General features: G+C 44.0%; 1 protein-coding gene across 2 annotated transcripts; it reads right to left on the bottom strand.

The window, feature by feature from the left end:
• Positions 1-26,101: 26,101 nt before the first annotated feature.
• Positions 26,102-143,437, bottom strand: FRMD4B (FERM domain containing 4B). Of its 2 annotated transcripts, XM_065407405.1 has the most exons (23): positions 143,276-143,437; positions 111,399-111,464; positions 109,989-110,083; positions 107,130-107,222; positions 101,416-101,512; positions 84,724-84,768; positions 83,585-83,607; positions 66,171-66,254; positions 64,904-64,969; positions 63,574-63,631; positions 62,183-62,269; positions 44,708-44,784; positions 43,329-43,467; positions 42,689-42,830; positions 42,024-42,157; positions 41,821-41,940; positions 40,270-40,498; positions 36,127-36,183; positions 34,419-34,566; positions 33,010-33,135; positions 31,138-31,943; positions 29,890-30,022; positions 26,102-27,817 (listed from the first exon to the last, which is right to left on the bottom strand). In XM_065407405.1, exons 1-23 carry the CDS (start codon positions 143,435-143,437, stop codon positions 27,697-27,699), a joined length of 3,108 nt encoding a protein of 1,035 aa, XP_065263477.1. In that variant the 3' UTR covers positions 26,102-27,696. The 2 variants fall into 2 exon arrangements, with proteins under 2 accessions (XP_065263477.1, XP_065263478.1); XM_065407406.1 differs by lacking the exons at positions 64,904-64,969; positions 101,416-101,512; positions 107,130-107,222; ... (1 more) ...; positions 111,399-111,464; positions 143,276-143,437 and having other exon boundaries at positions 84,724-84,853.
• Between the last annotated feature and the right edge of the window lie 742 nt (positions 143,438-144,179).

The following is a 144,179-nucleotide window of genomic DNA, read 5'->3' as shown; positions in this document are numbered from 1 at the left end:
ACAAGCTTCCAAAAACTGGTTTTCCATTTGGGTATCAATTCTGCCACAACTTTCTTTCAGGCATGGTAGCTGCTAACTGACAATGCATGCTGCTTGCTCACTGCATGATTGGTAATGTATGCAGTATTCTTCCAATCACTGAAGCCTTCGCAGAGCATTCCACACTTTTTGGTATCAGAAAACAGGTGGCAATAAAAACAGTACACCTTCTTCTTAGAAGGCAAATAGATGAGCCATTCTTGCTTGCCAATCTGTTTATTAGGCTTCACATATTCAAACATTGATTTGGTCAGATAACGATTCTGATTGGTATACTCTCGCTTTGTCAAGGAAAAGTCAGCATCTAGATTCTGGCATTTCTGTGGGCCCTTCTCAGTCCAATATGCAATGAAATCTTGAGAAGTCATGTCCCACTCACCTGGATCGCTGGAGAAGGATATGTTTGTATTACTATCATTGTGAAAGTCTTCAGAGGAGTGGGGCGAGTCTGCAGCTAGAGAAGTCACAAGAGCCTGCTCCTTTTCATCAGGCTCTGGAGCAGCAGGTTCACTTGGGCTGGTATTCGCCTGGACTTCCTCACCACCAGACTTAGCAGGAGGAAAAAATGTTAGGAGAGAAGGAGTTCCTTTCAGCACTGCATCTTATCTTTGCCACCTTTCTTTGGCCTCCTTCAATTTCTGCCATCCTCCTTTTTTCGACATGGTTTCTATTGTCCAGTATAGGCCTACTGTGTACAAAGTTCAATATTGTATGGGCCCACAAACACTTACTTAGCCCACAAAAACAAAATCACAACCACCATACATTGAATTCACAATCTTGATGGATTAATTTGAACAAAAATATCTAATGAGACAAAAAAATTCTGATGGCCCCGCTACTGTCGCTCAGCTGTTACTTCAATATGGGATGGAGGGCCTACAGTAGGGCCTAAAAATAGGAGGGCATAAGGCAATAGCCTTATTAACCTATGGGTTAATCTGGCCCTGTCTGCAGCCATTCCATCCTGGGCTGTGATCTCATCAGATTCATTAAGTTAAGTCAAGTTTGGCCTGGTGTACTTTGCAGAGGGACTTTCAGGGAAATTGGGATATGGCAGGGATGCAATATATTGCGGGGGATTCAGTAGGCAGCAGTTTTCCATTTGAATCAGAACTTTAGAAGGCATTGTGCTTGCGGAAGTGCCATCTTTTATATTAGATGTAAAACAAAGGTCCATCCTATAGATGATGCTTTTTGCAATAGCACTGATGATAATTCTAGGGTCCCACCAAATTCCAATTTTGGTGTCACGTTCTGCCTACCTAACATCTCCCCTGTAAATTAAATTGGTACAGGATACACTTCCTTTCCTAACCGGTTGTGTAGTGTTATGTGCGCTGGTAATAGGTGAATTTCACAGAGGTTAGTGATGAATGACTTAATTCCTGCAGAGGACATACATGGTCAGATCCTTCATTGAGCTCCCATGGAGTTTTGCTTAGGTAAGGACTGCAGGTTTTTGCCCCGTAGCTTGTAAAAAATAAATCTGTAAAGCATTGTGGGATCCATCTCCATAAAATGGTGCTTTATATATGTAAGTTATTATCCTTATTATTACAATTTATTATTATTTCTATTGATAGTGCCTCAAGATCCCAAACAAGGATTAGAGCACTGTTGTACAAGCCATTGTACCAACAAATGACAAAAAGACAGTCCCAGCAACAGACTGGGATTTAGTCAGTGCACAACAGGTAGACAGAAAGGAGGGTAGAAGGTCAAGATAACAGTAGATACACAATATGCAGCTGCATTAGTTAACAGACATTATAATTCCCATCTACAACCTTTAAAACATCTGATTTCAAATTTCCTTGCACAGTAACTTCTTTAATACCAAGACCACTACTTAATTCAAAATACATTGAATTGGGATACTCTTTTGACACCTACCACCCTGTTTGAAATTGAAGGAGGAGAAGACTGTGTAACCCCCTTTCCCTGGGTTACTCGGGAGCAGGTAACAGTCCCCTGTGTGCCCGGGCATCTGATGTTGCTGACAGTAAAGGAGATCCTGAGTTGGTGATGTTGGATAGGTGGGAATCCTCTATCCACCCCTCTGCTGCAGTCCCTTTACTCCTCAAGGAAATTAAAATTGGCGGTGCCTCCACCTGGCTGGGCCCTGCACACACTCAATGGTGGTGCCTGGGGAGCCTCCAGGAATACACCTGAGCTCATCTGTGCAATGGGTGTAACTCAAAAATACCAATGATAAACAATATACACTTAGCTTGGAGTTAACACACCTTTACCTAACCACGTAGGGAAACATGGTATAACAGACTGAGATGGAATGTCACTGCTCATTTAAATCAGCAAGGGGCAGTTCAATAAATCAATTAACAAATACAGTTTAGAGTAGTAAACGAAATTTATCTAACTTGCATTTACACTGCCACCATTTACCCCACCCCTGAGTATACACTCCTCTGCATATCAGAGTCCTAGACACTTGCTTGCATGGGCACGCTTGAAGATCTTGAAGCTGGGGCCAGTGCTCTGTTGGTCCAGTGATTCAGTCCAGCCAAGGCAACAAGGGGCAGAACAATTCTAATTTGGGAGCATTCCAGGATGCACAACCCCTCTGAAGACTGGAGATGGTTTAACCAGAGGTCAGAAACCCTGGTTCGATGACAAGACCACCCTGCCTCTTCTCAGACTCAGACAACCCCTTACGGTCTCTTTGCTGTCCCCCGCCCCTTGCAAGCACTTTCCCAAACAAGGGTGGTGGTTACTCACACCCCCGTCACTGCAGGCCCACCTCAGTCAGCTCTGGGCACAGCAAGAGTCTCTGCCCTGGCTCCAGTGAAGCCACCAACAGCCTCTCAGGCTCCCTGCTGAATTTGTGGCTTTACAGTCACACGGCCCTGTTTTTAAAAATGTTTTTCTCTCCCCTGTTGTTGTGAGACTCACACAAACAGCAGGGGAACCAGCTGCCTCTACAAGGGGAAAGGGAAGCTGGCCAGATATAAAATGGTGTGAAATGCACAAAGTAAATGGAACCCACTGGTGAGTGTGTCTTACCGGTCTCCCCCCTTCTGTGCCAGTCCGCAGCCCTGAGCTATAGAGGTTTGGCTCGTTAGCTGATACTTTTAGTGCTGGAGGTCCTCCCTTCAATCTAGTGTGGCAGCCAAGACGGTAGCTGTCACATAAACAAACAAAAAAAGGGATTCCCCCCCCCTTCAATCTCTACCAGATTTAGTTATTTTAGGTGTTACCTGTAACAGGGGTAAAAAAATTTAAACAGATGGGTGAGTTTTTGTCAGCAAAGTCCCTTGAAGTACAACAATGTGTGACTCTAAGTGTTATTCTGCTCATTCAATGGATGCCTTTGACTGACGGTGTCATGTATATACCCAGGGTCATGATGGATTCTCCATCGCTGGGAACTTTTAAATCACAATTAGATTTTTTTTTACAATCAATACGTATATGCTCCATTGCAAAAGGAATTATTTTGGGGGAGTTCTCTGGTCTGTGTTATATAGATCAGACAAGGCCTTCTGACCTTGATATCTATGAATAACTTGTCTTGGAGCATCTGAAGTTACACGTTTTATATTTTAGGCCTAAAACTTAATATTCAAACTTTAGGCCCCATTAACCTAGGGCTCTGGGCAGGTGCGTGGCTCTGTTCGTGTGCCACAAGTGGCAGGATTAGGGTCTGAGACCTATTTTTCCTCCCAAAAAGGGGTATATTATGTTCACAACTATTATTTGTTATCACAGTTTTACTGACCGAAGCATTTGTAGGTCATGCTCATATTGCATCAAAGTGCAGCATACAGGGGATCTGTAGAGGAAGATATTTTAAAGCAGGAAAGTGCCAACATTTTTATTTTTATTCAGCTGATGCTAACAATCTTTAAAGCCAACTGCATCCCACCCCCATCCCATCTTCCAGCCGATGATTAACAACTTGTTTTGAAAGCTTGGCCATCTCACGCAATTCTCCTTTAGTGAACTCTACGAGCATTCTGGGCACTAGTCTTACTGACATAGATGATTAATGGCTGTCAAAGATTCACAATAATAGCACTGAGTAAGCACCGTGTTAATGATTCCCCACTTGGTAGAAAAATAATGTCCTTTTCGCCTTCACTGCAGGGCTGGCATAGATACTTGAAGTGCAAGTTACACAGCCACTAATAAAATCCAAAGCGTATGTTTTATGGTACTCTATAAAGCTGAAGAACTTACTTACATTATTTTTTCAAACAGGCACACAGAGCTCTGAGAAGTCACTGTGGCAGCACCTTTCATGAATTGATCTGAATACTTCGAGTTAAAAACTCCATACCTGTACAGAAAACTGCAAAACTGCAGAAAACGGCAGTACAGAAAATTGTAAAACTTCTCGGCTCCTCGGAGCTAAGATCAAGTGTAGTATTAGAGCCGAACTAAGTGTTAATTCCTTTTGTTAATTATTCCTTATTATTAAGGTAGCATTTTTGAATATGGAATCCAAAATATAGATGAGAAAAAAGTCCCTTTAACTGAACAGAAGCCTGTTTAATATATGGAATAATGATAGCTACAGTTCTGTCATGTTGACTAGGTACTTTACAAGTGCTGAATACTAGCAGTTAAGAAATAAGCGTTAACTGTGCTGAGAGATTAAAAATGCCTATAGAAATCAATGACCGATTAATACTTAGCGCTTATTGTTTCTAAGGCAAGTATTTAGAGCATGAACATTTGTTTGAAACCCAGAACAATCGGGTACTGTATTGTTTCACTTAAATTGATTTCTCTTTCAAGTATTTTCTTCAAAAGCTCCCATCCTTCAATCCGTCTAGACCGATTAATACTTAGCGCTTATTGTTTCTAAGGCAAGTATTTAGAGCATGAACATTTGTTTGAAACCCAGAACAATCGGGTACTGTATTGTTTCACTTAAATTGATTTCTCTTTCAAGTATTTTCTTCAAAAGCTCCCATCCTTCAATCCGTCTAGAAAGTAAAAGCAGCAACAAGCTTTTAACTTGAATAAAGAGAGGGGACGACTTGTTCACCAACTTCTCTTCGTGCGTCACAGTGCAACTCCAAGGTAGCAGATCATCAAAACATGCTTCAAGTGTCTAAAACGTTCAATGGGTTCTATTTTTAAGATAACGGATAGGGACATGTGCTGATACCAAGTCCTTTAGAAAGCAAATTCTGTACTGTTGGCTTTCATTTTTGTTGATAAAACCCACCCATTTATTGCCCTCTACCAATACATGCCATTACCAAGTGCCAAAGCATTAACTGAAAAAAGGCTGGAGAATGTGTCCATGTAACATAACCTGACATCACTTGTAAAATAGTTGTAAGGGTGATGGGACAGTCTAAAATTGAAAAACACAGACCGGTTCTGAGTATGTCCAGCAGTTCCCGGTAATGCCATATGGGTATTATCAAGGGTCAGATGATGGCTTTTAAATAATAAGAACCACCAAGTAACTAGAGGGATCATAAAGAGAGATCCTGTGGTAAAGATACCAGGAATCTTCTGGAAAAAACAATACATGTTTGATCTGATTTGTTGTTAGGCAGCTCTCCTGAGAAATGAATTTATCATCCGTTAAAGTCACATGACAGAAAGAATGGTATTGCTGCAAAGGTCTGATCCTCTGCCCAGTGGCCTGAATTAACTGGCTGATGTGGGGACAGACCTCCTGGGTGACAGACAGCTGGAGAAGCTGGCCCTACACTACTGCCTCACACACTCCATCTTAGGGAACATGGACAGAGGGAAGCAATATGGATAGATGGGTGCTTTGCTCCAGCAATCCCCAATGGCAGGCCCCAGAACTGGGAGAGCCCCAAAAGTTGTGTAAAGCCATCTTTGTCTCCTTCCCTTCCTTGGCTCTGCACCAAACAGAGCTCGGCTGGACCTGAGGATTGGGGACTAGAGCGTTCATTATACTCAGATTGGAGCTCTGCCACTGATTTCAATGAGAGTAGAAGCAGGCTCTAAATGGCATGTTGGTATAATAGACTAAAGAGCAAAGTTCACTTTTATTGGGATTTCCATTCCCAATACAGTCTAGAGAAGCCTAGGAATGCCACAAGAGCCAACAGCCCATTAACGAGGTCTCACCAAACCAATATCTACCTCAGATCTCAGCATTCAGGTTCCTTGTCATGGCAAAAAGAATGGGAAAAGCCAGTTTTGTCACGGTAAAAAATGAAGCCATAATTTTAGTCTAAGTAAGAGTAATGACAGAACATGTTAATTCACGTGAAGTGGCTTGTCAGGGACAATTATGAGATGAGTCAAATGAAAAAGGATATTTACAATCAAAACCATTAAAACCCATTTCATAATGTTGAACTAATGATTTAAAACCATTAAAGCGCCCCATACTCCATCATACCTGAGAGAATGAGAACCAAGCTCCATCAAACCTGAGAGAACGAGAACCAATTTTGTAACCACTCTGCACAGAATCTAGCTGAGCAGTGAGCCAGCTAAGTGTAAAAAAGAAGAAGAGACCATTTTATATCAGATGAGGATCAGGTTTTATTTAATGAATGAGTTTTTTAATGATTTTTTTTTAATGAACCCCTCGCCCCGTAAAAGGCACATATTTTGCCACAGAAGTTATGGCTCTGACGAACACTTAAATGTAGTCAGTGGTGTCCCACATTTGTCTAGCTCCTCACATCCATGACTTATTTTAATTGCACAGTTAAGCATATTGTTACTTATATGGCCCAGCCTTTGTTAAAATCCTGTTTAAATCCAAGGTACACATTGTTCAAAGCAAATGAAGCAATGCTGCTTACTTGACATTCATGAGAACCAAGAGAACCTGCCTTTGTTTGAAGCTTGTTTGTAGGTTCTTTGGTATGGGTAACAGCTGAGCTGAATATTTCTTAGGCGTTCATCAAAAGCTGGACTATATTCCAGTTATATATATAGGTGGGGACGATTCCTTGCTCTCACTTACTGTTTGACCTTGGTAAAATCACTTAACTGATCCATGTCTCAGAGTATCTATCTTAGTATTACATACCCAGCTCATGAAATTGAATTAGCATTTTGTAAAGGACTTTGAAATACTTGGATGAAAGATGCAAGATACGTGCAAAATGTTAGCTGTGTATAGTGGAGCTTTGCTAGTACTCCAGATGGACAGGGTTAACAGCTCACAAATAAATGACAAGAGCAACCAGTGATGAAAATAAACCAGTGCTGTGGATTAGACCATTGGCAATTCATTTCCCACAGCTCTTTTAGGAGAAAGGGATGAATCAGGGAAATCGTTATGGGATATGGAGTCTTTCCTCTCAGTTCTTTTCATCAGCACTAAACACACAGCAGCATAAAGGGGCTATAAAGCTGACCTGTTTGGCCAGCTGTGGATTTCCCTGGTTTGGTGTAGTGATGCCTGGGGGAGGGAGCCTGGCTTGCGGATGGTTGTACTCAGGCAAACCATCACTTCTCAATGGCCCCATGGGGGCTATTGTAGCCCGGCACAACTTAGAACAACCCTGAGGCATTGCAGTGTGAAGGGATTTTTAGTAGGCCGCAGGGCTGGGGAGCGGGCTTTAATGGGAGCACCAGGGCACCTTTTTCCTGTTATGCTGGGTCCTGGGCCTAGCAGAGCTTGGCTGGACCTGAGAATTTGTCCCAGGCCCACACATTCCCAGAGATCCTTTGTTCTTTCCAGGACTTCCCTCACCTGTCTGCCTCACTTCATGGCTGCTGCTTTTGTCTTCCACTGTTTTTTTGGAGGGGGGCGGGGGGTACTTTGTGCCCACTGGATATCTTGGCCCTCGGATACCTACCCCATTACTATGATACCTTTGGGATCATTCCTGACTGCACCTTCCCGCCTGATAAGTGCCCACTGAAAAGATTTAAAACTCTGAAGAGGACTTTGACTCTGGCTTGCGCTATGGGGCTAAAAAGAGCAGCACAAAATAGCTGGAGCCTGAGCTCGGAGACCTCCCCTGTCTCCAGGTTTCAGAGCCTGGGCTCCAGCCTCAGCAGGAACATTTATACCGCTTGTTTTAGCCCCGTAGTGTGAGCCTGAGTCAGTTGACCCAGGTACCGAGACTTGCTGCTGTGTGATAAAAGACCTGTGGGTCAGCTGTCTCTGGCTCCTGGGGCTTGGAGGGCTATAAAACTGCAGTGTAGATGTGTAGTGAAACATGCTGTGCTGGCAAACCACACACGTGTTTATTACATTTACTCCTGGCTTATTCTCAAGGTAAGCAATGCAAGGTAAAGCTATGCTCAGGTTATTGATTAAGCATAGACTAGGCAATAGCTCACGTAGTCCCCTTGAATAGTTCACGTAGTCCCTTCACCAATCATGATTTATTGTACAAGGGGAGATGGCTATGGGTGAACCAATCAATATGTTACAAGTAACTATGATCTCATGCCTTTTGATCTAATTACTAATAAAAACCCCAGCTCAAGAGAGCTCGGGACGCCTGCTTGACAAACCTCTTGACTCCGCGTCTCCTTGATCCCAACATCTGGTGACCCCGACGTGATTCACCGGATCCCGAGGACCCCTGCTCATCCGACTGGAATAGTCTAGGTGCACCCGCTGGAAACAGCCACTCGTGAGTATGGGGGGTGATTTATCAGTGCCACAAAAGGCTCATGCTAAGGAATTATTTAAGCTCATTGAGGGGAGCGGTTGCCCAGCGGTTACGCTGCGGCATGTAGAGGATTTTGTTAAGGAAATAGAATGTCAATGCCCCTGGTACCCCGAAGAGGGGTCCCTGCAGCAAGAAGATTGGCAAAAAATAGGAACACAGCTCTTTGAGAAACCGAGAGCAGCAGTGCAGCACCTGCTCATGTGGCAGCGCTGTACTGAGGCAGTGGGAAAACTGGGGCTACAGGCGTCTCTCACTGCCGCCCCGCTTCTCACGCTGACGACACCGCCTCCGTACCCGCGGGTGCTACCACCAGCGCCTGCGGTGTCGGATACGGGGCAGCGGCCCTCGGATCCCCCCATTGATAAAGGAACTGATCAGCCTTGTTTCCGGGGGAATCGTGGGGGCTGCGTCCGGGCGGCGGTTGCGTTGGCGCGTGAGACAGGGGAATTGAGTTTGGAGGAAGAACATCAGTGGGAGGGGGAGTTGCCCATGCTAATGCCTATAACGGCAGAAGTCGATGCACAGGGCAATGCCGCCAGACAGTGGACGGCGCTACCGTATACAGTACTGAGGGAGGTGAGAAAAGCTATCACGGAGACAGGCATCAGGTCTAATTTCGTGACAGGCATCTTAGAAGGAATTGGGAATGGCTACACAATGGCTCCACAAGATTGGAAAGACTTATTTCGTATGGTGCTGACCCCCGCCCAGTATATGGTGTGGGATAGTGAGTTCAGGTTAGCTGCTGTAGGTTACTCAACCCCAGCTGCCATACCCGACCAGATTTATGGAGCAGGCCAATTTAGCACTATAGAGAGACAGTTGGAGTTAGACCCAGACACATATATTCGTACTAAACTTAGTGTTATGAGAGCTTTCAGAAGGGTTCCTGTAAGTGGGAAACCGACTAGGTCTTTCACAGCCACCCGGCAGCAGCCTACAGAGCCGTATCCGCAGTTCATAGATAGGCTCAAGGAAGCAGTACAGCGGCAGATCGATAACGAGGAGGCACAGACAGAGCTTTTACGGCGACTGGCTTATGAGCAGGCTAATGCTGATTGCAAAAAGGTACTGCAATCTATAATACATCGCCCCTCGTACACTTTAGCGGACATGATTCAGGCTTGCGCTGATGTCGGTAGTCAAACCCATGCTATGGCTCTTTTGGCGGGGGCTATAAGACAAGGTAATAAACCAGCAGGAAATTGTTTTAATTGCAAAAAACCGGGACACTTTAAAAGCCAGTGTAGGGCACCCGGGGGAGGAGCACATAAAGGAAGACCCCAGGAAGGGGGTAGGCCCTCCAAAAAATGTCCTAAATGCAACAAGGGGTATCATTGGGCAAATCAATGTCGATCAGGACTAGGGCAGGGAAACCAGTAATCGGGCCCTCCCCGGGCCCCGGAAAAACAACGGGGGCGGAAGAATTGACTAGGGCACAACCGGCAACGACCGGCAGTGCTGGAATAGACTTGTATAATCAAGAAGAAAAATCCTCATTCTTACCGGGGGAAGTTCTTTTAATGCCTACTCAACTGAAAGGGCCCCTTCCTGAAGGGACGGTGGGCATTATACTCCCTCGGTCATCAGCAAGTAAACAAGGAATTATGGTAGTTCCAGGAGTGATTGATGCTGATTATCAGGGAAAAATATATGTTCAGTATTGGAGTCACCTGCCTTTTACTTTAAGACAAGGGGACTCCTGGGCACAGATGATACTGTTGCCATATGAGCTCCCTGGAGAAAAATCACAGGTAACACGCACAGGAGGATTCGGATCCACCCGTACTGAAGGCGACAGCGATTCTTCCTTTCACCCACAGGTGGCAGCATTGGTACACCGAATATCCCTGCAAAAACCTCAACGTAAGTATATACTCCAAGGTAAGTGGCTGACCGGTTTGTTGGACACAGGGGCAGATGTTTCTGTCATAGCTGAAAAGGATTGGGAGCCTACATGGCCTTCTAAGCTAGCCCCTGCGGTATTCGGGGTAGGAGGAAGCCAAGCATCTCAAAAGAGCTCTCAATGGTTACCAGTAAAATCCCAGGAACAAGGCCCCATAATAGCATATATTCAACCCTGCATATTGCCTTTACAGTTTAACATTTGGGGAAGAGATTTGTTAGAACAGATAGGGGCAAAACTGGTTTTGGAAGATGAGTAAGCCTCAGGCTCTTCCGTTACAGTGGAAAACTGATAAGCCAGTCTGGGTAGAACAATGGCCATTACCTAAAGAGAAATTAGAAGCTTTGCAGCAATTAGTTGAGCAACAATTAAAAGATGAACACATTGAGCATACTACAAGCCCGTACAATACTCCTGTTTTTGTAATTAAGAAAAAATCAGGAAAATGGAGGCTCCTTCATGATTTGCGTGAAATTAATAAAATACTAGAACCAATGGGCCCCCTGCAGTGTGGCCTCCCCAATCCAAATTTAATCCCATATGACTACCAGGTAGCAATAATTGATTTAAAGGATTGTTTCTTTACGATACCATTACAGGAAAAGGATAAAAAATATTTTGCATTCACAGTGCCAGTCCTAAACAATGCCCAACCCACAACACGTTATCATTGGAAAGTGTTACCCCAGGGCATGTTAAATAGCCCTACCATGTGTCAGTATTTTGTAAACACTGCTCTTCAACCTTTCAGAAATAAGTTCAAAAAGCTACTTGTATACCATTATATGGATGATATCTTAATAGCCGGTAGGCCCCTACCCACCACATGGAAAAGTGAGTTAACGGATATCTTAAGTCAATCGGGTCTGGTAGTAGCCCCGGAAAAAATACAGGAAGCCGAACCTTTTCAATATTTAGGTCATAAAATGCTTGCAGCATACTCCATGCCCATACTTCCAAAACTTACCTTGCCAAAAAAATTAACATATGTAGTGCTACAGCAAATTCTGGGATCCATAAATTGGATAAGACCGTATTACAAGATTCCCACATCTATGCTGACTCCACTGTTTAATGCCCTAAAATTAGGAAAGCAACCGGGAGACATAATATCACTGACAAACGAACAAGAGGAGGTAGTGCATAAGGTCAACGAAGCCATGGCAGAAAGGTGGGTAGATAGAGCAGTACCTAATGTGCCCCCGTCCTTAATCATTCTTGGGGACATTAAGCAATTCATGGGGGCATTACTTCAACATACAAATGAAAGAGAATTTATCCTCGAGTGGATGTATTTACCACACACACACAAAAACACACTCGTCCCATTGTCTGGAATGATTGCTCAATTAATCACTAAAGGACGCAATCGAGCATTAAACTTGTTTGCCATGGATTTAGTAAACATTATTATACCCATCCCCATCGCCACCTGGGAAGTTGCATGCATGCACTCGGAGGAGGTGCAAATAGCACTAGCCAATTATGTTGGGTGCGTAACTTACCATACTCCAAAGGATCCTCGTCTCCAAGTTGCTCAACATATTCCACTGAAAGTATTCTACTTGGTATCTCCCGTTCCCATAAAAGAAGCTCTTACCATTTTCACCGATGGTGGCCCCTCCAGAGGGGTGGTCGCTTGGAAAAAAAATGACCAGTGGCAATCCCAGTTTACCTTACCGCAACGCTCTCCTCAGCGTGCGGAGCTAGCTGCGTTAATTCTTGCCTTTAACACATTTTCTGATCAACCAGTTAACCTCATAACAGACAGTTTGTATGCTGCAAATGTTGTTAGTAATATTGCTTCTAGTTGTGTTACTGCATCTTTGGATAATAATTTGCTTGGTTTATTTCTTTCCCTACAACTGATATTACGTCACCGACGACATCTATTTTTTATCGCACATGTTAGAAGTCATCAGCCTTTCCCCGGAGAAATCTCGCAAGGCAATGCCTATGCTGATAACGCCTTAAAGGCTTTCCCCTGCTCTCCTATGGAAAGTCACTCCTTACATCACCAAAATGCTAGGGCGTTGGCCAAGCAATTTTCCATACCACTATCTGATGCAAAAGCTGTTATTCAGCAGTGCCCTGAGTGTACTGGAAACCTCGCAGGACCCGCTATCGGGGTAAATCCTCGGGGGCTAGGTGCAAACCAATTGTGGCAAATGGACGTCACTCGGTTCCCACCATTAGCTCCCTGGTCCTATTTGCATGTAGTCATAGACACTTATTCTGGATATATATGGGCAACGCCACAAAAAGGGGAAAAGGCAAAACACGTCTGTAATCACCTCATTCGTTCCTTTGCAGTGATGGGAAAGCCATCAGCTTTAAAAAGTGACAACGGGCCGAAAACGAGGGGGCCAACGAAATGCACCTGCCACATGGGGCCAAGTGAAGAACCTAGCTAATCAGGCTGAACAACTGTTGGAAAAACCTGCTCAGCAGTAAAAGCCTTAAATACAACTTCTAGAGCTCTAGCCTTGTTAAATGAGGAACAGAGCGAATTAAGACAGGACTTTTGCAAAACAGAGCGGCCATAGATTATCTTTTAATGCAACATCATTATGGGTGTGAAAAATTGGATGGTATGTGTTGCTTTAACCTAAGCAATAATGAAAAAGCAGTGGACAACCAAATTGTAAAACTACATACTTTAACAAAAGAAGTTACAATGGATGTTGGTTTTTCAGGATTCTGGGACTGGCTTACTGGGTGGCTGCCAGACCTATACTGGCTAAAGCAAATGTTTGCATATGTTATTGTTATAGTTATAGGATTAATAGTTTGTTGTTGTATATTACAGTGTATTCCTTCCCTTATTAGCCTATTTGTCCAAGGCTGTCCTTGGCAACGACTTAATACTAAACAGAGCATTCATTATGCCTGCAAATTGCTTAAAAACAAAAAGGGGGAGGTGTAGTGAAACATGCTGTGCTGGCAAACCACACACGTGTTTATTACATTTACTCCTGGCTTATTCTCAAGGTAAGCAATGCAAGGTAAAGCTATGCTCAGGTTATTGATTAAGCATAGACTAGGCAATAGCTCACGTAGTCCCCTTGAATAGTTCACGTAGTCCCTTCACCAATCATGATTTATTGTACAAGGGGAGATGGCTATGGGTGAACCAATCAATATGTTACAAGTAACTATGATCTCATGCCTTTTGATCTAATTACTAATAAAAACCCCAGCTCAAGAGAGCTCGGGACGCCTGCTTGACAAACCTCTTGACTCCGCGTCTCCTTGATCCCAACATAGATGTCCAGGCCTGGGCTGGAGAGGGCCCAGAACCCCAGGCTCCAGCCTGCCTCTAGACATCTATCCCTGTAGCCCAACCTCCACAAGCCTGAGTCTCCTGAGCTGGGACCTGAGACTCAGTGCCAGGGATTTTTAATCACAGTGTAGACATACCCAGAGAGTCTAAGCAAGAGGGAAGGTCTGTGGCAGACACAGGATCTCAACCCAGATTGCTTGAGGCCAGCACATCCCTCGGCCCGTGCTGCTTCCCGCAGCCCCCATTGGCCTGGGACGGCGAACTGCGGCCAGTGGGAGCCGCGATTGGCCAAACCTGCGGCTGCGGCAGATAAACAAACTGGCCCGGTCCGCCAGGTTGCTTACCCTGGCAAGCCGTGTGCCAAAGGTTGCCGATCCCTAGTCTAGTGTCTTAACCATACGACCATGCTTCCTTTCAGTAGCCTACCTCCACCTCTCTTTTTGGGGCACACGGGAGCCCCAGCAGCTACTCCCATAGATTGTAGTAGTGGCAGCAGCGAGGCTATGCTTGCCAAGCTGCTGGAGTAGGTGGAGAAGTTTCCCCCCCCCCACCCCCCTTAATTCCCCTCTGTGCAAAGATCCTATTTACTTGCACTTTTGCTGGGGATGAGGGTGGCTGATGCCCAAAATGTTCTAAGTCCTGGGCACTGTTTTGATCCCCTCCCCCAGTTCTGATCTTTGCTTCCCTCTCCCTGCTCTGCCGTCTCGCTTTGCTGCTCACTGGAGTGCTCCAGCTTGTGTTCCTCTAGGCTTGCCACAGCCCCCAAATATTGTGATCCCTGTCTCCTTCCATTCTCCTTCTGCATCGCTGCTGACCTCTTGCTCTTTCCCTGCTCTGATGAGGTCTGTTTTCCTCCTGCCTTCACCCTTGGAACCTATTAATGTTTGCACAGCTTGAACACTATTTGTCTTGGGTTTCTCAGTCAATGATGAAGGACTGCGTCAGAGTTTGCCAGACACTCTGTAAATGTCTCCCCCAATCACTTTATAAGAACCTGGAAGGTTTCCTTTTCACAAGGATCTTTTATGGAATAAGGATGTTGCCCGTGATAGAAATAATTAATGAATGCAGAATTCTGGGCAACACTTTTCTGTATTTTTCACTTTTTCAATGTTGAAAATCATCTGCATTTCAGTGTGTTCAGAAATATATGCCCCCAACATTTATCCAAACTATTCCTAGCCACTCATTAATTTGGATTAGTCACCCTGCTCCACAATGCCAAGCAGCTTTAATCCTTCTTCAAACCTCTCTCCCCATTCTCAGCTTAGCCTTCCAACAGTCTGATGCTATCTACTCCTTTTTGGCCTTGATCTTTTGCCCTGTGTATTGTATTCAGGTGGGTTAGCTTGTAAGGTCCTCAGAATAAGGACCTCATCTTTCTGTATACCATTATGTTGTGTCTCGATATGTGGAATCACTGTCCTTCTTGAATAGAAGGGGCTTATTTAAAAATAACAACCAGAAACTAGATACACAAACAGGCTTTCACGCAGCTTGAGTTCTAGCTTTCATCACTTGTTTACCAGTGACCACTCTCTGTCTGGAACACTATAGGGTAAACGGAGACATCTTACAAGTAAACAGTGCAATTAACAATACCAGGTATTTTAGATCACTGAATTTCATCTGCCATTTTGTTGCCCAGTCAACCAGTTTTGTGAGATCCTTTTATAATTCCTCACAGTCTGCTTTGGACTTAACTATCTTGAGTAATTTTGTATCATCTACAGACTTTGCCACCTCATTGTTTACCCCTTTTTCCAGATCATTTATGCTGGTCCCAGTACAGACTCCTGGGGGACACTGGTATTTACCTCTCTCCATTCTGAAAACTGATAATTTATTCCTACCCTTTGTTTCCTGTCTTTTAACCAGTAACTGATCCATGACAGGACCTTCCCTCTTATCCCATGACGGCTTACTTTGCTTAGGAGCCTTTGGTGAGGGAACTTGTCAAAGGCTTTCTGGAAGTCCAAGTACACGATATCCACTGGATCATCCTTGTCCACATGTTTGTTGACTCCCCTCAAAGAATTCTAATAGATTGGTGAGGCATGATTTCCCTTTACAAAAACAGTGTTCACTCTTCCCCAACAAATCATGCTCATCTATGTGTCTGATAAATCTGTTTTTTTACTACAATTTCAACCAATTTGCCTGGTACTAAAGTTAGGCTTACCGGCTTGTAATTGCCAGGATCACCTCTGGAGCCCTTTTTTAAAAATTCGCATCACATTAGCTGCCCTCTGGTCAGCTGGTACAGAGGCTGATTTAAGCGATAGGTTACCTACCATAGGTAGTAATTCTGTAACTTCATATTTGAGTTCCTTCAGAATACCATCTGATCCAGGTGACTTATTACTGTTTAGTTTATCAATTTGTTCCAAAACCTTCTCTATTGACACGTCAATCTGGGACAGTTCATCAGATTTGTTACCTAAAAAGAATGGCTCAGGTGTGGGAATCTCCCTCACATCTTCTGCAGTGAAGACCGATTCAAAAAAGTCATTTAGCTTCTCTGCAGAGGCCTTGTCTTTCTTTAGTGCTCCTTTAGCATCTTAATCATTTATTGGCCCCACAGATTGTTTGGCAGACTTCTGGCTTCTGATGTACTTAAAAATATTTTTGGTGTTGTTTTTTTTGAGTTTTTGGCTAGTTGCTCTTCAAATTCTTTTTTGGTGTTGCCTAATTATACTTTTACACTTGACTTGCTGGAGTTTATGCTCCTTTCTCTTTTCGTCAGTAGGATTTTAATTTTTACAAGGTGCCTTTTTGCCTCTAATGGCCTCTTTTACACTGTTATTTAGCCATAGTGGCATTTTTTTTAGTCCTCTTACTATTTTTTAAAATTTGAGGTGTACACTTAATTTGAGTCTCTGTTATGGTGTTTTTCAAAAGTTTTCATGCAGTTTGTAGGCATTTCACTCCTGTGACTGTTCCTTTTAATTTCTGTTTAACTAGCCTCCTCATTTTTATGTCATTTCCCTTTCAGAAGTTAAATATTACTGCTTTGGGCTTCTTGGCTATTTCCCCCCCCCCCCTACAATTTAATTATATTCTGGTCGCTATTACTGAGCAGTTCAGCTACATTCACATCCTGGAGCAGATCCTATGCTCCACTTAGGACTAAATCAAGAATTGCCTCTCCCCTTGTGGGTTCCAGGACTAGCTGCTCCAAGAAGCAGTCATTAATGGGGTCTGAAAACTTTATTTCTGCATCCTGTCCTGAGGTGACATGTACCAGTCAATGTGGAGATAGCTGAAATCCCTCATTATTGAGTTTTCTATTTTGATAGCCTCTCTAATCTCCTCAACTATTTCACAATCATTGCCACCATCCTGATCAGGTGGTTGGTACAGGTAGTATAGTCCTACTGCTATACTCTTCTTATTTAAGCATGGAATTTCTATCCATAGAGATTTTGTGGTACAGTTTGATTAATTTAAGATTTTTTCTTTATGTGAAAGAAAGCATAGGGTCAAATATAGTGTCACTTCCCCACCAGCACGACCTACTCAGTCTTTCCTGTATATTTGTACCCTGCTATTACAGTGTCCCATTGATTGTCATCATTCCACCAAGTTTCTGTGATGCCTGTTATATAAATATCCTCATTTAATACCAGCCATTAAAGTTTACCCTCTTAGCATTTAGACTTCTTGCATTAGTATACAAGCACTTATAAAATTTATCACTTTTTAGTTTTTTGCCTTCATATGATGTAACTGAATGAGACTCATTTTCATTGACTGTTTCTCTTCAATTCCTACCTGTACTTTATCAACGTCCATCCTCTCCCCTTTACTAGGACATAGAGAATCTCCATTAATAGATCCTCCCCTAAGGGATGTCTCTGTCCGAACCACGTGCTCCTCTGCACCTGTCGGCTTTACGGGTCTTTACACCTGGGCAAAGTCGTGTGCCTGAGTTTCTTACCCTAAAAACTTGTTAAAGATGACAGGAAAGTATAAAACAAATTAGAAGCCGTGTGGAGCGTGGAAATCTGCACATGAGGATATTAGCTAGCCTGTCTAGAAAGTGGAGTGCAAGCATTGATACTGTTTTGTTCTCTTAAGCTGAAGAATCATCATGTACAATGACACAATTTCTGGAGGCCTGAAGAACAGCTCTATGTAAGCTTCTCTCTTTCACCAACAGAAGTTGATCCAATACAAGATACTTATCTAATCCACCTTGCATCTCTTGCAATCATTTTACATGATCAGGAGAGGGCACTAAGTAGCTGTTTGAAGAAGGCCCTCATTACCTGGCACATATATTTAAATGCACTGGGCCAGACACCTGGCCAATGGAAACGACGCCAATTTACACCATTTGAGGATCTGCCCCACTGTATATTGGCGCTCAGAGCACCTTAGCTGTTTTGCTGCATACAAGCTTGTGTGGCTGTTCTGATCTACATAGCCCCAGTGTTTCATTTTGACTTTGTTCCATCTCAAATCAAACCTGAGTGGAAATGATTGAGTTTTGCATTGAACCCACGTGGACTGGCAAATTTCACCTTATTTCTATGCAAATCCATAAATGAGCCCAGCTGAGCTCTAAAGATCTATGAACCTCAGAGAACGTTACAACAAACATGAGCTGAATCTTGGGTTTGGAACAAAGGGGTGTTTCGTTGGGTGTTTGTGGCAAATGTTAGGCGTGGCTCTTTTATGTACATATTTCAGACTACAGTAATCCTTTCACCTGGTTATCTCTGAAGCTCTAGGTCACAGGAACTAGCTATCACTGCTAAGCAGAGAATTCTAAGCAGAGTTAGTGTGTTCTCCAGCCTTAGTTCTTATTCCAGTGGTTCTCAACCAGGGGTCTGGGGCCCCCTGGGGGACCGCCAAACAGGGCCGGCATTAGAGTTGCTGGGGCCCATGGCAGAAAGCCAAAGCCCCACTGCATGGGGCTGAAGTCCGGGGCCCTGAGCCCTGCCCCCTGGGGCTGAAGCCAAAGCCTGAGCAATGTAGCTTCATGCGGGCCCCTGCGGCATGGGGCACAGGGCAGTTGCCCTGCTTGCTACCCCCTACTGCCAGCCCTGGCTTTTTTAAGCTGAAAACCAGGTATTGTGGCACAGTGGGCTTTGGAGTTTATATAGCACGTTGGGGTGGGGGTCCTCAGAAAGAACCCCTGCCTTGTTCCACCTACTCTTCCTTGACAGTTTGGTGATTGCATCATGTATTTCATAAAACAATCCATGCAGTACATTCACAAAGAACTGAGTTCTGCAAGGTTTCTTCCAAATGTTGAAGGGGCCGGGGGAGATTCACCCTTGTGCAGAGGGGCAGCACAAGGCCTCTGTGCCACTTAAATCCATTTTAAATTCTCACAATAGGGCTTAAATGAGACGCAAATGGTGCATAGGCCTAGCTCTGGCCCTCTGCACAGAGCTCTTTGGAGAACTAGGTGAATATTCATCTTCCCTGAGACTAGAGGGAGCAAAGTCTAGTGCTGGGCTAATGTTGAGATTTTGTAATATTTACTAGGGAGCATGCCCTGCTGCTGTGAATTAATGCTCTTTTAAGCCCTTGACCATAGGATAAGCTCACCTGTGCAGGAGACAAAGCTTTCCTCAGAGGCTGGTCCCAGACTGGAATGAACTCCCCCCAGGAACTACGGACTATCACAAACCTTCCCCGTTTCACTCCAAGTGCTAAGTATCAGGTGCACATCTTCCACTTGCCTTCACTAACACAAAAACAGAGCAGTGTGTATTTTAAAAAAGCCACAACACCGACAAAACCCTCCACTGCACACACTATTCCTCCTTTGTGGAGAAGACCAGAGAAAGAACAAGCCTCAAGTGACAGATGTTAGTCACAACGTGTAATGTGCTAGTGGAAGCAGCTCAGGTACTACAGCGATGAGGGAGACATAAGAACCTGTACAGAACAGACTTGAATAAAATGCCTCATGCACAATTTAATTTTTACAAGCTCGTCCTGCCACGCTAAGGAGGAATGTAAGTTTGTGTTGTTAACAGAACAGAAAAAATATGCAACAACAATAACTAAGAGATCAGCTTACATTTAATATATTTAAAGGAAATCACTCTAAAAATTCTCTAGGTGTGGTGATGTCTTTGCTTTTGTTAAGAGAAAAAAGGCAATTGTGGTGTTCAGATTAACTTTCGATCTGACCCTGTTCTGGGGATTTTTGTTGTTATATCTTTATATGTTCTCTCTGGGCTTCTGTTCTGTCTCTCAATACGTATTATGTTGTGGAAATATGAGAAATAAAATATTCCCAAATAAAAGGCAGAAGGATTTGAGCTGATAAAGGTGAGAAAGCTCTTACCTGCAGTGATCCTGATCAGACACTAGATGTCCTCGCTGTTCCTGCTCAAGAAAGGTGGGTGAACCGTTGCTCAGACAGCTGAAAGCATATACGAAATAACAATCCATCGATGACAATTTTATGATTTCCCATTTCAGTTCTTTACAAATGATCATAATTACAAATATACTATTAACGACTTCTGTTCAAGTGCATTCGGCTGTACAGGTAACCGTGGTTGTTCACAACTATTGAAGCGGAACATGGCTAAAGAAATATCCTGGTTCTATGGTTAAATAAGAAACTAGAGATTCCCAAAAGTTCAGAGCCAGAACCAGGTGGAATTTGCTCACATGCCCGGGGATGTTAGATTTGGGGTTTTGCTTCAAACCCACAAGAAACTAAACACATGTATCCCCGGTGTGCCGCTCTTTGCAGCACAGAGCTCTGGAGAGTAATTGGTAACATCAGAGTTCAGGCAAGCTGTGAAGCATCTCTCGGTGCCTCCCCAGATGGAACGCATCAGCGGCCCTCGTCGTCCTGATGCTAGGCTGGGTGTGAAATCTGCAAGTTCTTCCCTTCTTCTCTTATCCCCATTTTGGTTGGCGATATATTCCAGTTCTCCCCGATCTATACTCGCTGGGCTCTTTGGGGAGTGGACGTTTTAATTCCATGTTCTCAGCCCCTTTCAGAGTTGCAGAGACCTCCTCCCTTGCCTCTGTTTTTCCACTTTATTTCTTCTACCCTAAAAAAGGGCTGGATGCACCGTGCCCCCAGCCTTCTCTCACCGCAGCAGCCTGAGGCAGGGGGAGAGGCACCTCTTCCCGGACGGGGCAGCTCCGGGGGTGGGGGAGAGGTGCCTCCCCAGCTGCGGTAGCTCCAGGGCTGGGGCTGTGGGGAGAGGTACCTCTCCCCGGCCACGGCAACTCTGAGGCTGGGCTGGGGGAGAGGCACCTCTCCCCAGCCGCAGCAGCTCCGGGGCTGGGGCCAGGGGAGAGGTGCCTCTTGCTGGCCACGGCAGTTCCGGGACTGGGGCCGGGAGAGAGGTGCCTCTCCTCACCTGCGAGGCCCTTGATAGCCTGCTGCACGGCCGCGCAGCTTAGAGTGAACTTAGCCTGGCAATTTGTTCCAAAGGTTGACTGCATTGTGTGAAGAAGTACTTCCTTTTGTTTGTTTTTAACTTGCTGCCTATTAATTTCATTGGGTGACCCCTGGTTCGTGTGTTATGTGAAGGGTAAACAACGCTTCCTTGTTCCCTTTCTTCACACCAGTCATGATTTTATAAGCCTCTATCATATCCCTCCCCAATAGTCTCTTTCCCAAGCTGAACAGTTCCAATCTTTTTTAATCTCTCCTCATATAGAAGCTGTTCCATATCCCTCATCATTTATGTTGCAACCAGGACTGCACACAGTATTCAAGGTGTGGGTGTACCAGGTACGATGCATTATGACATTTTCTGGCACTATTATCTATTCTTTTCCGAATGGTTCCTAACATTCCATTAGTTTTTTTGACTGCTGCTGATCATTGAGCAGATGTTTTCAGAGAACTATCCATTCTTAGCTACCAGTAGACCAGCAGTTGATCCTCAAGGGGAGCATGTTTTAACCTCAGGCCTTCCGGAATTTTCAGGCCTAACAACATCCCTAAATATCAGAAAAATTCTGACCCAAACTTTGCAGATCGGGCTCCTCTGTTTTTAAAATGTCACCAAATTCACTGAATCTCATTCTCTCGCTGCACATCCAAGATACTAATGGATTACGGGGAGAATTCCCTAAGACTAGATGAGTGCTAATGTTGTATCAATATTCAGAAAGGGCAAGTAGGACGGGTAACAATAGGTCAGTCACCAATCCTGGGCTACATAATGGAAAAGCTGATACGGGAGTCAACTGATAAAGAATTAAAGAATAGGAATCTAATTAGTGCCAGTCAACATGGTTTTCTGGAAAGGAGATCTTGACAAACAAATCTGATTTCATTCTTTGATGAGATTACAAGCTTGGTCGATAAAAGGTAACTGCACAGATATAGGATACTTAGATTTTTGTAAGGCATTAGTACTGCATGACATTCTGATTAAAAAAATTAGCAAGATCAATATAGTATCAATAGAGCACCTGTTACATTGAGTAGGAAAATGTAACTGACAGATCTCAAAAACTAGTTAATGGGGAATCATCATCAAGAGAGGGTATTTTCAGTGGGGTTTCACAGGGATTGGTCCTAGGCCTGATGGTATTTAACATTTTCTATCAATGATGTGTAAAGTAAATATAAAATCACTGCTGATAAAATTGGTGGATGACTGTGATGGGGCCTCTACTCACTACTAGACAGCGCCTCCTTCTGGCGGTTCTGGGGATTAGCTCCACCAAGTTGATGCCCCTTCCTGCAGTTGCATGCCATCTCTCTGTCTCGGTCTGCAGCCCTTCCCTCACTTGAGGAGCTGTTGCTTCCTCTTCGTGACTCAGCAGTCTCCCTTTCCAGAGTGGTCTTTCAAAGTCTCTCTGCACAAGCAGCACCAGGCAGTCCTCACAGATCTTCATATCCACTGTCCCATGCAATGCCGCTCTGCAATGGATGGTAGGGTAACTGAGGCCCATCCTCTACTCAGGGTTCCAATCTGGGGCCTGTAGTGAACAGTTAAGGTCTGCATGTACGCCCCTTTACTGCTCTCACCCCTGGACTCCTCCTACCATGCTGCTTCTCCCCTTCCTTCTCCCTGGCCTCAGGGAGAACAGCAGGCTTCCTCCCTGCTACTCCCCACCACTGTTGCTGTCCTCCTGGCTTTATAGAAGCCCCTGCCTGTTCCCTCACGGGTGAGCTTCCTTCTAATTAGCTCCCTCCACAGAGCCTAAATCTCTCCCATTTGCAGTTGAATTGGCTGATTGGGCCCACCTGGCCTAATTCAGCTCTTGCAGGGCCAGTGTGGGCAGTACAGCCCATCACAATGACAAAGATTGGTTGAGTGGTAAATAATGTTGAGGACAGGGCAGTTTTACAGAGCAATCCAATCGCTTGGTAACTTGGGCCCAAACGAAATGCATTTGAATACAGTCAAATGCGAAGTTATTCATGCAGGAACAAGGAATGCAGGCTCCGCCTTTTGAATGGGGGACAGCATCCCGGAAAGCAGCAAATATCCAAAGGATTTAGGAGTCCTAGTGGCAATCAACTGAACATGTGTGATGCTGTGATAAAGGGGTTATTGTGATCCTGGGGTGCAGAAACAGGGGAGTGATGAGATTAGCACAGAGGTGGTTTTACCCTTCTGTACAGCATGGGTGAGACCGATACTAGCTAATGCATTCAGTTCTGCTGTCCACATTTTTAAAAAAGGGTATTGCAAAATTGGAGAGGATGCGGAAGAGAGTCACAAGGATGATTCAAGGGCGGGAGAGAAATTAAACAGTTTGAGCTCTTTAAATCTAGCATAAAGAAGACTGAGAGGTGACTTGAGTCCAGAGTGTAAGTCCCTTCATGGAGAGAAAATCCGAGTACTGAAGAGCTCTTTAATCTAGCAGAGAAAGGCAGAACAAGATTCAGTGTCTGGAAGCTGAAGCTATGACAAATGAGGCACCCCTTTTTAAACAGTGAAGATGATTAACCACTGGAACCAACTCCCAAGGGAAGTGGTGGATTCTTCCTCTCTGGATGTCTTCAGATCAAGTCTAGATGCCTTTCTGGAAGAGATGCAAACACAAGTTGTGCTTTAGTCAAAGAAGTGATCGGGGTAACTGAGTGAAATGTAATGGTGTGTGATACACAGGTCAGACTAAATGATGTAGAGGTATCGCCTGGCTTTAAATTTTATGAATTGATGGTGTTTCCATCCTCCATCAGGAACACCTGCAGGACGTGCCTGCTCACAGGATCCTTGCATCCTTCATCCTGCAGCAGGAGGCCATATACAGAGCCCCATCTTAATGTGATACTCGTCCTGGACCTGGTCCTACACCTGGACCTGCAATCGTTGTGTCAGCGTTCCTCCAAATCTCGGGCAGATTTTGAAAAAGGACTCAGATTAGCCCAGGCACAGCATATGAAAACAAATGGTACTATGGTTAGTAAGCCTGAGCAGCCAGCTTCTCGTTGCATTGACAGTATGTTTTGGACTTACCCAATGCTCCCCGGGGAGCGTGCGGTGGCAGAGGCGTGCCCTACTTTTCTCATGTCTTCAGCCGGTAATGACATTGGCTGTGGGGTAGTTTTTATTTTGATAACGCAGGATCACAGAGGTGTTCCTCTGCCTCGGATGTGGAGGCTGAGCCGGAAGAACCTGCTAAGCCAGTGCAGGCGAGACCTGGAGAAGGGGCTGTGCAGCGGCCAGTTTGTTCTTTGGGAGCAGCTTTTTCATTTCCTTTGACGCGAAACGGCCGAACCCGCATTTTGCATTGACTTCCAAAGCAGCAGGATCCGGTCTCCAATTCTGGGTTAGCTAGGAAGCCAGTGACAATTGTGTGGCGATTCATGAGTCAGTCAGAAAGAGGCAAAAGGAAAAGGTCTCACCCATGGGAAGGACATTTCTTTCTATTGGGGAAGAAACAAAACCACCCCCCCAAAATCTTTTCACACGTGATTTTTTTTTTTTTTTTTTTTTTTTAAAGTCAGCTGCTGGCAACAAATTGCTTTGTCCTTTGCAAAAATTATACCTGAGTATCTCCGCTCTGGGTGGACTGAAGGTCAAAGGGTAAATTCCACTTGCTGCACTCCATTTTAGAAGGCCAAATTTTATTCCTCTTCTCACCTCATAGGGCCTAGACCAGGGGTAGTCAATAGGCAGACCATGGGCCAAATCTGGACTGCCAGATGCTTTTGAAGGGACCTTGAAATCTTTCTTTAATTATTATCATTATTGTTATTATTTTTTAGTATCATTTTCTTCTTTGGAGTCTGGACCTTGACCAAGTAATTTGGACCTGACAAAAATAATGGACTACCCCGGGGCCTAGACTCACCGACAATAACAGCATGAACAGAAAAGTAACTCAGCTGGGCACCTCGGGAGATAAAAAAAGAATTGTCAGTGATGCCATCAGCGCCTGGATTTTAATTTCACAAACTTGTGTTCCAACTTGTAGAAGAATTTTCTTCACAGTGTTTCTTTTTGTTAAGGGGGGTGAGCAGGAGAGAGAGGAGGCGTGCTTGTTTAGTTTGTTTTGGAGAAATCCCACTGCACTGTCACGGCAGGAAAAGGAAAATCAATGGAAGGGATGCAGATGACATATTGAATCTGACAGTATAGATTAGATTACAGTGAGCACATGGCTCTCAGTCATACCCACGCCGTCCAGAGAGGCCTTTTGTACTATGATGCTTAGCCCCAGGAAATTGGTAATCAATGGACTATCCCAGTGCTGCCACTAAGCTTTCTGTTATGTTTGTTAACTTTCTGTTGCATCTAAAATGGTTTCAGACCCCCCCCCCCAAAAAAAAGTGTGTTAGGTAACATAAACAGATGCTGTGCACCCTGCAGCGCTCATCGACTTCAGCAGGAGCTGCGGGTGCCCAGAAATGGCTGAAAAATCAGATGTTAAGAAATTATTATTACGGATTATTTGTACTATTGTTGCAAGTAGGCGGCCTAGTCATGGGTCAGGGCCCCATTGTGTTAGGCCCTGTACAAACAGGGAACAAAAAGCCAGTCCCTGCCCCAGTGAGCTTCCAAATGTTGTTCTATGAAGGTTTAATAGCTTTGGGACGTACGTTACAAAGTGATGATATGGCCTCACTCGGAAAAGTTACACAAACCCTCATGATGAGTGGTGTGATAATTGTGCTAGGAAACAGCCCTTGTTCATTGGCTGAATGGTGATAAAGCTTTGATGGTAAAGGCTAAGAGACATCAGAGGCTGATGAGTTCTGCCTATAATTGCTTAGAATAAAGCACTCAACTAGCACACAGAGAACTGTTCTTCCGGATAGCACAGGAGAAGCAGAACACCAAAACGTTTTTGGTAGCACACTTTTAGTTTATTGACCTATACAAAATAATAGGCCCAAAAAGTCAGAAGTAGAAAAGGAATAAGCAAAAAGGACTTTCGCGTTTCTAGAAGGGTATACAAATATGCAAAAGGAAATAAATTATTTTTTATTGTTTTGTTTATTCCAAACCTCAACTCTAATAATACAAATGACTGAGGACCAGCTTAACAAATTTGTCTTTCGGTCTATATTACATGCTTTGGAATACTGGTAAAAAAATGTTCAAAAAGTTTATCAGAAACTTTGCTATTCACAATATGAACAAGGAGTAACTAACCCTGTGTATAAAAGAAATAAAAGAGCACCATTTTATGGAGTGAAGCACAGTACAGCTGAGAAACAAGCATTATTTTACAGTATGCAATTTTTTTTTTTTTTTGTAAACTACACAAGTTAGTCCACACTAATTGGTTTCTACAGATGGATGATATGAGGTAGGCTTATCCCTCCTAGATCAAAACTGCTGTTGATTTTTTAAAAACAATGTAAATGATTTTGTGAAAATGCTGTTTTGTCACTTAGTGACTTAGTAGTGCACCTGGCGTTTCAGATGACGTTATACAATTCTAATGCCCTCAATTTTAAGGCACCGACTTGGTCTTCTTATTTTTTTTTTTTTTGCATCCACCTTAGAATACTGGCCAGTTTAATAAAATTGTTCCACATGTGATAACTAGAGCATTCCACCTCCGATTTTCCATCAATCTGGCAGAGCAAAATGTAATAGCTATCTCATTAAGAGTTCACTGTGCATTCAACACGACTATTTGCATGCCCATCTGCACAATGAAATTGTACCATGGAAAATTCATTTAAACGTGAGGATATTAATTACATTTTATCATGGGAACAGTTCAACGTTTGCTGCTTCTATTTCCAAAATCCACAGCCTTCTAGGGTTAGTTTTACATTACATGTTGCAATAATAAATTGCCTTTCTTTCCAGAATCCATTTTGTGGTGCATACAAACACTCGTAATAACACCCCCTCCCCCAAAATTTTGTAGCTCATTCAAACCTCCATTAAAAAATCCAGCCTTCCTTCAAGTAATGTTCCAATACTGACTGAGTCAATCTTTGCCTCATTCACACACACACACACACAGTATCCTTCATCAGCTTATGAAGTCCTTCTTGGTCATCATAAGTGACGGCAGAAGACATTTTTATTTCTTCTTCTTTCAGCCATCTGAATTGTGCTCCTAAAATTTCTGTTTTCTCCATAAGTCACCTTTTCACATTTTGTTGAGGTTTGCCTTCAACACCTTCCAGTCTTCTAAAAAGTGCTTGCTAAATATAAATACTTCAGCCAAGTGCTGCATCTCCTCATAGATTCAGTGGCGGCCTGCCCTTGCTCAGTTAGGCTATTGTCTGGATTCAGAAAGAAATGCCCTTGTTGGAAAGACTTTGTAATTTTGTACATGTCCCTCTTAATGCTGAACACAATCTTCACCCACAAGCCAAAATACTTTCATTTTTGAGTGGGGTGGGGGGGAATTCCACAGGAGATCTCTTTCGAGGGAACTGCATTCTGTGCAAGGCACATGGGGGGTGCAAATACAGGGCTGTCGATGGCCTACACGAGCGTCCCAGGCTTAGAATCCTCATGCCAAAATAGCCTCTGCTCATTACTGTGCAAGTCAGCTTCCAACTGGTTCTCGTCAGCATCCTCCAGTTGGCTTGTCTCTGCATATGCTCTACAAAAGAAACATAGCGTAAATGATAATTGAGGGCGCAGTAACCTTTGCACTGGGATTTCAGGTGCTGGGTTGGTAATGCTTAGAAGTAAATAACCTGTAGAGACTGAGCAGTTTCTGATCTTAGTGACACCATCATAAACTCAGAGTAACCTCATTGACTGTGAGTATCTGAAAGTCAATGAGGTTACTCTGGGTTTACAGCAGTGTAATTGGGATCCAAATGTAACCCTGTGATTTGTTCTCCAGACAGGGAAGATAATAAGGAGCAGATCCTCAGCTGGTGTAAATTGTCATAGTTCCACTGATTTCAAATAGAGCTATGACAATGACTTACCCCTGTGTGTTTCCCAGTGTCAGCAAGGTAATAAGAGTCATATCCAATATCCTTGATCTGCATGTGCCTGCAGATAAGGGCCATATAGCATATGGCAATCAGTCATTTACAATAGTCACACATGGATATGTTCACTACAAAGGGTGTGATACTGGGGTAGATTTGGACAGTGATCAGAATATAAAAAAAGTGATAGTTAACGTAAATCGTATGGATAAAGTTGTCAAAATAAGGCAGCTCATTTACATGTTTCAAACCCCAACTGTAGGAGGGTAAGTAATTAGTCGAAATGCTATTTTTAAAATGTTGTTACTGTAGTTCTTTTAGTCACGGCAATAAAAAAAACAACCACCCCAAACTTAAGTCATTTAATGAAAATCAATGTGAAGACTTTTAGACTCCTTTCTTAATGCTTCTGGTTGTTTAAAAACAAATAAATACGTTACTAGGTAACTTCACACCAGTCAGCCCAGCAGCAAGCAAAAACCGCAATCCATGAAGAAGCACACACAAATGTGGAGTACTGTACTTACTACAGCTGGCTACAGTTAGCATAAGAGTATTTAAAAATGATCTCATTTCTGCAGGCGCAATCATTCTCCTGGACAGAAGACCTTTGTTCTGACTGATAACAGGTGGAGTTAGAAAGCGGAGGAGGAAGGAGACAGAAAACAGGAAGCAGAAGAGTCGTGTGAATATCTGTTTGCAGCACTAGAGCGAAATGCTGGACTGTTCCAGCCCTTCACAGAGTAAACGTGTACCCAGAGTGGCCAGTTCCCACGTCTATGTGAAAGGGAGTAAGAGGCATAAAGCCCCACTCTGCACTCTCTAGGCAGCTGTCTGTGTAGCCATGTCAAGTCAGGATGGTTTAACGGTTAAACCCCCACTGTGAGATGCACTCGGTTTATCTGTGGTGACTACAACTGTGGGTAGCACCTTTGAACGCTATCACGTGGATATGAGCTTGTAGAAAAACAGCCTCTTCCTGAGGAGGCACAACGGCTCCAGAAGCGGAGGGACAACATGGCTGCCGGGCCACTTACAGGGGGCAAAGTATCATTCAGTCTCCATAGGGTCTGCTCTGTTGAGGGAGGGTGGGACAGGGTCACAGTTATGCTCTCTGGGGAGGCTAGTGCACTAGCAATGCTGGCCTGATAATCACTGCTGTCAGGGCATGACATGCCGCGCCCTTGCAGAGAGGTGTAAGGGGGAATGCTATTTGCACCTTGTCCCATCCTTGCACACTCTCATATTGACAAGTACAACCGAGCCCTTAACTCTTCTCTGTGCCCGTTTTCCCATAATTAAAATAGACACAATTATACCTTTCTCCCTCCCAGGCCTACTGTGCAGATAACTTAGTGAATAGGCCAGACTCTCAGCTGGCGTATATCAATTTAGCTCCAGTGGCTAGAATAGAGCTCTGCCCGTTTACACCAACTGATGGTCTGGTCTAGTGTTACTGATTTAAGATCCTTGGATAAAAGATGCCATATCAGTATGATCAGTAAAGTAAAACATTACCTGAGGACAGCTAGAAAGAAACGCAGGAATATTCTTGCTTGAGTCAGCTGAAGCTGTACGGTATGGAGCAGATCTGCTCTCAGTAAGTTGGTTTCATAACTGCTCTTGGTTTAGGAGTTGGCTCCCTGATACCTGATTGCTACCTAGATAAGTTTTAAAAGCTTACACAGTACAGAGGAGAGGGCAGCAAGTCTTACTGCACTTTGCTCACCTGCTCTGCAGTGGAAGGTTGCCATAAACATTCCCATAACAGCTGGTATAAGAGGAATGAGACGATGTATCATAATCGGAAAGCCCTAGTGCAATCTGGTTCCGCCAGTTTCCAGAAGTGTTTGTAGAAGACGCTAGAATTGTAAAAACAATGAGAGCACATTAGATTTTTCGGTAGCTCAGAGGACTGAAAGAAGCGAGATGTTTTTCATTAACAATCTCGGCAGGTTTCTGTAGGGGACACAGACTCCAAACACATCTGTCTTTACATGTACTTTGGAGAGTGAGGCATGGTGTGTGTAGGGTAGGGGAATCGGGTGGTCTCCCCTTTAAAAAAGAGTTTGTGGAGCCTCCCAGTCAGAGTGGCTGTATTCTGTGCTTTAGAAACCAGCCAGAGAAGCAGCGTGGATACTGAACTAGGCTTGGCATGTGCTGGGGATGTGGTGAACATGGCTATTTGGACCCCACCGTGCCGGTGAGGTTTCTTCAGATTTTTATTTTTGCATAAAGGGCAAATGACTCAGCAATGTGAGAACGGGACAGGGAATCTGGGCCCCCTGCCTACTAACCCCTTAGACACGGACTCCTGCTGCAGCCTAGGGCGATGCACCTGCTGACCTGGGGCCATGCACCATCTGCAATGTCTATAAAACAGGAATGAAACTTCCCTGCCTCACAGCAGTGTTCCACTCATGACTCAGTGAGCAACTGAAAATGACTAAGTCCTATTACCGTAGCATTCTTCTGACCGGCATCAGGGGTATGTCTACCACTTGTGTTTACAGAACACGGGGCGTGTACCCATTTTTAAAGGTACCACTATGATGGTGGTGTCCTTTCCTGGTGGGATTTGCAGAAAAGTGGTGCTCCCAGGAATTACACCTCAGCCTTTGAAAATCCTGAATGTCTGACACGGACATACCATCATGGACAACTAAGTCCTTTTCCCATCGGCAGTGCTTCTGGGAACAGTCTGAAGCAGGTCAAGGTGCATCCAGGTAAGCTTGGAGCATGTACCTATCCCTACTGATAGGGCCTGTGCCACCTGCATCATTCAATTATCATACAAAGATTCATATTTAGCTATTCTGCATTTTAGTTTTGTTGGATGAAATTCTGCCCTCGGTTATGCTCATGCAGCCCCATTTCCTTCATGGATTTCAGTGGGTTTGCAAGGGTATTAATGTGGAGAGGATGTGACCCTCCGAAGGGACATATAAAATATTTAGCATATCACAAATCATGTTACCTGAAGAGAAAGAAGAAGCCCGGCTGCTAGGAGAGAACGGTACTTGCAGCCCTGCAAAGCCCAGACTCCTTTGGGATCCTCGGTCAGAGTCAAAGCCTGCCTGCAGACTCTGACCCTGGTCCTTTTGACCGGAGGCACGTTGGTACCAACCACGGAGATGCTCTGCTACTAAGGCCTTGTGAATGTTTTTGGTTATATGCTGCGTTTTAGCAACCTGCTTCCTTGGAAGTCTCAGAGTTGCATATGGATTGTGTGGTACTCTTTCCATCTCCCCTTCGTGGTAGGACCTGAGTTCCCGATAACGGTCGTACCCACAGTGCACCGACGAGCGATATGAAGGGTTGACGCTATACTGTCCCTCTGTGTCATTCTCATAAACGTATCCCCCATTGTAATAAACGTCACATTCAGTGTAAGGTGAATAACCAGGAACATAGTAACTAGAGGAAGGCTGCTCCTGACTCTTTTGGTAGACACCATTCCGTGAGTCTTTCTGGGCAAGATTTGGCATGCTTCCTGAACTTGCAGCAGAAATGTTTTGTTTCTTAGACCTCCTTCGGCCTCTCGTGCGGTTGTCAAGCGTCTGCGTGGTGTAATATGGGTTGGGGTTAGGCGTCACGCAGTAATACTCTGCACTTGACTGGCTGGTGTAGGATGATCCATCGTCTAGTATTTCAGTGCTGCTACTTCGCTGGGATTTCGAGAAGGAGAACACAGGCTTTTCACTGGCAGTCTCCGACAGCAGAGGGGTTTGGGATTCTAGACTCCCGCTGCGCTGTCTGCAGTGCTCTGGGGAAATATCCGGCCTGAAACGGCAGAAAATTAGGTTGGATGTAGAAGTCGTATGCAGACATGAAGCATTTGAGAGTTAGTGTTGTGGCAAAACAAAGAATTCTTTCCAAGCAAAGTACAGGGTCAGGTTTTGGCAGGTGATGCAAAGTCCTAGGTGGACTATTCCTAAGTCAGCTGCCATATCAACCAGGGCAAATCCTTTCTTGCTGTCGGTGGCATGGTAGAACAAGGTAAAAAGCTTGAAACCAAGTTCAGTTTACAATAATCCAGATCCTTTAGTCAGGGATAGGGAAGATAAAAATCCCATTTAGAATATGCAGCACCTTCCCTAGCAGCTTGGAATGCCTGGGCATGGCCTCAAAATCAGCTTTTTATTTTCTCTGGATAAAAGATCTGGATGACAGTGAAGGGAACTTGACTTAAAGATTCTACCTTTGCAGCAACAGATGATTCAAAACTGTGACAAAAGTGAGACTAGCAAGGTCATATTCTGGTAATGAGTTACAAGTGGATCTCACCCACTGCTTAGTCTTTACATTTAATATCCACAAATATACAGTACGATGATAAAAATAATGCTGGCTAGCGGTGTCTTAAGAATTTTATAAATAAATAAAAAATAAATAAATAATTTTATAGTTACCTTTCTGAAACAAGCAATACTGCGTAGCTTAAACATAAACCCCCTGAAGTTTGGATGTTTACAAAACCAGGACGATCATAGCGTTCTTATCTATGTATATAGCCCTCTCTCCCCACATGGGCAACGTTTCCCAAACGGCTTCAATCCCATCTCTAAGGTTGCATGCACAAGTTTGTACACGCTGTTCTCTGGAAATCTACAGCTGGCACTTGAGCCTGGAAAGTCCATCATTTGCATGTTGAAAAGCTGGTGCAGAGCTCCATGTGCCAGCGATGACTGATGTCCAATTATCCATGTGAAAAATCAAAGGCTGACAACCCTGCCTCTATCTTGGCAAAGGACACACACAAAAGGATCCTATTTCTTTACCCTCTGACACTGCTGATTTGACTTCTCTGCACAAGAGACACATTACTTCCCAATGACTGAATGCTTACTGTAAATGGCTACTACTGTAGGCGTTGCGTGTGAGCACCGGCGTTGTAGGCATGCTTCTCCCTCCATAGGGCTGTCGTTCCAGAATTCGGTAAGGACTACTGTGTGTCGATAGAGGGTCCCTGTGACTACAAACAGAAGAATCCAGCACATGGCCATCACCAAAATATCTTCAATAAAATGCAAAGGACAACTGCATTGACATTAACTGCATATTGATCCAAAGGAAAAGATAGACGAGGGTAGAGAAAGCAGAGGTCAGTGTGGCAGCGTCTGCTACCAGTGGTGAAGGTTAGCGCTGTTATAACAGCAAGGAGTTCAAAGCCCTCTGGTTCAAAAGGTTAACACAGCAAGGAAGTTCACCACTGGATAACTTGTAGGAATAGCTGCTGCCAAGGGACAGAGATGCAGAGCATAAAAAACAGAAAAGGAAGCCTAGAAGCCAAGGAATAACACAACGGCACTATTCAAAGTTATAGACATTAAACTAATTATAATTCTATATATGACTTTGATGTGACAGAGTATTCTGCTTAAATTCCAGGGGAGCACTGATCAAAAGTCAGTGGCCCAGCACTGTCCAACGCACACTAATATATATATATTTTTTACACATACTGTATATTCATAGAGCCTGATCCTGCAAGCACTTACTATCCAGCGTGGTTCCTGATCCATAGCTCATTAAAGTCAATGGGAATCTTTGCACTGAGTACAAGGGGCATTGGATTGGGCCCACGTTACTTACTAATAGGACTGTCAGTAAGTTAACTCACGGTTATGAGCCCCATAGGCCTGACCCTGTAGAGCTTAGAATTCTCAGTTCTCACTGATGTCATTGGGAGCTGAGAGAGCTCAGCATCCAAGTGGCTCTGGCCCTATGCTTGGTAGCAGGCTGAGATCATAGTTACTCTCTCGCCTGTCTCCAGAAGCTACATACCTAGCAGCGTTTGAAATCTGCAACTGTACTACAACGGTGCTCTGGCTAGAATTTTCACATGAGCAAGATGGATGCACAGGGTTCTCCTCTAGCTGAAATGATTGAAACATCAACCTCAGGGAAACAATAAATGACTTAAAAAAATAGGGGAAACAAGCCACACAAAAGGAGCCGAAGGTGGCAGTAAAACGTTCTTGCATGCAACACTTGCCATTAAATCTCTATCCCTTTTACCAGTTGCCCCAATTGAGATTCATCATACTTTTACAGTTAACATTCAGCCTAACTTGTGTTAACATGATTATAATATTTAAGCAATACATTTAACCACAAGCACAGCGGCGAAGTCCAGTCTGTTTGCTTATGTGTCAGACAGGAATGATCGACCCTGATACCAGCAGTCGACATTGTGGTATTTGTTACAACAGATATAAAACCAGGCTCACACCAACAATATGGCAATATTAGTACCTAGAATGTCTGTTTTCCAGGAGCTGCTCGTTGATGGAGGACTTTCTAAGATGGATTCTCTCCAGGCCAAGGGACTTTGGCGGAGGGATTCTTGGAGACAGCTGCACGGAACTCGTTCCCTGCCCTGGTACAGTAAGGGAATCGTTGGCTGTTGGAAAGAAACGTGATTTTTTTTGTTAGCAAAATCTTAGACACATTTACACACTTATGAAAAAATTACGGCTGCGTTCTACCCTCTGACCCAGGGGGCCCAAGGGTGCTGGAAACTCCCTGAGGTTCAGCTAGCAAATGCTCTTCTCTGTGGGAACCAGGATAGGATGCCCTCACCCCTCAGAAGCTTCTCCTGTCCCAGGAGCTTTGCCTGCACTGAACTCTCAGGGGACACCATGGAGTGGCAGTTAATACTGATTTTAGCAATATTAACTCCTGCCTGGAACTCTGCCATGTCACAAAGGAAAGTTCTTGGGGAAAGCGATTGCTTATGGGCTCCGCCAGCTAAGCAGTCATGCAGTGGCTTCTGCAGAGATGGTGGGAAGGCATGGAGTAGAACTGATTTTCCCCCCATTTCCATACCCTGCCCTTCAATTTTCTCCTCTCTGCTCAGGTCAGATGTGGGAGCATCATTCCCTAGCTTTAGTACTTTAAAATGACTCTTTAAGAAAGCATTTTGAAATAAAAGTTTCATGAAAATATTTTTCACTATGAAGGACCAACTTTAATGATCTGTAGCGAGGAAAAAAACAGGGGTAAGTGTTTTTAGTTGGAAGCAACTGTGAAGACTCAGGGCTTGATTTTGATCTCACTTCCGTTAGGGCTTGATCCTCTCCCCACCGAAGTCAATGACCAAGCTTCCATTGACTGGAACAGGTGCAGGATCAAACACTCGGTGAGCATACGCATACACTGAAGCCCTGATTCAGATCTCACTCCCACCCGTGAGAATCAGGTGTAACTCAATTTAAGAGTCAAGGCGTGAGCACGAAGCTGGGATGAGATCAGAATCAAGCCCTCACTAAGCAGTGAATCATGGTCTGGATAATATTTGTTCCCAAACGAATGATGACAAATCTAAAGGAATGTCAAGCCAAGTCTTTTCCAGATGGTGACTGGTCTAATATTAACTGCTAGAGGAAAAAAAATCAAGTACACTAAAACAGAACACCATATCCCAGGCAAGATGCAGATCACCATTTAACACACAAACAGGGCATTAGTTTCTCTGCATGTTTTAATATTTTAATGATTTAGAACTGCAGTGATGACATCTGGGTTGGGCACGTCCTGTCAGCTTACGATTGACTGGCTTAACTGGCCAGATTACTTCAGCCAGTCATTCGCCCTCCGGAAGTGCCCTCCCCTGCCAGTTACTACCGGCTGGAATTGTTTGTTTCTTGTATTTCTGAAGGTTAATCAGAAGAGCTATCCCATTAAAACAACAATCACCTACAAAGAAAACTCACTCACCAGCAGAAGAGCCTCACGCTTTTGACAAATACATGGTTTCAAAGAACAGCTTCTGATTAAGCATATTCTTCTCTTGTATAAAATCATTGCTCACTAAAAGGTTTAGCAAACGAACTAAGATTTAAATAGAGGCATCAAAGATGTAGATGTAGGTCAGAATAAGATACTGAAAAAGTTATATTATTATTTATGAAGGGCATGATATACTTTATACTTCATAAATGGAAAAGCGTAAGCGACATACCATCGTCATAAATTGTTGTATCAGACAAAGAGCTACTCTCAGATGGGATTGTATCATCTGTAAATGAAAATAAAGGATTTGAGACACAGGATACTCTACAGAGGTTTCTAAATACTCTATTTTAAAATAAGCTACCGAGCCAGATGGACATGAACTGCGGTATCATGTGATGAGTATGTAGCCTTTCACAATCTGATCATCTTATTTTGCACTGCACTCCTACCTTATTTGTTTACATTGTAATTTAATAAGCTACCAAATATGACAACACTTGGGATAGAATTTTCAAGTCCAATGGGCTTCAGGCACCTAACCTGTTTAGGTACTTTTGAAAACCCCCCACTAGGCACCAAATACCTTTGATATTATGGCCTTAGATTACTTTTGAAAATGGTCTTTGGGGCTTTTGAAAATTTTACCCTTAGACAAATTCTGCTCTCGGTTACACTGGTGTAAATCGAGAATAATTCCACTGTTTTCAATGGCATCACTTGAAATTTACACCAGAGCTGAATCTGGTCCTGGTCCCGGTGATTTTTTTAAACACACATTTTGTATTTATTCATAATGCTCTAGTGCATACACCAGAGGAGTCTCGTCTTTCCACTTGATGCTACGGGTTACCAATCGGTAAGGAATCTGATGCTGATCCTTAAACACAAGGGGAGAATGTTCATAACAGAAGCAGCTGGTGCCAGCCATGGCAGTTGGTTACTTCCACAGCACAGCTGTTTCTTCAGCCCAGTCATCATAAACATAAGTTGCACAAGTTTGTTCTCATGCCTGCTATGCCGGGGGTTTACAAAGAGCAGCCCATGAAGAGCTTACCAGAGAGGACTCCCATACTGTCTAGAAAGAACACTGTCATGCCTCCACTTCCTTCCTCTGTAACCATAACAAACTCTGGGCAAACTCCTATGGTTCTTATTCAGGGTTCATTCAACTGACTTCAAATGTGTAAAAACAGTGTCAACAAAGAGGAAAGATATCAAGATCCGGCTTCATGAAAGGCAAAACCCCACTGCTGAGATAACAATGAATGGGCAGCTCACTATTGTACATAGAATCATTCAACATTACAAATATCTGAATCGGTGTGATTCCGGTCCCTGCCTCCAGCCCCAGAAATCTCCCACGATATGGGAACTGGTGCAGAGTCAGGGAAGAAAACTATAAAAAAAGAGAGAGTTCAGTATGGGAGGGTGCTGGCAGGGGCGCTGGAACAATTTGTATAGTGGGGGTACGGAAAGCCATTGAACCAAACTGTAAACCCTGTATATAATGGAAACCACTTCAAGCCAGGGGGTGCGGCAGCCCCCCTAGTTCTAGCACCTGGGTGCTGGACGAAAGGAGACTCAGCAGGAAAAAGTGGCAAGGGAGATACTGATTCTGGAAACGGGGGTACTTGTAAGGACAGTGTGCACGGGGTGACACTAGCAAAACACCCAGATCTACCCAAGCAAAGAGTAAACGCTCTCCATAAAGACATATTATTTCCATTCTCTTTAACTAGTCACTAGGAAGAATGCTAAGCAAGTCAGCTGTCTAGCAATGTACTGCAACCCCTCCCCCCACCCCAGTGTTTTTAAACACATGAATCCAGCCAATATATGCCAGGCCATGTGCACCATCTGCTGCACAAATGTCAGACGCTGCGCCATGTGGAAGAAGCACAACCAGAGCCTTCTGCAGCCGGGGTGCGTGTGTGAGTGAATGGCCCATGACAAGTGGCACGGCCTGGAATGACGACTATGAAAGTCAAGTACCTGCTTAATCTCCCATCCCCAGAGGACTGGACCGAGAACAGCGCAGGGCTGATTCGACAGGCTGCTATTCAATACATAACTTCCAACAAATCATTCCTAAAATTCACAGCTGGGACTGACTTATTGCCGCACTCCTCACCAAAAAACTCATCTTCAGCTTTCGGAAACCAAGTGCACAAAACGTGGGAGTGATTATCTCAGAATGAGCATGGCAAGGGATGGTCCAATGGTTGCCTGCAGATCAGTTGCAGAAGACCGGGCAGATCTACCATAAATGATGGTTCTGCTCTTTCCAAACTCCAAGCAGCCAAGCATCATTCCTAAACACGTACTGCTTCTGAGATACTGGTTTGGAGTGCAGCTTATTTACCTACAGGCCAAATCTTGCAGTCTTTGCTCAAGCAAAACTCCCAGGGAAGTCAGTTGCCGGACACTGTGAAATGATGGAGTAAGTGCGTATTTTTCTGAGTGAGAACCAAAGGATTGCGAGAAGCTAGGAATGGGCAACAGGGGATGGATCACTTGATGATTACCTGTTCTGTTCATTCCCTCTGAAGCATCAAGCATTGGCCAGTATCAGAAGACAGGATACTGGGCTAGACAGACCTTTGGTCTGACCCAGTATGGCCGTTCTTATGGATTTGTATCTAAACTCTAACTTCCCCATTTTACACAATGGTGCCAACATGCCCCACGTAGTAAGCAGCGGGAGTTATACACAGATGGTGTACCATGATGTTCACGCTACTTACTAGCCCCTCGGGGATTTCCTGCCTTGTTAGCCCAGTATGTTACTTGTTCTAGACGTATATGTACACCTCTACCCCAATATAACGCTGTCCTCGGGAGCCAAAAAATCTTACCGCGTTATAGGTGAAACTGCGTTATATCGAACTTGCTTTGATCCGCCGGAGTGCGCAGCTCTGCCCCCCCGGAGCGCTGCTTTACCGCGTTATATCCGAATTCGTGTTATATCGGGTTGCGTTATATCGGGGTAGAGGTGGACTTCCAAAACTACTGCCTACATTGGTAAGCACAAGGCTAGAAAAGGAGATACTATCTTCACCCCATCCCCTAGAATCTGGCTGTTAGTCCAGCTAACATCCTCCAGCCAATCAGCAATGATAAACAGCCTTGCTTTACCACTTGCTGAAAAAAATTCCAAGTGAATTCTGAAACCAAAGGGGACACAACAGCAGTGGCCCTGGTAGAAAATCTAGGCCATGTGTAGACTCCCTTATGTTGAAATATTTAAAGGGAAGAAAATAGGCTGCTAAGGGTTCTTATTCCAGAAATGAAGAGGTACATTGGGCACTATACTGACATCCCTCATAGGGATACAATATAAATATACTACAGAAAAAGTACATCCTTCTTCTCTACTTTGCTGCTTCCAGGAGAAAAATACATCTCATGGAACAACTTTTGCTCTGGGCTCAGCAGAATGTGAAAAAAGAAACGGATCAAACATTAACAGTCATATATATACAGATGTTCCCAGGTCAAGGAGCAGGAAGATGTGTCAGAAAGCCATTTATCAGCATAGAAAACTTAAAGAAGACACAATATACTAAGCTTTTGCTAGTCCAAAAAACTTCCCTCAATTAGCCTCATGTATTAATTACTGACCTCTCACACAAAGGGGCTGGAATCAGATCATGCCTTACTTTCAGAATGGAGAAGGCAGTGACATCTACATTTCCCTTACAATCATTATTTGCAAAGGGATTGCTGCTATCCACACACACTCATCACATTGCTACGTTTAAGAAGTTAAACGCCTGGCTTATGGAGCTTATATGCAACAATGCACGTTGAGAACACCCCAGCTTTGTTGTTGTCTTATGGGGAGTTAATAATTTCTAATCAAGACATACATTCTTTGCTCCCTGCTTATTTTTCTGACTTTTCCCAGCATTTGCTATCATCCTGCAGAAATATTCATCCACTTTCCTTCCTACTGTCACAGTAAAATAAAAACAAGGGGATGAGAATTATAAGGAGGCACTGGAACAGCTGAGAGATCCTTGAAGCTTATTTCAGAAATAAAAGAGCATCTAGTCTGCTACAGAATAAGGTACCACACCAGTTTCGGCTGAGAAGATGCCGCCAGCCCTTCTGCATACTACAATCCTTTGGTCTCTGATGTTAGAACATGTCAGCACTTGTGCCTAGCCTCTCCTATGATCTGTTCTACCCACAGCTTATGTACAGCACAGGAACAATGTTGCATGTATACCATGCATTAATTACATCTTCCTTTTCCATGCAAGTGCCATGGAAAAAAATATACCAAATATATAAACAAAACTTGTCACTGAACTGAAGAACATTCTCTATCGCCCTCACCAGAAACGTGGGGAGTCTTGGTGTTTACCTGGCAAAATAAGGGTTGATTTCTGTGTTGGTTTTTTGCCACATTTGATCCTGTATTCATTTATGGAATTTTCGATCTCTTGAAGCTTTTTCATGGCAGCAGTGTAATCTTGTTTTCTTTTCTTCTTCACATTTTTGCACATGTCTGGCTCGCTGGCAAGTTTCTTCGCGGCTTCCACCATCTTTTGCTGTATGAGGAAATTACGCTCCAAGCTTTGCAAAGCGGGGTCCTGCAGATTCATGACAACATTAGCTCTTCGTTATTACATGATACTGCAGGTCGAAGTACAAGTAAATAAAATTCAGTGTACAAAATGAAACCTTAAATGAAAACACAGAAATATCCTCAAAAAGAGTATATGGTTATGGTCTAGTACTTAAGAGAGATTCCCAAGTTCTATTCCTTAACTCCACTGAACTCACTGTGTGTCCTTGGGATGGTTACACAGGCCAAAATTTTCAAACCTAAGTGCCTAAAGTTAGACATCTAACTCCATGTCAAGACACCTAAACAAGCGAACTGATGTTCAGTGGGGTTCAGTGATGTTCACCACTACCTGCTTGGACTGAAGTCAAAATTTGCGAATATCAGCTTGGAATCTCGCTCTGCTTCACTTTATGAAATTGATATAATCACAGCTACCTCACAGGGCGTCAGAAACTTAGCTAATTACTGTTTGGGTGACAGAAGTGCTACGCAGTGCATTACTGCATGCTGTCGGAAGGGTTTTGCTTCAAAAGGATTTAGCACAAAGTACGTTTGTTGCAGCTTTGGGTTACGCCAGCGTTGTCATCCAGAGCACAGAGCTCCTGGGACACAAGGGTACAAAGTGCCCACAATCCCACATCCCACTAAGAGAACGAAGCCAGCCAGCACAGCCCTGAAAAGAGTGGATGGTGATGGTGGGCCCAGAGACTGCAAGAAGTCTTGTGAGTGTTCAGCGCATCCCTCTAAGCAGCCTCTGCCTGCGTAGCTCCTTACTGAGATCTATGAACAGTACAAAGCTCTCCCTGGGTGGAATCTGTGCCCTGCTACGCAGCCGAATCCCCACCCACTGGCACAGTGACCCCTGCTGCCAGCGAAGGGTGCAATTTATAGCCCGAGGCAGCTGCAGAACACAGAATTATAGTGCTGGGTGATGTCTAGGCACTGAGGGACAGCACCTGCTCTCACTGAAGTCTATGGTAAAATCTCCACTGATGTCAATGATGCACGGTCGCGCCCTAGGGGAGCTTGCTGTCTTTTGCCAGCCTCCCTTTGAAGTCAGTGAGAGCTTGGCTTCAGTAAGGGCAGCAGGATGGGACCCTAGCTGCGGAACTGGATAGTTTTACCCTTGGTTTTAGAGCAGACACATGCACACGCCAACCCCTGCCTGGTCCCAAACAGGGGTAACTTACAGCAGCCGATGCTTAATGTTTGCTACCTGAACTGACACATCAGGAACGTAAAACCACCAATCACTACCAGCAAGAGCCTGAGTATTAGACGCTGTTTGAGTCCGGGCTTTGGCTGCCCTATGGGTAGTAAGCTGCCTGAAGTTGCTGTGCCTACCTCCTCGCTGGGAAGCAGGTTATCATCCAATTTGAATGCTGTGCCTACACGCCTTCTGACCTGAGGAGGTTTCTCTCCCACACTCAGAGGATACTCCTTTGGCATTTTGCCAGTCAGCTCCTGCGGAATGGAAAGGACGCTGGGTTATTAACCTGAGGGGGAGGTGTGCCAGCACTCCTCTGGAATTTAACAACAGTCCTCACCGCCTCCCGCAAGCAGATTTTCTTCAGCTCCTCGACTTTCTGCAGCAGCTTTTCTTGCAGCAGTTTTTCTTTCTTCTTTAGTTCCATAATTTTCTCCTTCTTTTGCTCTTCGCTGACCTCAGAATCTTGAGACCCTGAAGCAACGAGTTACCTTTAATGTGGATTCTGGGGGTAGACCCATTTCCTTCCTTGGCCTAGAACAAAGGGCCCAATCCTGATTTCCCAAAGTTGCCTAAGGAAGTTAAAGCACCAAATCCCACTGAAGTTCAGTGGGAGCTGGAGGTCCAATTTCTGATAACCCTAGCTGCTGTCCTCTCTCTCTCTCTCTCACACATGGCAGAGTACATGTGCATGTACTCACTTTTAGATGCACCTGGATTGTAGAGAATGCTATGGGTTTGCAGGTTCAGTAAACAGGTATCAAAATTACGTATGGGATAAAAATATATGACACAGACACTATCCAGAATGCTCTTTTGTCTCTTCGCTTATTTACAAAAAAAATTGGTATGTTATGCTTATAAAATCAAATCTTTATAATCTGATCTACGTTAACATCTACTTCACCACAGCTACGAACGAATGGCATCATTTTCTCCTTTATTGCACATAGGCCTCACCATTTTTTGACAGGACCTGCCGTTGGCTTGAAGCAAAAATGTTACCTGAAGAGATTAAACTGCCGTTGCTGGCCATAATAAGCTGATTCTTTGCCTCCAAAGTCACGAGTTTGGAAACCTTTGGTGTCCCCATCTCCGTCAGGTCCATTGCAATATCATCCAAACTTCTGGCTGAGGGAATTTTTGCCTGAAAGAGTTAAAACACAATCCTGCATCATCAAGTTACTTCTAACTAGCTTCAGAACAAAGGGTCATAGAGATGACATTTCACACTTCTCCTCATAGTAAATTAAGAAAGCATGCAACACCACTGTGTGGGATTTTACACTTTGCTTTCCATTCCTTGGCATTTTCCCCACAGTCTGGCTATCTCCATAAGGAAAACCCCTTTATTATTTGTATCCTGTTCAAAATGAACGTGGGAAAGAGGCCAGACACAGGGTAGATTAAACATTGAGCTGTGATAATTCCCCCATTTTGTGATTTCATTTCCACAGCTCTTAACTGGAGGCAGAATAATGTAGCTATAGCATTGTTATTTGATCTAACAGATCGCATAACAGCTACAAAGCCAATTCGTAGCCTTTCTTCCATGACTAGTTTATCTCTAGAACAATGCACATTGAAGTAGGTACAAGTACGGGAGTTGAAATTTTTGCTTATGGTAACATGTCTGGTAACTTACTTTGCTTTGTTTTCTGTCCAAGTAAAACTGGTGCTGACTGATTGCCATTACCCAGATGGATTTGATCAGGGAAGTGTTTGCATACCAGGTTTGCACTACAAGTCCGCTCTGTCCAAAGGTCCTTCTGGACACTGAAATTCTAAAGGGGTAAAAGAAATGCAGTCTGAGGTTGGTACCTTTTCGGTTTAAAATAAGAGCTGCCTTTTTCTGAACCAGGCAAGACCCAATACGCAGCCTGTGAGCTACGTCCTTTACTGAAGAAAAATCCTTCCTCATCATGTCTGCTGCTGCTATGCTTTCCCTGTTTATTACAGAACTGAATCACAGCCATAAAACCTCTCCTTTTACAACACAGTGAGCTCAAAGGGAGGGAGCTGCTGCTCCTGCAGCTGAGATCAGAAGCAAAGGGATGGACATGTTATAAATCTACAATAGAGAATGGAATGCAGAGGGATCCTGAAGGGATGAGAGAGATGGTGCGGGATGTGCCAGGGGGAATGGAGGGGTATCCCAAAGCTTTCAGCACTTCAGTTATGGAAGGGAGCTGGAAGCAGATTGCTGGGTGCAAGCAGCATTGATGGAGAAGGGGGTGTGACGGGGGGAGGGGAGAGGGATGAAGGAAGATGGAAACAGAAAGAAGGGGGATTTCTTCAGGGCAAATTGTGGTCCTTTATGGAAGTGACTGTGAAACAAGTGCACGGAAGGGCAGCATTACTGTGAACTCATGTTCTGACTGGGTGCTCCCTCCAGCCCCCACGAACAGGCTGTGGGCTAAAGAGGCGGAAGTCACTGCTGGGCCAGAGACGTACATGAATTTATGGGAGTCATGCCCCCTGTCCTATGGGCCCTGCAATCCCTGTGACTCCAGCCCCAGTGGAGTCAGCTGCCTCTCCCTGGGTTCTGAGGGGAGCTAAATAGGAGGAAAACTTCTCCTCTGCAGCTACTGCAATGCGTGTCTATAAGCATCCACTGGAGCTTACCAGAACCAGGTCCACAGAGTATGAGCGCGCCTGGGAACTGCCCATATGCAATTTGAAACAGATCTGAGAAACTGAGCAGCGTTATAAATACCCCTCAAAATTTCACCCCACATTACAGATCATTCCTGAGGCCCTTTTTGTGCCTTACCAGGAAACTTTCTTATCATTAGTTACTGGAAACCACAGACCAGATCGGTGGCCCTTATACAGCCCTGTTCTGCTGCCCTGGACCTGAGGACTGGGCCCCGTAACTCAAAGCGAAGAGGAAGATCAAAATTTTATGTCACAATGAAATCCTGGTCCATTGCAGCTCAATGAAACGAGAACTCAGTCGACACCAGGATTAACTGTCCAATGTCTAAAGGTTTTCAGTTACAACCACCACCATTCTGGTCTCACCTGCGCGGATCGTGAACTTCCACAGCAAATTTCTTTTCACGGAAATACAGATTTTCCAGCTGTTTCCATTGAAATAACTATGAGTATGAGGAGAGAGAAAGAAACAAAATACAGTCACCCCAAGAATCACTGCTCTCTTTCCTCCATCATATTATTCATTCCAACCAAACCCAGGGGAGCTCATGCTACAGCTAAAGATTAACTGTGCCAAAAGTCACTGGTTATAAGATAAAAAGGACCCATAAAGCGAACTTACAATGTTTGCTATAAACAGTGTATTGTAAATTGCAGATCTGAATTGTGCAAGCAGCTGCCTTTGCCAATAACACATTTCATCTTGTGGCTAAATGTTTGTGTCTAATCAAACTTTCTGTCTCGGGAGGAGTGCTAAAGTACTTTTTACTCTGATTAAACGAAGAAGCTAATATAAATCGTTGCACACCAGAAGTGAGGTAAAATAATGTGTTCTTCTCCTTCTGGCCTTTGCTCCTCCAATCAGTCGTGGAGTGCACAGGGGAGTAACAAAGCAACAACAGCTTTGGGAAAGACATGTTCTAGTCCTGGCACACGCTCAATGCAACCACTGGGTTTGGGGTTTTGAGAGATTTTTGGGTGGGGTGGGGGAGAGACTGCACAGCACCCTGGAAGAGAGTCTGGGAGGAGCAACTTCAAATATCTCGCTCCTCTAAGCATTTCCTGAGCCTGTAGCTCCTTGGGGCAGGGAAAGATTTTTGTTCTGAGTTTGTACAGTACCTAGCACAATGGCGTCTGGTCCCTGACTGGGGCGCCTAGGTGCTACGGGAATACAGCTAATAAAGAAATGTGTAACCGCCGGCTAGGGACCAGAGAACTGTTCTCTAGGACAGCGTTTCCCAAGTCATGGGTTGCAACCCACCAGTCGGTCACAGGAAGGTTCTGGGCCTGGTGCGGAACAGGGGTTTGGAGAATGAGGCCTCCTCCCATGGTCACCAGCCAGCGGCGGCTCCTATCCTGCAGGGATGGACCCTGCTGCCCGCTCCCCGGCATTGCAACCTGGTGCATGGGGTTGCAGCACCACTCCGGTTTCTCCCAGCCATCCCTCCGTCAGGGCTGCCGGGCCAAACTTGAGAAGCGCTGCGACCCTACGCGCCAGGTCACAATACCTAGAGTGGGGAGCCAGGCCAGGCCCGAGGGACAGGAGCCACTGGTGGGGGGTGGGCCTCCCCTCCATCCCAGGCTGGGATTAGAGTTGTGGTGCCGGTGCAGAGGGTGCTGCTGCGGGTGGTCAGTGCTCCCTCGATGGGGTGAGGAAGGAGGAGGAGAAGAAAGATGCTGGCCTATGATTTTGTTTCCTCCCCCCCCCCAAATTTGGGCCCTGAGTGGGTCACAAAAAAGACAAAATGCAGTTGCCTTAGTAATAAGTTTGGGAATCACTAGTCTAGGACAGCATAACCAGGGAGGCATTTTGCACCAGTGCCCTGAGATCTGCAGCCAGGGGGTCGGAATTCCCTATGGATCTTCTTACCCTACTCCTTCTGCATTCAGTCATTACCTGAGGGGATAATATAGCAGGTTTTGCATCCATTCAACATGGCACATTCTTAACATAGCTTTCACCCTGTGGTGGAATTTTGCTGCAGAAGGGGATGATTTTTTAATTTTCAGCAGTGACACCTGTGCAAAACTAGTTAATGCCAGTGGGGTTACACAGGTGTCACTAAGTGCATAATCTGACAATGGAGTGGGACAGGTGTAGCCAAAGGTTTAATTTAGCCTGCAGACCCTCTCCTACTGAGATGGAAAGACTGTCAGAGCCCAGGCTGAGCGCAGGGCTGCAGTTGCGGGGGCAGGAGGAAGAGGAAGAAATCTTTTCATTTGCAAACTGAGCAACTTTGCTTTGAAAATCACCAAGACACAATGAATAAGAAACACCTCCTTCCAGAATATCACTAAGTCCAAAGTCCAAATATTTCCAAAGTCACTATTTCAGGCAGAACTGGGCTTTAAATTTCTTAGCCAATTAATCAAACATTTCATTCACCATCACATATAATATTACTGTTCATCTCTAGGTAATAGTTCAAATGTCACATCACTGTAAGACTCCATCTGTTAAACATACACAACATGAAGTAACGTCAAGGTTCATAAAGCTAAATATTACGTCCTGCTTCATTTTTAAATGCACGTATCCCAGGTCATAAATAAAACATAATCCAGTTCACATGTTTGTGGAAAACTATGGGACGATTCTTTCAGTGACCTTTCACTCTACGGAATCCTGTTTTGCCACAACTTTTCTTTTCTTATTGTTAATAAACTCTGCTCAATTAAAAAATGCTGTAATGAGAAATGACCCTTGGTTAAAAGAATCAATCACATTTGCAGATTACTGTTATGTTTTTAACAGTGCTGCTTAAGGGGAAATCTACTTATTGTTGTATTAAATTAACACAAAAAGCTCCCAGCCATAAAGAAGTAGCTGGATTTTCTAAATGAATTCATTCTACCGAGAATATAAGTAATGCAATATCCCAGAACGCAGTGCATAGAGAGAGCTTGAACTCTGCGGCACCACAGCACTATTACATACGGTATCCCAGAAACTACATATACAGGAGCAGACAAATGCCCCTACTCCTCTCTGAAGAACGTCCATGCGCTGTCATATACTGCACCAACATTTTTACTAAGCATAGCCAGGATACAGAACTACTCAAAATGATACACTTGAATCTCCACACTTACCTAGTTACACAAAAATGTGCAATCTTGCTTCTCGTTTGTTTGGTTTATAATCCAATTGTTTCAAAAGCGAAGTTTAAAAAAGAAAAGATACCATTCCCCCCCAGCCCCTTTCCCCCAGCAAGCAGCTTTCCGCTTCCCTCTGCTGCTGAATTTCAGCCTCCTAGGTGTAACTCTGGTTTCACAGGCTTAACTCCCACTGCTGACACATTGCTGACATCACCAGCTATATCAGCAGCAACGCCTCCCCAATCCCACCCTCTCCCCACAGATAGCTAAACTCAGAACACAGGAGGAAGTTTCACAGAGGAGGGACATGCTTTAAGACAGCGGAACGCTGCAGACTTCATAGGGGATTTCCACTGAAGTGGCTTCAAATTCAGGATCACTGGTGGCAGCTTCAAATGCACAATCCTACCACGGCCCTCATTCACCTCTGAAATGTAACAGGTTCTACAGGAAGAGTTGTGCTACATTCCAACTGTACTTCCCATCAGCTCAAGTCCCACACCCTGTAAAAAACGACGGGCATGCTTGAAATAAGAGCTCCCTGACGCACAGCCTCCCTCTCTGTCTTATCACTGACTAATGATGAATCCTGTCCCCTTTATCACTTCCCCTGGATTTTTTTTTTTTTTTGGCAAGGACACTGAATGCTCCCTGGATACCTGAAGGGTGTGGGAAGCCGAAGTGACTGACACAATCAAGAGACAACCTGTTCTACAAGAAAACCGTGCGAACAAGATGGGGTTTGGCATGTGATTAAGGTGCAATCCCCTCACCTCTGTGACTCTAAGCTCCAGAGAAAAGATTCTGGCCCCCACAAACAAACATGATAAAACTCCAATGTAAATATTGTCCGGGGGAGGAAGGGGAAAATGAATGGACTGCCAAACCCTGCTGTGCTTAGTGCAGTTAAGCATATCTGTACTAATAACAGGAGTACTTGTGGCACCTTAGAGACTAACAAATTTATTAGAGCATAAGCTTTCGTGGGCTACAACCCGGTTGTAGCCCACGAAAGCTTATGCTCTAATAAATTTGTTAGTCTCTAAGGTGCCACAAGTACTCCTGTTATTTTTGCGGATACAGACTAACACGGCTGCTACCCTGAAACATATCTGTACTAGTTAGGGCCCCCAGGTCCAGACCAGCTCCTGCTGTGCTCTGGAGAAGAAAATCTGAGAGATCCCCTCATGGAAACCCCACAGCCTTCTGGTGAGGGGTGAGCTTTGTCTCCTTTCCTCCCCACTATGGAAAAGGCTGTGGGAGCTGCCTCAAAGCTCGAGGACCCCCAGGAATCCATAAAAGAGAAGATCCTATACACAAGGCCCTGTACCCCATAATTCCTCTGGCCCGACTTCCCCACCCCACTTCCTTTCAGCATGGCTCCATTGCAGTCACACTACTAGATCCCAGTCCCCCAGTCACAACTGCCTCTGGGAGGCCCAGCCGAACAGGTAACAGAGGTGAGGGCTGCAGTATTTTTAACAAGGATTCTCTGTAGTGTTGGTGGGGGGCATAAGGGATCTGGACCTATGGAGAGGCCTCTGTGAGTGGGATAGCGCTGCAGAAGTGGCCGATATTCCTGTTTTATGTAGCGGGGGAAGGGAGGAGGTCCCATATGCAGATCTCACAAAGTAGGATTTTCAGCCTAGAGATCTGTCATATTCTTCTATATTCATGTATGTTGACCCATCTTTTGCCAAATCTCTACTAATCTTGCTCACAAATGTAAGTAAGTTACACATTAGGGAAAATTACTCGGACAAGGTATTTTTGCCCCTATCATTCTGTAGAATTCGGTCTCCGATTGATATTTATTATTAAAAGACAATCCGCTACGTAAAATGGTGTCATATGAAGACACTTTTAGCCATTTACTAATTTTGTAGACTCTTTTCTGTCTTCCCATAATGGAGAAATAGCATTTATAAATGGATTGTAGGGCTAGTGAGAAGTTCTGGTGAGACAGCCGTGGGGCATGGAGTTCGTTATTTAGCTCATTTCAGAGATGGCATGGGCAGTTTACATTGTTAGTCAGTCACGAGGGCTTGACCTTTTCCCCTGTCCCCATATTTCCAAGTGTGTTTGCTCATTTTAAACGGTCTGGATATTGAGCGCTAAGATCAGCCAGCATGCAGGAATTAAAAGTTACAGCATTTCTTCTATTTAGTGCAGAAAGAGAGTTGCAGTTTAGACATCAAGTCTGTAAGCCAGGAGCTCCTAATTCTGCTACTGACTGCCTTTCTGTTTCGTGTTAATTCACTTGATCTGTCTGTGTCTCCACTTACTACTCTGTAAATACTTAATGCACCTATCGCCCAAAGGTGTTTAAGGGTTAATCAGGCTACGTCCTCACTACGGGGGGGGGGTGTCGATTTAAGATACGCAAATTATTCGCGTAGCTGAATTCGACGTATCGGAGCCGACTTACCCCGCTGTGAGGACGGCGGCAAATCGACCTCTGCGGCTCCCCCGTCGATGGCGCTTACTCCTACCTCCGCTGGTGGAGTACAAGCGTCGATTCGGGGATCGAATGTCGCATCCCGACGAGACGCGATAATTCGATCCCCGAGAGATCGATTTCTACCCGCCGATTCAGGCGGGTAGTGTAGACATAGCCTCAGTTAAGAAAGTACTTTGAAGTTGAAAATTTTAAGTATTGCAGTATTATTATTGGCGTTATTGTACAGCCATTGGTGTGTGTAGAGGTTGTGTGTTGAGTGCTTTCAGAAGTACTAAATTCAATGTGAAGTCCCTGTGTTATAGTAACATTACAGTGAAAGTTCATACCACACAGTATTTGGCTTTACTAGAGCCATTGCCACATGTACTGTAAAAGTGTGTTAATAATATGCACTCCATATCAGCGATCTGAGATACAGCACCAAAGTCATTTCACTGCTTTTTGTGCATCACTCTTAACACTCATATGTTGTAATAGCAATATGCATTTTTTATTATGCGCCTGTATGACCAAACAAGTAGCAAATATTGTTGAGAACAGTAGTTCCTAGTAGTTCATAATCTATACGCATTTGACATGTTTCTGTAGCATGCACTAATAGATATGTTGAGAAGTTTATGCTTGCATATGACTTTTGCTGTACTTGCTTTATGCTGCATCTATTGACATGAGAAATGCTGAAAATCAATAACTGTTTTGAAGGCTACAGTTTGCTGTACCAGGGATCTGTGGGTTCATGATATGTAGTTACAGCATATCATATTTTCAAATAACAACTAAGAAATAATATCCTGTTCGTTAATAACTCATATGACTAAACAATATACTCTCCTAGGGTCAGAAAAACTTAGCTACCTAAAGCTTTTTCTCTCCAAAACCATCACTTTTCTGAATTTTCTGTATGCATATTTAACACACACACAGTTTTCCAATAGCTTTTAATCTGAAATGGTTTAAATAAAGCTAACTATGATGCCATACTGTCCTTTTAGAAAGACACATGACTGTCTAGGTAATCACGGAATAAGGGTGGGCAAATAATATTTATATAGAGGAACTCAAAAATAAATAAGCAAATAAAATCTAATTATCTTCAATTACTGATGAGTAAAATAAGGTGTTTCATTGTTTTTTTTAAAGCAGTAGAGACAGGCCATAAGGGATGGCCAGGAAAAGAAAGGCCACTGAGGACTGGAGAAAAATCAAAGGGAGTGAAACAGACTTGTACAAATGGCTTACAAATAAGTTTTTCCAGATCAGGGGCCAAATCCAGAGGTCTATACTCCAATAAACTCCCACTTCATAAATCCTTTCCCCACTATACCTGACCTAACTCTGTACAATCCTACCTACATTTTCACCTTTCCTAAAATATACATATAGCAAAATGGAAAGAGTCGCAAACCAATCTGGGAACTTCATACTGGCTTTTGAAGGCAGGAAGACCAATTAGAAATAATTAAAATGTTTTTGCAAACATTTTGCAATCTGTTTAAAGTGCCTTGCTCCTGGTACATGCACCTGAGATAAGAAGTGTTTATAAAAACTCTTCTCCATCCACTTAGATCATTCAAGACCCCCATTAAGCAATGGGAGACATATGTGTGGTTCAAAGTGCAGAATTTGGCCCTGTAATGGTTTGTTAAAGACCTGAGAAGATCCTCAGAGATGCAAAGCTAGTTAGCAATGGCTAATTGTTCATAAGCACTAAGCAGGACTTCACTTATCAACAGCAACACCCGAAGGATTTCTTTGGGTCTATTTTTAACATACCTGCATTTCTATATCATTCTAAACCGGGTTACATTCATCAGTCTATGTTACAAGGCAGAAAAGAAAAACACTTAACTGAAAGTGAGTAGGAGAAGTAAGAATATTAAGAACATAAGGCTGGACATAATTGGGTCAGACAGGACCCCTGTCTCCTGTCTGAAAGTGGCCAGTGCCAGATGCTTCAGAGGGAATGAGCAGAACAGTGCAAGTATTCCCGTCATCGAGGCCCAGCTTCCAACAGTTGGAGATTTAGGGATGCCCAGAGCATGGGAGTGCATCCTTGACCATCTTGGTTAATAGCCATTGATGGACCTCTCATCCACAAACTTATCTAATTCTTTTTTGAACCTGGTGATACTTTTGGCCTTCACAACTTCCCTGGCCACCAGTTCCACAGGATGACTGTGCGTTGTGTGAAGAAATACTTGCTTATGTTAGTTTTTAACCTGCTGCCTATTAATTTCATTGGGTGACTCCTGGTTCTTGTATTATGTGAAGGGGTATCCTCATTTAATACCAGGCACTCATGTTCACTCATCTTAGTATTTAGACTTCTTGCATTTATATACAAGCACTTATCAAATTTGTCAGTATTTAGTTGTCTTCATGTGACGCAACTGAATGGGACTCTTTTTTGTTTCACTGTTTCTTTTCTGTGCCTACCTGTGCTTTAGCGACTTCGATCCTCTTCTCTTTACGAGGATACAGAGTATTCCCTTTAATAAATCCCCTAAGGAATGGCTGTGCACACCATGTGCTCTTCTGCATCTGTCCCCCAGCCATTAGTTTAATAACTCCTCTACAACCTTTTAAATTTTACATGCCAACCATAGGCGCCGAGTTCTGCTTGTGCTGGTGGGTTCTTGATCCCCCTCTATCCGCGGCCCTGCCCCGACTCCACCCCTGCCCCGCCCCCTCCTGCCCCTGCCCCACCCCCATTCCAACCCCTTCCCCAAAGTCCCTGCCCCTTCCCTGCCCCTATTCCGACTCCTTCCCCAAATCCCCTCCCTGGCCCCACCTCCTCCCCTGAGCGCGCCACGTTCCCGCTCCTCCCCCTCCCTCCCAGAGCTTGCTACCCCACCAAACAGCTGTTTGACGGCGGCAAGCGCTGGGAGGGAGGTGGAGGAGCGGGGACGCGGCACGCTCAGGGGAGGAGGCGGAGGAGGAGGTGACGTGGGCGCGGGGTGGAGAGCTTGGCTGCCGGTGGGTGCATCATAGGAGTCGGCGCCTATGATGCCAACAATCTGGTTCCATTTTGGTTTAGGTGGAGCCCATCCTTCCTCCTTTCCCAAAAGGCTCCCCAGTTCCTAATAAACCTAAACCCCTCCTCCCTACACCATCCTCTTGTCCATGCATTGAGACCCTGCCGTTCTGCCTGTCTAACTGGCCCTGCACATGGAACTGGAAGCATTTCAGAGAATGCTAACATGGAGGTCCTGGACTTTAATCTCCTACCTAGCAGCCTAAATTTGGCCTCTAGGACCTCTCTCCTACAGTTCCCTATGTCACTGGTAGCTACATGTACCACAACCACCAGCTCCTCCCCAGCATTGCATAGATGTCTATCTAGATGTCTCAATCGATCCGCAACCTTCGCACCAGGCAGGCAATTCACCATGCGGTTCTCCCACTCATCACAAACCCAACTACCTGTATTTCTAATAATCAAACATATCCTAGGTATATATGAAAAACATCACAGAATCATCAGGACATATTATGAAACAATAATCCTATACAGAAATATACCATTCATTAGATTCTTCTTTGTATGAAGCCCCATATCAGGCAGATGGGCTCTCCAGGTTGTTCATACAAAACTACTCTACTGTATTATTTCTATAGCAGTAGCACCCATAAGTAATTTAGCAGGACCCGAATGTGTTGTATAGACACAGAACAAAAAGACAGTCTCTGCCTCTAAGAGCTTACAATCTAAACCTGATTTTCCTACTTCAGGGAAATTTATGGTAACAAATGAGAAATAGCCGCAAAATTCATATTCAGATCTGGAGCTGAACTCTGGGGCTTTGTTTGTAGGACAGATCTTTTCTGAGCTGGCTAAATGCTCAGGGGGAAATGTGCCGTAAGACCGAGGGAGGAGTTACATACAGTAGAACTTCAGAGTTACCAACACCAGAGTTACAAACTGACCAGTCAACCACATACCTTATTTGGAACCGGAAGTACACAGTCAGGCAGCAGCAGAGACCAAAACAAAAAACAACCCCCTCCCCCCCCCAAACAAATACAACAAAAAATAAAAGCAAATTTAGTGTTAAAAATTTTAAAAAAATAAAGGGAAAGTAGCATAAGCATTTTCCTTCTACACAGTAAAGTTTCAAAACTGTATTAAGTCAATGTTCAGTTGTAAACTTTTGAAAAACAACCATAATGTTTTGTTCAGAGTTACAAACATTTCAGAGTTATGAACAACCCCCATTCCTATGGTGTTCATACCTCTAAGGTTCTACTATACAGGTAATGCAATAAGCCATAAACTCATAAAAGTTAGGGTTAGTTCAAGAGAAATGTGCTTAATCTAAATCAGCCATGTAGCCTCAACAGGTGGGAAACAGAGAGGGAGGGAAGGAGAAAGAATCAGCCTTTGTGTACCCTGGTGGAAAACACAACTGCAGTCGATTTATGCCTGCTTATGACTGGGCAGAGTCTGGCTCATTGTGCATGCACTTGTGTGGGTTACAATCATTTGTCCACTGAAGCTTCTAAAGGAAACTTTTCATATAATGAAGATGCTGGGTAGAGGCTCTATGAGAGAGGTGGTCATTTCTGATCCGGAAAAACTCTGATTATAGACCACACTGTTGTACCAATTTAAAGGAAGTGATGCCTTTGCAAGGGAAGCGGTCGTTTTTGGCAATATTTGATAGTCACTTAAATGCAAAGCAGACTGTGATGAAGCAACTAAAATTAGGGATGTTGTAGAACATGTGTACGTCAGCCAATGATTCACGCAACCAGACTGTGCTATACAGCTTTGGAGAAAATGAAATCATTGTATACAATTGTTAATTTTATTTTTCTCTGTAAGAAACTTCATCAGAAGAATGGATGCAATTGCATGGTAAAACAAATGGATTAACATCATCCTCAGCAAACATTACATTTTCTTGGCAGAAATATTTGCTTGAAAGAAACCTTTAAAAGTCATATAACTGATTTATTACTATGAAAAGTTAGAAGAAACTCTCCACTAGATCTTCTGCTATTATTTCTGAAACAGATCCAGACTTCAAGAAGTGCCAGTGGTACTTGGATTAAAACTGAGATAGCATGATGGTGAATCACACCCTAGACTTGTGCTTTTATTGGACTACTTTTTTATTTATTATTAATGGTTTATTTCTATCATGGTAGCACTTTGGAACCCCAGACCTGAACCAGGACTTCAGTGTGCTAGGCACTGTACAAACTCAAAACAAAGACATTCCCTGTGTGACAGGGCATGCCTATCACATGCCTGCCCCTTTCCAAAAACAGAGGCCGCTCTGAGACCTTCTTGCTTGTCTCAATACCTCCACCAGTGCATATCGGGACATCCACCTTGGCACTGTTTTCCAGCTTTCTGGTCCCTTCTCCAAAGTGGGGTAGGACCTGAGGGGCGTCTACTCAGAGAACTCACCTTGTCAGCCTCTTCTAGCCTTTCACTCACCTTTTCTCTCTCTCTCTCCACCCCACCCCATTCCTTTTTTAAGCATTTCCTTCCTGTTTTTCCTTTCCTCTTTTTAAACCTCTTGCCTGTTTATTGGCTAATTAGTTGATTAACTTCCTTACCCCAGTCTGGCCTGGTAATCAGGCACACCCCTGGCCAATTAGGCCTCCTCACAGGAACCAGGGTCCATCTCTCAGCACTCCATCACACGGCTTACAATCCAAGTATAAGATGAGAGACAACAGGTGGATACAGACAGATGGGGGAGTATAAGGAAGCAATGAGACATATTAATTGCAGAAAAACCCTGAAATAATAGAGTGGTCAATCAGGCCCGAAGTGCTGAAGAAAAGCAAATTTACTTGAACATTTTCTATACAAGGCTGATGGCAATGTTCCAGGCATGCTGGACGTTGTGGCGAGAGCCCATTTTGGGGGAGAAATATTTACCAGAAGTTTCTAGGAGGCAATTTACTTAATGCACCCTATCAGTCTTTTCTGCCTATAGCTTTCTTCAAGAAAATGGCTGGGTGATTCCCCAGATCATCTTAATGGGGAGTGAAAATCTGAAGACTCAAAACATAGAACTTCTAGCTTTGAGAGCTCTGTGATTAGTTCGGCCAAGCACAGCTATTGAATAACAAGGTGCACAGTATAATTCTGGGGCTGAGCTGAGGACATTTTTATTGGACTTGGCCAGAACCATATTATCCTCACAATTACGGAGGCTGGAATCCTTAGGCTCTTTGGTTTTTAATACACTGTAAGTGATCATTTGCACAGGTCAGTGGTGCATGGAATGTGCCGATTACATCCTTTTTGTTTTAAGCATCTCATCTGCTGGTACATGTTTTCTCCTTTCAAAAGAAAATCAGAAAACATATTCAAAGTAGTTTGTGTGTGCACATGAGAATTAATATCCTTCTCCAACCGTATTCACCAGATGGGATCCTACAATTGGACATTGGGTTTTATAACTAATGTTGTGCTGGTAACTCAGGGAGAGTGAGTTTCTGTATATTAAACCCTTAGTCAGAAGGAGAGATTTACAGAACTTTTTCTACCGATGAAGTATTTTTTCTAATGTCTCAGAAAATCAAACCATGGTCTCACTTGTTTTACCCTCCCGGTAAAATCCACAGAAATTTTGCAACAACCAAGCAAACCAACATAAAACAAGTGTGTCCTTAGAGGGCTGAAGCTCAAACAACAGTCTGCATCTGGAAGTCACTGCTTTTCATAGAATAGTCTTATTAAAGCTCTGTGTTTACTTTCAGTCAGTATCTGGATTCTAAATCAAAGGCTTCCCCTGGGTGAGAAACACACAAAGCAAATGGGATCTTTGCATAATTAGAATAGCCTGCTGAGAATTCAGTGCCAATACTATTGTATTCTGAACAGCTGAACAATGCAGGACAGAAAATGTATATTAAGAAATAGTTCTATAAGAGAAAACGTGAAGCATCAAGATTTAGATACCTTTTACTTCATTTTGTAAATACCTATGATAAGCATTATCCATTTTCAAAGCTAGTATGCTTTAACAATGCTATCGTGTGGTGAAGGAAATTGATATTGAAATATCTGTAGCTTTAATACAACTCCATAATTAGATTCATTTTTTCTATTTAGGCATTAGGACTACATTAAGTACTGTAACTTGAATACAGGAATAGGACAGAGCAGGAGAAAACTTAGCTGAACTTACTTACTTTTTGACTAATGTTGCTATTATCTTTTCAAATTTCCGTTCTCATTTGATCACCATACAGTGGTTTATTACAGCACATAATGGAATCTAGATTCATTTTCAGACACAAAGGCAGCCCAAACCACTTTACATATTAATAAGCTGGATGTTGTTGTAGGCAAATGAAGATTCATCCTGTATACTAAATGGGCGCATAGGGCTTTGGACATTAAAACCTGTTTTATTTAGAAAAGGAACGCTGGCCAGGATACCAGTGTTCTCGCTTAATCTATTCAACAAGGATTCTGGAATGGGAACAACATCTTAAATAACATCTGGACAATCAACAAAGATGAGCAGAATGCACCTTACTTTACCATATGAACTGAAGAGAGGCTGGTACCATAATACAGTGGTCTCCAAAGTGGGGTGCACACACCCCAGGGGGTGCGCAAGAGGATCCTTGGGGGGTGCGCGGCAGGAGGAGCGTTTTTTGTTGTTTTTTTTGCTTCGACAGTTCAGGCGGAAGTCCGAGCAGCTTTTTTTTTTTTGGTAGAGCCGGCGCAGCAGGGGTTGCATGCTCAAAATTTTTTTACTGATATGGGTGCGCAATCAAAAAAGTTTGGAGACCACTGCCATAATAGGACAGCAGCATTAATCCTGGGCATGAGTTTAAACCTGGATGTGGGTTCTGAAGCCATGCATTGTATGTCCTAATGATCTTATGTTCCAGAGCACTTATCACCTGAGTCATACGGACACTATAGTGTGTAGCCAATATGGAGTCCATTGCCTCTCATTCGTGAAAATTGCCTTGGTCTTCAGAGATGACAGCAAGAACGATACTTTTAAAAAAACAAACCACCAGGGCCGGCTCCAGGCACCAGCCCAGCAAGCAGGTGCTTGGGGCGGCCAACGGAGAGGGGCGGCACGTCCGGCTCTTCGGCGGCAATTCGGCGGCGGGTCCCTCAGTCCCTCTCGGAGGGAAGGACCAGCTGCCGAATTGCCGCCGAAGACTGAAGTGGCGGCGTAGAGCTGATCGCGATCACAGCTTTTTTTTTTTCTTCTTTTTTTTTTTTTTGCTGCTTGGGGTGGCAAAAACCCTGGAGCCGGCCCTGCAAACAACCAAACCCCACTTGTCCATTGTCAGCATATCGCAGCACAGGAGCAGAGTGATTCCCTCAGCTCCCCCTGCAGCCAGTGACAAAACTGTCACTAACTTCAGTGGGGCAAGACGGGCTTTTAAGAGAAGGGACCATTTTAGCTTCAAACTACTTCCAATCATAATCAATATATCGGTAGTAACTGACATGTGGGTGTGCGTGTGTGTGAAGAAACAGGATAGTTGGTGGGGCTGGAAAGCCTTCCTCAGATGAGGCATTCCTTCAGGAACAGTCCCATTAACTTTAACAGGACTGCTCACATGAAGACTGGGCCCTTGATGACAAACTATGGTTCTGGCCAGGTCAACACTCGTGCAAAAGGGTAGCCCGCTTTATGGGACTGCTCACATGGGTAACATTACAGGCATAAGCGTTGGCCAGACTGCAGATTAAATATGTAGAGATTATTTCATCCATTTTTGTTTCAGAAGGTGCTTTCAGTGAGGGGCTCTTAACTCTGGATCTCACTCGCCTTGCTGATCCAGTCTATTGACCTTCAGTATGCAGTAGGGCTCATGTATTTACACATGGCCTTTTCTGCCTAGAGCTATTTGGGTGGCCTGAGATTCCTATATTTAAGGAGGAGGGTTTTTCATTGTCCTTTCGTTGGTATTGTGTCAATCCGAGTGGGTCTACAAGTTAATGTGTTTTTTAATTGGAGAGTTTCTGATGAGTGCATGTTATCAATGGAAAACAATATTAAATAAAAAAAAGGCAGCCATCAATAGCAGTAGCCTTTACAGAATGTGGAGTACAGGAATAGGCAGCATTCAATTACTGTGTTGGGACTTAGCCAGCACGCTGGGGATAACAATGTAGACTCCTGCTAAAAGTGCCAGACCTGAAACCTCAGAAGCTTTCCAGCCCCAGCAAGTATCTGTAGATGTTTGTACACCAAACAATCGTAGGTCTTGTCTACACTACAGGGGAAATTCGAGCTAAGCAAAGCAATTAGTTACGTGAATAGCGTAACTCAAATCGACATAACTTAGATCTACTTACCGCAGGGTCCATACTACACGATGTCGATGGGAGAGTGTCTCCTGTCGACTCCCCTTACTCTTCTCGATTCGGTGGAGTACAGGAGTCGATGGGAGAGCGATCTGCAGTCGATATAGCGGGTCTTCACTAGACCCACTAAATCGACCGTCGATGCATCGATCGCCGCTAGTGGATCCCCCGGTAAGTGTAGACAAGCCCACATACATTTAAAAACAGGAAAACCAGCTTGCTGTTGGTTACCTTTTAACATGGCATCTCTCTCTTACTCTGCTAATCAAACACACATTCACTTTTTAAGGTCTCTATCTTGGTGGGTAGATCACAATAGGGATTCCCTTAACTCCTTCCCAACTGGTTAAGGATATGTAGCAGAGGACTTTTGATCCATGAGACAAACAGCAGGATAATTCTTGTGCAGGGCCTGCCATCTGGGCTATTGCCAGCCTGGCTCCATTCAGAAGGGCAAAGCAAGAAATTTCCTGAAAATCAAATGCTATCGGCATTTCAGTGCAGAAAGGTAGAGTCTACATGCTACATGGCTCATCCCTCTCCCCCACTGTCTGGAAAGATGATCATATTTGCTGGATGTGGTGCGGAGTATCCACAGATTTAGACAGACATTTAGATGAGCCACACAGACTCCTCTCCCTCTGGATAGATCTTCCCATATATTCACTGATTTGAAAACTTAATAAAAATGAATTTACACTGACTATTTCTAGCCAAAAGCAAATGGCAGAGGCCGACACGGAGTGTGAATGTAATTCAACCGGAGCAAATGCCCTGCACCTCTTCTGTGTGAAGATGAACAGTTCTGCAATATATCTTAACCCCCAAATCTAGTCAGTATCCGATCACCTCTATTTCCTTATGTATCCCTTTCTCCCTTGAAACTGAGCTCCCTAATTACTACTCTCACTGCTAACTTTAGCAGTTTGTTTCATATTCCAAACCCGGAACCACCCTTTGTGTAATGTTTGCACATTAATTTCTTCCTCAATGTTGGTCCATGACCTCTTGTGTTAAACTAAGTCACTGTTTCAAACAGCCTATTGGCATCAGACTTTCTGACGACCTTGATGCTTCTCCTCCCTCTTTGTTCTGTACTCCAAACTGGGTAGTTAAAATTACTGCAAGGCACCCAAATGGCACTGCTGTGAATGGTCTGCAAACATTTCCATTATAAAGCCTGGCACCGATTTGTACACAAAACTCCCATTGACTTTAGAGGGAGTGACACAGGTGTAATGGTGGCAAGATGTGACTGTTGGCATTTGGGCCCTGGCAACCTTAAAGAACATGGAGTTTCCCAAGCTGCCCAGCTGGTGTTGAGAACGGTAAGCCCATAGGTACAAAAGGAATTAAACTGAGAACTGGTTCAGCTGCACGCACACTTTCTTGCCCTGGGTGCTGGACATGACTGGCCCCATCTACCATGGTGTTGCAAGTGTTTGCAACAATGCCGAGGGGTGCCCAGAGGATGAGATTCCTAACCTCCACTTGCCGACCCATTTACTAATGTACTATCTGTACTCAGCCAATGCTTGGGAGTACATCAGGCATGGTCATCCTTGTGAATCTGTGTTGATTTGATCTTTTACCAGTCTTGGCTATTTTATAATCTTACACCCAAATCAAACCTACTCTGTCACTGTGGTATGTGAACAGCAGAAAGTCCTGGGACTAAAGAAAGGCCTTTCACTGGATAGAACAAGAGAGAAATTTAAGAGATTGATCTTGGTGACAAGTTAGCTCAAGAAAAGGAATCAATCAGTAGCTGACTGTCAAAAGGGAGAGGACAGTGACACAGTGTGGGTCTTATTAGCACGTTGAATTGCTACTAGTGGATCTCACACTTTCCTATAGCCATGTTTCTAGAAGCTCATCCAGAATATGTGCCCGCCAATTTTGTTCCACAGGCTCACTCCTCCTGTGTAACTTTCCATCTCCTGGACAAGCGCACAATGATCTAAACCGATCTGAAGTGACTGCTGGCAGCACGCACGCTCCTGTGAGCTACTGCCCAAAGCCTGGGGGCAGGAAGCACATCAGAAAACCAGTTCTGCATGGGGACAGAGGAGACACGGCTACAAGAGAGAAACCAGGTGTATTCCCCCCCACAGGACAACTTGCACACGTGACGAAACCTCCTCCACCCATTCTAGGAAACCAGTTCTCCAAAGACCTCCAGGGCTCATTCCAAGCTCTGAATGGGACTTAATCAGTTGTTGAGCTGGAATAGTTCCCGCGCACATCACGTGCTTGGGCGGGAGGACAGCTTGCCAGCAGAGGGGCCTGTGAGGGTGCGCTGATAGATGACTTGTAGGGAGCCAGCGAGGGAATACAGGGCCCTGTGCTTCGGTACCTGAGATTATTGGCAGGAATTACTCAAATACGCAGAGGGGGATGAGGAGGAAAGAGCAGCCTCGGATATTCAAGCACATGTTCTCAACCCACCGCCTACAGTTACACACATCCTGGGAATCAGCAGTTGCATTGACTGGCCTGCAGCTTCACCAAGGATTCAACCAGCATCTCACCCATATGAGACACTGGACTGATCTTATGGCCTGATCCACTGATCATCTCTCTCTCTCTCTCACACACACGTACGTCAATGGAGATTCTGCTTGAGGAAAAACTAAAGCCAGGACCAATAACTCTGAACCCATGTAAAGCAGAGACCCCCCAGCTACACCAAATTGCTTCATACTGTGGGATGACCTAGTGAGGTTGTTAAAAGTCCAGTAGCGAATGCACTGAGACCATCAAACTCATTAGAAGCACCTGTGAACCAAACTTTTGTACTGCACATTAAGAGTTTGCACTGTCTATCTGCTGGAGAGGAAGCATGTCTTCCCCTTCAGTTTTCCGGAATTCATGGTGTCTAAAGCTTTCATTTTCCTCAGGACTCTAACTAGCTATGGCTTAAAAAAAAAAAAAAAAAGCTGTATTTTGACATGGCAAAAAAACAACTTACTTTTCGAGGCTTGACTTTGTCTTGTAAGTCGTACTGTCCTATTCCTTTATAACTGATGCCAAGCCACCACGGGATTCCTTGTTTATCCTATAAAATGGAAGAACACAAGAACCAAGATCTAATGAGGAGTTAAGAGCCTCAAAGATTATATAGTATTTACCAATTTCATTCTGTGACAAGTATCAGCGGGTTAGGAACACAGGAGGACTTTGCAAACAAACCTGTACTCAAGCAGTGAGACTGTGATGAAAGGGCTCTGCCATTGCCATCTCAGACGGAGCGAAGGAAAAAGGGAAGCTGTCTGTTGGCTGCGCAAGTGGGCAAAAAGCAGTAGAGACGTTGCAACATGTGGGCGGAGATCACTGCAAGTGGGACCGCGGGGAGGGAAGGACGTAGGGCAGCAGAGGGTGTGGCCAAAGGCCGTGTACACAGTACAGATGCATTGCACAATAAATAAACAAATAAATGCAGAAAGGGAACAGAAGACTATGTCCAATACTCCTCACTCAATACACCGTAGTTAGAGACCATGATCCCTGCTGGATAGACACCCTTATATGCAATAAAGCCCCCCCCTTTTTTTTGGCTCATGCTTTGCCCATTTATCCAGAATTTGTTTCCAGTGTATCGACTAGTTATTAAACTATTCCCGTCCCCGCCTCAAAAAACTTTTCAGTTCTATAGAAATTCTGTTAGCATAATTTTGTTCAATTTTAACAAAGTGCTTCAAATGTTATGGGGCTGTGAAGGAAGAGAATGCTGAGAGTGGTAATGGCAGCAGGATTTCACTAATTACAAGGGTGCATTTACACTGCAGCTAGGGGTATGTTCTGCAGCTGATGTAGAGGTACCTGCGCTAACCCTAAGCTAAAATAGCTCTGAGGGTGAGATGGTGTGGGCTGCACAGGCCTGCCTGACCCCCTTGGTATGTATTCAATTCTGCAGCCAATGCTTAAGCCCATGCAACTGTGTTCTTACTGCTACTTTTAGTGAGCTAGGTAAAGTACAATTAGCACATGTGTGTCTGCATGAGCTGTAAACCACACCGCTGGCTACAGCATAGATGTACCCTTAGTCTTTTCTCGGTTACATTTTTCTAATCTTGATTAACAATGCACCGGGCCTCTGGAGAAATGTAACTGCTTAAAAGCTAGAAGTGATATCCAGTTTAATTAGGATGAGAGGATTACAGGGGTCTTTTTTTTTTAAACAAAGATTCCCTTCTGCCTTCTCTGTAAATGATTTGCAGTGCACCAACAACAAAACAGTTCTCTAAGAACACTGAAAAAATATGACTCAGAAGTCCAGTTTTTAATATTGACTGGCAGATGTTGTACAGTGAAACCGTTCCTTCAAGAATGTAATCATGTTATCTATGAACAATCACTAACCTTTACTCCATAGTAATGGACTCCATATGTAGGCAGAACTTCTACCACTTTCATGTACCTGTAGACAGATTTACAGTGCATCTGATGAGTTGCTCTAGAGAGAATAATGCCTCTTAACATATCCTCTTTTACATATGCATTGAGATCAAGCCATTTAGCTTTTGCACATTAAGTGACGGGCTCAGCACCCTCCATTGGGAACAGAGGTGAAATTCTGGCCCACTTGAAGTTGATGGCAAAATTTCTGTGCACATGCAACAAATTTTTGAAAAATAAAGTAACTGTTCCCCGTGATTCCTCTTATCAAGAGTTGAGGAAGCTGAGACTAAAACTACATGTTGAAAGGTCTTTTCTGAAATGTTAGAATCATAGAACCATAGGGTTAGAAGGGACCTCAAGGGTCATCTAGTCTAACCCCCTGCCAAGATGCAGGATTTGTTGTGTCTAAACCATCCAAGACAGAATGTTGCAAGGAAAGAGCTGCCTACACTTATTTAATTCTGGTGACTTGGCAAAATGAGAAGGAGAGTTATGGTAACATCAAAAAAGAAGTGGTTTGAAGTAGTCATATTAATACAATTATGTCATTAAGGGTCTAGATGATTCAATACATTGGTGATTCAATGGATTAGTGAACCTCTGAAAAGATAATTTATTCTGCATTCCTACTTAAAAGAGTCCTAGGACTTAATAGCAGGATTTTAACTGGGTAGGAGAGAGGTGCAGTCAGAGAACGGTGTGGGGAAACTTGCATGCTGTCTACTTCATATAACTATGTAGCTCTTCTCAAACATTTGGGCATATTACACTTTATACTATATTCGCCTCCACTCAGTGCTTTTAGGTTCTGAAATAAAGCTCAGCAATGGGAAGCCGTTGACTTCAATTGGCTTTGGAATAGCCCCTAAGTCCCTCACCTTTTGAAAACCAAATTCAAACCATTTTAAAACAATAAATATATTTGTTATCCTTACACAACTTAAGGCAACATCCTCCTTCAGATATTGGGGTAAAAATTAACGGTTAGCAAACGAAGCTTGGAGGCAATCCCTCTGGTACTGGTATTAAAATGAGGCCATAATCATTTTTTGCATATCGAAAATATTTAAAGGAGGTAAAACCTTAACTAGGGACTTGTGAAATGCAAAATTTAAGACACGGGTTAATGTAAATTTGCTGTTTGTATTAAACAATATCAATCAAAAATGTCATTGCTACAGATATGAATGGTAAAAGTCCACAACGAATGACTACAAGAACAGCATCATTCCCACGTATCAACAGAAAGTATTTCAAAAATACCCCCCAATTAAATAAGCGATACACTCACTGAACAATAGCTTGTCCTCTGGTCAGACCTTTAATTTTTATATAATGTTCAATTACTCTGTCCTCACTGCAAAACAAGCACAAAATCAATTCAGAGCTCAGTGATTTTTTTTTTTTACATGCAGTAACTTTTGATGATATTCAAACCCATGCTCAGCATGCACCAAAGGTGCTTCATTGAACATTTCCCAGTAGTTTCAGTTCCATAATGACTCCAGTTCCATCCTTCATTATGCAGAATGGAACCTTCTGTCTAATCCTTACTACGGCATCCAATGTTCCAGAGTCTAATTAGCTCCTCATTTCAGATCAACCAGCTTTGTTACAGATGTTGCTGTAGAATAATGGCACTAATTGGATAAATTCATATCTAGTGCCTAAAGAACCCAGAACTTCAGACAGTGGCTAGTGCTGCATATGTAAGACAGAGAAAAGTTATAATGGATGTGTTAATTCCTACATATTCGTACAGGTTATTTTTATTCTCAGCCATGTAACAAATGAACCTATAGACGACCTATACCATCGTCACTCCATCATGTGTGTCTACATTTTGTTCTGCTGGAATTAGAAACAAAATACGCATTTGGACCTCTATCACTCTTGAAGACAAATGAAAAACAGGCCAAGTGATTTAGTTGCATAGCATTTAATAGGGAAAAAAATGAATCCTTCTAATGGTAAAATGGTAAATGAGTGGTAAAATGAGAAAAGCATAAGTTAGAGCCTGGAAATGAAATAAAGCAGGCGATACTGTACCTGCATAAAGGGGATCCATTACAACATAAAAGTATCTTATTGTTTAATACTGTTTCTTCACAACCCAAATGCTGAGCTGTATTTCTTACCTAAGGACACATGCTAGAGATGGACTCCAGGCACAAAACTGTATCTGGCTCTGCATTTCAGACACCCCCAGGCCTGGAGAATTGTTTTGATTCACCCTGCTATAAACAATGGGTGCCATTTGCAAAATTCAGAGCTGGTCTGGAGTTTGGATTTCAAGTCTCCCTCAAGCTTGGTGATGTTCAGATCCAGAGATTTTGTTTAACCCCCGTCACAAAGGTAGGGGCTAACAAACACATTTAGATCCAGAACTGGGTTTGGATTCAGGACCTCTAAAGGCTGGACGTGTTTAGATACAGGACTTGGGATCAAACCCATTTATAACACATGCTACAACCTTTACAAACAGTGTGCAAAACTGACCTAGTAATGGCCACTAATTGCTACTAATATTTACATTTCTATACTAGTGAGGAGCTTACCAGTAAGCAAGTGAGGGATGTTCCTGCAATGTCTTGGTAGGAAAGGCAGGCAGTGCCTTTAAATCTTTTCTTGTGTTATCATCACTAAAAATAAGAATGGTACAAAAGTTACTGCTGCTAAATCACAGATGCAGTCATTAGTTTCCAGAAAAGGAAAGAGCCACTGGGTATCAGCTACCCAAGAACATGTTCATTTGCACCATATTCCAGCTACCTTAGCAATGTAATTCTATAGGCCTTCTGACATGACAATTCTGTAAAATACTGTCCTGTACACCAGTGTTATCATTCTCTGTGAGCACAATATCATGGCTAATGGGAAATTAGGCTGCTGAAGAAAAGAAGAGATGGTATTTATCCATCTTTTAAAAAATACCGTTGATTCCAGGCAGAATACAGGAAACCTGCCCTGAGCATTTGCAGAAAGGAAACCTCTTGTCTGAATGACCATGTTGTTTTCAAGGTTTTCAGCAGAATTTTTGTTCAGCCTTTAGTTATAAATCCACTCCTATTAGGCAACCCATCTATTCCAGGCATGAAAAATACTAGGGCTGGTCAAAAAATTTCTAACCAAATATTTTTCTGTTGAAATAAACAAGTTTAGTCAAAATCAAAATGTTCTGCAAAGGGGGAAAAAGACACTAATTTTGGTAAAATTTCCATGGAGAAAACCTAAATGAAATGTTTTATTTTGGATTGACTTGAAACTACAATTCCCATGAAACACTGCAGAGGCTTGGATGGACACAGAGATTAACATCAACCTGACCCGAAATAAACTGTTTTCAATTCAGGTTGGCAAACTGAAATGAAACATTTCAATTAGGGAATGTCAAAATGTTTGTTTCGATTGAAAATGTTGAAACCAAATGGTTCGACCTCTATAACAGAAATTTTTCTGAATTTTTCATTCTGTGAAAAGTTTGGATATTTTGACTTTTTGGCCTAATTTGGGACAAAAACCATCATCAAAATATCAGAAATTCCATTTTTGACCAGTTTTAGAAAACAGTTAATATTCTAGTAAAAGTAAATACAGCACGCCTCAGTTTTTGAACAAACAAACTGGCCCCCATTGAAGCTGGCAATAATAGACGGCACTGAAATGGTTAACATTTTCGGTTTACATGCTTCATTAATCAATCAGCTGAAACTTGCACGCCTCATTTCTGCAGGATTTCTGCATGCTTTAGCAGTGGTAGGAACAGGCATAAACATGACTTTTCCATGTAAAGAATGCACTGCTCTGATTCATTAACACTGGCCTAGATTTCTGAATTGAACAAGCTGGGTGACTTCCCGGAGGAGTTGTTCATGTTTCTGTTTTAGAGCCATGTTGCCGATCAGACTCCAGTTCAAGATTTTGTCTCAAGTCACATTCCAGTTCTTCCTTCAGAATTTCTTGGTGTGTGGGCCACTGTGCATTGCTAGAGAGGAGCGCAGCATAGAAACTGCAGCATCGGCACCGATCTTGTAAGCTGCATCTAGAGAAAGCAATGCAGGCCCAAGGCAGCACTAAAAAGTTGGCTTCTTGGAAGTGTGCTCAATGCTTCTGGCAGGTGTTACGCTAAAGGCACTGTAAATGAAAGCTCTGTGTTCATACAGAGCATGGGCTAGCAGCACCGCAAGCTTCTTCCACATCACCCTGACAATGTGTCAACCCTGACACAGAGGCGCCTCCTCTAGGGATGAGGCAATGAACCTCATTTTATTCTTCACCGCCTCTGCTGAAGTTGCCACCACGGGTGGCCTATCATACCAACTGGCTTCAAGTTTTATTTCTGAGCTTCCCACAACCAGTTCTCTTGTGCCAGGAACATGCGCAGCTCTTGGTATTGTGGCCAGCACGTGAATGCCACAAAACATGGATCTGTGGAGAAAAATCAGAATCTTTTTTTTTTTTTAAACTCCCAGTGTTGTCCACTCTCATGATATTTGGTGGTTTTTTCCTTAAAGTCCCAGCGGCTGAGATTAACAGAGATTACATGGGAATCTCAGTTTCCATTTAAACCAACAAACAAAAAACACCCAGTAAGTTTCTAGCTCTCAGGGTTGTGGAGAAAAGTCTTGAAAACATGACCCAAGTGCATCCTAAAGGCTCAGAAAACCAGAACGCAAATAAAAAGAACCCACTTTGTATTTATTTTTGTTTTAAAATCTCATGGTCTTTAAGCCAGTCTCATGATTTTTTTTTAGCACTCTGGGTTGGCAACGCTGAACTCCACTGAAATATACTGGATTGGAAGAGTTTTAGAGGAAAATGAGAGCTATTTTCCTCAATGAGGAGGTGTTTCCTAAATACAAATATTTAGGCCACAATCTTCACAGCTGTGGGAAGTCTAGTGTTCAGCACCCAAATCCGTATTTAGGCCCCTCGTTTGGGAGTTTTGTCACTGTGCTTAGGTGCCAGCAGGATCGGGGTCTGAAGTAGATTGCTTGATTTCCACAGGTGCTAAACCTCACTGAATTCAATGGGTGCTCAGCATCTCTGGACTCCAGGCTACTCATGTAGGTGCCTGTATTAGTCACCGACATTTGAAAATGTTAGCCTTAAGATGTAGGCTCTGAGCTGGGACCGGCTTTCTGCTCCACTGCAAGGCCTCTCATCTCAGCATATGGTGGGGTAGTAGGCTAATCTATTAACATTTGATCCTCATCAGATATCAAGATACGGGCTCCAATCAAATAAATATGGCCCTGGATGCTGTAACTGTTGAAATATCTGCAACCTGACCTGAGACTGAGCTTTACATTGCCTGCTGCCTTTCTGTCAGGATGGACAGCACTCGCTCTGCCCTATGGGGCTGGTCTGCCCACCACAAGTCAGTTTTGGAGACCCCCAGTGGCTATCGGTAACAACCTTTATGCAAATCCTCCACACTGAGACCATCAGCTCATTTCGCAGGCCGCTGAGAACTGTTCTGCGGTAGCAATAAATTGCAATCACGTGCAGGGCCTCGACTGGACTTGAAGTGGCAGCTTAGCGGTAAAGGCTCTGGGCAGGTCCCCAGCTAGTGTACGTCGACATAGTTTGACTGAAGTCAACAGAGCTCTGATGAATTGCACTGGCTGGGGATCCGGCCTTCTGGCTGCAGAACATAATCCCCTGATGCACCCAGTTCCCCATAAATATAAAGAATAAAACAATTTTTGTCTGGGAGGCCCTGGCTTTGGCAGTTATCCCTTCCTAGGGTCCCAAGCTCACATCCTGCCATCCTTCCATATGCCGTTTGACAGGTGCGTATTCCATATAGCATTTTGCAGCATGTCTCCTGGAAGGACAAGACTACTGTAGGGGAGTTTGGTTGTTAAACAGAAGGCCTCACATTTCTAACGGCCATGCTGAGTTCCTTTCTCCATAGCCATAAGGTTAAACTTCTGGAATTTATGGAAAAATGAACGAAAAACTTGAGGAAAAAGGGTACGTCTGTCTGCTTCCTTCGTCATGTACCTTCCCCCTGGAATAAATTGTACAGCTTAGCATTTAAATGGCATCAAGCTGCTGACTACACACTAGGGATTAGCATTTGGGATGATTCACAGCTTCATGGAGAGTGAGAAACAGGGAGTCGGACCTCTCCCCTCCTCCCCAAAAGTTCATTATCACTTCTCCCTCTGGACAAACCATGTTCTCCCCCTGACCTTTAGAATCACTACTGCATGCCTTAATAATAGACTCAGCTGTTTCTCAAAGGTGAGGAGTCCAGATGAAAGTAGCAATGATTTGAATGACAGGATCTGGAACAAGAGGTGAAATCACGAAGGGGGGGGGCTGGGAAGAAACTCCCACTGCTCCACTGTCGAAACTACCCACCCAAACAAAGAGTAAGTCACTTTGAGCTGTAGCACAGCGTGCCTGGCTTTGAGCAGAATTCTAAAAGCCTTTCTCTGAAAAATGACTCTAGCTGGCTGAATTTGAGGGTGGGTGGCGGTTACTGTAGGCAGTGGGTTGTTTGCAGTTGGTGATAACACAAGCCAGCCCTCTTAAGAGCAATGCTGGAATTCAGCTGTCAGGACTGGGGGGCCCCTACTTGCATTTAATCTGACCTCCAATACCAAGGGGCTTCTTCATGAGTCAGCCCAGGTGGCTCCTGGCACCATTCCAACACTTAAAATGCCCAGGGTCAACAGGGCTGAATTTCTTTGGCAAAAAAGTTTGTTTCTCTCCGAGGAAGAGAATATGAAACAAGCTCATTTGAAGTATTGTTCCCCCAGGAAGAGAATGAAAGAAAATGTGCATTTTCTCCTTTCTTTTCCATCCCACCCCATGTATACGGGGACAAAAATTGTCCCCTAGTGTAAATTTACATAACTTGAATTGATCACCATCATCTGGATGGGAATACCCCAATTCTGAGATTTAATAAAAATCTACATTATGCGCTTCTCACGGCACAATGTTTTAATTTGCATTCTATGTATCGTCTCTATTTAGTTTTCTGAAACAATGTGAACCAGCTTAGGGCAAGATACTGCCCCCGATCTGTATGTACAACTCTTATTGGTCTTAGTGAATGTGCTGTGTGTGGATTGAGTCCCTACAAAAACCCAAACAAACCGAACAACAAAATCCAAACACATATTGTGCTATGAGCAGAAAATCTAATCACACAAACTACCATGTTTTTCTTATAGTAAGTCTGGCCCAACTTTATCTGCCTATCGAAACCCACCTTATACCAGAAACCAGGTTGTGGCTAAAAATTTTAGCTTTGCACATAAATCCCCATTAGAATTTTAAGAGGAACTTAAGTCAGACAATAATGGCACACTTCACTGGAAGTACATTACTAAGAATTAAAAAAATTAAAAAGGATTCATAATCTATTTGCACTCTCAGTATGTGTATCTTCACAGCTTGTGGTTTCATGATACAACACTCCTTGCTAGCCAAAGATTTACTGACACGACAGAACTGTGCTAATTAGAACCATTTGTCAATAGGTACCCAGCCTTCTCCTTGTGCCCACTGTGTCAAATAACAATTTATTTTTGTTGCTAATGCAGTAACTCAAGGTAAAAGCTTTGATGGAACAAGATGTGGTTAATGAGATTATCATAAAATGTGGAGCATGAAGTACAAAAGCATTAGGCACACCCAAGACAGCACTAACCAACACACCAATTACATTTGATATGGCAGAAAAGTTCAACATCTCCCATTTCTCTGTAAATCTTAACAACTTTTTGGTATCTGGGATGTATCATAACAAAATGATATGAGGTGTTTTTGTCACTCCGGAATTGTTTTGCAAACAAACGTCACATAAGACAGGAAGGGATTCAGATAGAGGAGATTCGGACAATAGGGTTTGGGATAAATGGGAGTATACAGTAGGCACAATCTTGGCTGTGTGTGTGTGAAGGGATTGGAACATGCAAAAGACAATACAATATTGCCATGTATTCTATACACGGGAAATTTTCTATTAACATTTTCCCCTCTTGTTCTTTTAAATGTTTTGTGTTAGAAAAAGAATGGTGCACACCCAAATTAAATACTAGAAATGGGATCTGTAATTTCTCTGTCAGGAGAATGGTTAGATTACTTGGTATATTCTGATACTTATCCCGATTCTTGAGAATTGCCAACTCCTTTAACTTTACAAAGATTGACTACCACTGAAGGAGAACGCTGTGCATTATTATTTACAAAAGGTAGACAGACACCAGGCACAATTCTGATCTAAAGAATGTAACTCTATTGACTTCAATGGAGTTATTCCCAATTCACGCCAGTGTTGATGAGTGGAGACTGGAGAATCAGGCTCAGTGAGCGGAATGTCTGTCTTATCGCTGGAATGCGTCTGGAACAGATGTGTTTTCTTAAGTATTTGAAGGAGGAAAGGAAGGTGGGGGCTCAGTGTGCATCCATTGGGACGCTGTTCCATGCATAAAGGGCAGTATGTAAGCAGGTGTGAGAGGAGGCAGCAAAAATTATTAGGGTGGTGGATACAGGGTGAAAGGGGTGTAGATGGAGATAAGGGGGGAGCTACAGAAACAGGTGGAGCAAGGGAGAGCTTTTGACAATGAGATTAGGAAGCTTGAATTTAGTACAAAAGACCTCAAACAAAACAGGCGAGTGCAATCCAGAGGAGAGACTCAAGCAGAGGGGAAACGCGAATAGAGCAGCTGGATCTTGAAGCAGCATTCTAAGATACATTCATTTGATTGGTCCTCTTAGTGCCAAATAGCACATATTTGCATTATTTCCCTAATCTCTCAGTAAGTTACAGTACAGTACTTCAGAAAAACTCAGGAAGTTTTTCTAGTCAAAAGGCCCAAATCCTGAAAGGGGCTGATCAAGTGATTTACTTCAATGGAAATCGGCGGTTCTCAGGGCGTTCCAGAATCAGGCCCTCATTCCTTTAGCCAGTGGGGAGTTTCCCTGTGGAAAGGTTACAGGGTTTGGCCCCTCAAACACCGGATAAGTTCAGGCTATGGTAAAAGGCATTGGAAAGAGCACTTGTCAAATGGCTTTTGAACCCTACAGCGTGGAAGGAAGATAACATACAGCTGAAACCCACTGACTGTGTGTATCAACCTAATATTCGCTGAGAGACTAACTTTTAAAACGTATTATAGATAGAGATGGTCTTGTAACGAAAGCACAGGATCCCCACTGACTCTTTCCATTGACTTCAAGGGGAGTTGGATCAGAGCCATGGAGTCAGGAGACCTGGGTTTCAGCTCTGCGACACAGTGCTCAACCAGGCAAGTTACATATGATCTCTACTCCTGAGTGTCTCTTTCTGAAAGAAAATGGAGATATACTGCTAACCAACCTCACAGGGGTGTTGGAGGCCTTATTCATGAATGTTTGGAAAGTGCTCAAAGGCCCTCAGATGGAGTGTGCTATTATGTTATGACAGTCCACTGCATTAGTGCATCTCTCTCAGCTAGGTACCGAAGTACACATATATGGCCCTCGTTACCATATGTCTGAGCATCCCTAACTCTTTAATTTTGTATTTATCCTCACCACACCCTGACAAGGTAGGGAAGTGCTATTATCCCAATTTTACAGGTTGGGCGCAGAGAGGCTTAGTGATTTGCTCAAGATCATACCGGAAGTCTGTATTGGAGTCGGGACTTGAACTAGGTGTCCAATCCTAGGCCATGGCCTTAACCTCTTGGCCGTCCTTCTCCAGCTCCAATATTGAGAGTTGAGTATTTTGAACATAAGGACCCTCAGTCTTTGAACAAAACTTCCACCATTGCCAATGGGTATCCCATGGGCAGAACTTGAGCAGAACACGGTTAACTTGTAAAAGTACCCGCGTGTGCATTTGTTAATATTTCCCCATAAGACCAGGCAGGAAGCAAATCTGTTTCAATTTACCAAGGGATTTGCTCTTGAACAAGCGAAGATTATTCACAGTTGACATGATGATCAAAGGATCCCAAACCCTCCCCCAAAACGACAGACTGTTATTGCTAACATTCATGAGTTCTGTCTGTTCATACAAAAGTCAGATCAGCCAAATTAGTCGTGGTTCTTTTGCAGGTCTGAATACAGCAGCAAAGTTTAAAGCTTGTTATCACAGTCCTCTGTGCTGATACAAAGATACTTTAAAATATAAAAAAAGGTATCAAAATAATGATAAAAAGGACTGACAAATCTACAACGGCAAAACAGTGGAGGCTGAAGTGCTGTTGTTATTCTGCTCATTCCCACCGTGCCTAGGCAGGGCAATACGGGCAATGAAATTGAGACCCTTAGAGCGGGGAATGAGAAAATTAGGGAGCTAAAGGGAAGGAAATTCTAAGGTTGCCACTTCAAGCCAGACTCTGCTCTCAGTTACCTGGTGTAAATCTGGAGAAAGTTGACTTAAGTCAGTGGAGTTTTTCCAGATATTCACCAGTGTAATCAAGAACAGATTGCAGCTCGGAGTTACTGGAACATAATTTTACACGGCGTAGGGGCAAACCCTCATCTTAATACCCAGTCTGCATGATGGGAAGATGTACTTGGGCCAGTGGTGAAGGAATCCTTTCCTTGAGGCAGGGTAGTCTTGTTCTGGCTGCTACTCCAGTCCTAAGACTGTAGTAGCCTGTATAGCTCCATGGGGGAGAGGACTGCATGACCTCTGGACCCTCTGGTACCACACTCACCTGTCTCTGGTGCACCTTGCCCAATGAGCTTAGCACCCAGGAGAACACAGGCACAGCCCTCCCTAAATCCTGCCTACCCTACTGGGCCAGTTATGCAGCACCAGGGACAGGATTTGCCCCACTGATTCACAGGTGTATTTAAAAACCACAAAAAGACCCCATTTGTGGGATAATGGATGAATGTGGCAGAATAAAACAGCCCTTTTGCACCCATTGCAGTGTATGTTGCTAATATCACCTGTACAGTTAGATTTCTTTAAAAATGCATGTTAGTCTTAGATCACGCTGTGCATCATTAGACCACATGAGATCATGTTATTAAATAACTTTGAAAACATCTTATATCCACCCCCACTCCCATGCAATATCTTGGTTACAGCATTTATACCTGACTCACCAAGGGTATGTCTACACCGCAGTAAAACACCCGCGGCTGGCCTGTATCAGATGATTCGGGCTGTGGGGCTATACAATTGCAATGGGGTTCTGGATGGAGCCCGGGTCCTAGGACCATCTCCCCTTGCGGGATCCCAGAGCCCAGGCTCCAGCTATGGTGTCTACACTGCAATTTTATAGCCCCAAAGTCTGAGGCAGCTGACACAGGTCAGCTGTGGGGTTTTTATTGCATTATCGACTGTTGCATGGACCGTCCAAACGGATAACTACAAAAATACGTATTTACTCCATAGACTGTACGAAGCCTTGACACAGATCGTTAGAAGAAGATGCGGGGAAAATGTTAAAATGGCACTATCAATCTGACATCTGATCATTTCCAAATGAGAGCTAGAAGGAGCTGCAGGAACAGTGTCTTCCTTCAACTCCCTATGTTGAGTTCTGTAGTTTTTACATCAAATCTTCCTGTTTTAAAATGCATTTTCTCTCCCCTGTTGCTGACTGAAAGACCCGCACAAACAGAAAAAACTGGCAGATGTCCTACAGCTGCAAATCCTTACACAGACACACAACTTTTTGTGCATGAGCAATCTCTTAGCACGGGGGCCTATCAGGGGAAACAGTGAAAGTGACTATGCACAAAGTGCTGTCAAACATGTAAACAAATTGAAAAAAAGAAAAGAAAACAGAAATATTTTCTCTCTCAACTTTCAGTTTGAATCCTCTAAGGGGTTACCTATAGTAGTATATAAACAAAAGTTCCAGCCAGAAATAGGCTTTTATCTCCACTGTGGTGACAAATGCTGAAGTGTAGCAGGGTCAGTGTGCAATGCGATAATGAATGCTCATTGGTTAGGCTGCGGGAGCCAAAATTATTCCTTGATGTAACTAAGTCAATGGAGATACACTAGGGATAAATTTGACCTCACATGCTCAGTTCAAACTGATAGCTAACCTTATCTCATGGAAGACCTTTGCAGTCCATATTTTACAACCTGACCACCTAGTTCTGGAGGTTCTTCTTTCATTCTGCCTACAGTACAGACATGGATTTACTCAATAACAAACCTTTATTGTAACTTGAAAGAGGTAAGAGGAAAATATTCTGCTCTCAGTGTAAATCTTCAAGGAAACATGCTATTCAAGAGTGTAACCCAACTTGCTGGTTTTAACAGGTAGCCCTTTATGGTTTGGATCATTTGTGTCTCTCTCCCCTCTCAAACCACAGAAAGGTCAGAAGAGAAATCCAAGATAACAAAACTAAGAGGTTTGGAGTTTTCAGATCTGGATCAGCAATTTTCTTAGCCTTTTCGTCTGACTTCAGTATAATGACCTTCCAGTAGGGCTGTTTGAAAATTTTCCATCTAAACTATTGTTTTTAACAGAACATTTGATTTTTTTATTTTGTTTTTCAAAAATGTGTCTGCTTTCCATAGACAAATTCAACTTTTGGTTGAAAAACGTAATGTTTGAAAAGTTTTCAATTCAGAAATTCTGACAAGGTATCTCATGGGAGTTGTAGTTCAATTGCCTCATTTCCCCAGGCTCCTCTTTGGCCAGGCTTCCCAGCAGGACTACATCTCCCTTGATACACTGCATGGCTCAGACAGCAAGAAGTAAGTTTCTGTAGTACTCCTCTCCCTCGCCTCCACTCCCATTTTCTGAGCCGTTCTAACATCAAGACATGTTACAAAGCCTATCTGCTATATTTACCCATGGAGAGGGGCAACTGCGAAAGGAGGGTCTTAGCTCTGTATGCTGGAGAGGTATTATGACACTGTCAGTAGATTAAATTTATTGAATGTGTTTTTATTTAAATTGTAATGCATGTTGCTTATTTTGCCAGGCGCATCATATTAAATGAACTAAATGAACAAATAAATAAAATAATATGGCCTGATCTTGCAAATCTTGATTCGTGTTAGTTGTCCCATCCATTTCAAGTAAGCATTTCCAAAACTATGCCCATATTTCCACTGAGAAAAGTGTAGCTTACTTTGATCAAGAGAATTAATGGATTAGAAACAAAGGTCAAATGAGGTGTCGGAGGAAAAAGTTTATGTAAAGAGTTACTGTTGACAGGCAAAATACACAATGATTCACCTGGCAAACAAGCAGAAATACAGTCATATGAGCAATGCCAGAGTGTCAACATTGATTTACGAGCTACCTGTATGCTACCTATAGTGCATTTACAATGGAATATTTTATTTTAATATTATTGCATAAACATAAGGATGGGCATACTGGGTCAGACCAAAGGTCCATCTAGCCCAGTATCCTGTATTCCGACAGTGGGAATGAACAGAACAGGTAATGATCAAGTGATCCTTATTTAGATGTGTATTTATCAACCTGTATTTTTAATTATCATTTTTCATTGGTGTCTGTGAAATGTGCTAGACTGGCATGTCTGGAGACTGAAGCCCTCTACTAGGCCACCTGCTCTGCTACATCATCCACCAACATGCCCCAACCTCATTCCGGTGGGGACTTCTGTAGGGCTTAGAGAGAAGTTCACTCTCCATGCTCATCCAATCCCTGGCCTCTTTGCGGAGACTGACAAGCATGTCTGCTCATTACTGGGATTATGTGATGAGGACACGTGACTGCTGGGACCTGGAGAACTAACATATTTCACAGCCGACAGACAGTTATGACTTTTGCTGTTACAACCTGGGTTGGACTTCAGCTAGGAAGCTAGACAGGAAAGGCTTTGTATGCCATGACCAATCCTTCAGGATGCACTGTTTTTAAAGTGATGTCAGTCATAGGATGAGAAATATGGCAAACAGGTGCTACTCTACAAGACAAACAGCTCTGAACATCTGTAAAGCAGCTACTTGTTCCAACTTTTTGATAAAACATTCCTTTCTTGTAAACAATCTTCCAGTCTGTCCATAAAACAATAAGCTTTTCAAGTAAAAGTTGACCAAAGGTCTCATATTGTTGTTCTTTCACTTTTAATGTGGAGCACGTTGTTAACACTAGCTTATTATAGCTAAAAACAAAGTATTTAATTTATTCGTTTGTGAAATTTGGTTCCGGTGCTCCCAAATTTACAATTATGCTACAATTGCAGTCTGCAAGGGTATCTTTTAAACAACTATTTCCTTTCACAAACTGTGTTGATCACCCATGTAAAGATAAACCCCAGTCTCTCATATATGTCAGCTATCAGGAATTCATTACATTGTCTGTGTTATGTTATGCCAGTCGGTAGTTATCTTTGCAGCCCACAGGCTAGAATGGAAATCCAATGTGTCAGCTATTTAAAGAAAATGGAAGCCCTCCTCCAGCAATTTAATTAACTTTCAGGCAGCCTGGGTTTGGCCTGGGTTTCAGATCTGAAATTACTGTGGAAAATATGATCTGAGATTATCTGCCAGAAAGTAAACTTTTAAAAAGGTAACTTTCCTGACACTGCACACAGTGCTTAATCTGATTTTAATCCACTTTTTCTTGCTGCTAGAAGCACAAGATTTAGGACTGTCAATCTTCATTTCAATTGTGCCCTGTCTGTTTCAGTCATGCCCCAGAAGCTATACAAACCCGTAGAGAATGGAACTCACAACTATCACGGATAGAAAATATATTCTCTTAAAAAAAAAGGATTATGCTATAAAGACTAAAGAAAACAAATAGTCGGATTGTACCACACTACAGTATGTATATAAGGAGGTGGATAATCAGGTCTCTCTATATATTACAAAGACTTTAATGCAGCATTAATAAAACATAGTTTCGTACAATATCTGATTGGTGAATATACTTATATTCTATAGGAGTTAACTGGGGAAAGATAATTTGCTAATTTTCCAGAGCAGCATCATGCTATATATTGCATATTTACACTATGAATAATTACCAGAAGACCCAATCTATTAATTTCATTACCCCTCGAGACAACATTAACTTTATACAAATCAAGTTAAAAGTGGAGTCCCAAAAATGAATACAACACAAATATTTTTCTAACCATTAACCGTGCCAGAAGCTGCAACATGAATCTAACATATACTACATACAAAAAGATCTTATTGGAATTTATAGGTTCAAGTCATTCTCAACTGAGGATTGTAGCTTTTTCTGTTTCATCAAAAACATGGTAGTGCATTAAAGAATTAATGTGTTATTGGTGGGATTTTTCGGGGGGAAGGGGTTGAGAGGAGATTTGATGGGTTATAGGACTTAAGTTCAAGCATGCAATTAATTACAATGCACAGGGCACTGCTGAAAAGTGAATACAAGCAAAACATAATCTCTCTCTTTTCCTTGAACAAAACTGACCACATTATCATTACTGGAAAACAAAGGGCCAAAGATCTGCAACAACCTAAAACAAACTCAGCTGTAACTCAATGGCACAACAGTAAAGCTATATCAAAGGTCAAGTGTCTGGCCATATCAAGCGTAACAATGTCACATTAAATACATAGATTTGCCATTCAGTGCGCATTGCTATGACACATTCTTACACATCTCCTTATAAACACATACAGTATAATTATGCTGGCCGGGATCACAAATTTAGTAAACAGGAAAAGGAACTGGACTGCTCATGATTGATAACAAAATGGCGAGCTGCATCATTTGCACTGTGTTGCCACCTCTGCTAATAATTGCTCTTGTAGCCAGCAGTAACTTTAGACTACACATTAGAGGCTAATGGTGTCCAAAACACGACTAGCTGTGTTGACACTGACATCCTCCGTACAATTTTGTGAACATTTTCAAAAGTGACTTAGAAGTGGGGTAGACCTCATCTACTTCAGAAAGATGGATTCCCAATGATATTTTCAGAAAGCCTTTGACAAGGTCCCTCACCAAAGGCTCTTAAACAAAGTAAGCTGTCATGGGATAAGAGGGAAGGTCCTTTTATGGATTGGTAACTGGTTAAAAGATAGAAAACAAAGGGTAGGAATAAATGGTTAGTTTTCAGAATGGAGAGAGGTAAATAGTGGTGTCCCCCAGGAATCTGTACTGGGACCAGTTCTATTCAATATATTCATAAATGATCTGGAAAAGGGGTAAACAGTGAAGTGGCAAAATTTGCAGATGATACAAAACTACTCAAGATAGTTAAATCCCAGGCAGACTGTGAAGAAAGGATCTCTCAAAACTGGGTGACAGGGCAACAAAATGGCAGATGAAATTCAATGTTGATAAATGCAAAGTAATGCACATTGGAAAACATAATCCCAACTATACATATCAAATGATGGGGTCTAAATTAGCTGCTACCACTCAAGAAAGAGATCTTAGGAGTCATTGTGGATAGTTCTCTGAAAACATCTGCTCAATGTGCAGCGGCAGTCAAACAAGCGAACAGAATGTTGGGAATCATTTAGAAAGGGATAGAGAATAAGAAAGAAAATATCATATTGTCTCTATATAAATCCATGGTACGCCCACATCTTGAATACTGCGTGCAGATGTGGTTGCCCCATCTCAAAAAAGATATATTGGACTTGGAAAAGGTTCGGAAAAGGGCAACAAAAGTGATTAGGGGTATGGAACGGCTTCCATATGAGGAAAGATTAATAAGACTGGGACTTTTCAGCTTGGAAAAGAGACGACTAAGGGGGGATATGATAGAGTTCTATAAAATCATGACTGGTGTGGAGAAAGTAAATAAGGAAGTGTTATTTACTCCTTCTCATAACACAAGAACTAGGGGTCACCAAATGAAATTAACAGGCAGCAGATTAAAACAAACAAAAGGAAGTACTTTTTCACACAACGCACAGTCAACCTGTGAAACTCCTTGCCAGAGGATGTTGTGAAGGCCAAGATTATAACAGGGTTCAAAAAAGAACTAGATACATTAATGGAGGATAGGTCCATCAATAGCTATTCGCCAGGATGGGCAGGGATGGTGTCCCTAGCCTCTGTTTGCCAGAATCTGGGAATGGGCGACAGGGGATGGATCACTTGGATTACCTGTTCTGTTCATTCCCTCTGGGCTACCTGGCATTGGGCACTGTCGGAAGACAGGATACTGGGCTAGATGGACCTTTGGTCTGACCCAGTATGGCCATTCTTATGTTCTTATATGAGATATTAATATGGGGTAGCTATTCAAAAATGCCTATGGGCCAGCTTTTTAAGGGTATTTAGGTGCCTAAAAATGCAGACAGGCACATCTGAAAATCCAGTTAGGCCCCCATCCGCACCTTCAGAAGCTGGCCTCAAGTTCAATTTTCAAAAATGCCTAAGTGGCTACATCCCATTTTCAAAAGTGGCATAGGCACTTAGAAGTCAAAGTCCCATTGACTTTTAAGATTTTCTAAAAATCTAAGTCACTTTTTAAAATGGGACTTAGTCACTTATGCATTTTTGAAAATTTTACCTCCTCTGGAAATTCCTCTTTCTGAGCAAAATAAAGGCCTATCCTAGTCCTAATTCCTCAGGCCAAGATTCTGTCGCCCATATTAGAATTAACCTGAGGAAGACAAAAGTCAGAGGCTCTTTATCTTGCAGATGCCAACGGCCATGTTGCTGACATACTGCAAAGTTCGGGGCTTTTCCTTACAGTAGGATTTTCAAGTAAGCAAACACTATGTTCTCTGAAAATAACAGCTTTCAAAAAAAGTGCTCTCCCGCTCAACAGTGGCTACAATTTCTTGGAACATGATTGTTCCCTTCCCTCGGGCCATAACCAACAGTCAGCCCGCATGCAAGACTCCCACTGACTTCAATGGGAGTTCAATGCACAGATCAACATCAGGATATGAACCATACTTTAAAAACCTTCAAACCTAATAACTCCTTTCCCATCCACAGCTTCAATTCGCAGGTCCAAAAAATTCCTTTTACCACCAGATGTGTGAAAATCAACCAGGCACAGAAGGGATCACTTAACACACACTGATGTGTAGCCCATTTTCAGCTCTTTGCAAGCAAATCCCTAGGTGATTCCTGTATGTACTGGAGGTTCATTAAAAATAAAACCCCACATTAAAAAGTTAATTGTCGCAATATCAAGTAAACAAAATCTCATGACAGCCACTGTCCAAACTGATTCAAAATCCAGTTTCAAACTGATGATGAACAACTAATACCTCAGAAACCAGATACTGATAATAGGGAAGATTGCTTAAATACTACTACACTTGCATAAATAATGACACTGTGTCTGGAATGTCTTCTTCCTATCAAAGGAGGGTTTGGCACAGAAGACCTGTTTCATAATATTTTTGTAAGATATGCCAGTAACTGAGCTAGTTTCTTTAACACTGATGACCCAAATAATCACTCTTGAGATGCAGAATCGAATTCCTTCTTTCGGCTATAGTATTCATCTAGAATAGTCTTGAACACACATTTGGTTTTAATTCATAATTTATGACCCATTATGGAACAATTATAGCAGTTGCGCCTTTGCACAAAAAAACACTTCCAGGGTGGGAGTGGCCCTGTAAAAAGGAAAGTCTGAAGTAATCATTTTGCATTTCAGTAGCACCTTCCCTGTGATGACCTCAACACATTTTTGCAAACAGGAGTGAGTTAAGCTTCACAGCATCCCTGTGAGGTAGGGGGGAGGGATAGCTCAGTGGTTTGAGCATTGGCCTGCTAAACCCAGGGTTGTGAGTTCAATCCTTGAGGGGGCCACTTAGGGATCTGGGGCAAAATCAGTACTTGGTCTTGCTAGTGAAGGCAGGGGGCTGGACTCGATGACCTTTCAAGGTCCCTTCCAATTCTAGGAGATAGGATATCTCCATTAATTAATTAAATAAAATTAATTAGGGAAATATATTATCCCCATTTTTCAGATAGGCAAATGGAGGCACAGTGAGTTCTTGACTTGCTGAGGGTCAGAACTGGGGACAGAACTCCTGGGCCCAGTCCAGCGTTTTAGCCACAAGATCATCTTTTCCTCTCAAGGGCCTGACCTTGAACCAAAACCATGGGAGTTTTGTGACTGACTTTGATGGAAGAAAGACTAGGCTCTTGAGGAACAGGGCTCCTGGTTAGAAGAACCCGAACTTACTTGACAACTATCCATTTATTACAAAAAGCTGAAGCAAACTATTGCTGGCTTTTGCAATCCGAAGCAAGCTGTTCGTTACTGCAGGCAAGCAGGTACCTCAGTATCCTGCATTTACAAAGCATGTCACTTGAAAGCTCTTGTAGCAGAAGTGTAAACAAGCCATCCTTCCAATGTGGAAATTCAGCCAGTAGTAAAACATTAACATGACTAAAGCTGACCTTTTGAATTTCTGTTTGTTCAGGGAGCTGTTTCTAATTGAAGGTCTCTTCCCTCAGCTCCTATAGCTTTTACTTTTTTCCCCATAGGCCGGTTATTGCACCCAAGGAACAGGTAGAAAGTGATTTCAAGGGTAACTGCTGTCTGATTATGCAGCATTAGGTAGCTAAACCCAAGCCACTCCGAGTCTCACACCAGCTACAATACAACTGTCAGGTCAAGTGCACGAAGGGTGAGGCCCCTGCAGGGCAGCTGCAAAAGAAAGCACCGCATTGATCTCCAAAGCAGGCAGCTGACAAGCTCCATCTTTCTGTGCATGAATTAGCACTAGGCACAGACAGGGTCGTTAGGAGTTTCACAAACATGGATCCAAGACACAGGACAGTCCTGGCCTCTAATGTGAAACGGTTGGTAGCATTTATTTAGTCCCACCTTCCAGGAACCGCAGATTAGGTGGTGTGATTTGACTAGGATAGTTTGGAACAGAATGTTTGAATCCAGAAGCCATTCACAAAACATTCGCTTCACCACACGAACTCTGGCTTGGCAGTGATTTTACTTTTTCGGTTACTGCACGAGGCTGGATTTTTTTTCTTTCCTGCTGATGGTAGTAAAATGATTGCTTAAAACACAAAGCAAACCGAAGAAAGAAAGTCATTAAGCACATACATTTTATAAAGAGAAATGTTATTACCTGGAATAGTCGCCTTTAGCTTCCTACAATTGAAAAATAGGGACAAAATTAAAACACGATCTCTTCAAAAGTCTTGAGTATTAACTTTGCTATTCTCAGCATTGTTAATTTTAGCTTTTTAGCTAAATCCTGACTTCAGTTCTAGTCATGCTACCCCAAGGAAGTCACTGGAGTTGCAGGCATATATGTAAGAGAGCAGAATTTGGCCCCTAGCATTTCCGGCTGTAGATTATCTACCTGCACCAGTGTTCACACTGCTCCCAAAACACTGCCAAATTTCACATTCAAATCCCATGTCACTTACTATTGAGAGATATAAACAGAAAGGCCCATTCTCTCTACTTTAATCAGCTACATCCAACGAAAGGCGAACATTACAAGAAGGTCAGCGGTTGTGATAGGTCGGTGTTCATTCAAGACGAAAACAATCATTCACACAGCCCAAGCCAACACAACCCCACCTTGCATTTGTCAATGAAAACTTAGTTAAGCCATTTTTAAGAAAGAGGTTGTGTTCAATCACAGATTGTACCATAAACAGATTGTAAATCTAATGACAAAAAATAACAAGAACAAGGTTAATGATTTGACATAAAATTAATGGTGAGGAAAATATTTATTTTGACCAAAACAGAGAGAAAAACAATTAAGAGTTTTTGGCGTTTTTTTTAGTCCTCTTGAAGGAAAATTCGTATGAACAGTGTAATAACTTTTAGCTACAGTACTCTATTTCCCTTTCCCCTCCAACATCTCCTGCCATAAAAACAAACACATGTCAATTATTTGTGGCACAGGAGGAAGTGACAAACAGGTTAGAAACCTGCAGTAATAATGTTTTCACCCCTCAGCTCACAGAGATCTACAGACCTGACTGAATCACTCTGTTCAATGATCTTTCTTACAGAAAAAGGTTACACTTGATTTCCCACTCTCCAACCTGAATTGTTTGAATAGTAAATTCCCTAACTGGCCGTAATAAAATAGCAGCTCCCCAGTCATTCACAAACAATATGTTTGTAGTGTAGACAGTGCAAAATGTAGCACAAATAAACCACAAATTGCTGCAAACGTGCCTAAATTTCAAAGTTGTGGGTTATGTTAAAAAGCAACCACACACACACAAGAAAGGATAATCTTACCTGTAAAATCAGGGCTGCTAATCTGAAGATTGTCTCACTTTCTACCTCAATCTGCCCCTGTTTACATAAAGAGGAAAACATTAACGTGCATATCCTGACTCAGCAGTGAAGGGACACAGCCCAGGACTACTGAATCTGGGAGGCTGTCACATTACTCTGTACCTCTAGGTCTCGCTCAATTGCAGACCATACCACTGCCATAAGGGAAGGGGGGAGGGAAGAATTGCCAAGTAAAGTTTTAGTAACTCTGCCATTTGTGGGTTTGATTTTTTTTAAGATTAGTTCAAGAAAGTAAATTCTGAAAACAGGATTCAGGGAGAGAAGAGAGGTAGCTGCTATTTGAATGTGTCGGTGGTGTAGAATGAATCACTTCTTTGTCTCTGCAATTTAGTACATTCAGGCCCTACAAGTTTCACCAGACCAGTTGGCTGCACTCAGGTCCCAGATATGATATTTCGCTGTTTGGTGTGTGTCTTTGTCTCTTTCTCTCTCTCCGTAGTGAAGCTTCCAGTCACCACTCAGCTTATCTTGTCATTGCATATTTTCTGCATAAAGCTTTATTGATTGCAACTAACCCTGTCAGAGCAAAGGGGCCCTGATCCTGCACACCTTAAACATAAGGAGACGTTTGAGTGCACAAGGGACGCAGGATTGAGCCAAAGATAGGTACGTCTTAAAACATGGCAACTCCTCAGGGCAAGGATCTAGTTTGTTATTTGTTTGTAAAGTACCATGGACACCCATGAGGCTGCATAAATATTATTAATAATCATTAGGTAAAACATAACACCATTCAGACTGCACCCACTTTGCCGGATCAGGCCCGTAAGAAGAAAAGACGCAAAGTAATTATCTTACTATGACGTTCAAAACAATTTCTCAGAAACCTTGCCTCCTAGATGTTCCTTCTTCACCCAACTCAAGGGAAAGAGCCACTTGCCCGACTGTTACCCAGCGATGTGCCCTGACAACACCACACACCCAGTAACATTAGAGATGTACAGTAGGTGGCCAATGCCAAAACACTGCTTTGGCGAATGCATAAACTCTCGTAGATCCTCCTGGCTACAGCCTTGAGTCCAAACTTACGAAGTTGGGCATCCACATGTGAAGAGGCTGGTCCTGGTTCATCAGTGGTGAATATTAGTCACTGCTGTAGCATATCCAAAGGCCCAGTGAGGACCAGGGCCTGGGTTTGTACAAAACCACACAGCAAGACGGAGCCCCTCCTCAAAGAGTTTACAAGCCAAGACCCTTATCTTGCAAACACCGCACCTTGGCACATGTGAATGGCCCCATTCTCACCTTTGTCAGGCAGATGCATAAGTGTTTGCAGGATCACATTCCACACCAGCAGTTAGGCATGGGGCAGCATCAGGCCGCTTACGATGGGCTCCTGGGTTAGGGAAATTATCCCCTTGCCACTTGTATAAAGGACAGAGTGGGGCCAATGAATTTTGAACAGTAAATATTTTCATTTTTACAGGGGAGAATATTGAACATGTGACACCTGCCTCTCGTAACTCAAGTTTCAGCACACTCCGAGCCTACTGGGAATTTCAGGAGTTCTGCATGGCCGAGGTAAGATGCAGTAATGTGATGCCCCAGAGAATTACAGAGAGCTATCAAGAGCCAAAGTCTGCCTCACACGGCTCACCAGGTTAATGCAGTTTCCAACACATTCGTTTCCATAGCCAACGATACACAAGGAAGTGATGTGACTAGCAGGTCTGGCTGCCTTTGACTTCTCTCACCCTACAGATCAGATACCCAATTTTGCAGCTCCATGAACTGGAGTATGAGATCGAGCAAGCCTTAAATCTACAACCTCTGGGATTGTAATCCAATGCCTTAACCACTCAGCCACCACGGCTCACAGAGAGATCCTGAGCCACATTGCTTTCCAGTAGCTGAGGCCCACCGAGGCTGAATTCAAAGTGAGCTGGCAAATAATTCACAGTTTTCACAGAAAGGGCATTTGCTGCTGGTGCTGCCAGCAGTACAAGTCATTCCTCTCTCTCCCTCCCCCACTCCCAGCAAGTCTGTCAAGAACGTTAGACTATAAGGAATTTTCCCCTTCCAACAAGTGTTGCTACTATGACAGGGAATTCATCTCTAGGCCGGCCCCAGACTAGGAGCATTCTGTACAGATGTGTTTTATTCACGCCAAACAAGTGTCACAAATAACAGAGAAAAACAAGACAAAGCGTTGCGTTGCACAGAAAATACTTTCCTTCACGTCAGGCACATTTAATGTGGATTCCAAAGTAAAAAGCAATGCCTCAGATCCTGAGCTGCCACCCACCAGTGGGTGCTCAGGATGAGGCTGTAAAAGTAGTTTCAAGACCTTTGTGCTCCCCTGACTCTACATCAGACTCGTCAACTAATGCAATTTAGAGTTGCCAAAGGCCTCAAAAGGGCAGTTACGGCAGGGGATCATGGACTGCAGATGGTCACAACCTCTTTCCCTACGCCAGGCCCTTTGCAGCAGCCCCAGGGCAGGGGGTCTAGGAGCCTCAGTGGTAGGTGTGCCCACAGGAGCACAGAATCATAGAACTGGAAGGGACCTCGAGAGGTCATCTAGTCCAGTCCCCTGCACTCAAGGCAGGACTAAGTATTATCTAGACCATCCCTGACAGGTGTTTGTCCAACCTGCTCTTAAAAATCCCCAATGATGGAGATTCCACAACCTCCCTAGGCAATTTATTCCCGTGCTTAACCACTCTGACAGTTAGGAAGTTTTTCCTAATGTCCAACCTAAACCTCCATTACTGCAATTTAAGCCCATTGCATCTTGTCCTATTCTCAGAGGTTAAGAAGAACCATTTTTCTCCCTCCTCCTTGTAACAACCTTTTATGTACTTGAAAGCTATTATCATGTCCCCCATCTTCTCTTCCCCAGACTAAACAAACCCAGTTTTTTCAATCTTCCCTCATAGGTCATGTTTTTTAGACCTTTAATCATTTTTGCTGCTCTTCTCTGGACTTTCTCGCACCCATGCCCTGCACTGGGTGGGGAAACCTCCTTTAGCCAGTGATGCTGCCTCTGTGGTAACTTTGCACCAGGTGAGTAGTGCAAAACTGCTCTAATATAGCCCAAGATGTGGTCCATCATCTCTAAGCACCCATCAAAAGCCTAATTCAAATCTTACATCAAAGGTCCTAACCCCTTTCTAGCTAGTCCCAAGGAAAAACTTGCTTTACCGTCTGCTTCTGGGACAAGCACACTGATAAGGGGGACGCTTCTCCAGCGAGCACCCATAGCGAGGCTTTTATAATAGCATGCAGAGCCCAAACAGCCCCACAGGTGAACTAAATCCTCCTATTACAGAAGGCCTACATTAAGATCCCTTATACAAATGAGATCAGCTTCTCTGGCAGGATGTCTGGCTCATAGGTGTCTACTCAAACTTCGCTAGAGAAAGGTGTCTGGTTATGATCAGTTGTGACTGGCAGAAGAATCCACACAGTCTGTTGAATAAATCTGCTGTTCAGAAAGAAGTAGGCACAACTACTGGTACATGAGATCCAGTGGGTCTCTAAGGAACGTTAAACACAGTGTTACAATACATGTCTTTTAATCACAGCAGAACCCACTTAGTGGTAACCATACCATTACGGTATACTTAAAAGCATGCATAAGTGTGCCCAATGGATGGAGCACAGGACTAGAACCCAGGATGTCTGGGTTTTAGTCCCAATTCTGCCACTGTGAATCACCATCGGACCACGGGCAAGTTGTTTACCTCTATGCCTCAATTTATCCCTCTATAAAATGGGGCTAATACTTGGCTACCTTGCAGGGATGGTGTGATGCTTAAAGTTTGCAAAACTCTTTGAAGATGAAAAGCTAAGTGAAACACTTATCATTATTAATAATTATGATTATTATTACACTGATCTTAAATATGTATTTACATGGTGGTAAATAAATATTTTAAGAGGTGCTGGGGACTCTACTATGCACGTTCTGACGTTTTGTGATAATTACTATTAACAACCAACAACATGGCAATTGACAGAACAAAGCACTTTAGCCAAGATATTAAGAGGCTGGCATTCAAATCCATTCAATCATGCAACAGGGATTGCTTCTTTGAGTGTAATTTCAGCCTCCATCCTAGGATTTTGTTGATTCATGTCCCTGCCTCCATATATTGTTTTGCTTGTGAGTTATAATTCGGAGCATGTTATTAATTGTGTTGCTCCCCATATTGACCTATTTTGGACAGAACGCTGCAACTAACTTTACAAGCACCATCTTCCCCCTTCCTTTCCAGCAAGGCGCATCGCTCGTGGAATGGAAACATACTGCACATTCAACACTCAAATCCTAATTGTAAGTTTGATAATTCTGCACACCACAGCGCCGTGAAAAAATGCATCCTGGATAGTTCTAAAAATCCCAGTCTATTAAATGGAAGCCAAATTAGAGCCCATAAGAGCCCGGGGGGTGGGGGTGGGAAGTGGACGGAGATGACATACCAAAGGGCTGGGGAGCATTACAATCATAGAAGGCATAATAGGCCTGCTTTTCCACAGCCTTGCACCTTGTGTAGACATTTACTCCTGTGCAACAGGAGGTCAGATACTAAGGTCATGTAAATCAAGCTTCGCTCCACTAACTTCCGTGGAATGATACTAATTTATATCAGCTGAGGATCTGGCCCAAGCACTCAGCATTACACAGGCCTGAGTGGCCATGCAAGGTGCAGGGCAGTGACGAATCAGACCCAGTGTTTTCAGGGAGCTGCAGATCTTACTAGACCTTTAAAACAAGGGGATGACGTCACTACTGACAGCTGTTGCAAGCACGTCTCATGGCCTTGCGTTCCCTAGTCCTTTCAGACTCTTGCATGAGTGCACTGGTACATGAAGAGGCTCTAGGAGCCATTTCTCTCCCTAGGGCCAGCTGTACTCTGGCCTTATCTTTAGGACACAGTGGATTGTTTTTGATTATTGTTTGTTATTTGTATGAAAGTAGCACCTAGAAATCCCACTGTGCTAGGTGCTGTACGGATGGGGAGTGGAGGGGAGAAAGCACATGCCCTGGAGAGCATAAAATCTAAATAGACAGAGTTGGAGGGAAAACAGGGGCATAGAGAGAAGAAGTGACTTACCCAAGGTCACACATCAGGTCAGAGCCAGGGCTTGAAGCCAAGTCTCCTACCACTCATTCCGCTGCCCTAACCACTAGCCCATGCTTGTGGGTGGACTCCAATCTATACATCAACATGTGTTCATTCAAAAGGCTGGGAAGCCTTTCCAACAAAGCCAGGCAGTATTGTGAGTTTGTAACGAAATCCCAAACCGGCTGAGCTGCGTGTGGTTCCAGGTTCTGCGATGACAAGTCAGCACTGCTCCAGCAATCATAGCAATTTTCGAAACCAGAGGAGAATGACACACTGATAAAGATTAATTTGCATGTCCTGCGATGGCTGGACCATTTAAGCATACGTTCAGGCAAGTAGGCCAAGGGGCTGGGAGCTAGGTCCGCAGCATGCTCTGAGAACCACCTGTCGAACATGAAGGTTGGATATTTTCCTAGAGTTCTCCCAACCGGGAATAAGTCACTAGGAAGGGATTAAGTAGATGGATGTAATTCAGATAATGGCATCTGATTCTTACACATTTCAGATGTAAATAAGTCTAGCCAGAATCAATGGAGCTGCTCCATGGAGGGGATGGAATTTATATTTTTCAATTAAGATTTGCAGTAGGGACCAATTGTTTTAATAGAAGAGCCAAATTCATCTGCTGGTGTAGCTTTCCAGAAGTCCGTGGGTTTACAGCAGGACTGACTCTGGCCCAACTTGTCCAGGTGGCTTTTGTCAGGCAGAATAATGTTAGACTAATAAGAGGATCTAGCAGCTGTCCAAACTGAGTAGTAAGTACTGAAGAGCAGGAGAGCATCAATATTCACAATGAGTAGTAAAGGCCAAATCCTGCCTTCTCAGGGCAGAATTTGGGGCCTGATTCATCAAAGAATTTAAGCATGTACTTAATGCTCACTAAAGTCAGCAGGACTTAAGTATGTGCTTAAGTGCTTTGCTAACTAGGGATGGATTTAAGAACATACTAAAAATCGTGCGAGTGGGCAACACCAAGTGGGACAGTGAGCACTAAGAGGGCACGGTAAAAATCAACACAAGATTCCTATTGTTACATGGGTGCAGTACAAGTCAGAGTCCTGTTGAAAATTGGATTAGGAAAGAGGTGGTACTGTGAATAGGAGTTAATGGTGCTAAGCAAAACTTTGGAGTACAGGCTATTCTGAACTGAAGAGTAGTAAAGAAATGCACGGGAGTTCAGTTACAGAGACACCTGGAAATGGTTTAGACTCAGAGCCAGACAGAGTAAAGTCATGTCTACACTACAAAATTAAGTCAACCTAACTTACATTGGCATACAGCCGCCGCAGTAATTACCTCACTTGTGCATGTTTATGCTTTGTTCCTTGTGTCAGTGGTGCGTGTCCTCACCAGGAGTGTTTCCATCGATTATACGGTCTGTGTGGGGATTGCTTGAAAGCCAGTCGACATAAGCAACACAGTATCTACACGGACACTGAATCAACCTAACTATGTCAACCTTGACTCTACACTGCTCGTGAGTCGGCGGAGCTGGGCATTTACGCTGGAGGGAGAGAAAATTAAGTTTAGACTTTTCCATAGTTAGGTCGACGTAAGCTGCCTCGTGTCAACCTAACTCTGTAGCGTAGATCAGGCCTAAGAAATCAAGACCTGAAACGGCTCTGTCAAAGCAACAGTCTGTGCATGTGGAAGAAAACAAATAAATCAATTACCAATAAATTTCAAACGAAGTTTTAAAAACTGGCATCTAAATAAGAACCTAATGCCACATTCAAATCTTCCTCCTCCCCTCAAAGAGAAACCTGGGTGGGTTTTTAATATTTACCCCTTACTACAGGCTAGTGATGTCCAAGGAAGTGCTCTGTTTGAGTAGCCTCAAGAATGCCAGAGAACTGCATATATAATTACCCACAATTACTAGGAGAGGGAGAGGGGGGAAAAAAGGGAAAAAGTGAGAGAATGAGAGAGAGAGAAGGATGGAATTAAAAAGAGGGAGCAGGTGAAAGAGAGAGAGAGGAGAGAAAGGACCACAGCACGTGCGATAAAGTGTTTCAAGGGAGACAACTGGCTGTACATGGACACAGTGTAAGTGAATGCAGTAAGAAGAATGCAGAGCAAGGCCAACCTCTACCTTCTTGCCCATCACCACCAGTTCCCAAAGCAGATCAGTGCAATGATTTCTGGGATGTCTGACAGCCCAATGGCAAAGTATTAGTCAATGGAAGTCAGATCCTCACATTGTAAACAGCTCTACAACTTTCCTTCTGATAAAATCATTCGGGAGTGACAGTCTCAAGCAAGGGAGTGGCTCTAACGATAGAAGGTGTGGTGAGTAGGAACAACCTGTTATCATATGACAAAGGTAGCTAGGGAGGACTAAAGTAGGCCAAGCAAATGTAACAACTCACCCTTCCAGGGAGGCTACATTGGATAACATGATCAAATGAAGCAAATACTGATAAGAGGTGAATACCCAGTAATTGAAAAGAGATACCTAGGGGCCCTATTTCGATCACTGACATTTACGTGTACATCTTAATTATAGGTAGAGCTAACAGTGTCACCTAGAGGTAAGATTGCCCCACACATCCCATTATAAGACCCAGTTTTCAGTGGCTTATAACTTTGCCAAAGTTAAATCATTTGGGCTGAAATTTTCCATGCCAGGCATCTGTCTCCACTGATATTTTTGGGGGAAAGTTTTAGATTAAACAGTTGAGGCTATTTCTCAGAGTGAGATAAGGGGAAATACACTGTTTTGCCCATGGTTTTGTTGAGAAACTCTAGCACCTCTGTGCTGTAGAGTCGGGACTTGAAATTTATCAGAAGTGCCACCCCAGCACCAAGGATGTGCCTTTTGCCATTTCCCTGAAAATTTGCCCAAACATGACTAATTTATAGGCCTAAAACAAAAAAACCCCACACACCTCAGTTTACACATGTCAGCTGAGACTTGTTAGAGTTTGACAGTTAAATTCTCCAAAGTCTCTGTCTGCACTGAGCATGCTCCATCCCTCCACAGCTCCTACGTGCTGACCAGACTGAGCATTTGCCATCCCCATGGATCATGCTTCTTTCTGGGACTGCAGGGCCTAAGAAGAACTTCCCTGCAACTGCTCCTCTTAACCCACCAGCCAGGGACTGTGAGCAGGAACATTCCCTCCTCTGCATTCAGTGCTCCTGCTTCTGGTGCCTAGGCAGCCTGGAGGACGAGGAGGCGGTGGTGGCGGCAGCAGGTTGATTTGAATGCAGGAAGGGCGAGGAGGAGAAAGAGAAGAATAGGAGCAGAGGGAGATGGGCCCCAGTTCTCCATTAGCTGAAGTGGTTGAGATCAGTGCAGTGAATCTAAAGGTCCGAACCCTGTTTTGAGGGGGGGGGAGGTCAATGTGGTTCCACATGATAAGATGTCTGGATTTTGGGGGTTGTGTTTTGTTTTAAAACAGCAAGTTCCAGTAACAAAACCTACTTTAAAAGAACATTACGGTTGCAAAGTCAAGCACTCAAAAAGGTCAGGAGATACCAGAATCCAGAAGTCAGTGGGAACTTACTAATGGCACTGGCAGACACTCTGTAAGTCCCTTCATTATCAAGAGCTCTAGCTACACATATTGCACTCAATCCAACTGGTGGAGAGCAGATTGGTTTGTTTTGGAGATCCCATTACACTGTGTGGTGTACAGGTTTTTCTCATTAATGTACAGAGCAGAGGTGTACAGAGTACCAGGTGCAGTGAAACTGCTGAGTCCTGCTCAATTGAGGGGGCAGGAGCCATAGAAAGGGTGCACAGTGTGAAGCCCCAGTGCACCACAGAGTGCCACTCCATGGAGGCTCCTTCATGGCTGAGTGCAGGGGTTGGATAGCGGCTCAGAAGCTAATTCAACCCTGAGACTGAAGTAGCAGCCACTGACTGGGTAGGTGCTGTCGATCAGCGGCTGGAGTAGGGATAGAGACTGTCTCAGATCTCTTTCCTGGCAGTGATCCCCGGTGTCCATATCAGTGGCTCAGGCCTACCTCAGCTGAGAAGCCTAAAACTCACGACTGTCAGGACTTGGTTAGCCAAGTGGTGAGCTGAGACTTCAGAACTTCCTGCTAAACTCCATTCACTTTGTTACATCCTCCATCTGCCCCAATCCACTCTGCCCTGTTCACATGTTGTGTCCAGTCTGACATCTAGATTCAGATCTCCGGGGACAGGAACTCTTTTCTTTGTTATTCATCCATATAGCACTTAGCACTGCCTACCATTCAGTTGTCCATGCGCTAACTGGCAATAGACATTGGGCTACTCCAAACTCCAGGCAAAACATGAAGGAGGGAGGCAGACTGCAAGACCGGGCTTGGTGCAGGTTTAGCTACATGGCAGGTTATTACACCACTCAGAAGTGAATGGGACATGAGTTGCAGTGATGTCCAGAAAAAAATAATAAAAAAAGCAGCACCTCATCAGGGAGGGGTGGGGGAAGGGAGCCTAGAGTACTAGTTATAAAAGCCTGAAGTACCAGTACTCATGCATGCGTCAGTGATAAGGAAACACTCCTTTAGCACATCTGAGTGGCACAGCTCAGTTCACGTTAAATGGGGTTTTATTTGCATTGTTTGTCTTGCATGGTTCATGGGGAAAGCAAAGTCAGGTGGACAGCACAGTAAACACAGAATGAATTGTGCAGGCTAGTATGTAGTAGGAGTTTTTTCTTTAGGTGTCAAGTATCAGAGGGGTAGCCGTGTTAGTCTGAATCTGTAAAAAGCTTCAGAGGGTCCTGTGGCACCTTTAAGACTAACAGAAGTATTGGAGCATAAGCTTTCGTGGGTGAATGCCCACTTCATCAGACGCAAGTGTGGTGTGTAACTTGGTATTACTTGCTGCAAGGACCTTACATAACATGCATTGCACGAGAACGGCTGGTGCTGAAAGACAGGCCAGTGATGAAATTAAGAAGCGAGCCTTTGCTGCCAAAGTACCTGTGGTTAAGATGGGGCAGGAGGAGTGTGAAAGTAAACATGGTTAACTGGCCAAGCGAAGCCAGATGTAATGCTCAACTCAGGGCATTTCTCTGTTTGCCGGTAGCACAGCAGCTTTGGAACAATCAATTCCAAACTCTCGGGGAACGTTCTAGTCATCAATGGGCACAAGGCTATGGCTATTCTTGCAAATCGGAACACTAGAAAAGCTTGATTCACAGGAAAAATCAGGGCCCCGGCCTGACTGGTGCTGCAGGCAGAAGACTCACTCTGCTGCCCACACATATCAGAGGCAGCAGCTTAACCTGCTGCGGGAGAAGAATGGCTGTGGCCTGGGCTCTAACAGAAACAGGAGAGGCGTAGAAAGAGAGCTTGTAGGGAGGGGACTGGCAGGGCAGGGGAAGAGCAGTGGGAGGGGGAAACAGGGACCCAGATGGGGAGGAAGCAAGAGTGCGGATGGAGAAAATGTAGCAGGGACCAGAGGGATGGGGTGAAAAGTGGAGGAAGCAGGGACCAGAGGGGGGAAGCGGTGTGTGAGGGGCAAAGCAGGGATCCACAAGGGGCGGGGGGAAGACAGGGAGTAGGGAATAGAGGGGCCACACAGACACCCTGGAATAGGTGACGGGCGACTTGGAGGTGGTGGTGGGGGGGGTGAAATAGGCACTCTGGCACGTAGCCCACAGAGCCCCTGCTGTGCCTTGGGGAGGGAAGAGACAAATGGGAGGCACACGGATCCTGTGGCATGGAAGTGGGGAGAATGGGGAACAACTGCATGGTGGGGAGGGGACCACTGGCACAAGGGAGGAGATGGGAGGGGTTGCAGGGAGTCCTTGAAATAGAAGAGGATGGGAGGGTGGCACACGGGGACCTGTTGGAGCGGGGGAAATGGAGGGATGCAAGGAGCCCCTGGCGTGTGCAATATACTTGGCCAACCGAAGTTACAAAGAGCGCGACCCCCTAGTAAATCATACACTTACTATGGGGATCATGTGTCTGACTGGCTGCCCAGCTTCCTCCATGGAAAGGGGTCACTGGCTTGGCGCTCCAAAGGGAGGAAGAGCTGGAGGAGAGAAGTTATGTAGAGCAGGGTTGTTTTCTGCTCCATGTGGGCCGGCTGTTCACCAGTAAGGTCAGCCTGGAGCAAAAGGACCCCCCAGACTCCCCTGGGACAGCAGGGTCACCGCGCACACTGTCCCAGGGCTCCGTTAAAGTGCAGCAGGCACCGCACCCTGCTAGGGCGGCTGGAGATGCTGGTCTGGTAGGCTAGGTAGATTCTGCCACTTTTACTCACACCGAGTAACACCTTATGCGGTGAGCCAGCCCACTGAAATCCAAATGACCCCTTGTGGAGCAAAGTGCTCCTGAATGGGAATAAGTATCAGAATCTGGCATTGATCTCCCTTCCCCTGTATTAAAAATTCCCCTTGTATTGGAGGAGGAAGAGCGTGGAAACTAAACCAGAGCATTGGACCTAAACTACAGACGAGCTTCAGAGAAACTGCCCCATAGACACACAAAGACTAAATTCTACGGAGCGCTTCTCACATGAAAAGCGTGACGCCAATAAATAATTTTTAATAATTACATAATTAGGTAGCGCTTTCAGCCTGAAGGATTCTACGGTACTTTACAAGCTATGGGGAAAATTCCTCCTAGGCAGTGGACTGGCACAAGGCCTAGATCACATTTAAGTATGACTTGGTCCCTCAAAGTAGGACTTAGCTGTCGCTTAAGCCTTGCACTGACCCTTGGCACAAGGGTGAATTTCAGCCCATATGGATACAGTACCACTGAAATGAATGCACCAACACACGGCTCACTCCGCAACTGCACATACCCATCCAGCTAGGCTCTGAGTCAGGAAAGCATCAGTATTCAGGAAAGAACATATGCTTTAGAGTTAAGCATTTGCCTAAATCCCATTAAAGTCACCGGAAGTTAAGCACACACTTTAAGCTAAATACAGGCGCAAGTGCTTTCCTGAACTGGAGCTTTTTTTCAAGTTTCTCTCTGTTTTTTAAACAGTGAAATGTGCAAGAACAGTCCTGTGAAAATAACTAAGATGCTATTTTAAGCCATCTTTATCAACCCATCCAGGTTTCCATTCTTCCCTCACACCCTCCTATCTGATCACCCACCTTTTGAACTGCATTCCTGTCCCACAATGGGAGCTTCATGTAAAGATCTAGGGTAGGATATGGCCTTTAATATCCCATCATTCAGGTAAACAGAGTGCACCGGTGCATTACGGAGATCCCTGCATCATGTGCTTCATGGATAGTTGTTGCTTTTAAAGACATTGGGGGCTCCTTACGACATGCAATATGAGTGGAGCAAAAAAACAAAACAAAAACAAGAACAAAACAAGAAACCCACACAACAAGTCTAAGCTTCCCTACCTGGATTAACTAGTGAGAAATACCAGAGAACATCTGATCTGTCATTAATGACTAGCAGTAGGTTGCTTCACTGAAGTTGGGAATCTGGTTATATTTTGTGGCTGACACTGCCCTTTACTCGGACTGCGTCTCCTTGCCCTGAAGCACAAATGAAAGTGACTACAATGTTTATTGAGTTAGTGTGGCTTTTGAATATGTTTGAGGTGCCCATCGTTTCATCTGCATTCCAGTTCTTAAATGACAGTGTTAATTCAACACAAATGTAAACTGCATTTTTGATCATCTCTAATGAGCTGAAATCTCACATAATTGTGATCAGATGTTCCCCAAATGGCATTAAATAAACAGAAGGTAACTCATTTTAGTGTTAAAAGGCAATGGGCCAAATGTATCCCTGGGGTAAATCCACTGACTTCAATGGAGCTACGCCAAAGATGAATTTGACTCAAATTCCCAGTCACCCTTCAGCTTTTCCACCCACACACAACTGATTGCCCACTTTTATACATACCATCAGTCCTTTCGCACATGCAAATCCCACATATTTGTGGCTTTTTCTAACTCATTAGGGATATTCAATATACCATCAAGAATTGTTGCGAATTGCATTACTGCCACGAACAGTACGCATAAATGCTAATAGTCAAGCCCAAGATGTTAACATTTATAATGCAGCAGCCACGTGAAGCCATACTGTGCTTGGTGCTGTGAAAACAGTGACAGTCCTTGCCCCAAAGAGCTTGCAATGAAAAAGAAGGGATTTATTGAGGTGAGTTAGGGGGATGGTATTGTAGCGCATGGTGTAGCATGTTCCCAACACAACAAGCAGAGATAGCTGAACCCACAGATATTCAGGATCGCACTGCCGAGTTCAGAAAAGCTTGACCCCAATCTTGTTCTCTTGGCACGGGATCCTGCAGTGTAAGGATCTTTTAGGATGGTACCCCAAGTGAAGACACTAAGGTGATAGTGCTGCAGTATTGTCTTCCAACCCCAATTGACATAGGTGCTGTTCCTTCTGACTCCTTGCCAGACTGTACACTCAATGTTATTAGCAAGCGAAGATAAAACTATTCCCCTGGACTGCTGCTGTCCTGCCTATGCAGCATCAGTTTTAACCAGCATGGCTAAGAGGCAACTGGTCTGCTCTGATTTGTAATGATCTATATACAGAGATAAATGTCTTTGCTCAGTGTTCATTTTTGTTTCACCAGCTTGGAATGAGAAGTTATACAAAGAGAAGGGCTGTCTGGTTTGACTGTACTTTGTTAGTCTCCCAGTGCTGCTCTGAAACTTTTCTTTAAAGCAAACCTCCTTTCTATTTTAAGCCAAGCTCCCTATAGAAACTGTACACTAGGGAAAACTCTCTCTCTCATCTTCTGGCAGTTGTGCTGTGCAAAATCAGGCAGCTGGCACTTTGTACACTAATACCAATTAAAGCAGAGGCCTAATGAAATAAAAAGGGTCCTCATTCAAACAGTGACACACAAAGTGCTGAAATAAATCACTGCATGATACACAATGTTATTCCAGCACTTTGCGCATGATCATCAGTTCATTTCAATACTATACAACTATGCTGTGTGAATAATACTATTTATCAGGGCCAGATGCGAGTCTTCCTGGCTGGCTAGATGACATATATGTTTATATATGGAGTATTTTTTCCCCTTGTCTTTTATACTGCATACACATAAGTATACACACACACATACTTACCAGACAACCAAATGTTTTGATGTGACTAGCATTTAATTTCTACCAACTTCCAAGACACTTACTTGAGAGGACAAATAGACTGAACTTGAGACTCGTCAGCTATTAAGCTCGGCCAATGAGGTCCAGGACTCTTAACAGATGTTTACTTTTTTTTTTTTCTTTACTTTTTGGGGGCTGAGGGGTGGAAAGAGGGGTTCCATTTTCCTCCCTCTTCCAGAAACAAATTCCTATACAAGTGAGATCCACATTCTTGCCATTAAATATTCTGTGTGAGGTTTCCACCCAGCCAGAAATACCAGCTCTTGATCTACAACCCTTTAAAATGTGCTGTGTGAATGCTAGCAAACAATGGAGTTGCACGGGGATGAATTTGAACTAATACACGGACTCACTACACCAGTTAATGAATGAGCAGATTATTCTGTTTCTCTCCAATACCTGTCAGAATCGAGTTCCACACTTCCCGCGCTTCACAACTAGGCAGGTTGCATGAAAAACAACAGAAGTGCCAACTGCTTGACTTTACAGTACTAGAAAAATCACAGCAACATTAGGCACTGCTGCACTGGAGTTTATTGAAACATGGTTCCTGTTACAGCAAAGGTTTGGCAGACTGGCATGGGTAAGGGTTTGATGTGCCCATTCAATCCTCATTTAGGATTAGGGAGATTCCCCTTCCTCTGGAGAGCTAATTTATACTATTTAAAACATGGTAGCATGACATGACATTCCAGTGTGAATATTTGAATTTTCTATACACAAAGTGTTAACTTCCTAACCAAAAAGTGAATAAGTGTGTGTGTGTGTACATATAGACACATGTACATACACTTATATACATATATATTAAAAGTATGTTCTCTTTGCTCTTGACTTTATGGGGTACCTTCAGGGAAAGAAGTAACCACATTCAAATGGTGTAAACACATTATGCTCCCCTTGGTCTTGATGCAGAGCTGTGGTTGAGATTAATGAAGAACTAAGGTAGACACTTGCGTTAGCCATTCAATATTACATGTATGTGGGAAGCACATGTATAATGTCAATTAGAGCTGAGGGCTAGCTGCGAAATTCGGATCCAGATTTCAAACACTCAAAAGTCTGGGTATATTCATAGATTCTAGGACTGGAAGGGACCTCGAGAGGTCATCGAGTCCAGTCCCCTGCCCGCATGGCAGGACCAAATACTGTCTAGACCATCCCTGATAGACATTTATCTAACCTACTCTTAAATATCTCCAGAGATGGAGATTCCACAACCTCCCTAGGCAATTTATTCCAGTGTTTAACCACCCTGATAGTTAGGAACTTTTTCCTAATGTCCAACCTAGACCTCCCTTGCTGCAGTTTAAGCCCATTGCTTCATGTTCTATCCTCAGAGGCTAAGGTGAACAAGTTTTCTCCCTCCTCCTTAGGACACCCTTTTAGATACCTGAAAACTGCTATCATGTCCCCTCTCAGTCTTCTCTTTTCCAAACTAAACAAACCCAATTCTTTCAGCCTTCCTTCATAGGTCATGTTCTCAAGACCTTTAATCATTCTTGTTGCTCTTCTCTGGACCCTTTCCAATTTCTCCACATCTTTCTTGAAATGCGGTGCCCAGAACTGGACACAATACTCCAGCTGAGGCCTAACCAGAGCAGAGTAGAGCGGAAGAATGACTTCTCGTGTCTTGCTCACAACACACCTGTTAATACATCCCAGAATCATGTTTGCTTTTTTTGCAACAGCATCACACTGTTGACTCATATTTAGCTTGTGGTCCACTATAACCCCTAGATCCCTTTCTGCCGTACTCCTTCCTAGACAGTCTCTTCCCATTCTGTATGTGTGAAACTGATTTTTTCTTCCTAAGTGGAGCACTTTGCATTTGTCTTTGTTAAACTTCATCCTGTTTAACTCAGACCATTTCTCCAATTTGTCCAGATCATTTTGAATTATGACCCTGTCCTCCAAAGCAGTTGCAATCCCTCCCAGTTTGGTATCATCCGCAAACTTAATAAGCGTACTTTCTATGCCAATATCTAAGTCGTTAATGAAGATATTGAACAGAGCCGGTCCCAAAACAGACCCCTGCGGAACCCCACTCGTTATGCCTTTCCAGCAGGATTTGGAGGTGGGATTTTGGTTTAGCCCCTTTGAAAGCCAGAGGTCTGTGAAAATTGCATCCTGAAACCATCGCCATCCTATTCATCCACGTACCTGAAGTTGGAGAAGTGTTTAGATTTGAATCCTTCAGTATAATCTAGAAATATGATTTCATTAATACCTAATCATAGAATATCTGGGTTGGAAGGGATCTCAGGAGATCATCTAGTCCAACCGCCTGCTCAAAGCAAGACCAATCCCCAGACAGATTTTTGCCCTAGATCCCTAAATGGCCCCCTCAAGGATTGAACTCAGAACCCTGGGTTTAGCAGGCCAATGCTCAAACCACTGAGCTATCCCTAATTTATCAGCCAGTTTAGTGATGGGCTCTAATACCGGAAAACGCATAATAATGGGTAAAGATTTCAAAAGACATCACACATTACCTTGTGCACACAAGATTTTGCATTCAGGAAAAAGAGTTCTACTGTGTTTTTGTCCTTCAGAAAGGAGATGCTTTCAATGTAAAACCTGAAAAAAAGAACAAAGCGACTTTATTTTCCTACCCAGGTTCTGTTCCCCTCCCATGTCATTCTGATTTCCTCATTTTTTGTTCCCCCGCAGTACAGATGGTTCAGAGGAACTATGACTTATTGCATTTAATTTCCTGCCTATTAGTAGGGAACAAGCAGAAAGACCTGAGGAGAGATAGCAAAAAGGGAATGACAAACACCCTGTTAAACCGATAAGAGCAATTTGACGACTTTTCATCTCTTTTGAAAACCTTGTCCGATTTCAAAGGGGCAAGTCATTCTCTTAAGCAGAGGAAAGACACCCTGGACTTGGAAAAGGGTAACGCAAACTCTGTGTTACTACTCGACAAAGCCAATGCAAAATCCACTGTGGCAGAGGGATTAGTGCTAGCGTGGAAGGTTGGCGGATGCGTGACCTTGGAATCACATCGGGTACAGGAACTCCTGGGAGTTCTAGTTCCAATACTTTGCACAGAGAGCCGACCTCTCTGCACTGTTCTAGATTTCCCCTTCCCTCTGAAACAAGGGCCAGTTCAGGAGTGTGCTGTCTCAGATCTCCCTGTCCATAGGTGCGCACAGTCTTCCCCCGTGGGGGCTCTGGGGGCAAGCCATAGACAGGACTCAGCAAGGTTGCTCAGAACAAACTGGAATGTCCATTGGAAATAATACAAGCTTGGAATGCTGCTTCCCGGCTCTGTCCGCACCTGCCAGCCACGCCGCCCCCACCCTGAACCAGTATGGTGGGATCCCATGTGGAAGAATCATAGAATCATAGAATCTTAGGGTTGGAAGGGACCTCAGGAGGTCATCTAGTCCAACCCCCTGCTCAAAGCAGGAAAATCCCCAACTAAATCATTCCAGCCAGGGCTTTGTCAAGCCTGACCTTAAAAACCTCTAAGGAAGGAGATTCCACCACCTCCCTAGGTAACCCATTCCAGTGCTTCACCACCCTCCTAGTGAAATAGTGTTTCCTAATATCCAACCTAAACCTCCCCCACTGCAACTTGAGACCATTGCTCCTTGTTCTGTCATCTGGAGGAGGTGCCGTTGGCTCCAGGACTCGGGAAGCATTTTGCACAGTGGTTGTTCTCCTCCCATGCTCCTCCCTGACTGCATTTTGCTAGCACTCAGGTGCGTTAGCAGCCTTCTATACTGTGCGCTGGAGGGGTGCAAAGAGCCCTAAACGTTTATCAGTGCTGAGCAGTGTCTGTAAGTAGCAGGGCCGGCTCCAGGCACCAGCGCAGCAAGCAGGTGCTTGGGGCGGCCAACGGAAAGGGGAGGCACGTCCGGGTCTTCGGCAGCAATTCAGCGGCGGGTCCCTCGGTCCCTCTCGGAGGGAAGGACCTGCCGCCGAATTGCCGCCGAAGAATGAAGCGGCAGCGGTAGAGCTGCTGCCGAAGTGCCGCCGATCGCAGCTTTTTTTTTTTCTTCTTTCCCCTGCCGCTTGGGGCGGCAAAAACGCTGGAGACGGCTCTGGTAAGTAGGCATCCCGTGGGATTACTATGGAGATGATCCAGGCGGTCACATGGTACCCTGAGGTTCAGTTGCCAGCATGTAGAGTTTAAGGTTTTATTATTGACAGGGCTGGAGTTCAGCTGCCAGAACCAGAGGGTAGAGGCCTCTGACCTCTCTCTAAACATGAAAAACCCAACACTGAACCCTGCTAATCCAGTGCATCTTCTTCCCACAAGAGGCAGCTCCCTCCGTTCACCAGCCTTTCAGAAGCCCCTTTTTGTTTGACTAAATATGGCAGGTGCAAGGGCATCTGTTTCCAGCGTGGCCAAGCCGCAGAGCTCTTGACAGCACTTAGGAATGTGGAGTCCTCTAAAGGAAAGAGTGTTTTCTTAGTTGCAAAGGCTCACAACCGGGAAGCGCTTGGCTAATTTGCTAAGGGAATTCTTTACACATGGTGATTCCAAAGGCTTTGTCTGAAGCGTCTGCACTGTCTTCCATGCGGGCCCTTATGCTTTGAACCATCCTCCCTTCTCTTCGAGTGCCGAACAACCTCTCCATATACTATCAAAACCCTCCTGAAATCACGTTTCCTCTCTGAAGCCTTGCTCCGCTGGCCTCTCCTTGACATGCTCATCATTGTGAGCTTGTACCATTACTGCGTGTATTGTCATGCTCTCTACTGGCAGTATAGCAGTACTGATTCTGACATGGCATAGTCTGAAACAAATTCTCCTTTAGCTCAAGTGCAAGGGGGCTATATTGCTGTTTAGGGAGGATCTGAGCTCTGGCCTCACTGCCACTCTGCGGACACTAGCGGCCACGATGCGGTAACGGTCACATTCTTAGATGGCGAGGGCTTGCTACAGTGTCATATTTACTTGGATTTAAACTACCAGAAAAGAACGCATGGTCCAGGCTCTAATCAGTTAAAAATACAAAACCAGTAGCAAATCTCACAGCAACACACTAGCCCTCAAAAACATATCCTGAAACTAAATCCCATGCCTCTTGGATTACCAAGGGACACCCATCTTCTAATCCCTCCATCTAAGCATACAGTATTTTCTATGACTAGATGGGCAGGGATCACAGCCCAGATACTGACCTCAGCTACATGGGCATCTGTAGTAATTCCAGTAAATACAACGGAGTTATTCCAGAATTACACTGGCATAAATGAGATCAGCGTCTGGACCACATAATACTTTATGCACATATACAAAGCCAAGCACCTTGCTGTCACTCTCTAGAAATACTAAATCATAAAAACAACAAGTTCTAGAAGTTGCTTTTTCTGTGTGCTTTTCCCCTAATACTCACTTGGGATATTACACTAAACAGCACCAAGACTATGAACATTACCCACGAAACGGTGCCTAGACAATGAACATCTATAATTCTGGAAGCACTCATCTCTCAAAGCTATGCAAAGCAAGATAACACAGCCCCGTAAAGCCTTTTTTAGCTACATCGCTGCAAGGTATGAACAGTTCACTATCAATGCATGGGCTTCTCAGAATGATGGAACATTTGGGGCCACACTGTCCAGTCCCCTAATGCAGGTCAGTGGTGTAGCAGGGTGGCTGATTCCTGAGCACCTCCTTGTGGCCAGAGGTCACTCTGCAATGCCCTGGTGCCAATTTCTCTCCTCTTCAGGGCCCCTTCATAACTCCCACTTCACAGGTAATCAAAACATTCCCTTCCTGGGGCCCCACTTATGGAGTCCTTACATACTGGGCCTCCAGGCCCCACGCCCAGTTCAGTCTCTCTCTCCCGACAACATAGAAAGAAGACAAGCCCCAGTGTAAATGCCGAAGTTGACAGACAAAGGAAGCTATACAAAAGCCCAGGAACGGGGACGATGCTAATTTCCTCTGGCAAAGGTGTTAAAAAGCGTTGGGGGGAGAGAAGGTATATGGCGCAAAAGGCTAATGTTCACATTTGCTCTTTATCCCCCAAGCAAATCTCCTGGAACCCTTCCATCAGTTATTCTGTGTTTACGAAATGGCTCTTCCTTACTCCTGATTTTAAAACCATGCGTTTTATACCAAGCAGGCACAAGGCTTGTTTCAACCCAAAACCATGAGGCGTTAAACTGGCAGGAGACGTGCAGTAAGAAGCACCGGCACCATTTCTACCTCAGTTCTGGTCCGAGGCAGATTTCTGAGGCCACGTGGCCCACACAGGCCTGGGTTGTGCCAAGCAGGAGCGCCGCGCTCTATCCCTGCCTCTGCCTTTCCACTGAAGTTGTGTGCATGCAGCACTGTACCTAGCCTTTTGACTGCTCGCATCTGGGTTTAATTAAAGAAATAGACGATGACAAGGCACATGTGTTAGGGAGAGATAAGCGTGTGGGCGCTAACCACCCAAGGCATGTGCCAGGGTGTGAAAACCCACTGTCGCTCACACGTCAGAACTATACGCAGAGCTTAAAGGCACTATTAGAATATATATTTTCTGCAGTGCTAAATAATTTGTGTATTGTCAACTATTCCTATATCCTCCTCTTTTCCTTTCTAAAGGCCTCTCCATGCACTATCTACTTGCTCATTTTAAAATAGTTTATTTAAGCTTTTATGCCCCTAAAATGCAAACTCTATCCCAAAGTGCTTGGGCTTAAAATTAGCTTCCAGCAGCTTCTCCTCCCAAGTCAGCTCTTTCTCTCTGTCTTAACTCTTTCAGTGCTTTCCAATCTCCCATCTTGTAAGGAATACTTAACAGGTCCTGGCCTAGATCTTCCGTCCCAGCCAAGGTGTGCACAGCACAGCTCAGGAAGCGTGTGTGTAAAGGTGGCTTTAAGATACCTTTGTGCCCCACCACCCCCACTCCTGAATTAGCTGTTCACAGTTCCAGTCCTCTGATGCAAGTCAGGGCAGCCCGAGGTCAGTGGATCTCTGCAAGGGGCACCGGGTCCTGCCCACATGGAATAGAGCGCTTTACATTTCATGAAAGAATAGGGAAGATTAGTCATGTGAACAATTTGATGGCCAACTCAGTGACAGTGTTTCTGTCCTGTTGCCATGTAAGTGACTGAAGTTCAATACATAGATTCAGTTTCGCATTTCCTGTCCAGAGGCACTGAATGTTTAGGAGGGACGAAGGGCCTGTAATAAATATATTTAAAGGGAAAAGCTTAGTTTAGGTTTTGTTTTTTAAAAATGGGGGAAGCTACAAAATCTAACAAGAAGAAAAGCATATTCAGTGAACACCAGGTACTGTTTATCTTGAACCATCCCCTACTACAGGGGTTGGCAACCTTTCAGAAGTGGTGCGCCGAGTCTTCATTTATTCACTCTAATTTAAGGTTTCGCATGCCAGTAATACATTTTAACGTTTTTAGAAGGTCTTTCTATAAGTCTATAATATAGAACTAAACTATTGTTGTATGTAAAGTAAATAAGGTTTTTAAAATGTTTAAGACGCTTCATTTAAAATTAAATTAAAATGCAGAGCCCCCCAGACCAGTGGCCAGGACCCGGGCAGTGTGAGTGCCACTGAAAATCAGCTCGCGTGCTGCCTTCGGCACGCGTGCCATAGGTTGCCTACCCCTGCCCTACTATGTCCTAAATACAGACAGCGCAGCCTTGTGGTGCCTACTTACCCATGCTACACAAATCACTGTTCTCTCAGAATGCCTTACAAATTTTTTTTTAACAAACTCAGCAAAAATCTAGCAAGAAGTTGTGTCATATTAGAACTGGAGAGTGGAAAAGATCAGCCTCATTTCATTTTCCAGACTGGCTAAAATGGAAAATACTAGCAGCCAGCATAAATTGGGAAAAGTAAATTTAATTGTTAAGAATTAGTATAGTTTAACTAATCAAAGTTGTTAGTAGAATTCAGGCAAGGAAGCTCTTTAAGTATAGGATTCTTTAAACAAAAATTTTGACAATGGCAGTTTAATTTAATAAAATATTGTTTTGATTTAAAAAGGGAACAACCAAATTTCCAAAGTATCTCATAGCTAACCAGCATTTATCCAGGAGTTAACTGTTTTCTAAAAATAACACATATGGCTTTGACTTTTATTTCCTCTATCAAATTAATTATCAATTAATTATCCTCTATCATATTATCAATCCTTTGAAACAAAAAGCTATAAATACACCAAACCTGTAATGTTTGGTATATATAGAAACATATAAAAAACAATTACTTACCTAACTGCAAAGTACAAAGTTGCTGGACCTGGTTTCTTGGGCAAGTCGTGATCCAGAACTCTATGATCTAACTGCAGCCATATATTCTGGCCTCTGTAGGAACAAATGGGGAGTGGGGGGTGGACGGGATATGGGGGGAGAGGAACAGGTTCCATTAATAATACTGAAACAGATTCCCTTCAGCGCTTGCATTTGCTCAAACCGGCACTTTTAAAAGAGCAGGACTGAGAAATCCTGTTCACACTAAAGTCTGGGACAAAACTTTCAACTCTTCAATCGAGGCAGGATTTGGCCAAATGTCTGTTTACTTACTAGCCCTTTCAGACGTTGATCTACTTAGCACTCAGGACTCTGAGGAAACCAAGGGCACCCCCAATTCTAAAACCGTCACATGAAGATCAGACGTGAAGTGCAGAAGAACTAATATGTCTCCCCTCCGCATTAAGGCAAGATCCTGCCCTGCTGTTGCAAATTGGAGCAGCTCCATTGATTTTGAAGTAGCCATTCCAATTTACACCAGCTGAGGATCTGGCCTGTAGTCCAAGGGTGGGTGCCCTTTACAGCGGAAAGATGCTGGTTCCATAATCACTGTGTCCGCGATGAGATTGCAGCATGTTGTGCTGTCATTTCCCAGCATCTACTGATGCAGACCCCCAAGATGAAAAGCCTGCTTTTGAGAATTGCCAACTCAAACTAAAGAGAAGGGCGAGGTGCCCACATTTCAGAGCACAGCTTGTCAGTGGATGCACTGTAATCTAGTCAGGCAGGCGCCCCTGCACACTCTGTTATTGAACATTGCATTGGCTGAATCAGTTTAGGGCGGTGTCCACAGGGAGTGACTGAGAAGAGAATACATGCCTCCCCAGGCACCATTTTTAATAACAAGCGGGAACAGAATGGGGGATGTGGTTTGCGCCTCACTTTGCCCCGTGGATTAGCTTGGAGAGACAGGCACTCAGTAATGCCTAGTGTTGCCATCTGAGGCTAGGTCTACACTACAGCGGGGGGTCGACCTAAGATACGCAACTTCAGCTACGTGAATAGCGTAGCTGAAGTGGCGTATTTTAGGTCGACTTACCTGGCTGTGAGGACGGCGGCAAGTCGACCGCTGCCGCGCCGCCGTCGACTCCGCTACCGCCTCTTGCTGCGGTGGATTTCCGGAGTCGACGGTAGAGCCATCAGGGATCGATTTTATCGCGTCTTCACTAGACGCGGTAAGTCGATCCCCGATAGACCGATTGCTACCCGCCGGATCAGCAGGTAGTGAAGACAAGCCCTGAGAGATTCTGGCACTGGGACAGGCCCTAAACTGGAACAGCATGACTGCCCCCCAGAGGTGACAGGCTCACACTCCAAACACTGACAGGCATGTGGCGTCTTTAGCAGATGCCTATAAATACTCTGTCATTTGTCAAAATTTCTGCTTGCTTTTTTGGGATACTAGCCGCCCTTATGAAATACCCAGGGAGTGCTTTGGAAAAGCTCGGCAGGTGGAACTGCCACTAAGCAATTAACGAGGGGAAAAAAGTCTCATGGAAGTTCTCCTGGGAGGTTGGGAGGAGTATAAACATCATCCCAGAGGTATTTATAGAAGAAATGCTGGAAGAAAACATTTTACGACAATGAAAAGGGCACAGACGTTGCAAAAACATTCCAAAAAGAGTCTCCGGGAAGAAAGCAGCTCTTCAAAAAATACACCCATGGCAGTGCCAAGAAGGGCTTCCGAAGCAGACAGCTCCTCACACCGGGGTGATATCCAGCTACGACGACATTCTAAAGAGCATCCTCCACTATTCCCCTCCTCCCCTACCCCCAAAATCCCTGGGAAGGGTACTGCCTCTACAGCTGTGGGTTGACGCACAGCTTTGTACAATGGGAAGAAAGTTGGTCTTGTGATTAAGGGCGTCTTTACTGTCACAGACTTCCTATGTGACCTACAGCGATAAGGGATGTGCTCAAAAGGGCGAGAAATGTCCTAGGTAGGGCAGGGATTAACGTCAGCCCTGTAATAAAGATGTAACTAGGGCCAAGATCCAGTTCCACTGGCTACTATTGCAAACCTCCACCCCTCCCTAGCTGGGCTTGTTTTTGGCACGGTTCTTCTGCCATTTCTGGAAGCTGGGCTGTGGTTGCCCTGGAAAGGCTCATTATGAGGGAGTATAAAGTGACTCGTGCAATGTCACGCTGTAAAATGCACACTGAGGCTAGGCAACCTGCTCACCAATGTCAGTCAGCTCGAAGGTTTCACTAACAACTGGAGGAGAGAGGAATTCAAGGAGTTAAAATGCAGGCTACTTTGGCAGCTGTGGTTGGTAGACTGCAAAGTGGTTTTAGACGTCTACAAAAATAAGCAAAAGGCACAGAAATAGGGAGAGTTTATTACTATGTTATCGGACTTCAGATTTCTCTGCTGTTATGCCAGTTCGGGATTAAAGATTTGTTTATACTGGGTTTGAGGCCAGAAAATACAAAATGATGTAATTGATTAATACTAAAAATGCTTGCATATCCCAATTTTTTTTAATTGCACAGAGAAGGCATGCATGAGCGTGCTCATATGTAAAGGAGAGAACACTGAATCAACTTTTCCACCTTTCACTTCTGGGACAAATAAGAAAGGGCAAAATAAACCCAAGGAGGATTTTATAGAACTGCCCTTCTGTTTTGTCATGGTGTGTCATCCTGACTCAGCTAGGACCATTCTAAGGGGGAGGAAAACATCTTTGAAAACAGGAGTCATCTTTAGATCATTGTGGCTTGGCCTGGAATCCAATTTCTATGCTTTGTGGGATGGACTGAGACGTTGGTTTGCAACAATCATTTCACCAATTGTTTAAAAAAAGAAATACAGATACTTACGTATCATCTATAAATGTTATCCCAAAATACTCCTTTTCTTTGAGGTTGAAATGTGATGCCACCAGATCCAGTAACTCCCGAGACAAAAGTTTGGGCTATTGAGAGAATCATCAGCATATCATTACATTCAGCTCAGCCATTTTATTTTTAAACTAGTCTTCTCTAGATAGGCTGCCTTAAAGGGACATTGCCACATAGTTTAAAGCACCATGATGCAGTCTCCTACTCAGCTGGGTCCCATGAAGCCTTGTGCCCTTGGGTGTTGACTTCCCAAGTACAGCAAATCCCGGTTTACCTGTCAGAACTGCAGAAATTTAGAACCAGACATAAATGACTAAGTGGTTGGGGAGCAAAGGCAACTAAGTTCTTTAGCCTTCCCAAACCAGTTGAAATGTATAAAAAGAAGTAGAAGAAAGGAGTGGCTAGTCTAGGGCAAAGACTGGACTGAATTCAGCCTTTTCGTGGACTTTATTGCAGGAAGGACTTTTCAATATAGAATCTGTTATACCCCAGAAAAGCTAGACCTTTTTTCCCCCCCTTATGACAAGGTACCATCCACCCCCAAAACACAACCCACAACACAGATCATTTTCAAAAAGATTTTAAAATTGAAACTCAGAAGAGCTTAATGTGTTATAAATTGAAATGAGAGCAGATTTAAAAAAAAAAAAAGATATTTATTGAAAAATTTCCAAATGTAACAGCACCGAGAGCTAGAACATGAGAGTCCTGTGGCACCTTTAAGACTAACAGATGTATTGGAGCATAAACTTGAAACTAGTGACACAAGACAGGTCTGTTTGTCATCGTCCAAGCAAATAACAAAAAGATGAAGTCTGATTTAGATTTTTAAAATTCATTCCATGTTCCTAATCTGAGGAGTTGTTAGTCACACAGACGAGGGCTAAAATTTTTTTAGATGCGCCTCTTTGACCTTGGGGTCTAAGTCCCATTTCAAAAGTGATGCAGGCACTCAGAAGCCAATGAGATTTAGGAGCATAAGTCCTCCGTCACTTCTGAAAATGGAACTTGGGCGTTTTTGAAAAAACTTTACTCGTGGACATTTAAGGAAAGTTTGACTGAGTCCATTTAAGCTGGTAAAATACAATTAAGTGGATTGCATTAAAAAGCATAGATGCCGCTATAAAACCAGGCTGTGTTGGGCAAAGTGATGCCCCATAGAGGGTGTTTCTATATGGAGATATACCTATCTCATAGAACTGGAAGAGACCCTGAAAGGTTATAGAGTCCAGCCCCCTGCCTTCACTAGCAGGACCAAGTACTGATTTTGCCCCAGATACCTAAGTAGCCCACTCAAGGATAGAACTCACAACCCTGGGTTTAGCAGACCAATGCTCAAACCACTGAGCTATCCCTCCCCACAAACCAGCAGTTCCAACTTCAGTTTACCTGAACCAGCAGTTCCAACTTCCTGTCATCAAGGAGCTGCACCTGGCAGTGCCTGCCTTCTGTCATCTAGAAAGACAGGAACACGTCAGTGGTCAGGGAACGGAGGAAACTCCATTTAAAAGCTGCAGAAGGCAATTACGTATGACAGTAGGTTTTGATGTCCTTGCTACTGAGCCACACTGGAGGATGTCTTGGTAACTGAATCTCCTCCCTATACGAAGGCTAAGGTTCTTTTTCCCAGAAGCTGCTGAGCACTCTCAACTCCCATCAACTTCAAACCGTAGTGAAGGGGACTTAACACCTCTCAGGATAAAGATGAAAATTACCCAAAAGCTGCAGTTCAGCTGTAATTGCATTGCACTTGGCCTGTGTAGTGAAAATAAACCAGGCTTATGAATACCTTTATACACAGCGCTAGCAATGGTCTTATGCTTTAAAGCTCTGGCAGAGCAACCAGCACTGGGTACAAAACCAAGACATTTATTCAGAGATGCCAAGGTGAGAAAGGACCATTGTGATCATCTAGTCTGACCTCCTGTTATCACAGGCCAGAGAACTTCCCCAAAATAATTCCTAGAGCAGGCCGTTTAGAAAAAAAGATCCAAACTTGATTTAAAAATAGTGATGGAGAATCCACTCTGACCCTTGGTAAATTGTTCCATTGGTTAATTACTCTCACTGTCAAAAATGTATGCTTTATTTCCAGTTGGAAGTGTCTAGCTTTAACTTCCAGCTATTGGACTGTGTTATACTTTTCTCTGCTAGATTGAAGAGCCCATAATTAAATATTTATTCCCCACGTAGATATTTATGGACTGTAATCAAGTCACTCAATCTTTTTTTAAGCTAAACAGATTGAGTCTCTTTGAGTCTATCACTGTAAGGCATGTTTTCTAATCCTTTAATCATTCTCATGGCTCTTCTTTGAACCCCTCCAATTTATCTACATCTTTCTTGACTTGTGGGCACCAGAACAGGGCACCGTATTCCAGCAGAGGTCGCAGTAGTGCTAAATACAGAGGTGAAATCACCTCTTAACTCCTACTCAAAATTCCCGTTTATACATCCCAGGATCACATTGGCTCTTTTGGCCACAGTGTCCCACTGGGAGCTCATGTTCAGCTGATTACCCTCCACGACTCCAAAACTTTTTCAGAAGTCACTGCTTCCCAGGATAGAGTCCCCCACTCTGTAAGTACAGTCAACATTCTTTGTTCCTAGATGCATATACAGCAGAACCCCATTTATCCAATCTAATTGGTATAGGGGCCAGAGCAGATAATCAAAAATCCGGATAAAGGAGAGAATGGGAAAGTGCAATGCTGCGGCGCCATCTAGTGGTCACCGCAGAGATCACCCCCTTCTGGACCTGTGTGCACTGGCTGTCTGGTTGACACGGAGAGCCAGTTAATGGAGGGTCAGATAAACGGGGTTTTACTGAATTTACATGTAGCCATACTAAAATGCATGTTGTTTGCTTGCATCCAGTGTACCAAGCAATCCACATCGCTCTGCATCAGTGACCTGTCCTCTTTATTATTTACCACTCCCCCAATTTTTGTGCCATCTGCAAACCTTATCAGTGATCATTTTAGTTTCTTTCAGGTCATTGATATAAATGTTAAATAGTGTAGGGCCAAGATCTGATGCCTGCGGGACCCCACTGGAAATATACCCACTTGATGATGATTCCCTATTTGTAATTACATTTTGAGACCTATCAGTTCGCCTGTTTTTAATCCATTTAATGTGTGCCATATTTTATATTGTTCTAATTTTTTAATCAAAATGTCATGCTGTACTAAGTCAAACACCTTACAGAAGTTTAAGTATATTACGTTAATACTATTACCTTTATCTCCTAAGCTTGTAATCTCATCAAAAATATATATCAAGTTTAGTTTGACATTATCTTTCCTGGGATCTGTGTCAGGCTGACAGGCCTAAATTACCTGGGTCATCCTGTTTACCCTCTTTAAAAATTGGCACATTAGCTTTCTTCCAGTCTTCTGGAAATTCCCCAGTGCTCCAAGACTTATTGAAAATAAACATTAACAGTCGAGTGAGTTCCTCAGCCAGTTCTTTTTAAACTCTTCAGTACAAGTTATATGGATCTGCTAATTTAAAATGGCTAATGTTAGAAACTTCTGTTTAACATCCTCCAGAGATACCAGTGGAATGGAAAGAATGTTATCAGCACCATATGATAAAACTAGTATCTATTTTTTCCCCAAATACAGAACAGAAATATTTATTGAACATTTCTGCATTTTCTGCATCATTATTAATAATTTTACCCTTTCCATCTAGTAATGGACCAGTACCATTGTCAGAATTCCTTTTGTTCCTAATATATTTATAAAACCTCTTATTGTCCTTAATTCTGCTGGCCATAGATTTATCCTAGTGTCCCTTTGCTTCCCTTACCAATTTTCTACAATCCTAACTTATGATTTATATTCATTAATATCAACATCTCCTTTCTTCCATTAGTTATAAATATTAATTTTTTAAAGAGGTCTACACTTCCCCTCTAAACCAGGTCAATTTTTTAATCAGAACAATATTCTTCCTAAACTATGGGATTGTGGCTTTTCAGGCATCTAACAAAGTGTTCTTAAATGATTCCCAATCGTTATTCACATTTTTCTGATTACATTATTTCTCCCAGCTGATGTGGCTCATATTTAGGAAATTTATGAACTAAATTAGTAAGTCCCCAGCTGGCCTGAGTTCTGCCCCTTATCACAAGGAAGTTAACCTCAGTCCTAGCCCCTGGGAGAGGGAATGAATTAGTCATACATTCGAACATGGGCAGCGGGTATCGCAGGCCAGGGGAGGCTGAGCCTCCCCAAAAGAGCCAGGCATGGTCCTGCTTACACTCCGCCCCAAGCCCCCATCTGCTTCCCGCTCTTCCCCCGTGGCCTGTGCTCGCGGCTTGGGCATCCCAGTGCTTGGGCTGCCCGGTGATCCAGGCCTCGGGCATCCCAGCGCTTGGGCCACCCAGTGATCCAGGCCTCGGGCATCCCAGCGCTTGGGCCGCCCAGCGCTCGGGCCGCCTGGTGCTCTGGGCCTCGGGCATCCCAGCGCTCGGGCCACCCAGTGATCCGGGCCTCGGGCCGCCCAGTGCTCGGGCTGCCCGGTGATCCAGGCCTGGGGCCGCCCAGTGCTCTGGGCCTCGGGCCGCCCAGCGCTTCGGCCACCCGGTGATCCAGGGCTCGGGCCGCCCAGTGCTCAGGTTGCCCGGTGATCCAGGGCTCGGGTCACCCAGTGATCTGGGCCTCAGGCCGCCCAGCGCTTCGGCCGCCCGGTGATCCAGGCCTCGGACCGCCCGGTGGGCCACGGCTCCCCGTCCAGTGCTCTGGGGCTGGGGGGGTGGGGGGGGGATGGGTAGTGGTCGCGGTGGGGGTTCAGGGCTCCGCCAGGAAAGGGCCACAGGCAGAAGGGGTGGGGCTGGGGGCTAGCCTCCCTGAAGGGTGGTTCACATGTCACCCATGCATTCGAACACCAAGGCTCCTGCCCCATTCCTTGTCGTGGCAGACATAGCAGAGACAGCCTCATTGAAGAAGATGATGGCATTGCCTTATTTGAGTGTCAAGACCAGCACAGCTGCTTGGACCATGAGGTTTATCCAGGGATATGCAAGGAGACCTGGCTCACTCCATAGCTATTAGATCTGGACTGTTTTGGTCCCCTTAGTTTCAGGTTTATGTCATGTTTATCCATCGAAAACTATTCCCATGTCTCTCTGGGAACAGTTAAAGAAAATAAAGTTACATTATGCTCCTTTAACACCTGTCCTTTAAAATCTATTACATTTCCATGAAAGCTTTTCCATTATTTAAGAACCGTTCTATTCTGGGTCCCTCACAGTCTGCGCAGGGCCTGGCTTTCAAGTACTCTGAAGATTACAACCGGTAAAGGGAACCTGGCTTTTATTTTTTTAATCATGCCCTCAGAATAACTCATTCTCCTGAAGGCACAGAGCTTCTCACAGGCAATAAATCTGCAGCTCTAAACATAGACAGAAGGTGGCTTTCTAAGATAGGGATTTCCTAATGAACTAAACATCGTGAACACAGTGGTTCTTTTCCTACAGATGACTGATCTCTCTGTGGACAGTAACAGAGTTAGGGCCAGAGTCTCAGCTGGTGGAAGTCGGCATTGCTCTGTTGATGTCAGTGGGGCTACATCAATTTACACCAACTGGGATTCTACCCAAAACCAGTGACATGACACATCCCTCTATAGACAAAGCCTGAGAAAGCCTGGATGTGGGAGAAGGTGGAATGTGTAAAGAGTTTTTAAAAATATAAGGCCTTGTTGACATACAAATACCAGTATAGCTGGTGCCGTTATACTGGTATAAATGCGCTTATATCACTCATTGACATACAGGACGGGGAATAAGCTATGCTGGTATAAGACAATATATAGTACAAATACTGTGTTTAGACCAGGCCTACATTAAAAAAATAACTATTATTCCTTTTCGTTGCATATCTTGTAATGGTGTGTGTGGGTGAGAGAGAGAAAGAGAGATCCATTACCGAGTGACCCACAAAGAGGATGTGTGGATTACAGATATTGCTGGCCTTGGTGGATCTCCTTTAGCTCAATTGCTATAGACCTTTGGTTTAGGAGATAAAAATCCAGGTTCTAGTCCCCGCTCCCAGGGAGCTCAGTATGTGATTTATCTGCATTGTCTGGAGCCCTTAAATCCATTACAATCTGATCACAGCTTCATTTGTCACTAGGCCATTGTGATTTATTTATGAACACACATGCTACCATAGATTAGTTATTTCATCAACTTACACTTTTGCTGCCGCTGACATACTGCTGCCAATTGCCCCCCGTCGTGAAGCGTCTGATCCATTAGTGTTTTTAAGTCACAGCCCCATCTGTTGCACTGAGATAGCATAAATAATGACAACGCCTAATTGCTCGTTTTTACCCAATGAAATCACGTTCATCATTTCTGATGGCTGTAATTATCGCATTTATCTACTGTTAAGTAAAAACATTTTCTCTCTCTCTCTCTCTCTGTATATATATATAATATAAAAACATTGTGCCATGGAAAGCTGCCTCAAAGATTCAAGTGTAAAAGCTATCACAATCATTTGCACTTCTACTGCGCCATCCAACAGCGAATCTCAAAGCGCTTTAAAAATATTAAGCAATTAACTCTCACGACAGGCCTGTGAGTTAGGTAAGTAAGTGAGTTTCCCCCATTTTATAGATGGAGACATGTAGGCACAGAGATTAAGTGACTAATTCTGAGAAGTGCTGAGCACTCACAACTCTATTTAAAGTCAATAGAATCTGTCGGTGCTTAGCATCTCAGAAAAAACAAGCCATAAATAACGTACTTGGGACCACATAGGAGAAACAGGACCCAAATTTCCAGATTCCTGCTTTAACAAGACAGGCCTCTCTTTTACCCATGGAGATTTTTCACAAATCGTTAAATAGTTAGAGGTATAAATCCATCCTTGACTCTTCTTCCAATTCATTACAATTAAACTACTGATACAACTCCTGGAATTAACCCTTGAATCAGGCGTCTTGTGGTTGTTAAGATTCTCTGAACTTCAAGCATTTTATGTTATCTCAAAAATGCAATGATGTGGCCACTTTGCAGAATTTTAGAAAGTTAAATCTGGACTATTTAGCACAGAACAGAACAGCGCAAGAGCATTCAGTGATAGGGTGTATTGAGTTGCAATTGTTGCGGCATCTCGATCACGTCCTCAGTCATACAGGCTGTTCTGTACAGGGAGACCTTGCATTCCCAGTGAGCCTCATGGTTTCCATGGGGGGCTCCACACCGTAGCTTGCAAAGCCTGGAAGGCCAGAGATAACGACTAATTAACGATTATATGGCACCCTTCTTCCAGAAAGATCCCAAAGCCCTTTGCAAGCTATGTAGAGTCAGTTCATCTACCGACATTTGATAGCGTGCACCAGTGCTATGCAACAGTTTAGGACAGGAAGCCGATGCCTTTTCCATGTGAAACAAGAGATGGAATTTTAGGTAGGCAGAATGTAGTTACTCAGCACAGAGGGGGACCAGGGCACATGTAAAACAAGTAACATGGGATCTTTAGGGACACAAGTTATAGGGACGTCAGTTTTACATCTGCATTTATTATACCCTCAAGCACAAGACCTAGCTTTCCAAGGGGAACGTCCTTTAGTTTGTGAATCTTTTCTTTAGAGGCTTCTTGCAGGCAGAGACCTCCCACTGCACAGCTACAAACCAGCCTCTTCAGCAACACACACACACACACACACACACACACACGTCCGTGCTGCAAGCGCTCACAACCCAGTATCCCCACCCTGCTCTTAAAGGGGCGGCTCCCATTTTTCCCGATGGCATAATCTATATAGCTATTTACAAAGCAAACACAACCCCAAACAAATATTCAAAATGATGACTAAATATAAACACTGGCACCTTACGCATCCAAGAGAGGTCACCTCCAGCAGCGCCACGCTGAGGTAACGCCTTCAAGGTTGCAGTCGAGCTGCTCTATCCAGGGAAAGGCTCACTTCCCGCACGTGCCATGAAACAAAAATGATGTGACCTGAATGAGTCTAATCATTGCCAGGAGGGGAAGGAGGCGAGTTCTGTGCCTCAGGTCCTCCACCGATCCTGATGCTATGAGGCAACGTTTGCCCTACATCTGTGGGCATGGAAGGCCAAAACAGTAGAACCAGCATGCTCCTGTATAAGCCTTGAGAGCACAACTCAAGACACCTGAGTGCTGGGGAACTGGGCAAGACCTTCTTTGACACACAGGATGAGGTAGGTACATGACTGTGACGTGGATATATGACTATACACGTGCATTGCCCCAAGCCTCACTCTCACAGGGCAGGACTTTGGAGGCTGTTGCTGCATCAGCTGTGAAGTGGCTCTGCAGCTCGGGAGAAGGATTCCATCTCCCACTGACCTCCCAGAGGGTAGGGGGCGATATTATTATTTTGTATTGAGGTAGTTCCCAGAAGCCCAAATCAGGGCTTGGGGCTCCATTGTGCTAGGTGCTGTACACACAGATAACAAAAAGACTGGCCTTGTCCCCTAGACCAGGGGTTCTCAACCTTTTTATTTCTAAGCCCGCCCCCAACATGCTATAAAAACTCCACGGCCCACCTGTGCTACAACAACTGTTTTTCTGCATATAAAAGCCAGGGCCAGCATTAGGGGGTAGCAAGCAGGGCAATTGCCTGAGACCCTCACTCCACACAGGGACCAGTGAAGCTAAATTGCTCAGGCTTCAGCTTCAGCCCCAGGTGGCAGGAATTGGGGCAGCGGGGCTTCGGCTTTCTGCCCTGGACCCCAGTGAGTCTAATGTTGGCCCTGCTTGGCGGACCCCCTGAAATCTGCTCGCAGCGTTGGACCCATGGTTGAGAACTGCTGCCCTAGAGCTTACAGATGTCGCCCTCTAGTGTCATAGGAAATAAAAAGGGGCATTACTAAGGGAGATCATCTTTAGAGCAAGAGGTAGAGGCCTGGGCTTTTAGAACTGAAAAACAAGGAGCTAGTCCTGGCTCCCCAGGTACGTACATGCAATTTATTTACCGGTAGCCCATCAGTTATTTAATCTGGTTTACTCAAGATCTGAGCAGGAATCAGGATTTGACCCAACAGCTCTAATAGCTGCCAGGTCCCATTTCCTGCAGTTACATTTTCATCTTCTGTCCACTGTGCCTTGCTAATATGAACAGGATGACTGGCAGTTCTTATTAAAGAATTTACTGCAAGATGAACCCTGGCAAAGACAAGACACCGAGATTACAAGCAGTTCGGAGATAGATATGAATTTGTACGTATTTCAGCTTAATCAAAATAGGGTTTTTTGCCAATGCACATTTATATCAGTTATATTTTGCAAAAGCGTATGTCACTGTATATACCCAATCATTGATATTAATGATAGGGTGAGAGGGGAAGGGATGTTGTCTATTTATTGATAGGAAAATGGTAAAATAAGGAGAAACTTAAATAGACTCAAGCCCTTGTTTCCAGTCCTACCTCCTTCATAAAATCAAGAAACAAGTGGAACAAAGCGCAGCATGGAACCCAGCTCACAACAAAACCAAACAGAAAACTGCAGAGGTATTGGATTCTCACGTTTTCCAAAGAAATCAGCAACCCCTTTTTCTCTCTGCACAAGTGGTCAGCTCTTACCTAGTGCAGGTTTATGCAACTCAAAAGCAGAGGGAGGGGAATGAGAGGAGAATGATTGTCCAGGATGTTCAGACATTACCGAATCTCTGCAGCAGTCTTAGTTTGCAGACAAGCAATTCCAGCAGGTTTTATGCAAGCAGGTGATTTACTCAGATGCTTAATGAAAAAGGTGTGCACTAAAAGAACATAGGTATCCCTTTCTATATGTGTGCATGTACCAAGGTAAAGCAAAGGGGAAGACTGGGATTAAATGCTGTTCAGAGGGGTTTCAACACAGCATTTAATTTTGTCAGTGCAAACTGGATTATCATCTAGTAGAGCTGGGACATACACATGCTATAGCCTTGTACAGCGTACAGATAAAGGGCAGAACTGTGGATACAAAATTAAAGGACTAAAGCCAAATTCTTCTCTTGGTTATGCCAGAGTGAATCATGAGTAGCTTCAGGGAAGTCACTTTGGATTTACACTCATTTAACATTAGGCTAGCTTTTACACGGAGACAAACTGAAAATTGAGGCGACACTAATTATCTTTGATTTCACTCATGAAACATCACTTGCAGACAAAACATATGTCGGTGAATTCTCAATGTCAAGTTATGGAGGCATATTTTGCACAAGTTCAGGAGTTTTTAAAAATACAGTCTAAAAGGCAAAAAGCCCATTTCTTAGCCACGGAGACCAATTCCCCATGATATCCTGCTCCTTAATGTTTGGGCAGAGTAGAACCTGCAGGATATTTATGCTATTGACTCTCTCCCCCCCCCCCCCCCCCCGGCAGTAACATCCTCCCTATTCGAAGCCAGTAGTTACACACAATATTTTTAGACATCATTGTGTCATCACGCTAAAAAAAAAACCAACCACCATATTTAGATGCTGTGTAAACAGGAAGCCTCACAAAAGTTTAAGTGAAAAAAGCTGAAAAAATAACATGTCTCATGGAACGGTGGCTCAAGAGTGTGAGTCCTAAGAGGGTTTGAGTCAAAAATAAAACAAAAACTCATTACACTCCCTCTACAAAACTGAGATTTCATCTCCAGTGACAAATGACAGACAGCCACGGTGTGATTTAGCCAGACAGATCTATCACAGTCATATTTTTAAAGCTTTTTTTTGGTGTGTGGATGTTTTAAAGTACTATGAAGCCACCTTCCATTTTTACAATTATAAGTAGGTAAAGATACTAAAAAAATAGTGACGAGGAAAAGAAGATTTAAAAGACGCTGCGTATAATTTTGAGACAACATTTGGAACTATTTATTTACCATCAAAATACTCACACACGTCATAGCTGCTTTCCCTTGGGACTCTACTACTCTGGGGTTTTAGCTGCCAGTAAAGCTACATGCAGGTGCCCTAGTGTCAATTCCTAACATAGATGTGTTGCTCTAGTGAATAATTGTGATTTATACTGGTGCAGCATGTCTACATGAAGCTATCGCACACATAGCTATACCAGTGTTAGCAAAATAATACAAACCCAAAACAGTGTGGACGAGGCCTGACTCAAACTCCTTAATATTCCAAAATGATAACCTGCAATTTGAGCCAGAAGCCACCGGCACTTACACATGGAAGTGATTTTACTCAGGTGAACAGTCCCTTTACAGCCATCTGTAAGAAGAACTCTGTGGGGTCCTCTCCAGCTCAGGTGGCTGATGTAAATAGGGTTACTCATATGAGTCAAGTTACTCACCTAGGTAAAATGTTTGTGGGTCGGGGCACAAGTTTGATACTCAAGACAAGATTCCTCAGTTTGCATCTCTCTTTCTCCCTCCCCTCTCTTAGGGTACGTCCAGACTACCTGCGGATTGGCAGGTAGCGATCAATCTATCGGGGATCGATGTATCGCGTCTCATCTAGACGCGATATATCGATCCCCAAACGCGCTCCCGGAACTCCGGAATTCCACCAGGGCGAGCGGCGGTAGCAGAGTCGACGGGGGAGCCGCGGCCGTCGATCCCGCGCCATGAGGACGGGAGGTAAGTCGAAATAAGATACGTCGACTTCAGCTACGCTATTCCCGTACCTGAAGTTGCATATCTTACATCGACCCTCCCCCCCCCAGTGTAGACCAAGCCTAAGGGCAAATCCTGCAGTGAGGCAAAATTCCCATTAGAGTTTTGCCTGGAGAAGCCTGCAGGATTTGATCCCGACTGCACAGAGTGCTTCACTCACCTCACTCCTTTCTTTTTTTCTGGATAGTCAGCCCTATTTCCATAAGCATCTCTTAGTTTAGTTGCACAAGGTTAAGCTACACTATGCAGAAGAAAAAGCCCTAGAGAATATTTCACACTGGGGAAGGAGTCTATATAGATGCATACAATGCAGTGTGTGACAGAGCCCTTTTTTGCTAAACAAATAGCTAATACAAGCTGCAAAACATGTAATATTATGCAGGGGAAATGGCCTGCAATACGCTATTATGGTGCATTGTAAAAACAGTCCAATTTATTCTGAATCAACAGTCACAGCTCGCAGCAACAAAATCTACAGCGGCTAAAGGAGTCAGATTCAGGAAGAAATCATGTCTGGACATTCACTCACGCTGCAAAGAGGCTGGTCAGTTAGTAAGTGTTGTCCCATTTTGCAGATGGGGAACTGAGATACAGAGGAAGAGTGACTTGCCAAAGTCACACAGGAAGTCTGTGGCAAAACTAGAAGATAGTTTAGTTCTCTTGGCTCCCAGTCCTGCGCTTTAATCCCACGGCCATCCATCTAGCAGGAGCTATGCGCCTGACCCAAGAGGAAGACAAGTTCATTAGGGCTGTACTCAAACAGATGAGAAATTTTAATCTTACAGTTCCTTTCTGAGCTGGAGTTAAAAAGGATGCAATTTAGCAGCGCCGTTCTACCCTTCAGGACATCATATGAAGCTTTAAGAAATACATTTGGGGTTAAATTTTCAAATTGGCCCCGAAAACTCCAGCTGCCAATTTTATGCACACGTCACAAACCAGCACCATACATTTGCACCCGCACACATATTTGTACAGACACCCTCCACCACTGGCCCCTTAGGTGAACTAGATAGGGGTCTAGCTAGCTATCTGAGATGTGCTCACTGTGTGTGTGTGTTTCTGCAGTACTGCTGGTTAAAATTAAATACTTGTTTTTTCAGCTCGTTTCTTAAAGCTTCATATAATGTCCTGAAGGGTAGAACGGCGCTGAACTCGTCAGCTTTCCCCAGCAACCACAGAACCTTTATCCCAGCCACAGCACGGCCAGCAACTTGTCGTCCTCCCCCTCTGGGGAGAGCACTAAGCCAGGAATCTCCAATCCCGCCTCCTCCTAGAGGTCCCTCGCTCTTTGTGCCACTCACCACAGAGTTATTTAAGTTGGTGACTCTCTGGGAACCACAGGTATCTCCGGCAAAGCAAGAGAGCTCACTGCAACACTTACGGCTATGAGAAATGGGTCTGATCCTCAAGGTTCCAGATCCAAATTTCCCCAGTGTCTGGGGATATTCCAATCCTGGCCTTAGGTCGCCTGTCCACATGTTCCCCACAGCACCCTGGGAGCATGGCTTCCATTGACCACATGGGCTTGATCCTGCTCCCATTGAAGTCCAGGGCAAAACTTCCATTGACTTCATTGGAGCAAGACCAAGTCATTGCCCCCACCCAGACACCACTGTCCCTCCTCCCAACTTGACCTCCCCCATAACGTGGCTCCAGCTTTTGAAGCCATGAAAGAGCGTTTGGCTGAAATCCTGGCCCCAGTGATGTCAATGGGAGTTTTGCCATTTATTTCAATGGGGACATCTTGATATTTACCTTAACGGAAGCCAATATCTGCTTCGTATTAACAGCTGGCAGTACAGCAAAGCAACCGATTATTCCTCTTGCTCCACACACCACTGCAAAGAGACTCCTTGCTACCTTGTATTCACCAAGCCAGCTTGGTTGTAAGAGTCCACTGCAATTTCTTTATACGTGCTGTGCAGTGCATGTCAATTTTCTGTCTCCAAGAACCCCGTGTATTTACTGACATTAATGAGAGTGATTTTACAGCATGAATGCCGTAGGAAATTGCACTGTGAGTGACTAACAATGCACAGGAATTAAATACACCTTTATTATAGTATATGGGAGGGAGCTTTTTTATAAATAAAGAGTGGCGTCTCGTTCCCAGCTCATAACAGTCAGTGTCTCAACATTTTAGACGAGAAGAAAGGCAGAAAAAATAATACAAAACCGATACTGAATGATACTGGTCTCCCAGGGCATCTTATCGTATTTGTGCCTTTCTAGGAGATTATCAACTCTCTGAGGCCCATCTTAAAAAAATAATGTAAACAAGAGGGCTGTTTTCAGCAGAGGATATCGTTATTTCAATGCTAATGCCTCTCTGCTGATGCTTTGCATAGAAACCTTGGCTATGTTACATTTGGCTGAGTATGAAGATACTGGGCTGGAATAGCAGGACTAAATGCTCTCTGGATAGTTTGAAACCTTCCCAAAATAGTTCCATGTATTGAAGACGTTTATAAGCTTGGCTCCTGATTAGCTTCAGCTGACTTTCATGTAAGCCCCACAAGCTGAGATAGTAAAAACCTGGCAAGGTAGCAACCCTTCCCAGCAAGCAGTCTCCCTCACTACAGGGCAGCTATGATTTTTCAGGGCCAAGTGCCAGTACATTTTATGTGCAAGTCTCCTTTTTACTGTTCCGGTCTCTAATTCACACACAGAAAACAGTGCAGAAAACAGCGATCGTAAGCTAGTTTTCCACTCACTCGCTATTTTGTTCATTGTTTGCTGGTTCACACGGGGCCTGATCCAACGCCCATTGAAGTCAGTGGAAAGTCATGTCATGCTTGAATTTGAGAGACATTGAAAAAATCCTTAATGACAAGCATATTGTGATGAAAATCAAGCAAACAAAAGTCCCAGAGCCCTCAACGTGACAGAATGTGCAGAATTCCAAAATAAGGACACGGTACACACATATTGCCAAAAACGGGGAAACGTGAACGCGATATGAGGCCACTAGACTGATGATTTCTGCCAGTGCTGTCAGGTGATCCTACAGCTGAGTCTGCATTTCCTGTTGCTATGGACCATAGTTTAACGTACACAATACAGTCGTGCCAATGTTGTTACCTGTCTGCATGCATTCTGCAAACCTTCACATTTGTGCATGCAAACCGGCATCTGCACAGGCAAACCAAGCAAAGTGTGCAGCTAAGATGCTGAGGCAGGGTTCTGAAGCACCATAGGCGTATGTGTGTTTGTGGGAATGCAGCAAGCCACTGCTTGCTCCTTAGACCCCACCCTTCGTAGCTGACAATCAGCGTCCAGTCTCTCCAGCCAATCGGCACATAGGCTCCCCTAACATTCGGAGGTATTCTTATCTTCCTGAGAGAGAAATCCTCCAAAATCTGATTGACTGGGGGAAAGGTTAGCTCTCTTCCTGGAGGAACAACCCATTTCTGAAGGGGGGGGGGGGGCCTTGTAATTGGAAATGGAAACATTTCACAATAAATACATACATGCCATTGGCGGTGACTTGATTATTCTGCCATACTTAGGGCTTTACACTATACGTAGGGCCCTACCAAATTCATGGTCCATTCTGGTCAATTTCATGGTCATAGGATTTTAAAAATTGTAAATTGCATGATTTCAGATATTTAAATCTGAAATTTCACAGTGTTGTAGGGGTCCTGTAGGGGTCCTGATCCAAAAGGAGGCTGGGGCGGGGGGTGGGTGCAAGGTTATTGTAGAGGGGTCACAGTATTGCCACCCTTTACTTCTGCACTGCTCCCTTCAGAGCTGAGTCCTTGGCCAGCAGCAGCCGCCGCTCTCCAGCCACCCAGCTCTGAAGGCAGCGCAGAAGTAAGGGTGGCAATACTGCGACCCCTCCTCCTACAATAACTTTGCAACACCCCCCTCCCCTGCAGTCCCTTTTTGGATCAGGACCCCCAATTTGAGAAACGCTGGTCTCCCCCGTGAAATCTATATAGTATAGGGTAAAAGTACACACAAGACCAGATTTCACGGGGGAGACCAGATTTCACGGTTCGTGACACATTTTTCACGGCCGTGAATTCGGTAGGGCCCTAACTACATGGGAAACCAACAGCAAAAAGGGACAAACATAGGCCTCAAAACTCCACAGTTAAAAGTCAGGAAAATTAATAGGAAGCACTCAGTGCAAATCTGCAATAAATACTGAGTCAATGCAAAACTTCACAGAACATCTGCTTTCCTTAGCAATGACACAGTTTATAAATCAGTGCTTGTTAGTGGCATACTTATCACACACAATGCTGACACTCACAGTAATGGTGTCAAGTATCAGAGGGGTAGCCGTGTTAGTCTGAATCTGTAAAAAGCAACAGAGGGTCCTGTGGCACCTTTAAGACTAACAGAAGTATTGGGAGCATAAGCTTTCGTGGGTAAGAACCTCACTTCTTCAGATGTCGTTACCATGCAAGAGGCCATGGTAATGTTTTGTTCCAAGGAGTCATGATAAAATCTACTGGGAACTGGTGGAAAAGCTTATGACAATGGGTAACTCTTGTGATAATTAAGCAATAGCTGAGGGACACCTGTTTAGGGCACATTGCTATAAGGAAAACATTCTCCCTTCCCTTGAACACCCAAAGCTGTTGTGACTGACACAGATACGATACATCAGAGGCAGAGCCAACAGTATGGCTCAGGACTGGGAAGTCAAGAGACCCATGACCTATTCCTGGCTTTGATCGCTTAAGCTCTCTGTCCTTCAATTTCCCCATCTGCAAAATGGGGATAAAGATACTGACTTCCTTTGTAAAGTGCTTTGAGATTTCCTGATGACAAGCACTAAAAATTTTATTAAAGTTAATGTTTAAAATTAAATATACACAAGTTAAGAGGGAAGGCACTGTACATCTGGGGTCAGGCTTGAGTTATGAGGGATTACAGGTATCGGTTGCAAGGATGAAGAGATACATACATATCACATAACCGGCATAGACCCAGATTGGGGTGCAAGAGTTTTTAAAGTGTCAGTGGATAAGTGGGCTCGGGTACGGCCACCCATGGACTATATAAGGGGTCCAAGTCAGTATTAATTATCGTCATCATCCCATTAGGTCAACTCCTTGGGGTATCTGTGACTGATTCTCCTCTTCCTCCTTCCCCCCAGCCCCCATCTCCTCTCCCTTCTCCTAGTTAGTGGCCAAAATCTTTCAGTCCTATCTTACATACCTTCCCTTCACATAAAAGAAATTTAGCTTCTCTCACCGTTGTCATTTGCAGTTTATCACAACGTAGCTCGGACTGTGGAGAGGATAACAGCACTGGTGACAGTCTCCTCTCAGGGCTTGTCTACACAGGGAGATGTAATAACTATACCACTATAACTCCCTGGATGGTTACTTTGGACTAAGAGTGTCCACAGATGGAGTTATACCGGTATATTTCCTTTCTTCTCTGATGGCTTCACATATGTTGCCTGCCTGCCTCCCCACTCCACCTCCCATGTTTGCTCCCTGCACTTCCTCAGAGGCATCTCTTGCTCCCTCAGTGATTCTTCACTGCTTTTGTCCTAGCCTCAAAAGCCCATGGCAGAGGGAGGGCTTGAGGGACTACAGTGGTTCTTCATGGCCCATCCCATTCCTGCTTTCCCAGCAGGCTCCCTGTAGCATCTTCCCTTTCCTTGCAGTCACTGCTTCCCTCTCTCTGCAGTTTTTCACCTTTCCCAGACTCCCTTCCTTGTTCTCTCCACAACAGGCTGCTCACACCCTCTCCGTTCTTTCACTTCCTTCCCCCCACTTCCCCTTGCTTCCCCCAGTGCCTCGCCAACTCCTTCTGCAGGATCCTTCTCTTCCTCTATGGCTCCCCCCCAAAATCCTGCTTCCCTTCGCACCCTGCCTACTCCGTCTGCACCTTCTGTCCCAGCCTCAGTGCCACCCACACTTGGCAGCCTTCCTCTTTTTCTTGGCCGCTGTCCCTCAGGAGAACTAGTCGCCAGTCTTGAACAGACATTAGGTAAACCGGAAAGAAAAAAAGGCTATGCCAGAGGGGACCACCTGAATTGGCTTTAAAAGTACAGAAGAAAAAACACCCTTCTGGAATAAGGCAAAGATTTAGCCTCATGATCCATTAATGAGCATCCTCATCATCAAATAGAATTTCTGAGGGTAGCTACGTCTTGATGCACTAGCTTGCCCGGGTGACACACACTTTGTTAGCCATTTAAATGGTTTTGACAGAATTGGACTTTCCACGCTTCTTTCGTAAAGGAGAACAAGGGAGTCTGATCAAAGGGGCCTTTCCGAAAGGCTGTTAATGAGTTCCATGTGCCCTGCCGTATCTTCGGTGCCAACCCTTTCATAAGCTGTAGCGGGGATGGAGGAGCAGAGATCTTACTGATGAGACTTTGAACATTTACAAACTGAAAGGGGTTACTGTGCCAGTTACTGTCTGCCTTTCCTCAGGACTCGCTCCGTGTTGAGTAACATGGTTTAAAAATAATATTTCAAAGCAGTTTATCACGGTAAAAGCTGAAAATGCATTATCTGTGAAATCAAAAAGGATGGACCTGATCTCCAGCAGCAAAGTTGCTGGTTTAGCTTTAGCATTTTCGTTTAAAACAAACAAACAAAAAAGCCAAAGCGGTGATTAGAACAATGGCAGGGAAAGCAGATGTAAATGCTGAGAGTAAACAAACAAGCACTCCCCATGCTACAGTTCAGAAGATGCCCATAAAGTTAGGAGAACTAATCTTTAGCAAAAGAGCTAACACAAATGTTTAAGTCTGCACCCTGAAAGGATCCAAGAGCAAACTCACTTTGTTTTCTGTTGTCCTCACGCTCCCCTGCTGCCTGTCACTCGAACTCTGCAGAGCTCTATTCTGTTTAAGTCAGGACACAGTGCAACAGCAATAAACAACGTTATCTGCAGCTGGTAAGCATCAGAAATAAATGTATTCTCTTACCTCCAAGCCACAAACTCTGGTAGTTTAAAAGGACTGGAGAAACCCCAAAAGTTGCACATCAAAGAGTGCATGTACTAAGCCTTTGTATTTTTCTCCCAGTCCGAGCCGGTGGAAATGGGGACACACAATCCCTGACTTCTTCCGTTGCCATATAATCTCAAGGAAATGACCTTACTGTTTGTTGCTTTGATTACAGATTCAGAAACAAAAGCCCTTCCAGCATTAGTCAAGGGATGCAAGATGTTGAAGGCTGATATTTGAAAGGGAGAAAAAAATCAGTTTTTGATTTTTTTTTAACAATATCCCTTTTTGCGATCAAATTAACCCATGAAAATTAAAACCCAGCATCTACCAAAGACATCTTAGAACGCGCCAGCCCAGTGGCAACAAGCCCTCTCACTAGGGGGTCAGAGCCTAGATATCTCCCAGCCCCATTACCCGGCCGCAGATTCCCCTTAAAAGGGCAGCTGAGTATTGGAGTCAGCATAGCCAGCTCCACAGCATGCCCACAGTGCAGGGGGCAGAATGGACACAGGTGCAGAGCTGAGGTTTAAAGTTCTGTACTGAGTGAGGAGATCTGGGTTTAGTTCTTGCTCCAACCATTTCTGAAGCCCAGATGCTTCTGTGCATCTATGAGTGGGTCTGGGGACAAACTGATCTCAGCGGCCAACTAAGAGCCAAATATCTATACCTTGCCTCTGACATGCACACCTGTTAACCCTTGATTTATCTGTAGGAACATCTGGGATGAAAACTAGGGATACCATTTTCCACTGCATGCATCCAATGAAGTGGGTTTTAGCCCATGAAAGCTTATGCTCAAATAAATGTGTTAGTCTCTAAGGTGCCACAGGTACTCCGCGTTCTTTTTTCTTTTAACCACAGTTGCCAACTTTCACATGGTAAACAAGCACCCCGACTTTCACAATAAGCCAAAAATCAAGCTAATCCCAGTTCAAAACAAGGCCAAAACAAGTCAGTCCCTAAGAACCCCAACACTCTATGTGACTAGATCCCCCCGGCGTGCAGTCTGGGACTGTGGTGGGCCCGCTGTGCACCCCTGACTCTCTCCCCGCCTTGCCCCTGCTTGCCGGGAGCCAATAAAAAAAAAAAAAGAAGCAACAAGCAACAAGCTACAAGCCAAAAACTAGCCAACAAGCAACTCACAAGCCAGTTAAGCCAAAAAGAAGCCCAATTTTTGCGTTTTTTTCCACAGGTTTGGCATGTCTGCTTTTAACTGCACTGTTTTACGTTAAACCAGGAGAACTTTTCAGAGGGAGAGAATGGAAAAAAAGTAAATATTTGGCTCAAAATTGGGGCTGCCCCTGCTAAATAGGAAAGGCTGTCTGTTGCGTGGCACAGAGACGCCTCTTAACTTCAATCAGAAATCTGCGCATGGATAGGGATACGTTAGAGTTGGCACTAAACCCTCCCCCTCCCGACCCCCCCCCCCCGTCCTTGATGGCCTGACTGAACATTGGGCCTAAAGTAGGGGTAATCCATTATTTTTTGTCAAGGTCTAAATTTCTTGGTCAAAGTACAGACAAGGTCCAGACTCCAGAGAAAATAATACATAGAACAACAATAGCGATAATAATAAGTAAATACAAAGATTTTGGGGTCTGTTCAAAAGCGTTTGGTGGTCCGGATCTGGAACATGGTCCATCTATTGACTACCCCTGGTCTCTAGGCCTTGCTGTATCTTATTTCTCCAGTCCAAGTAAACAATGCTGTGATGATCAATGATGTGATATGCTGCCTGCATAGAAGGAAAACTGCATCATACACTCTTAGAGCTTAGAACTTCATTGCTTGGTATGGAAGTTGCTTTCGAGGCCCCAACCCAAAGTGCAAACTGTGCTCAGACACTGGGCGTTAAAGGAACTACTATTCATTCCAATTCAATGCAAGTGAGGCAGGAGAAGCCGCAGGTATTGTTATGGCAGGCATCCCTGAGGGGTGCTGTTACATATAATCTTCCAAGCTCACATGCTAAGAACAAGAACAAGATCTGACTCTTGGAAAGGACATGCTGCATTGTTAGTTTTTGGATTGGCAAGGTTTGTATAAAGGGCACCTTCTGGAAGTGTTGCTGAATTAGCAGCAGGAGAATTCACCCTCTCCCTTGGTCTCTGATTAGAGTTAATCCTTGAGGCAGAGTTGCTCCCTAGATACAGGGGGCATTGATGTTGGGCTGCAAGTCCTGGAAGAAGGGATTGCCCTGCATGCTGTTTGATCACCTCTGTTCCAGGACTGCTGTTTGTGTGGAAACAAACAAGTTACGCTTAACTATACCTAGACTCTGCCTCACTGACTTCTCCTCTACTGGGATACTAACCTGAAAAGCCCCAACCATCTGCAACTACCTGACAGAGGAGCAGTGGCTGTGTCAGAAAAGGACACTGGTGTGAGAGGAAGGAGTATTATATGCAGAGAATGTGGTTTGTTCTACTGTAAATGCTGAATGACTCTTTATGACACACTTTGGAGTAAAATATTTGAATAGCTGAAGTCCAACCTCCTTTCTACAAGCACAATCTGAGCCTGAAAAAATTATTTGTGGGCACAAATCTGAGGATTTATGTCAGCTATTTGAGCTGCACCTGCATCGGGTACTTAAGAGACACAAGACCTCAAATTTGCTCCTACAAATGCAGGCATAGGGGCTGCAAAAGGGAGACCAGCCTCTGAAAATGTATTTTTAGGAGACAATACCCCCTCTTCACTGCAGAGTACATTTCTTGCAGACACCGGGCCGCAGTCTCTGGTTGTGTAAATCTGCACAGTGCCTTTGAAGTTGCACTAATTTGTACCACTTGAAAATCTGGCCCATTGAACCCAATGTCAACTGGAATGGTGGCCGAGTAAACACTGAGCAAGGGCCATTCTGGTTCTGAATCAAACCCACTGAAGTCAACTGGTATATTTCCATCAACTTTAGTGGACTCTGGATCTGGCCTCTGAACCGGGTAGGCGGAACTACCACTGAAGTTGATAGGAGTTTTGAACACAAAGCAAGCGTAGAATAAGAGGCTCATAGTGGGAACTGGAGAAGATTTTTTTCTCTTCATGCTGATAGTTGCTTGTGCTCAAAATTATACCGGGAAATAGCTGCATATGCATAGAATAGCTCTTCAGTATTTTTCCATTTTTGTGTTCCTTATTACCACACTTAAAATAATTAAAATAAATTAGCCCAGAGCACATGCACTAGGACCTGATCCTGTTCTCACTGAAATCAGTATTCAGCTTCTTAGGCCCAAATTTTCAGAAGCAGCCCTGCAGTGGAGTCCCCAGAGGGCCAGGTGGCCTAGTGGTTAGCACACCTGGTTTCCAGTCTCTCATCTCCCAGGCAAAAGGAGGGCAGAGATATTTGGCTCCTACCCTTTGGCCAGAGATGTCACAGTCTCAGTCTACTTTGGGGCCATACTCTCAACCAAGCCTGGTAGGGGGACCCAGGTCCTCCCTCTCCACCAGGTCCCAGCCCCTTTGGGGAGCTGCACCGGTAACATCCTCCAAGCTGAAATGCCTAGTGTGCTGTCCTGGGCCACTTTCTACTTATACCCTCCTTTGCTTGGGCCATGGTCCCCTACAGTCCCAATAATCCAGAACTTAACAGAGTCCAGAATGAGCAGAGCCCCACAGGGCCTGCTAGTTCTTGAAAGGGGGGTTGGAGAAGATTATCTGGGGTCCTTACCAGCGCTGTGGTCCATCTCAGGGTCAAACTTCCATCCGGCTTCCAGGAGAAGGTTTTATCTTCCCTCCAGCCAGTTCACCTTCCCATCCCCTTTCCCCTGGGGTTCTGATCTCCTTTCAGTCTGCTCCTCAGCCACAGCATGCTCTGCTGGCCTGGAGGGATGGGGCCAGTAGTGTCCTTTAACACCTTTGGGCCCAGTGTGGGGTTTGTACATCCTATCACAAGTCCCCAAATCGAGACACCTACGGTCTGATTTTCAGAGCTGCTGGGCACTTGCAACTCCAGCTGAGATCAATGGGGGGGCAAATGCTCAACACGTCTGAAAATGCGGCCTTATATGTGTAAAATTGGACTTCTAATGACTGGGGCATCCAAATTACAGACCACATTTAAAAGCCTGGCTTTTATTGACTTCAGTGGAAGCAGAAGCACTATCGCCAACCCCACACACTCAAACATTGTGAGTCAGGCCCCCAAAACTATGAGATTGGTTTAAAAATCATGAGATTTCTAAAAAGCAACAGAGGGTCCTGTGGCACCTTTAAGACTAACAGAAGTATTGGAGCATAAGCTTTCGTGGGTGAATGCCCACTTCATTGGAGCTTATGCTCCTATACTTCTGTTAGTCTTAAAGGTGCCACAGGACCCTCTGTTGCTTTTTACAGATTCAGACTAACACGGCTACCCCTCTGATACATGAGATTTCTAGTACATCTTTTTGGTTCTCTATTTTTGCCTTCTGTCTTTGAGCCTTTCGGATGCACTCTGATCATGTTTTCACGCTTTTTTTAAAAAATGCAAACTGAGATTACCACCTGATCACATGACTCCAGGGGCTGATGCTTTAAGAATAGTACCCAGGATCACGAGACACATAATACAATCACTAGAGTTGGCAACATTGCAGAAGTAAGGCTCTGGTGTTCACACAGATTCAGTAAGTTACAAATCAGGGTTGCAGCAGTTAAATGAAAGGGTCACAGCTGACATGGTTTTAGTAAAAAAGTGTGTTCATTTCATAAAAAACCCAAGAACCAAGATGGAAACTAGACAGTGAGTCATTTTTCCTTTTAGCAGCAACAGAAAATGTGACTGTTACCAATGTGATGCCAACTTCTGCCCTGAGTGGAACAACAACCTCGGTCAGGAATAACAGGGACATGTGGCAAGAAAGAGAGAAGGCTGTAAAGCCCTTGGGAGGTTCCCAACATAGGATGGCCCTGCATAATTCGGTTGTACACTTCGGGCATATGCAGCTTTTCTGAGGGGGAAAAAAAGATCAGAATCTGAAAAAATATACACCGGGTACCTCTGGGTGCAGGGAGGACTAGCAGGTTTACAATGGCACCGTCAAACCAGGCCCACACTCAGAAGGGGCCCTGCCCCTCCCTCCCCTTGAGGCCCCGCCCCCACTCTGCCCCAAGACCCCACCCTTGCCCCACCTCTTTCCACCCCCATTCCGCTTCTTCCCTCAAGGCCCCACCCTCACTCCAACTCTTCCCCCGAGGCCCTGCCGCTTGCTCCCCTCTGTCGCCATCCCCCTCCCCCACACACACACCCCTGCATCCCCTGGGTCACCCTTGAGGCAGGAAAAATAAGTGATGGGGCCATGGCCCCCTGTTCCAGTGCCCTTGTTTCCAGTTGTCCGGTTTTCAACAGGAAAGTTCACTCGAAAAGTGGACCTGACAATGTCGTCAACACTGCTGACTGGACACTGAAAGTCCAGTTATAGGAGTGACTGCAATGAGCCTCCCCGCCAGGAGGGTGGGAAGAGCCGCTGCTGCTGCCTGGAGGAGCTGCAGCTCAGCTGGAGAGAGAGAGAGAGAGAGAGAGAACAAATTGACTCCCAAGGACCCGGCTCTGGAGGAGAGAGGTAGCTGCCCCGGAGGGGATCCTGTCCGCCCGCCCTGCCCTGCCCTGTTTGTCCCCAGCCCCTGCCTCGCTCTGGCCAGGGACTGACCTCCCCTACCCTCGCACTGTGCTTTTCCACAACTCCTGCCTCACTCCGGGAACTGACCCCCTGCTGTGCTCTTGCCCCTGGATTCCTGCCTCACTCTGAGGACCAATCCCCTCCACCCCATGGGAGCCTACAAATATGTTTGGTGCCAGGCCCACATAAGGTTAATCTGGCCCTGGCAGGGAGATATAGGGACATGCAGTATTTTGACCGGTTATGAGGGCAAAAGGCAAAAGTAGTAGGAGTCTAGTAGCAAGCTATAGTTCTGCAACTGGGAATGCCACTCGGAGCAGCATTCCTTTATGGTGTTTAGGGTTTGTAGCATCAGGCCTTTCAGTTGAGGCATAATCCATAGCCAGCTCTAAGATGACACCCCCCTCCCAGCCAAATTCAGGTGTGGGGAGAACAGTTGCATATTGGTTGACATCAGTGGAGTTCTTCATCTACACAGGGCTAAATTTGCCCCTATGGAGTCAAATTTTAAAAATTCATATGTGCAATTTCATGTCTAATGTGTGGGTGCAATTGCTGCGATTGCACATGCAAATGGAGGTTTAGACTCACAACTGGCTCTTGCACGCACACACACACCCCCCGCTCTGAACAGGCGACTGCGGTAATTGCGAGCAACAAATGCAGCATTGTGAATGCAGCTATAAAGTCAGGCTCTAGTGTTCCCTGGTGGGAACCTCCTCCAGGAAATAGTATCTTCTTTTTAGAAGAAAGGGTAAAGATCACAAATGTTAAACTGCCACAAACTTAGAAGCAGAAGTTAGTATTAAAATGGATGACAGCTAATTGTGTGGCCTGGCATAGAAAAAACACTTGTACTGTCAAAGTGGCACACCAATGCTTTAGATTTTTACAAACAGGAGTGAAAGGCAGTGTGATCTATTATAAAGGGCAAAGAATGGGAGTCAAGGACCTGAGTTCTAATCCTGGCTTGGCCCTAACCTGCAAACTGGGACATGTCACTTCATCTCTCTGTGCCTTTATTTCTCTGATCTAAGCTGTTTGGGGCCAGGACTTGGCTTACTATGTGTTTGTACAGTGATGGGCCCTGATCCTGATGGGGCTGCTGTAATATGAATTAATACTACTAGTAAAAAGTCAATGCAATTCACCAGATTGTGTTTGGAATTTCTGACACATAATGAACCAAACATCACAGCCCCTTGGATGGAGGGACGCAAACAGGTCATCTTTAATCCAGGTGATTTTCAACAGTGTCAAATAATGAATGGTTCCTGGACCCTACAAGTGATTAGACACAGAGCTAGAGAGGCAGACAAAGTTTACATGACAAGAAATTAGTACACTTAAAAAAAAAAAAAAGGGCTGAAAATAAGCATGTCCCCCTTTGTACTCTTATTCAGGATTTTGGGTGAGGTTTAAGGAATTGACCTATAAATGGCTTAGAACCTTCCTACTGGAAAGGCTGCCTCTCTTCCTGTGGTATACAGCTACACTAGAGATCAGCATAGACTTTCAACCTAGGGCGCACTGTTGGTACAAATAAGAAAGGGCTCCTTTCAGGGGATTCTTTGCAATGGCCTTAACTGCTTTGGAATTTGCTCCCCCTTTGCTCTGAAATACCCTAGATCTAATGACCTTCAGGGCACATAGCAAAGTATTTTATTTTTCCTGGGCATCTGAAAATAGGGAAGGGGAGAATTATAAGGATGCTGGCAGAGGGCAGCAATTTGAGTTTTTACATTGCATGGCTTGCTGATGGAGGCTTAGAATGGATTACGCGGCCTCACATTCAGGGTATTATTTGTCTTGTATTTTTATGTTAGTTATTTTTAATCATTTGTACAAATCTAAAGAAACAGTAATTTACAGAGAGAGAAAGAATGAGTGTGTGTGAGTGTGTGTGTGTGTGTAAGGATAACTTAAGCTAATCTACCCCAATGCTGATAACATTATCCTCTTTGCAGTCACTGAGAATGTGCTTGTCTCCATCTGTACAGGAGATCAGTAGAATTACTAATGACTAATTATGACTCCGATGTCTTAAGAGTGATGCCCTGATTTTTAGGGACAGTAAAACTAGAAGACAAAGATATTGCAGTATTATTTTAAGCACTCACTGTCCATTTGATCTTTACGGAACACAGGCAAATGGAAAGACAACGATAGAAACCAAAAAGGACAAACAGAAATGGAAAAACACAGTGAGCTAAAATTTGCCCTAAATTCCATTTATGCAAACTCGTCACCCAATGAAGGGGAATTAACCAGACGTTCTGGAGAAGACTGAAATATCTGTGGAAATGAAATACAAGGAGATTCCCCATTGGACCCTGCTATAAGAGTTCGTTTTTGAAAACTAACACCAGCTACATTTGAAATGTTAACGTATTAGTGAACCACATCAGACTGAAAAAAATTACAGCTAATATAAATGGTTAGTGAATAGAGGCCACTGTTTTGAAACTGGCACTGTGACATCTAGAAGGAAATGAGATGAAGCTCAGAGTCTGCTTATGAAGTTTGTCTGCTAAAATGGGAGGGAAGGGGCAGCACAAAAAAATTATTTCATTTGAACAAACTCTTTCAAACAGAAACTGTTCTATCATGAGCTCAAATGGAAACGTGTCTGGCAGAGATATTTGGAAAGTTGTTTTTGGAAAGTCGAATGTGTAAAATTAAACCTAACTCTGAACTGGCAGGGTGGGGTGTGCCCTGAGCAAAGCGCTGTTCTCAAGACTTCAGAAGGTGTTAAAATAGTTTAAAACTTGCTTTCAGTTGCTGATTAAAAAGAAAACCATTGCACTGTGTCGGAATGTTCCCTGCTTGCGTGGGGTGTTTGGGGGGAAAAGGGACCTTTTAAATAATCAGTAAAGTCCAAGACAAAAATACAGGAAGTATTTCTGAAAGGCATAATTGCATTGATTCAAATCCATTTGCAAAACTGACCTATAACCACAGCAAAGGTTTTCAAAAGGGACTCATGATCCTGGGTGCTCATCTTGAGACACTTAAAGGGGCAGGTGCTCAGCACTTTCTAAAACCCAGGCCACTTTAAAGGTATCTCATGTTGAGCTTCCAAACATGGGGACACTCAACTCAGTCGTCACTTTTGAAAGCCTCGGCCCATCAAGATGGACGGAGGTATTCTGAAGACTCATATGAGCAAAAGCACTGGCCATTGGGCTGTATCCTGTGAGGTGTTGAACACGCTTAAACTCCCACGCCCTTGAGTATTCCACACTCCTCAGGCTCAGGCCTAGGGAACGGATTGCCTTTTCTTCTATGACCTTGAAAAGGAAAAACTAGAAAGTCTCACATTTTTGGTCAATATCTGTAAGAAAAATAAATGGTAGGGTGGGGTAGTACAGGAAATGAGTAGTTATAGCTGTCCAAACTAACTGCATTTGCACCAGAGGGAAGCAGAAATTGTCCATTTCCTCTCTTATTCCTCCACCCCAAATTAGGTGTGGAACAGACATATGGCGTGCCAAGCTTCTGCACTGTTGCTTCATCAGCAATTTCTCTACCTGACCTGGAGGAAACAACCTTCCTGAGGTTAAAATGAGCTTTGTCTATACATTACACAAGTTCAGCATACGTACCTGCAGATCAGACTCTGACCGACATAGGTTGTTCAGTTATACACCTAGTTTAAGAGGTGCCTCTTCCCTACTCTGTTTTTATGTCAGAAATATGTTGATAATGGTGCCTCAGATTTTTATTGCATGATTTTCCTTGGGCATTAGAATGGTTTTCCTCTTATGTACGCGTGGTACACACACCCGCACATGCCAACATTAACAGCTGAGCCTGGAGTCAGTTGTGTTTTAACTTGCAAAACCCACTTGTCCACATGTCCTCAATTTGCCCCAATGGGCTCAGAGCATGAAAATTCTATCGCCTGAAGTGCAGGTACTAACAATGGAAGAGAATGCTCTGGGATACATGCATGCAAAGTAACATGCAAGGTAGTTTGGGGTCTCATTGATAATCAGGCCAGTAGTATGACAAATAACCACTATATGGGAAAAGTGCTGGTATAGCAGGTTCATGTATCCAACATTGCTCATTAGTCTCAAAGAGAGAGAGAGGGAGGATCCTACATAATATGTTCTAGCCCAGTTCTCTTTTCTCTTTACCTGCACTGAAATTAGATTAAACACAGATGTCCTTTAACTTCAGAAGAGAGATATGTGTTTATTTGAGGTGAATGAAGTCACATTATTTTTACATTGGAAGAAATGTCCCCGACACTCATAGATGCTTAAGTGAGCTTGCACACCTCAGAGGGTCTCCAGTAATATTTCCCAGTGGCCCCGCAACCAGCCCAGAGAGCTACAGATATTTCTGCAAAGATGTCACACTCTCTTTCCTCCCTCCCCCAACCAAATGGGTACCATGCTTGGAGACGTCTAAGCTGCATTTTTTATTTGGGATTTTGTCCAAGCCCTAATGGTATTCGCTCTTATTGACTTGCCAAAGTTGCAAAGAATGTCCATGTCACCTCTTCCTCAGCACTTTGCACCTTTCGATGTTGTTTCTAGGACAGACTCCTGGATGCTCTATGCTGTATGGAAGAGACAAGATTCCTTGGCATACAGATTCAGTTCTCTGTGACAGGAGAAATTCATGTACAGTATGTTTTGTTCTTTTATCCAGGGTTCAGAGAGTATTTAAGAGGGAAATAGGACACCTTGTCCCCCGCCTACATCACAGGAATTCCTCCAAATAAATAGGACTGAGCAAATAAGCATCCCAGCTTGGTTGACAACTCTGACAGCTCAGGTGATTACAGGCTTCCTGAGGAGGAGACAGTTTCAAGTTCCTCCCCTGGGGATTCTTTGTGTGAAAGACAGGCTGCCAATTCTGCGTCAGGCTCCAAAATGAGCAAGTCCCTGTGTGCAAGTGCCTCAGCGTGTGGGTGCCACTGAATGGTCAGTCAGGTCTCCAAGGCAGGTCTCTGTGGTGCCACTACCAACAACAGAGGCCTCCAGGTACTCTGTCCACATGACAATCCCCTCACCTGAATCAAGTTGAAAGGTGTAGGTGCCGAAGTTCTAGGGTATTTATTTCCCCCAGCTCTCTTTTTAAGTTAAACATGGTTGTTGGGCTCATGGCTGAATACTGATGACACCTCATTCACCCTTTAAACTCAGCCTTGCAAGACAGTCATGAAAATTTACCAGCCCACGAAACAAAATCCTACTGGCCCTCCCTTTACCACGATGATTTATAGTGATGAAAAAGTGAATGGCGTTTTACCCACTTGAAAAACAGAAGTTACTGGCCCTAGGTTAGTGGTTGAGGCACATAAATCTAATCACCTCTAAACTCTTCATAGTTAAACAGCCGTTTTAATACCATCCACCTCGTCTTAAACCGTATTTACTCTAAGAACACCACCGTAGCTAGGTTTCTTAATTATTCACAGCTGTTAGCTAGTTAAACCATGCATGCCCTGGAAATCGAGATATAGGATGAAATATTTGAAACCAATGAACAAATTACGCCTTCAGTGTTTTTACTAAGAAGTGACTATTGCCAAATCTTTTATATATGGTCTTATTTCACCTCTGGAATATGGACACAAATGAAATCCAGGAGGCTGTGATTATTTTCATGTAATTAAATCCTTTTTCATCGCATGAAGTGTCTGTTCAGTTCAACTCACTACTAAAAGGATGAGAAAGAAATGTACCTTTATGTCATTAATCTGTCAGAGGTACTTATGTGGCCCCCATTACTGGGGTATCAGAGCACTTCACAAACTTTAATGTATTTATCCTCCCAGAGCCCCAGTGCTCCCCATTTAAGTAAGGCATAGAGAGGCTATGTAGCAGGACAGGGACATGAACCCAGGTCTCCCAAGTCCTAGACTAGTGCCCTAACCACTGGACCATCCTTTGCTCTCTGAGAAACCTGAGCATTACTCCACCCCAGTCAATGGAGTTACATTAGTGTAAACTCGGAGTAATACAGTGGTGAATTGGGTCCTGCAACTATACATGCAGTGTCATGTTGGCAAAGTCCTTGGGAGCCTAGCTACCCAAATTAATCACTCCATGCTTCCACAGTTCAAAATAAACAAAAACCAACCAACTCAACCCCCCTCCATCAAACTATGTTTTTAACTAGACCCTCGGATGTTCAAACATATACTCATGGCATTTCATTGCAACAATTATGGGCTCAGTCCTGCTCCCACTGGAGTCAATGGGAGGATTGTCATTCACTTCAATGGGAGAAGAACCAGGACCTAAAGCAATAGATTGTGGTGCATCATTTATACAACCCCCAAGGAAGGAATGTTCAGTGTAGTCATTCAACCATTTCCCATATTAATAAATAACGCCTGAATGATTATTACACAACCCAATTTAAAAATCTGAGGGTTGAAACCTGATTTGCGCAGCTAGAGGGTGGCTGGGTACACCCCAAAGCCTAGCATACAGAGCAAGCATTCCCTGAAGCGCTAGGCCAGGGGTGGCCAACCTGAGCCTGAGAAGGAGCCAGAATTTACCAATGTACATTGCCAAAGAGCCACAATAATACGTCAGCAGCCCCCATTAGCTCCCCCACCCCCCACTCCCAGCGCCTCCCACCCACCGGCAGCCCCGCTGATCAGCACCTCCTACTCCCTCCATGCACCTCCTGATCAGCTGTTTGGTGGTGTGCAGGAGGCTCGGGGGAGGAGGGGGGAAGGAGCGAGGGCAGTGCAGGCTCAGGGGAGGGGGCAGGAAGGGGTGGAGTGGGCGCAGGGCCTGTGGCAGAGCCAGGGGTTGAGCAGTGAGCACCCCCCCGGCACATTGGAAAGTTGGCACCTGTAGCTCCAGCCCCGGAGTCGGTGCCTATACAAGGAGCCGCATATGGCTCCGGAGCCACAGGTTGGCCACCCCTGAGCTAGGCTGTTTGGCCCGCCAATGCATCTAGCAGCTGTCCTTTCACCAAAGGGAGTGTGGCTATCCACACTGGAGGTGTGGCCAGGCCCCTCGCACAACTGCTGAGCACTGGCACAGTGACCAAATGTTACGTTTTTCCAAAGCACGCATAAGTCCAGCTGCTGATCATGCTACTCAAGTGCCCTTTTGAGGCATTCTGCTCTCTCTACCACTGCTGGGAACACATCTTCCACTAGCACTCCAGGGTGGGGCAAGTGCACAGTTTGGCACTAGAGGAGTAGGACACAAGGAGATGCAGAGTGCACATTTTCACTTTGTAAAATGCCCGTAAGTGTTAAGGATGTGTGGGTGAAGGTTTCTTTAAAAGGATGCCACATGCCTTCTTTGTAGAAGGAGAATCATGTGGTGGTAGGCTCAGAGCACAAGACTAAAAAAAATTAAAGATATAAGCAGATTAAACCCTCAGCACCAACCGTTACACTTAGTAGCTTTGGCCAAACAAAAATTTGCATGATCCTTGCTTCTAAAAGTTTTTTTTTTAAAAAAAGTTTTAAAGCCCCTTTAGTAAAATACACGGATTAAGTCCTTGCTCAGAGTCAGGGTATAGCTACATTACAGAGCCTATATTGGCATAGTTATGCTGCCACAGAAGGAGTATTTCTATTGGTGTAGGAACCCCACCTCCCTGGATGATATTAGCTATCTTGCCAGAAGCACGCTTCTGTCGATATAGCTGGGTCAACACTGCGGGTTTTGCTGGCATAGCTATGTCGGTCAGCGGTGTGGTTTTTCCTCACACTGCTGACTGAGATAGCAGTGCTGACATAACTTAAGTGTAGACCCAACCTCAGTCTTTACTCTGGCAAAATTCCCACCTAGAACAATTTTGCCTTTCTTAAGAACTAGGATTTTGTCTTCAGAAAGATGGAGTAAAAACTAAGAACGGTCTTTACATTTTGTACCATATACCTTTTAATGTACCCTTAGGAGTGCAGGCAGTTCAATTGCCAGCCTTCGTTGGAATGGAATTCAAGGACGTGAGGTACATCCATATGGCCATACAAGTGCCATTTTGCTGGACATACATCATAAAAAGAGGTTCTATGCAACGTGGCCAGTTGATGTTCTAACATTCAGAAGACCTTGCCTTCATTTTAGAGCAGCACTCCCATTTGTGGGCATAACAGAGATTTAAATAAGATTTCATATGTAGGGGCAGATTTCCATTTGATGTGGCTTTCAGATGGAAGTTACATAGCGATGGTTTTGGAGAAGAGGATTCCTACACACTGCGTCATTTGCTAGAATACAATGTATAGGGGGGAAAATCAGCCTCATTGTAATAAATGTTTACGCCTATGGTGTGATCAGACAAAGTCACTGTCTTACAGTCAGGAAAAACAAATAAAGAAAACCAACTGCAAGCAAGAACTGGCTCCAACTGTGATTGGAGAACACAATACTTGCAAATATGTTTCTGCATTTTTTGTCTGCAAGGCAGGTGCAAATGAAGTAGTAAAGAGAGTATCTGCTAAAGCATACTTCAGAGTACAGTTATCTCAGGACTAATTTTGGTCATCCTTTCCTTGGATAACAACCATTCCGTGATGCAAAGTATTATGGTATATATATTATGATATATTATGATGGAACTTTCCTTAATAGCTATTCGGGAAATGCAAATAAACTAGAAAAAATAAGCTACAGACAGTTTCTCCTGCCACAGCATTTTTATCTCAGACAGTCTGATGCAAATGCAGGCTATGTATTGACTTAAACCTATCAGATTCAAAGTACAAGTGACTGTGAGAGCAACTAACCAGTCTCTTGAAAGGCTATGATAGAAAGGACAGTCAGTCTCAAAAAATAATTTTCAACAAATCAGCCTGCAAGATGCATTTTACACAGCACCAACCTCTCAAACAGTGATTTTACAACACGGACACACAGAGCTGATTAAATCATTTGAACAGAAATATTTAACGACTCCTCAGACTTGTAGATTTCAAAACTGACTTGTTATCTTAACACAAGGGAGGCTGGAAGCATAACTTTAGTATGAAGCTGTTAATTACTACAAACGTGCTGTCTTATTAAATGACTCTTTAATCATGATCTAATACACACACATACCACTACTAGGAATTAGTAAATTTCTGCTAGACAATACTCTGGCATTTTTAAAAGCAAACAAAAATTGCCATAGGTTTACCTGATAAACTTCTCTGAGACCACACCACGTTCTCATCACTTGATGGCAAGCTCTCACTCTCTGTGTGTACCACCTTCTCAAAGTCGATACTGTCAAGTTCCAAACAAACCGGCTCCCACCGAAAAGCAAGTCTTCTACTCCGCACATGAACACCGAAGCCATGATCTACTCTTTCAAAATCCTCTCTTCCTGCCTCACTCTGTGTACTCAGTTAAACGCCTGCCGTTAGAGCAGCTTCATTTTATACGGAGTGCAAAGGGTAGGGGTGTTGCGAGAAGCCAGGGTCAAATCTTAAAACAAAACTCCTCTTTCACTGTGCTTCCTGGGCAGACACGGAGGCATGCTCTGGGTGTTGCTTGAAGTCCAGCCAACGGCTGCAGTGGCTCAGCCCAACCAGCAGCTCACACAGCAGCCTTGTACTTCTTAACAGCTTATATAAATCTCTGTTAAGCTTCAGTAGCCACCACTATGTATTCTAATTAAATTTTAACCCCTTTTCCATGTTCTCTGACAACAACCCCGTGTATATACACTACGGGAAAAGAATTGTGGGAAGTGGTCCTGATTAATACTCTCCACATTTTGATACTCAGCAGGCACTACACACATACCTACAGCACAGTGTGTATTCACACACACACACACACACACACACACACACACACACACACACACCCTCCATCACCTCATTATCTGCCTGAAAGGGAACAGCACTGTCATCGGTTCCTTCTGGCTGAGCTGTTGATCAAATAATACGTTCGAAATCCTGCTTTAAACACCTTCAGGAGAACTCTCACGGCAATAAATATATTAATGTCTCTTTTAGCATGGCTGTCGGAACCCGCAAACAATATGAGGAGAGCATCCCCCTGGATGCCACATTTCACGTTACCGTATGCCTCCT

The sequence above is a fragment of the Emys orbicularis genome, chromosome 7 (genome assembly GCF_028017835.1).
Source record: "Emys orbicularis isolate rEmyOrb1 chromosome 7, rEmyOrb1.hap1, whole genome shotgun sequence".
Lineage (NCBI taxonomy): Eukaryota > Metazoa > Chordata > Testudines > Emydidae > Emys > Emys orbicularis.
Note: the sequence above shows the minus strand (reverse complement) of the source record. Positions and strands in the feature narration are given on the sequence as shown.

What these genes read in the sequence shown, in the direction of transcription:
- FRMD4B (XM_065407405.1), bottom strand. Translation starts at nt 143,437, where the DNA reads ATGGCTTCGGTGTTCATGTGCGGAGTAGAAGACTTGCTTTTCGGTGGG. An exon ending in GTCTCAGAGAAGTTTATCAG is followed by an intron (nt 111,465 to 143,275) that starts GTAAACCTATGG and finishes CTGTCTTTCTAG; the next exon opens with ATGACAGAAGGCAGGCACTG. An exon ending in ACCTGCTTCCCAGCGAGGAG is followed by an intron (nt 40,499 to 41,820) that starts GTAGGCACAGCA and finishes ATGAATCTGCAG; the next exon opens with GACCCCGCTTTGCAAAGCTT.